We start from the raw sequence: 144,179 nt of genomic DNA, 5'->3' as shown, positions 1-144,179 counted from the left end.
GATGCGTCCTGCAGACCCTGGTGAGTGTCTTGGACCTGAAAGAGTTTGGACAGACGTGAATAAGGGCCGTCAGTGTCAAGCTTTACAGGGAGGTTAATGGTTTATGAATCTCCCAATTATGATTTTCCTGCTGGTTGCTAATTTGTCTCCTGTGCCACAGAGGATAACTTTGCACTCGGATCATAAACCATGGAAACGGGAATGTTTTATGGGTTTTATGGGGTAATTAACAAGCACTTGAAAAAGAAACGTGAGGCTTTATATCCACGTTGGCTGTCATGTTATGATTAATGAACAAAATACAACTGTAATTGTTTTGAAATTTCAAAAGTGATTAAAAAAAGGATTCATCACCACTAATCACTCCATAAAATGATATAGCGGTATCATAATGACTCTTGGTCAAAACTAGGCTCAACTTCTCAATTGGTACTGCAGTTTTTCTCTTGTAGAATTTCTGTTGTACTGTCAGTATTGCTGCAGGTTACTGTCAAGTTCAGTTATACCTCACGCAGAAGGAAATGTGTGTAACCAAACAGGACATCTTCCCTCCAGTCTGAGAAATCCAGCAACAAACTTTGCAGAGAGTTCTGGGAAATGAGACGGAGCTCATCGTCCATGTGCACAGTGAGCCTGCGGGAGAGACGGAAACACAACGACGAAGCTGAATAAACACGCAGATAGAAACTTAAGGTGATTGTGGTTGTATCTAACACTATTTAAACCTATTTAACACAATTTAACAAAAGAGGATTGACCTGAGACAAAGACATTAACCTGAAGTCATGTCGGGAACTCACCGTGACAGCAGGTCAATGAGCTCAGGTTTGGACATGCCATCGGGAAGGATGCGAGGAATAGCAGCAACACAGGTCCTAAACAGGTCGATTTTAGGCTTCCTTTCACCCCTGATAAGGATATATTATGAACGACGTCAATCATCATACACCAGACAAAAGCTCAGACAGTTATACAGCACTACGCACTGCAAACAATAACTGATTGGTGTGCACTCTGCAGATACATACGTGATCATGTCCTCTGGTTCCTTGTTGAGCATCTGGGCACTGGTGAGCATCATGCAACGTCCCACCTCTTTGTCCAAATGTCGGAGGATGCTGTCCAGAGCCTTTCGCACCTGCGAGTAGTACAAAGACATGCCTGTGTGCAACAGAAGCAGACAGGACACTGAGTTAGAGACCAGAGTCAAATTACTCTGATTTGACTGTCTACAGCAGACACAGACTGACCTATTAGTTTGGCTTCCTCTTCAGTGAGAGTCTTGCTGAGATACGTTTTCTTCTTCTTTAGGGAGTTTCCAGAGGGCAGCGTGGCCCCTGTGTTGGGCATTGGAGGCTCTCCATCCTTCTGTTGCAGAGCATCTGCTATCACCAGAAATGCCCGCAGTCCTATGTTCATACGCTGGAACAAACACAAAGGACAGCACCCTTACTACATGCCAGACAGTCTGTTAAAGTTCCAGTGTGTAATATTCAGAAGGGTTTATTGGTGTGTTTGTGGGTGTTATTTTACCTCTGGATTGAGACTGAAGGCTTTGGCAGGTTTCCCAACACTCAGCAGGTCAAATATGATCTCCTTCATGGCAAAATCCAGTCTCTCCTAAACAGAAAACCAACATAATGGTGTGTCAGAGTTAATGTGGTGCGAGGCAGCAAGTTGGATGTGAACTACAAAACTAATAAATAATAAAAGAAAATGCAAGAAGTGGAAGAACAAACAAAAGATGTAAGGTTATTATTGTAAGTAATTCATTCGGTCAATGAAAACACATGCTGGGGCTTTCGCTCTGTTGCTAAATAACACACGGTGTTCTGTTACAGTCGTTTGCACAAAGCCGTGAAGAGCTAATAATACACTCATTTTAACAACGTCACAGTTAGTTTCATAACCTCAGCCTCTAAAGAAGCCATTAGATGAAATGTAATCAATTATGATAATGGTTTCTGGTGAAATAAAAAAAAATAAAAAAGATGGCCTACATTCTAGATAATCTTTTTATGCAATTGACTGAAACCCTACATTTTGTTTTTCACTTGGTTTCTTGTTATTTTGGCCTAAAGACACACACACACACACACACACACACACACACACCCACCTGAGCAATAAACTGGATGATCTTGACAAAAATGTTAAGCGGCATGTCTCTGGGCACAACGCTTCGACTCCCTTTGGGGAACAGAGTGGAGGTGATGGACGTCAGGCGGCTGAGGGACGAAAGCAGAGATGAGGAGGGGGAAAAAAATTATTTCTCTCGCAGTCATTTGAAACAGTTATTGGATTACATGTTAGATATTGATGTTAAACTCAATGCAAGCTGTTACCTCTGTGTTCCAGTGTTGCTCTCGCACTTTATTCGGATCATGTAAACCCACAGTAAGCGGTAGAGGGATTCTAGAGCCACGCGTGCCATCTTGGGATCTTTATTCTGCATTTGAACATGGAGAGAAAATAATAAACGATGTTTATTTGTGTACAGTTTTTCATAGACCTTCACCTAAAACAATTAATTGGAAAGAAATGGAAGAGTAAAGTATCGTTTACAGAACCAAATGTGTATGGAAAACCTGCAGCGTTTCCCTTGATGCTGAGAGATGCCGAGAAAGAGATGCTGAGTCATGATAGTGCAGGAGCTTGTTTACTGTACATGTACTTTTTTCCACTGAGAAGTGCATTTGCACAGGTTTTGCATGCCTCTCACACTGGTAATCTATACAAACAACTCCCCATCTGACAATTGTTGTATTCACGGTGGTATAGAGACAGAGAGAGAGAGAGTCTGACCTTGAGGTTCGAGAGGCAGTTGTTGAGGAAAATGTGCCAGCGGCCGAGGAAGAACTGCTTCTGACTGACACACAGCAGGCAGGTCACCAGAGGATAAAGAGCCTGGCGTGGACATCGAGAAGACAGAGGGGAGACATTTCCATTAGACACACCAGACGATAATTAACAAGGATCAAATTCATATTCCTGTAGGATGTACACACTTCTCTTTACCAGTTTTATTATGCAGCTCTATACAAAACTATTGTATTTCAGTAATCTATGTATTCCCCTCTGGAAGTCACTTTAACAAAACTGCTGTATCAGGTGAGAGTTGGATGTTCAGTTCAGTTATAAAAAAAAAAAAAAGGAATTTAAAGCTGGTTTTAACTAAGGCAACAATGGTGTGGAAAAATACCATTACAAGTTCACAGACGAGAGCAACACAGGAAAACTTTTCAACACACAAAGGGCACTAAAGGTCACTGCCAGGCATCTGAACTTGGTGTCTCGTCTGCTAAATCGGCTGGAAAATGCATGGACGTCTGCGTGCAGATCATTCTTTAGCATGAATACCTTTCAAGCAAGTCCAGGTACCCCTCGTCATGAATTGTGCTAGAAGAACATAATTCCTCGTCCTTATCAGGGCACTCCACATATCTGTCATTCCCGTCATGTGTGCAGACTCGGCTATAACATGACAGGTTTTTGTTTGTTTGTTTGTTTGTTTGTTCGTGTGTGTGTGTGTGTGCATGTTGAACCAAGTGGAAAAAGCAGCAGGTATGCATGCAGAGGGGCGTGTCAGATTCCTGCCTACACATGGGCTGCTTCAGGTATTTTGAGAATCTAGAGAAGGAAGCAGGCTTCACGACACACTTTGTTATTAAATGTGATCATGAGCAGGCTGTGAAATGTGATCCCAACAACAGTTGAGCATTTTGGAGAAAACCAAAAAGAAACTTTGCACTGGAAAGCACGACTGTGCCAAATGACAAAACAAACCATTACATCTTCTCAACCAGTAAATCAACTTGTAGAAAGCATGACTAGAAACTACAAACTCTCCATCCATTGTTGATATTAGTGTTTCCCTCCTTTAGGGGGAATGTATTCACCAACAAACAGCCTTCTTAACAGAGAGAACCAACCTTTTTGTTGACTGTTTGGCTCCTAAAGTCTTTTGCACACCAGACGCAATTTGTTTTGCACTTTCGGAATATTTTTTTAGCCCCGATCCAGTCAATTTGAACATCAGCGACTGATGTCATGGCATTCGTTTTTTCTGGACTGAGGTCATTTTGCCTCCAACTGGAACACATCAAACCAATCAGAATGTGTGTTGTTGATCTGACATTACAAATATAAAAATAACCAAATGCAAACAGCTGGGAAAGTTTGTCCTGAAGCAGTGACGTGGTCAAGTTTAAGCTCCAAACCAAACAACCTCTTCCTCTTTCAAAAATCTGTGTGACTTTACCTTGTTAAGTGAAAAGGATTTACGCTAGTTTGATAATCTAGCATCGTAAAAACAGTTGCCTTCCTCAACACTCACGGCACAAACGTTGATGTCGAATTTTTCATACCAGTTGTGGCAATTAACCACAGAACTTTTTATGCATGTTCGTGTGAGATGACTATTTTAATGAGGGAGATGCACTGCAGATTGCCTTGCTTGCTTCCATGCTGTGTAAAATGCCCATCTGGCGCCACTTCAAAAACTACACGGTGTTCTGCATACGGCCCTCCTGTCTCCTTCCCATGCAGAGATAAAAGCCCACATGCTGGAGAGTTCCAGGAAGGGCTCTCAACAACTGCTGGTAATGGAGAGGAAATGAAGCGCGTGAGCAGTGAGGAAACGGAATATGGAGAGAGGCTTACTAGAGAGTGTTTCTTCCTCGACGACAGGTCCAGCGTGGTGTCGTACAGACTCTCCACGAAATTCCGCAGACAAGGCACGTTCACCTCGTTCTTCACAGTCTGTGGGGAAACGAATTTTGTGTAAAAAGACCAAACAATAAGAGTGAAATCCAACTCTCACTCAAAATAAATCCATGAAGGCAAAAGACAGTTAGATGAAACACACTTACAGCAGCTACAGGTACAAGTATCTCCACAAAGAGTCCAGCTAATGAGTGTTTAATGTCTTTGTCCTTCACTTCCAGGAAATACTGTGCACACTCCTACAGACAGACAGAGAGAGAGACAGAGACAGTGAGATAAACAAGATACAGTATTTACTGTGTGTTGAACACAAGGTCAACAGTTCAAATCCCCATGATGAGAGGTTGAGGTTAGTCCTGTGAATACTTCCAGAGATCTCTAGAGCAGATATTTCTTTATAATGTGTGACATGAGCCTACCTGCATGAACTGGAAGGAGGCTTCAAAATCTTCCACCGGGTACATTTTGATGCGGAAGAACTTGAGTCCCATGATGAGGCTGATGGTGGACTGGATAACGTACGGGCTCTGCTCCTTCTGTTTCAGCTCCTTCAGCTCAGAGATGAACTTCTTCCTCACTGCAGGGAATCTGTGGAGACAACGGGGGAGCAGACGTAAACAGCTGCTCCGTTTTTCCTACAGAAAATGTCATAAACTTTTGCTAATATTACTCTTATTCACACCTTTTTTTGATTTTGCACATGTACAGACGGGTGTGTGTACTTGTGTGTGTGTGTATGTACCCGTCCAGATAGATTTTCCCAACAGTGCTCGGCAGCACTAAATTTAGAAAGGCATCTGGAGGGGGGGTGATGTGGACGGAATGTGTATGTGTGCACGGCGTCTATGTTTATTTGCACATGCTCACTTTAGCACCGTCACTTTGGCTACCACAACTGTGGTAACCCTATTTTTAACATATATCTTGTTTATTTTTATGCATATTCAAACTTTCTTTTCTTCATATATACTGTACATATTTGCCTCCTGTTGCTACTGTATTGCTGAGCCATATGCAAGGAAATATCGTTCAGTATACGGAGTATATTTGAATGACAATAAAGTCTGTCTGAATCTCTAATACACAATTATATAGAGGCTTAATCAAGAGGAAAATTAAAGAGCCAGTCTTTAACTGTATTAAATGATGGAAGGCTTTTACCGGTGTGTGTATTTAGGACCTTTTCTGGCATAAGCACTGACCTTGTCAGGACCAGTAGTCCTCATTGAGACCAAAACCTGGTGCATATGAGGCAGAAAATCATTTCTGAGGAGTTGCGGGCTCATATTTGAATAGTTTTTAGGTTAAGGTGAGGATTAGGCATTAACAGGTTATAGTTGATAGGTGTAATGCTTCGTTAACGCTGTCCAGATGAAGGGAAGTCAATGCAGTGTGCTCCAAAGCAGTTTTTGTGTGTGTGTTTGTGTGCTTTAGATGAATGAGCTCCTTCACCATCACAGTAATAAACTCTCATCACATACTCCAGAACCATCATCTGGAGGGTTATTATCTTCAGTTGCCACCATTATCAACATAAACGCAGATAGACACAACCAGGTTACCAGCAGTGAGTGCCAGCTGTATCACATACATCTTCAAAAGCTCCAGGATATTCAGCAAAACTAAGATTATAAACAAAAAACCTCCACCACTTATGATTAAATGTATCATTAATGGTACACACATCCAAACACACATGCAGTATACACATTCTTTTGCAGCCCATACCTGGACTGAGCAACAACTCCTAATACTTCAGCGTAGAGGTCAGCCACGATGTGCATGTTGCCCGTGTTGGGTCCCAGATACCTAAAAATGTCAAAGATAAATACGATTTTAGGAAATGTATGTTAATGACACAACTTTCCTTCATTTATAAGAGCTGTGTATAATGTGTGCAGAGCAGACAACAGAGCACAGTAGAAATCTAAAGCATATTTTTTTGTTTTTTGATGTAGTTTTGTCTTACCCTTCCTTGTACTTGAAGTGCTTGAAGGCCAGGTTTATAACTTCCTGAATGAGTCCATCCAAAAGAGGATGGAGGGGAATCTGGATAGGAAAAAGACAAAGTTCTCACTTTATCAATTCAGTTAATGAAGACAATGGTGTCCGAATAAAATGTACTATCTGTGCTGTTCTGCTCATGTTTGGGGCTTATAATCTACAGAATATGTTGTTAAATGTATGGGTTGATCAACAACAACGAGACTCACCTGCTTTAAAACCTCGATTAGCACAAGAGAAAACATGAAGTCGATGGCCAAATCTCTCCTCTCCAATAAATAGTCCTTCTGTTGCTCATCACTGAGGAAAAGAGACGGAAACATTATTGTCATTCACCGCAAGAGTGTTGATCCTATGCAAATATATTAATTCTAGGCACCATATCATCCCGATGTAACTGAAGGAATTTAAAGGCCTAACATTTGATCTTTTATCATCCAAATCTAAATCTGTGAGTTTGTACCTAATTTGAGTACTTCTCCTTAGGAAATTAGATATTGATGGATGAATGGATTGACAACCAGAAAAAACATACAATACAAACTTTGTCACCAGGCACCAGGTTTATAAACATTAGTTTTCCATTGTTTGCTCACTTCTTTGACTTGGTGTTGGCCCTGGGTCGATACTCGTGGGACTCGTCCTCCAGGCCATTTTGCCTCTTGTACCAGTCGAAGAGGGTTCTCAGGATGGATGGAAGGCAGTACTCTGCCAGAGAGCTCATGGAGCTGATCAGCTGGAAGACGAAGCGCGCGTCAGCGTGAGTGGAGAGAGAAAAGGAACGACAAGGGGTTCATCGCATGCACATAAAATCTCACATTTATGGCTACATGTGTGTTGTTGTGTTGTTGATGTTGTTTAACTGTTAGATATTCACACCTGGTCAAACTGTGGGTCTTCTCCTCTCTGTAGAGACTTGTTCAGTGGCTTCTCCTGTCAGACAAGAGGAGACAATCTTGTCAGAGGAGACGACAGCAGCAAGACAAAACGTCTAAACAACTTTCCTGTGAGATGTTTTTGTGGTTTGAATCTTAAAACTCAAGCAGTAACTGTTAAAGAAATCAAACCAAAAGACTTTTCAAAGTGCTGTCAAAATTTGTTAAAGCTGCCCCAGCCAATATTTCTTCCCTTTGCAGTTTACACTTCACAGATTAGAGGTAGGTTATTGGAAACAGGAAACACTTCAGGCGTAAGAGGTATGAAACACACAAATCATCTGACAAAGGAAATCATTGCTTTGACATTTAGTGCCCATCGATCTCCCTTATTCCCGTCAGCCAGTTTCTGGCACACTTTGCCAGGGAAGTGAGGTAAAAATTAAGCACTCACTGGTTAAATTATAACACAGGACACATATTTCTGTGTATGTGAAATTTAAAAGTGTAATGTTAAGTGTATGTCTTTAATTAGAGTTGCATCATCTGTAAAGGTGTCATCAGCCAACACATCAGAAATGGCTGCCAAAAAGTTAAAAAAGTCTGTCTCACTGTGAGACGCAAAGTGAGGGCTTTCAAATATTATATATAACAGTCAAGTCAAGCTGCAGGAAATCTGCCTCCTCACGATCTCCAGTTCTATTCCTCAGGTCCGGTGTCAAATAACCACCAGCGCAGTGTTTTTGCAGAACATTTGGATATAAAATATCACTTTAATTAACTTTAGATTAGTCTTTAGGTCACAATCATCACATCCATTCATGGGTTTTTGGTGTTTTGTAATCTGCTATGTGACACAAAGTCACTCACCAGCGGTTCGGCCATGATGATGCGAATTTTGCGTTCGGAGAGCAAGGTGAAGTTGGCGAACAGGCTCTTCAGGACGAACTCGCCCGGCTTACTCTCAGGGTCCACATTGACGGGCGCCATGACGACAGGACCCTTCCTCTCTCCCAAGGTTCCACTGGCTGGCGGGAGTGGTGGCTTCAGGTTCACAGGAGAGGCTGTCGAGAGTGAGGACAGTGAGTCAGTATAAAACAGAGGTATCTTTAAATGGGGATGGCGGCTCAGTACCACGTTTTTGTGCTCAATATCACAACCTTGAATTTTACCGATATCAGTCCCAAAAAGCCTTTTCCCCTCTTAAATAATTTAGCTGTTAATATGTCATTTGTGCTGATGCAGCTACCACCTTTCTCTTACTTGCCATTTCTAACTAGGGCTGCAACTAACCATTACTTTTAGAATTGAGTAACCTGTTGATTGAATCGAGTATTCTTTTGTCCATAAAATGTAGGAAAATGTTGAAAAAGGCCGACCACTGTTTACCAAACCTGGAAATCATGATGTTCTCAAATGTCTTTTCAGTATTTAATGAATCTTTCTGTCAAAAGGAGCAAAGAAACCAGCAAATATTCACAATGAAGAAGCTGAAAAATCCAAAAGCTTGTATCACTTGTTAAAAAAAACTCTAAATCGATTATCAAAATAGGTGACGATTAATTTAGTCAGCAATTAACAACCAACTAATCGAATAACCGTTGCAGCCCTAAACATAATGCTCCAAAACTGCACATTCTTGTCACAGGGGTGTGCTTTAAAAGTCTGATATTCTGGACCCCCACTTCAGACACGGAGTGAAGCCATATATAATTAGACCCTATCGTCATGCCTTCCTTATCTTACCTTTATTTAAGGCGTATTCAGTGATATAAACTCTAGAACTCGGGTTATTGGCACCATAATGTTATTATCGCGCATGACCCTCCCTGCAACCTCAAGCTCCTCTGCAATGATTAATTGATGCTGAGTCAGTCTCCGAGTCAGACTGGGTAAACTTTCTACAGACACACACAAACACACAAGTTCATGCAGCTATCCTTTTAAGGACTCTCATTGACTTGTATTCATTTAGACATTACACCTAACCTTAACCATAACCAGCAAAAGCCTAAGCATAACCACCAGTTCCATAACCATCTAAACTTAACCAGTTCCTCAGAAATGAGTCAGTGTTTATGCCAGAATACAGTCATAAATTGGTCAAGAACACACACACACACACACACACACACACACACACACACACATACTGCTGTTCTGCCTTCTGATTGCATCATTAAGTAAACTTTAATATAATAATATATATATTTATTTTTTGCAAGAAGTAATGATAAGAGTGTTACTGGAGTCTATGAGCGAGAGCTGTACAGACAAGACACACAAACACAAAACAAACAGGAAGCATCTCTAAGATTATAAACACATCACAATAAGAAGTAACACAAGAGTAGACGGAAAACGTTACAGTACAGTAGTAGCAATGGCAGCAAGACTATCCAAACAAAGAAAGCTTCTCTGACGGGAGCAAAGCTGCAACTTTGACTCTCTACATTCTCTACACAAAGTAATTATTTACCAGAGCGTTTCCTAGAAGTGACAAGTGTGCGCTACTGAACAGCTAACACACATGTTACACTCATTACCACATGATCGGACCTCACAGAAGAGGTGAGATGTAAAAGATACTTAGTCCCGCTGGGCAGGACAAGACGCCAGCTTTATATGCTCAGTGAAATAGGAAGACTCAAGGGATGCAAACATGCAAGCAACAACACCCTTGCATGCTTACCAAGACCCTTGATGAAGCTGATGACACTTGCCCTGCTCCATTTAGTTGGCACTTCCATGGTGCAGATACAAGAGGGGTAAAGGTGGGGTTAAAAAAGAAGAAAAAAAAAAAGGAATGGGAAACTTGGGACGGATTAGATTACAGGCTGTCAAATACAGCTCACATAATTCACAAATAAAAGTAATTACTCGCAGGAGATTAGAGGCACAATGGTCCGTCTATGTTATCCGACTACTCCACCATGACAGTAGCTACAGACGTCACCATGACGTGAATTTAACCGAAGCTGAAAGTGTAAAGCTCCATCCCTCAGAAAATGACAGGCAGGTAAAGTGAAAGACGTGTGCCTAAGGTGGGCACCAAAACTCCCATGACAGCAGCTTTGCAGGTGTCTCCCCACATTTTAATCCAAGTCAAACAGCAGGTGAGCCATAGCCAGGACGACAGAGGAGGAAATTGTTCCAGAAGTTTCTTTTAAAAGCAAAAGAGTCGACAACCATTTATCCCACTGTAAGTGAACCAACGGGTCAGAAATATTCCACTGAGCTACTCCAGCAGAGGCCTGAGTAGATGAGAGGCCGTGTAGGGCCCCATGCTTTGAGAGCTATACGAGCCTACAGACCAACAATCAGGGACGACTTAAGCTTCTGCTCCACCTCTGGCCAGCCGTCCAGTCCCTGCACAGCAGCTTCTGTGACCTTGGAATCCTCGAAGGCCATTGGAAAGTAATACGGAATAAAGTGCTTCTTGGAGAGGTGTTTTGTGGCCGTCCTTTTAGTTGTGAGTTGCAGTTAAGTAAAGTGTGCTTCTTGTGGAGATCTGACCAGAAGAGTTGGGTTGGAATTTCAACACTGCCCCGAGAGGGAGGCGGGAGGAGGAGGGAGGTGCTATATATAGACTACTGGCGACCGTTCTCTTACATACCCACCACTCCTACTGACCCCTACTCATACACAAGCACGCATACACACACACATCCAAATAAAGACACACATAAACACACACACACACACACACAAATGCACATGTGCACTACAGTTGTTCAGGGTTAAAGTGACATATCAGGAAACAATATAATGTGGTTGCATGTCAAAGCAAATGCCATTAATCTAATTGAGAGAATACAAGGTTGAGGCTTAACAGTGATCATCTCTTACAGCTTCACCGTGACATGAATTTAAAGGTAACATTAGTACAAATATGTACATCCAGTGTACTCCGAGTGCTGGTCCCAAGCCCGGATAAATGGGAGGGTTGCATCAAATCAAATATGCGGAGTGTGTTTGCCAGATTTTCCCAAATAAAGAAAATAAGAAACTGCACAATTTTACCTCTTTTAGTTCATTTTCACGTGTCAGCAACAGATGGAGATTGACGGTGACGCAGCAAAACCAAAACCATTTGAACATGTTTCCTTAGTCTCCGATGACACATCCTGCTCACTTTATATCTTAATATAATACATTTCTTACATGATAGTTCCTTTAAGGTGAGAGCAAACATGCACATGACTTATAGGTACGTGTCAGTGAGGAGGGATGGTGTCCGATAACTCTGTCGATACGGAGCACCGGATCACTTCCTGGGACCCTCCTGGACAGTTGCATGACTCAGCAGTGAAAGCAGTGAATCAGCAGAAGTCATGTCATGTCTAATCAATACATGTTTAGCTTTGTTTACGGCAAAACATATATCCTGAAAGATTTATTTAACCTACATCCCTGTCAGTGTAAGCAACAGCAAACACTGCCTTGCTCTGCCTTCTCAGATCAGATGTTTTGACGCTCTTCTTTCACGTTCAGGCTCATCTTTATCATCACATAAGTTCATCCTGTACTTGCTTGTGCACTTTTAGACATGTGCATCACGGTGAGTCACGTTTAACACAAACAATTAACACAAACTCACGCCAACAGTCCTTGACAAGACTGAGCAGAACCAAACCTGTGTGGTTTTAGAGGCACCTAAAAACTGCCACGGTGGGAAGGTTGAATTTTGGCAAACTGAATCTTTCCTAATCAACAAAGTTGAACCTGGACGAATGGTTTATTCACAACAGGTTAAAACTACAGCATGTTTCTCAAAAACTATAATAAAAAAAATGCCCTCCTCCCCTAGTCATGGTAGGTTCTGTTTCTCTTTATCATCATCATCAACAACTTAACATGTAATAAGGAAAACTAAAAGATGTGAAATAAGAGGAGCTACATGACATAAGTCTTTCATAGCTGACTTCAGCTATAAAAGAAATAAACCTGGTTTTAGGGTTTGAATTAAGCCAGGACACAGACAGGGGAATGGGGCTCCAGAACACATGCATGCATCCAAGAACCTCCTCACAACTGCTGAAAGACACACATGTGGTGCACGTACGTGTATGCCTATAATGAGATGGAAGCACTTTGTTTTGATGGGGTCAGCTATTTATCAAGTGATTTCTCAAGATAAGTAACTCGTGCCTGAAACACAAGATTGAAAATGACTCACCGGGACTTCTTCACAGCTTTCTAGCCTTCTGACTGCCATCATTACTATGACCTTGGAGCAGACAAGCCAGCGTACATAACTGAATTATGTCTTACGGCAAAAACAAGCTGAAACCTATGGAATCTAAACCTATTTTTTAATTGCATCATCATAGATGGCAGAGGGGGAAATCATAAACACATCCCCTGCAATTCTTTCGCAACCAACATAACCCCCTGCTGACAGTCCTTCACAAGACACCTAATATATGAGCTTGATACAGCTGCTCTGTTAACAACACACACACAGACACACAGCCGATGAAAGGTACACACAGCAGGCATCATACAGATGTTTCTGCAGAATATACACACAACTAAAATGACCAAATCGGTCAATATTTGAAATCACAAAACAACAATAAAAAAAAATATATGCTCCTGTCTACACTTTATATCAAAAAGGAAACATGGCAAACCTTGAATACAGCAGAGTCCCAATGTTGTCATAAGACACTAGTGCTTTGTGTGTGCTGTAATCGCTCAGGTTAATGAGCCTGTGACTTAGAGGTGAAGGGAAAGTAGAGTTGGCAATAGTCAACACTGCTGTGATTGGGAATAGGAATGAGATGATGGAAATCACTTTCCTATTTAGTTAATCGTTTAAAATTTTGGCTGCGGTTCAAAAAAAAGTTTGGAGCCAATCTCTTTTAGTGCTGGACACAATAATGAAGTAAAACACAAACTTTTTTTTTTTTGCGCTACATAATTAAAATGGTAAACTGCTGAGGAGTTTCACCCACAGCCAACCCCTGGATCACTTCTCTTTCTCTCTCTCTCTCTCCATCCCTTGTCTTCCATTATTTCCATTACATAACACTACCAAGTATTGATAGTGCTGATCATGATGTGCTGTATGCTGCCTGGTTCAGTCTCCCAACACAAACAGGGATTTACAAACATACATAATAATCACTGTAATCACATTGCAGAACCCACTGATGACTGATGAAGATCTGACAACGTCATAGTATTTCCTTGGCATGCCAATAAAAGCAACAACAGTGATGTACTCACTCCCTCCTAAGGACTTAAGCAGAGACTTGAGGCTGATGTCAAAGAAGCCTGAATCCTGCTGGCTAGTCGCCATGGCTGCAGAGGCTATGTCGCCACGGTGACAGACAGCAGAGGGGGAACAGGATGGCAGGATGAGGCGTTGCAGACAGAGCAAGCAAGAGAAAGAGGAGTCCCCTCCAGGAGAGAAAGACTGGGAGAGAACGAGAAGAGGATGCTGGTAGGCAGCCAGTGATGCGGATGTTGCAGCTGTCTGCTGCTGAGTGTGTGTGTGTTTTGCTTGTGTGTGTGTGTGTGTGTGTGTGTGTCAGAGAAGAAGAAAAACAGAGTGGCACTCAGCCTTGTCTGCGCTCTGTGTTGCTATCTTCAATGCTAACAACCCCATCCCCTCTCTGTTTTGCTCTCTCAGGACAGTGATACACAGATGTTGGTCAGCGCAAGCAGCCAATCCTCTTAGAGGAAAGGCAGAGGAGTGAGAGCGAGGGGGGGGAGAGAGAGAGAGAGAGAGAGAGATACAGTAGATAATACTGCACAAGGGGATAATAGAAAATAGAGGGAGGGGGGATGGGAGGGGGAAAAAAACTGCTGAATGAAGGACCATGAGGACACAAGGAACACAGGAATATACAGGAATAATTAAGAATGACATTGTTAGGTTCTGTCTCTCAGGATGTGCTGAGTGAGCATGCTGTGTACCCACACGAGCCAATGAGAGCCAAGAGAAGCAGTGACAAGCAAGTTACACCAACCAATAGCCAGAAATAACAACTGGTCAATGGCATCACTGCCTCAGATAAACATTCAAACATGCCAGTTCCTGTGTGAGAACTGTACGTTTAGATAATTATGCACATATTTAGGGAGACGGTCTAGGGCCTTGCGGTGGACTGTTGACCTTTCGTCCTTCCCTGTGACCCTCATGTGGAGGATAAAGCGGTAGAAAATGAACGAGCGAGTACATTTGCCTAAAACCAACAGCAGAAATAGAGGATGACGCGACAGCACAGACATGAGGGCGGGTGCTGCCCAATCAGTTTGCTTTTTTTGGGTCATTTGTAGGTCACTGTTTTGGCACGCTGCGTTGCTAAATTGCTGGGCATATAAAACGCATACTGTGGGTTTATTTCAGGTGTCATAATGCGTGACACCAGTTTTCATGCAATCAATTTTTAATGTAGCCAAGTGGCAAGTGCCAAATTAATTTCAGGAAAGGGGTAAAGGGTAGTGAACATAACTATTGCATAATTGCTTGCTTGATTTAGTCATGCAATCGTTAGACCTTATTTTCTGCAGAAACAAAGCAGACATCATAACGCCATAACGTCTGGTATTTGTGGTCAGTAGTTAGGTAGATTACGCAGCGGGCAGGGCGACAAATTTGACTTCTAACAGGTATCATATGTGCATTCAGGGGTTGCAATAACAGTTGTTGAAGCGAAAAGCTTTCATGGAACGGGAATGTTTCGATCATCCGACCCCTAGTTACCTCAGAGTTCAAAAAAGGTCAATAAAGAACAAGACTTGGTGATAAATGCTGTATTGCCACACTCTGTTGTATATTATTTAGTGAACAAAGACATGGTAACTTCACTTTTTTGGATATAATTTCCACATTAAACATTTACCAGCTCTCAGATTGTCGGGTTAATACTGCAAGTGTCTTGGGACGTATGATGGCCATCATGGTAATGGTTGGATGAGTAAAAGTGGATGTACACGAGGATAATTAGGGTAATCATGTAATTCCCTAGATGAACTGCCACAGGACATGTGGACAAGAGAGAGCGAGAGAGAGAGAGAGGGAAAAAAAAGAGATGCAGGAGGAGAGAAACTGAAAATGACAGGAGGGAAGCAGTAGAAAGTTCATAAGAGAAAGTATAATGCAAAGCTGCATCTCACACGAGAGCGACCGAGCACAGGATGGCCTGGTTCACATTAACAGACAATTACATTTTAACCTCAAAGGAGAAGGAGAAATATAGCAGAGAAGCAGCGCAGGTCTATTCCTGTCTACATCTTACACCATTTACGGTCCAGCGGCAAACATGATTAGCAAATATTTCTGTATTTGCATAAACCAAACATGATGTTAAAAGTGTTGTCTTGTATTCTAAATTTCAATTTAAGATTAGTGTGTGTGGCCCCTTACTACTCACACTTCTCATCGGGTTAAAGTTACATGTGGCAGCTGTGGGTTACTGGGTTAATGTTTTTCATTTTGTTTACAGTGTCGGGTAAGGGTGATGGGAAAACACCTGCTGGGGCATGGGTGGCACATCGAATTCAGAAGGTGAACTAAGATTCAAGTAGAGCTGCAACTAACGATTATTTTCATAATCGATTAATCTGTCGATTAATCGCTTGGTCCATAAAAATATCAAAAAACCTTAAAAAATGTAGTTGTCAATCAAAGTAGTTGTCGATTCATTTAGTAATCGATTAATCTTTTCTAGATTCAAGTTCAACACACAACCAGGCTTTCTTTGAGGGATCAAGCTCAATTTATTTACCTGACGAATAAAGGCCTTTTTTGCTTGTTTGTTTGTTTGTTTGTTTTTAACAGTTATTACTTTGTAATCGCCACTAAAGGATACTGGGAAATTAAAGTTTTGGGGCAAATCAAGAGTAATACAGAGAGGACTAATTCTTTAATTAATCAATATTTTATTACCCACGACACCCGCCATAAGAAACAAACAGTTGCAGACAACATAAGAGTGTTTTATACTTCTGTTCATTTATCATTATTTCCGGGTTTGATGATGTGATATATTCTGCATGAATGTCAGTGTCTGTTCACCTCAGACGCTTTAATATCACCTAGAACAAACTTTGTTCAGTATCATCATACACATAAAATGAATGACGATACTGCAGTAGCAGTAGTGAGTTGATCAGATTAGGCTGCATGATGTCCCGTTTGTGAGAATCAAGTTATTACAAACAACTAGAATCAACACCATAATGTTGCATCCAGACAAGCGTTACAGTACAACCTGTTATTAACATGCATCATCGTGATCACTTGTGATCGGATCTCACTTCCCTGCACTGCATGCAAATAGAGCTGCACACATCATATCTGTTTGCGACAACACAATTACAGTGGGGTGATCTGAAGAGGGATGTGTGCACAGGAGACGCCCTGGCAATCCGGGAGATTTGGAGCGTTTTTGCAAAGAAGAGTGGGGCAAATATTGCCAAGTCAAGATGTGCCAGGCTGATAGACTCCTACCCAAGAAGAAAAAGAGTGCTGTACTAAAATCCAAAGGTGTTAGTTCAAGGGTGTGCACACTTATGCAACTACATTTTTTACATTTTGTTATTTTCCCAACTAAAAGATTTCAGTTTGGTTTTCAATTGAGTTGTAGGTGAAAAAGTCTTGGTCTCATTTTTTACATCACAAAAACCTGGCATTTTAACAGGGGTGTGTAGATGTTTTATATCCACTGTACTGTATGTCTGACTGTAAAGATGTGTCTGTGTGAATCTCCCTTTGTATATCTGCAAGTGACCAGAGACGATGGATGTCGATACTCTTTATACTGTAATGAAGACTTAGAATGAATCTTATAAAAGGAGTTAACTATACTGTTAATTTGCATATGAATGCTAATGAAGCAATCACTTGATTCCATTTATGAGGCCAGGATCTAGTTCTGTATAAGAAGTGATTGCTGCTGAGTTTGTGGGACAGCAGCTCAAGCATTACATGAAAATACATTCAAATTCATGGCCTACAGTGAAAGCCCCAACAGAGTAATGCTCATCTATTCAGCTTAGGGAAAAAAAAAAAAAAAAAAAAACAAGGGCAAAAAGACACACGCACGCCGCACTCACACACACATGCCCACACACACCCTGTGAAAGTCCTAGGATTCCACACATTCTGAGCAGGGGCCTGAGCATACCAGCTGTTGGAATGTGACTCCTCACTCACAGCAGCAGCATACACACACATACACACACACACATGCACACATTTCATTCAAGCACAGAAACAAAATGCACACAACATTAAACGTCCAGTATGCAACACTTGAGTGCCACTAGTGGTCGCAGTTGAGCATGCACGTCAGACCAATACAAAAGCAAATGTAAGATAACGTATGCATCGAGTCACAACAGCCTCCTTCAGCTTGTAGAGTTCTCCCCGATTTCATTTCTCTCCCCCCGTCTGAAAACTTTTAAGCCTAAGAATTAAGTAAATTCAGAGGTGGTCCCCTTCAACTGGATGACTTGAACCCCTTTCTGACACTACCAAGTCTCATTGTGTCAATTGCTTCATTCAAGATGAACTTGTGACTCAGTAATCCAGACATATATACATTGATTCTAAATCAATTATGTTACTTTGATGAATAATTACACGTCCAATGATTTTGCTAATGATTTAATAAATCACTTTGTACACAAAATATCACAAACTAAAAATAAAAGCAGTTCATCCTCACACTGGAGAGGCTGGGACTGAGCAAGGTTTAATGTTCTCCCTTGAAAATGACCTAAACAATCAGTTTTCAAATACTCTAAATGATTAAATAACAATTTCCTTTCTATAATCGCAGATTTAATTATATCATCAAAGCACTTCGGTTAACCTTAACTCACACACAAACACAAGAAGCGAGTGTTTGGGGTTCACACAGTGGTATCTTCTTGACACAGCTGGGTTGATCTAACAGATAACCACTGTGAAGAATGTGTGTATGTGTGTGTGTGTGTCAGTAGTTTTAATGCCAGGTGTACCTCTCCTACTAACATCAAAGCCTCCGTCATGTACACTATCAGCTCCAAAGCCCCATAACAGTTAATTCCATGGCCTCGCTTTGTGTTGAAAATTTGACCTTTATAATCCATGGGCTCATTCATTCATTTATTTATTTATTTATTTATTTATTTATTTATTTATTTATTTAAGTTGCTTTTAATTTTTATTCCTCCTGACAGACATGTTGGTGCAGGTGGTACTTTCATACACAGCCACTACCTCATTCCAGATTTCCCCTTTCAACGATCACTGTACGCCCACTTTTCTCTCCTCTTTTGAAGTTCAGCCAAATCCCACTGAAAAAATGTACTGTATATTCAGACACAAAATAAACTTTGTGCTCTACTCGCACTAATATGCGCTTGCTGTGAAATTAACCTGTACAGACTCTTTCCCTTTGAACTCATTAGTCTTTCCTTACTGCTTTCTTTGTAACTTTACTTTGGCATCAGTTAATAAACGTAAATAAAAAAAACTGCTGCAATTCTCCAGGAATAGAACGCAAACCTTGAATCTGTTTGTCTGTTGACAGATCAACTGATACTATTGTAATTTTTAACAGACTAGTCAAGGGCAGAGGATTAGTCTAACAAAAAACAGATCAACCTAATACTAAAGAGTTCAAATACAGAGAAATAACATCAGACTACAGCAATACTATCGAGGAGCTTTAAAACATAAATCAGCTAATGCCATTTAGGATACTTGTCAGAATGTCAGATTTGACACATTCCATTTGTGCCCGATACAATGTTTGATCTAAATGGAAAAAATCACAAATTTCACCATTGATTTAACAGATTTTGGCCCCACTGCTCCATAAACTCTGACTAACCACTTGAGTTATTGCCATTGTACCACAGTTGGAAGCACTTCTTGGACATAAAATTCCCAGAAGTTACAGTAATCTGAGAAAGAATGAGGGGCCGGGGCAACAAACAAAACAGCGCTTAAGTTTTAGGCCAGAACCACATCAACATGTCTTTTCCCCAATCTGTAGAGTACAGATTAGTGGCGTAATCTCATGCTGCTTTGCTATGAAAGAGAGGGTATCACTTTTCACAGGGTCTACTAAAGCCACAACAAAGAGACTTGTCAAGTTGGGTTCCTCCTGGGGGCTACAAGGAGAGAATGAGGGAGTCTAAATAGGTAGTGAGATCATAGTTTTACAAGGTTGGATAAAAAACAAAACCAAGCTTGATGGCACCTACCTCCAATTATCCTTGTCCGCTTTCTGGACCTAGACTGGATCTTGCTGAACCTCCCAGTGAAGTCACTGGGGTCAAACATGTCCATCGACAGAGAGGCAATACGCTCCAGAACTATTCCATCCTGGCCTTGACTTTGGTTCTCCAGATCCTGGTCCTGACTTTGGCTCAGAGACTGGCGATCAAAGGGGTCCGAGGCACCGCTTTCAGCCCCAAAACTGGCAGTGCTTCTAACATCTTCGAGAGACATAGCTCCACGATCTTGACCCAATCCTGGTAGTATAATGTCAATACCTGGTTGTCTTTACAACTAGCGAGGAGACACTACATGATGGTTCAAGAACAGGCTTGGCACGAAAAAGTATGTCACAAATAAACACACATTTACAAAGTCAGAATCCAGGCAATCCGACATTCCTGGTTTCCTTTTCTTCATCTCATTCTTCTTCTTTGGTCCACATTTTGGTTTCCAGTTTCTTCTCCCAAAGAGTTGTGTTGATTCTTTTTATGTTGAGTTCATTCAATCCACAGACAGTGAGCTCATTGCTTTGTTGTTCCAGATACACTGACTCTCCTGAGAGTTCAGGTTGACTTTTCTCAAAATCGCCTTTTCACTGTTTTTCTGAAGTTAAAAAAAAAACACTGGGTCTTGTTTTGACTCACAGGCAATTTTATTTAATGTAAAAGTCCGACTGTCTTCTCCTTACACGCGTTGTTTATGCGCTAACCTGTTTTTGTTTAGTTCTCTCCGCCTCTCTCTCTCTCTCTCTCTCTCTTTCTCTCTCTCTCACTCCTCTGAGTCTCTGAGGCACAACTGTGTTTCTCTGTACTCAGGTGGTGAACAAGGGAGGGATCCAATTCCAAGAGCGCAGCTTGATAGGGTGGTTTGGGAAGTTTGGGTGGTTCTCTTATCTCCAGTACTGCCCCTTTCTATTTTTTTCTCTCTCTGTGGGGGTTTTTCTAACGACTCACCTTGTGTCACTGCGAACAGAGAAAATGATTTCCTTCTTACGCTTTGCTCTCTTACAAGACCTGTTTGCGTCTTCTTGTGTCATCTTTGTGAGCTCGCATAGTAGTAATGTACGGCAGAATGGCATGCATCAGCTTGATGCAGACAGCCAACATATGGCATGTGGGTGTGAGTAAGAGTCCCTGTGCTCACTGGTCGAGGCTGTTTAGCCAGTTAACCTCAATGTGTTAATGGTGTTGAATTACTGAGGACAGACACACCCGTTCGCACACGGGGGAAAACAAAGCTAAACACAAACAGGAAGAATCCTGAACACAGACAGACACACCATGCTTTGGGGAAAGTTGGCTGTTAGTCCTGAGTTGCAGATGTATTTCTAAGATAACACTGTCAAGCAGCCCAGAGGTCTCAGGTCTCTCAGATCGAATATACATTTCAAAACATAGATGTCTAACTTAGGAGGTACTTTCAAAAGCTGCATCCAGACAACTGCCCATACACAATGTGAGGATATATATAAATAACGTCATACTTCTAGTTATTATTGATGACAAAGCTTCAATCAAAGACTCCTTTGCATTCCCGACTGACCGTAAGCCACAAAAATAAATCTCTCTCCCTCCAGGAGTAAACAAAAAATGACGGAATGTTACATTTTTCTTCCTCTCAAGTTGAAGTATTTATTTTTACTCAAAAGGCAGTTGTATACATTATATACATGGTCACACTGGAAAAAATGTGGATCATTTGTTTGTTCATGCTGCCTTTCACTCTCCCTTACTCTGTAGGTAGGTAGAGTATATCTCATGAGACACCTACTCCAAACTAACTTCCTGCTGTTTATGCCACTATTGCCATGACTTCAACTCCATTGAGTGCTTCACCTAAGTCCTCCAGTTGATGTGATATCCTCTTTCAAAAGACTGCCACACAAGTTCATAGTGAAAAAAAAAGATGAATTTAATGACCCTGATTCGCAGTGGTTGCACAGCAGCATCAAAGCACAAAGGACATTAATGATAAGACAATAATTTCATGTAAAATTCTGAAAGCTTGAGGTTACTACACATTCATTCATTGTCTACTGCTGTATCCTCCACATGATTTTGCTGCCATAGGGCTGACAGGGCATTTTTTGGTCCGAACCCGACCAAGCCTGAGACTACACTGGCCCAAACCCATCAGGCATCCCATATTTTTTGCCCGAAACCAGCCCAAACTCGACATGTATTCTTTTTGTTGGAGCCAGAAACAACCAGAGTAAGCTAAAGCTATGCTGACGGTCAGATTTAATTTATGATGACTGGAATTCACTCACATTCACCCTAACAGTCAATTTTCAGTACTGTAGGAGTTCATTTAACCTCTGCACGTTTTAGTGGGAGGAAACTGAACCAACACCCAACATGCAAACTCCACCCAGAAACGACCAGGGCTGAACCCGGGATTCTAACCCAGAATGTAAATCTGGTAACGGCACAAATCTGCTTCCTTGACAAGGTTGTGCAAATACTCGTAATTATCGATAACAAATTGAAACAGCAGGTCAGTTCCACAACCGAGTATTATCACAGTGGGAGGTCATGAGGGAGTGGCGGGAGGGAATTATTTTGTTGTGTCACTCGGTGTGGTCTGTTGAAGGAAGGACTGAAGCCTGTTTGAATGACACAAGTATGTCAACTGTTACTTGGGACACAACCCAGGCCACTAACAACACTTAATCATTAATAGCTGGGGTTTTACCTGCAGCTGCTGATATAGTCTTGGAGAGTTTTACCAGTGTTGGATAGTGTAGACATGTCTCTGGTACTGGATGATCTTCTGAGTGAAATGAACAGACATAGGGACACTTCGATGGCTTCTTCAAATTTAAGGCCCTTAACCCCTGTGTGCGTTCCCTTATTCCTCAGAGGAGGAAAACATTTTTGTACGGCATTTCACATCCACATTCTCGTCTTGTTTGAGGCCAATGACTAAAACATTCCTGTTCCATTATATCCTTTTTCTTAGCCCAGCAGCAGGGATTGCTGTGATACCCCCCTTTCTAGGATATTACAGTATCTGTCAAAGTTGCTGTTGCTTCCCGCTGCGTAAAGCTACACAACTACTTACTGGAAATGCCAAACCCGGATGTCTTACACATAAATGACATTTTTCTGTTGAAAAATTAAATTATTAAACAATTTATAGGCATGTGTTTAGGGAACTTATAACACTTGGTTAGGGAAAGAGTCTGAGCGTTATCAATACAATTATGAAGCCGCGCGTTTTTTTGGGGGGGAAAAAAAGGATGGATTCATGGAAGAGAAAGTTGATAATGCTTTTATTTTGAAGGGGATAGAGAGAGTGACATGTGGGCAAAGATAAGTTTGAACTGCACAATGCACAAAACATTGAGTCACTGGCATTATTAATTTGGGGCTGATGCAAGAGCGAACCAACCACTGTGCAACAAACAGCGAGTGACACATGTTTTCAGAAACAAGCAGATACTTCTACTTCTTCATTCACTCTGCACCGGCTGTCTGAACGTCAGGAGTTTGGAAAAGCTTATTGAGTTTATAAGTAATCTCATCTTGTAAACAATTTACATCCGTATTTCAGTTTAGTTCTTTAACATGAAAAACAAATATAACAACCTCATACTGATGCTAGATGAACAATTCCATACAAATATTACACTTTAATTCATTTGAATTACAAAGGCATTTTTATTTTGGTTCTGTTACGCAAATGTTTTGCCAACGTGAGCAGAAAAGCCAAAGGCGACGAGTTACGAGTGGCATACAAGGGAAGGAGGTGTGGTGCCAGAGTCAGTTAGAGAGGCGTGCCAACCCGGAGGCGGACTACAACAGCCAGCGATTAAGACACTCGCTCTTACACACATGCACAAACAAAAACAGGATATCGCTTTTGTCCTTTCATTAATGTGACAACTCTGGTCAGCCAATCAAAGAAAACACAACACTTAACCAATTATATTCAGGAATGTGTTGGCAAAAACGTTTTGTTTTGTTTTCGCCTCCTATAACTTGTATCTGCAGGCTTAAGGAACCCAAATTTAAGACTTTTCGAGGATCCAAGGACACCCAGTGATTTATCCTATCCTACACACATTCTAAATGAACACATTAATGCACACAATAAGTTTCTTTGACAAGCTACACAGGTTTGTCAGTCTCTTGTTTGCGTGACCTGATTTATCGGTGGTGATTACGCTCAAATGCCGTCAATCTCACAGTCAAAAATAATCCCACGGATTCCTCCCCATTCACTCAAATATAAATCATTCTTTTCAGCACATAGGTGTTATTTTTATATGTATATCCTTGACTGGATATGGACACAGGAAATGAATTCACCCTCTTTGATAAATTAATTGTATAAATCACATCTATAAACAAACCAAATTCTACCCAAGACATTGCAAAGCCACACAAATGTGATGTATGAGCGAAACTGTTCAGACATGCTTTGGGTTGACTTGGACAAACCAAACACACCCAAAACAGACAAGCAGATCACGAGTGCGAGGCCTGTTTTACACACTGGGTAAACAACGGAGAGTCGCCATTTTTCTATTCAACAACATCTTCTCATCACGTCCATCACTACTACTCTTATCATGTTTCTGACCTTATCTAATGTCAGCACAAACACAAAAAATGTCCAGCTAATGGAGACTAAATGGTGCCATCTGTCTGGAAAAAAAAAACAACAAAAAACTATTTCCTCTTCCACACAGATACAGTGGAGGTCAAAAGGAAGCTCAGAGGAATGTTTTCGGCTCATTTTTGGCCTTTTGTCTTATCACTGACATTCTCACATACTTCATTTCCTAATTTTTTACTTAGTCATTCTCACTAACTTGATCCCACTCTTAATGACTACTTGTAATTCAATGTATTAACATCCATTTTACTGATTTTTTTCATTTCATTCCTGACATATGAATTAAATATCAATACATTTATGCTTTTGAATGTAAAAACACCACAGACACAGCACAAGACACAACCAGTGGGTACCACACACCCATTCCTGCTATTAATAGCCATCTTTTAAAAGTGACTGCAACCTCACCCCATCCAACAGATCATTTTCTCTGATTATCATCCTTCCACTCATCATTTAAATTGCACCCTCTGAGACCTCTGTGACAAAGGGAAACTCTCTTATTTCCCCTGTCACTCAAACATTTGTACAAACCGCACACCAGCAACCCAGCAACCCGGTCTAACAGGAGAAGCATAAACAAGTTTACTTTTGGATTATGCATTGACTCCAGTTCAGGGGTTGACTGCTATAGAGGCTTTAAATTAATGAGAGCAGAGAAAATGCCACAGCAATTTGTCTCTTTGTGACTAACAATGCAGCTTTACATCACAAACATGCTTGCTTCCAGTGGTAGCTTGACTCTTATTTGGAGTTCTTTTATTTTCAGGACATCAATACTGTTACCAGAAAAAAAAAGGGTAGTCTGTAGAGAGACTTACATGGTTGTTTTCTGATTAAAGCACATTTACAGCTTTAAACGGGAAAAAAAATCAGATTACAATTATTACTCAGATTTCCAATACAGAAATGATTGATCGAGAATTACTTTTGGACCACAATGGACAAATTAAACTTCTTTTAATGGTAACTGAAGACTGGATTGTATCCAGTGAGGGGTATTCATCAGCAACATGCAACTTCACCAATAAATGTTGCTAGATTTTACACATAGTATACAAAAGTACAACGAAACATTAATAACTAAATTTTGTATAAACCAAATAAGTACCATAAGTCAAAGTCATCATAAACAAGATTGGCCAATTTTCAATATAATGCATTTTATGTGAATTTCTGATAGATAAAATGTTGTGTGTCCAATCAATTTCATTGGTCTTTCCTTTGAGTAAAGTCCTAACTAACTACTATTACAACCTATCTATTTGTTGATTATATTTTGTAAGTAACACGCAATCAAATAAAATGAAATGTTGGATGAAGTATACTGTAGCACTGCACAAAATGAAAGTACTTGTGCAAAATAAAAAACGTTGGTTAATATAATATGCGTGCATTGGCGCATTCCTAAAACTGGTTTTAACAGGCACAGTAACAGATATACAGTGTGTTTATTTTCACTACATGTTTATACAGGCAGTGCACTGAGGGCACTGCTTCACTCCTCTAAAAGAAAGCTGGACTATGACTTGATGCTTAAATGGTCTTCTGAAAACGATGTGGTCACCATGGGGCAAGTACTGTACCTGGGCAGAGGTAGCCTGACTCTTACTAAGCTGCTGTTTGTTTTGAACCTCACTTTAATCTGTGAACTATGAAGGAGTGTTTTTGCGGGCAGTAAATCAAAGGCCTTTTTGTGTTGCAGTGTATCAACTTACTTTAATAAGCTGTATTGTAGCAGCTGTTTCACTATAACACAATACACAGTCAAATGCCTATTCCTCAGTTTTCTTTTTCTCCTGTTGGCAACAGCCTACACACTAGCTCTACAATGGTGCCCCCTTGAGCCTATTAGAGACATAATATTTCTGCTTATGCAATTTGCCATAGTTTCTAAATCTGTACTTCAATTCTAAAGACATTTTTAACATCACAGTGTTAGATTTTTTTTCTCTGTGGATAAGTTTATATTCTTTTGATTGTTCTAGAATGGGCATAAACTGCTTTTAGCACTTTGTTCTCTCTCTCTGTTGCAGACAATGATTGACAAATCATATCAATTTATTAAAAAACATGACAAAACATTTAAAATCTGTAATATTTTGTAATTTTTGACTGATTCTCCGGAGTTCACCAGGTCATGGAAAAGGGAGGATACACTCAGAAAAAGAGATACTGCTGGTTATTGTATAAGTCGGATTAGCCATGGATCTGTATGTACAAACACACGCACGCACACACACACACATAAGAGAATGCCCATCAAATCTCTCCATACATGCATTATGTAAGACCACTTCAGGGGGTTTTAGAGGTGCAGACTAATGCATCAGTAAACAAACATCAACAAACCCAGAGCTCCAACAAACCTGACAGCAGTAAAATAACATTCCCTGACCAATAATATTAAGTCCTCAAACAAAAACACAAGCTCACAAACTCAAGGGCACCAACAGCTGTATCCATTAGCAATATTGAGGAGGACGGATACTGAGATTATTGCCCACATTAATTTCTAACACAACAGCTCCTGAGGCAAAGTCAGATAGGGAGTGTGATTGTTAAGGAATGTGTGTCTGTGTGTGTACTGATGTCTCAGTATATGTGTGGACTTGTGTTTGCCTGGCAGAAACACCAGGTTATATAAACTGGTGGGAGTGAAGTGCCGGGTGGTGTCTATGGAAACAATGACAGCAAGGAAAGACGGATGGTTCACCAGCTGACTTGGGTACAGCAGCCGAGAGTATGGGGGGTACAGTGGCTCCTTCTTTACTCAATTTCAAAGGAACTAACCAGTGGCCTGCGTGTATCAGCAAGTGTCACAAATGTACCGTAAACGCAAGAGATCATGAACGTGAACTGTGAAACACTCACAATACTGAGACCATTAATCATAGTTGTCCCTACTTTGTGGTCACCAGACATGGAGCTACTGTTGAAAAACTGTTTGAAAAATGCCATGATATACATTTTTGGTCATACCACCCACCACTATTTGATAGTATGATCATCTTTAAGCTCCAGTATGTAACTTCCGTTGCCAAAACACAGCTAGTGTCGCTACCCCACGCCTCAAGTGAGCCTGCAGAGACATTTCCTTTCGGAAGTGTCTCAAAGTCCGTATTCCAACTGTTCTCTTTCAACATTCTTTTCGGCCTCTCACTACCACTATCACTATTAGTCATGTTTGATGGAACTGGGGTTAATTCCTTAACTCATGTGAACTCCATTGACAGTGCTTTGGATGTCATGAACATTAATTTATATTTAACAGTTACACACTTCAGCTTGAAACAAATGTATCACACATTTCTGTGAGTGTGATTACAGCAGTAAAACATCACATCTTGTCATCACACAATCACTGTTAAAAAACACCTCATACATTAGGCACACTATAAGAGAAAATGATTGAGTACATCTGATACCTTGACTTTTTAATACTGTGGTATACATTGAAACCAGTTTCTGGTCACTGTCTTCTGTCAGCTAACTCACAAATACAAATACAAATGGCCTTTACTACAGAAGTGTATTTTTGTTGGGCATTATTGGATTGTTACATGCATGCATGCATGTGTAAGATTACTACAATTAAGTCAAGAATTATTTTTTTTTGGATATTTTATTCAATCTACCAATCTAAACCTTTACGATCATCATAGATGTATTTTTGAGTGAAATTGAATTGAACAGATATTAAACAACACCGCTCACAGCACAATGACATGACATGTGGTCTACTCTGTGTATGCAAGTTACTGGTCGTGGAGGTCTAGACACAAAACAATGGTGTTAACTGGGTTGCAGACTGGCTGTGCCAAACAGCTGGAGACATGGATGAGGAGGGAGACTGAGTCATAAGGGAGGAGGGGAGAAAGAGTGAGGAATAAGAGGCGGGGGGAGGGGGGGGCTACAATAAAATGGGAGCAGTATGATTATCCTACTAATTAACCTTAGAGAAAAGGTCAGTAAAATGAGAACACAAGCAAAATAAACATGTTCTATTTTTCTACATGACAAGGAATGATAGTGCTCAGCTGGTGCTACATGCTGCCGCCTGCTGTCTGGCTGAATATAAATAATACATGCTCAAACTCTGCTTTTCTATCACAAAATGTTCACACTGACTCAGAAGCCTCTCAGCTGCAGAATACTGTAAGACGATGCATGGACCATAACCAATCCATGTTTTAACACACTGCAAGTTGTTTTCACCACCTTCCCTGTGTGGTCCTCTGCTGCTCGGAGCCTATCTGCTTCGAGGTTCGACCTGTTATGCATTCAGAGCTGGTCTTCTGTGTCACCATTGCCTTTCTATCATTTCTAATGAATCTTAACATTCTCATCTGGTCCTTTGGCATCAACAAGGCATTCTTTCTGCTGCTTACTGGATATTATCTATTTTTTGGGCCGTTTTCTGTAAACCATAGAGAGGGTTTATACTGAAAAGCCCAGTAGATGACCAGATTCTCTCAAATTCAAGTCACTTAAATCACATTTTGTCCCCATATTGATGCTGGGTTTGAATTCAGCAGGCAATCCTGACCATGTTTACATGGCTAAATGCTTTAAGTAGCTGCCCTGTGACTGGCTGATTGAATATTTGCATTAACTATCAGTTGAACAGGTGTACCTCATAAAGTATGTAGGTTTAAAAAAGAAAAAATAAGCTAAAAACAACCATGGCGTCACAAACACATAGTAGCATCATGACCCCGGTAATGCAAAGAATCACTTGCTGTGTTTTATTTAATAAATACAATAACATGTGTTTGTGATATGAGTGAAATAATGTAAACAAAAGCATATTTATTTGCATTCCTGGTGTTATACAGCCACAGTAGTGGTGTTTCATGAATACAGGCTGCTTCTTAGCCGGTGTGTCTATTTACAATCAGGGTCTCCTCCGTTAACACAATAATACAGACAGATGCTAAGCTAATGTTCCGCACAAAGCAAAACAGCGGCATTGTTCGCCGCGTGTGGCTGACACTGAGGGAACAAGGAAGTGTGTTTTATTCACTCACGTCTTCTTCAAAATGTAACAGATGTCGAACGCGATATAACACCCGCGTCTTCTGTGGCTAACGCGGATGCTAAGCTAGGAGAAGCCCCGGTGCCAGTTAATCGATGTTGTATCAAGTCATTTTCTTTGTCGTCCACACACGGGCAGAAAACAACACCGGACACAGCACTAATGCGACATGTAAACGGAACTGTACCTGCTCTGCGTCGACCTCGGCTCCTACAGAATCATTTCCCTCCAACGGTTTCTTTATTCGCGTGATTTTTGGAGCTTGTTTTCCATCAATCCGTCTCGTCTCTCCAGTCTCCTCCAGGAATCGTGCCTCCCCGGCTGACAGCACCACCGCTGAACGGGATGACAGGGCCACGCCCATAGCAACCAATCAGATGTCGAGGTTCTGGAAACTGAGGCAACGGGCGCTTCTCATTGGCCGGACGCGGTGTCCGTCAACGTGTCGCTAGGGGCGCACCGTGGTCCAAGGGCAGGACACCTGCCACGGATGGATGCTGAGCGCCGCAGGTGCAGACAAATCAAATGATGAAAGAAAAGAGGGGGGAAAAAATGAGAAGACATTTGTGTGGAGTGATAATGGAGATGTTAAATGCAGGCAGCTGCACAAACAAATGACGAGATGGAACTGTCAGCTGTTTTCCATAGCCTGTGAAGACTGGTTTGCACAGTAAATACAGTACTTTATGTTAGTTTATAGGGGAATAATAAAAGTACTTTTGAAACAAGACATAAAACATCTTCACAACACTGTTTTTAGCCAATAGTTTTCATTTTATTAAATTACTATTTTTTTCTTACGAGAGAATTGCTAGGAAAGAGGAAGCAAAAATACTTCTGTGTACTTTTTTATTATTATTGTTTCATCTGAAGAGCTGTGGGGGAAACGCATAAACACATGATTCACTTAAACTTGACTTAAACAAACACAATGATACGATAGACGATATACAGACGAGACAGGTCCCAAATAGTATAACAGCAAAATTCTGCACAGCATAAGAGGAATTGATGGGTCTTATTTCATGAGAGGAGGTTCCACTGCTTGGTTTATACTTGGCAGAAGTTTGTGCAATGATTTTTCTCCTCATTGATATGAATTTCCATGATGTGTTTCCAACATTATCCAGTTGTCATAATAATATACTGTATTATAATAATAATGTGTGTATAAAAAAGTATAAATACAACGTAGAACAGTCCAGATGACATATAACATAATACAGTAACAACAGCAAAAGAGAACTGACCAAAAGTGTAAATAACAAACAAAATGGCACGGAAATTCAGATTATATCAAAACAAATTTACAAACAGTCATTTCAGTGAGGTGAAATCTTTTTTTTTTCTGCTGTTTTTCAAGTGTCAAGTATAATCATTTCAATAAGACAGCATTATTAGTGGGAATAATAATACAAATAAAACAAATGATGATTTAATGTCCCATTAAAGAGATGAAATCATGTTTGTTGCATGTACAGCACTGTGCAAAAATGATGTGACTGAAAGTTGGTCTTATAGTGTATAATGTAAATCAGCAAACTTAGACAACATGTGTAAAACACAAGCACGTGCAGAATAAACCTGGTGCAATAGACCTTTTCTAATGGTCAGTCAGTCAGTCATCATCTACCGCTTCATCCTCAACCAGAGGGTCGCGGGGGGTGCTGTGCCAATCTCAGCTACATCGGGCGATAGGCGGGGTACACCCTGGACAGTTCGCCAGTCCATCGCAGGGCCACACACAGATAGTGACAAACAACCATTCACTCTCACACTCACTCCTATGGTCAATTTGGAGTGTCCAATTTACCTATCCCCACATTGCATGTTTTTGGACTGTGGGAGGAAGCCGGAGTACCCGGAGAGAACCCACGCACACACGGGGAGAACATGCAAACTCCATGCAGAAAGGCCCTTGTTCCAACCGGGGCTCGAACCCGGGTCTTCTCGCTGCAAGGCGAGAGTGCTAACCACTACACCACCGTGTGGCCCCCTTTTCTAATGGTTTTACCTGAAAATTAAACCTATAGAAGCATTGTTATTTAAAACTGTATACATGTTTTTGGATGTGTTTCAATAAAATGACTGGGAAAAAATGACACTGTATGGTCATGGATATTATAGCATTGCTCAAACAACACATCTAATGGTGGCCGAAGACTTGAACACAGTAATGTATGCATTGTTTTAGAGGGTAACACATGAAAGCTATACTAAAATGCAAATGCCTTCCTTATTGTGTAGCTTCAGTTTCTACATTTCTGTGTAGATGAGGATTAAGATAAATGTAATTCAGAATAAAAAATAAAATTCAGAATAAAATGATGCAAAAGGACACAGACAGAGAGCAGAAATTAAGTGGAAGAAGCAGATGGCATAATAAATGCAACCGATTGTTCACAATGGCTTAATAACTTTAATTGTGCTACTAATGTGAATTTGGATCATATTGTGGACAATGTTAAAAAAAAAAATGATATGCAAAGCAGGTTAAATAACAAGGTAAAATATGTACATATTTTTGCATACAGTGCTGGTATCATTTTTCATTTGTAGGGCTTAATTCAATTCAAAGTTAACAGTTTAAGAGCTACTTTTTATTTTCGCAGCCCAAGACTTATTCCGTGACTTCTGATACTAATAACCCTTAAATCTAAATTCTTCATTCTTCATTCACTCTGTAGAAAAAACGTGTTTCTGAGATCACTTTGTCTCCCAGTTCCATCTCAAAATCACGTATACGGGCTCCATTGTGATGTATAGTGTGCACAGTATGCTGGTATTTACTCTCCCATCCATTCTTTGTTATTCCACGGTGCCCTCACCTAGAACAGATGAAGCACGGCAACATGGAATTGGGCTTTTACGCGGCACAAAGGGCCCGACCACTGTGAGTGCATGACTGGTGATTTGATCCCTGGCTCGTCCTGTCTTCATGCAAAAACACTGCATCCTAAAGAGCTCTCTGTGTATAAATACATGAGAGGGAAGGGGGGGGAGGGGAAAGCTGCTTCGAACAAAAGTGTCTCATCGTTGGCATTTTTTTTTTTACATAACATAAAGAGAAAAGCTCAAGGATTGTCAACCTTGTCCCGCTAGTGCAAGTGTCGCGCAGGAGCCGAAAGACGGCCCCTGCGTCGATAGTTTCCAGGAAAGTTCCCGCCTCCCTCAGGCATAGCGAGGATCCGCGCCGTTGAGCGACACCCGCTGGAAGTAGGCCGGCTGCCGGTAGCAGGGAGGCCGCGCCGTCTCCATGAAGATTGTGGAGGAAGTGAGGCTTTTGCGGTCCTTTTTCAAGATGTGTCTCCTCTGCCAGCGGCAGAGTAAGAGTTCCACCTGCTCCCTGAAGAAGCTGGTGGTCAACGTGTAAAGGATGGGGTTCAGGGCACTGTTGATGGGCAGGATGAAGATGACGACCCAGCTGGAGATGGTCCCTAAAAGAGAAGAACGTTTGAAGAAGAGTTTCTGTGTGTTCCAGTGTACTTTAATACCACAAACATGTTAGCAAATAGTTCAAACAATAGAACACAGATGGTCTGATCACTATCAGCAGATCATCTGGTTGAAATGTCCAAAACTTAACCATTTAATCACTCACCAGGTATCTCCACCTTCAACAGTGAGAGGATTTTGACCAAGAATATGGGAATCCAGCAGAGGGCGTCAGAGAACACGATGAAGAAGAACCTGTTGGCCACGGCCACATCTTTGTGCAGCCTGCTTCTCAGGTCTGTGGCGTTAATGCCCGTTTTGTAGATGGAGAAGAACATGCTGGAGTAGGAGAAGACGATCACCAGGAACGCCACCAGGTTCAGACCTAAACAAGTGCATGAGAACATTTACATACATGAAGATGTAAAAAGATATAAAAATACAAGTATACCAAAGTAAAACTACCTCCAAAAAGGTTTTTTAAAAGCATCAAAAGTACTTAATTTTGCAGGCGAATGGCTCCACAGCTGGTGTTAATGCATGAACATTTATTTAATTTATTTAATAAAATAATTCATTATTTGTAGCTTATTTTGTGACAAGATTAGTTACTAGTTTGAAAATTGTACAGTGCATCTACTGCAGATGTGTCTAAATATCTGTGTCTATAATCTTTAGGTGAACAGAGGTGCATTAAGCCTGTGACTAACTGACATCACCAGACTTGGTGCTAATGATTTGTTTAAGTCAGGGGAGTCTAAACAGTCCTTTTTTTCCCTTTTTTTAACAGTAACATTTACATACAAATGCACTGTTTTATAAAAATGTAATTTTCATTGTCACAATTATAATTTTTAAATGGAAACGTAAGCAAATTAATCATCTTTTTGTCCAACTCCATCCCTGGCTATAAATAATACATTATAAAACCAAAGCTGTGGGCCGTAAAACACCTTTACTGAGGGCTGCGATTGGCCCGCGGACCACAGTTTGGACACGCCTGGTTTAAGTGATGCTTCACTTGTGTGTGTATGTTTTCTCTCTTCTCCAGGAAGTCCTTTCGTTTTGATGCATTTCTCTGTGAACTAGTAGATCAAATGCTTCTCCAGCATTTTGCCGCATCAATAAATCATCAATACTGATTCCCGGGCCTGACGATGAAGACCATGTACCCTTGAGGTTAAGCTTGGTCTCACACATCAGTGCATAAAACCTGGTTCTAGGTTTGCTAATAACACGCCTGCCTTACAGCTCTTACTCCTAATGAGTGGTTTACGTCCTGCGTTACGAACTCCGCTTTTCTGCTGTCAGTAGTTCCTTTGAAATATCGACAGTAATAACTTCACCTGTGCCATTTGGACGTGGAATCACAGACTGTTGGTTTTTGGGGGGGTTTTGCTTTACAGATCTCTACGTACTTTTTAGCATGAACCCCTGCCGCTGTCCTTGACTGACCTGGCAAAAACTGATAGGCTTCAAACAACAAAAACAACAAAAACTGGAATTGAAAAGCCAAAACTGAGATGTAAAAGCTTAAACCCTGAATGGACAAAATGTCTTCAGAGTGCACAACAAAAACAAAGTGGCCTAATCCTCAAATACAGAATATTTCATGCACAAACACAGATTTTTAAACTGATTTAGGCATGAGCAACACACAGTGGCACCTCTTTGAATTCATTCAGAGGATTCTTATTTAAACAGCCGAGTGGTTGGAACTGTCGGCGCCCTCTGAGACCGTCAGTCTCTGTAATGGATTTGTCACCGTTGCCAGACTTCCGCTGCTTCTCAGCGACAACACGGGCTAATAAGAAGCCCCGACTAATCATGTATTGTTCATGGAGAAGTGGTGTTTGCTGTTTAATGGCCTCATGGAAGGTGCTAAGGCTATTACTTGTTGTGGTAGGTGGTTAGGACACTGTGTACAATAGCAATTAAAGTGGGATTAGTTTGCTCTGGGAACGGTGAAGGAAGAAGCAAAAAAAAGCGACACTGCAATCACTTCCTACATGACTCATGCAGCGTTGGTCGTTTTAATTCAATTTTCTCCATGATATGCAACAGCTTGACTTCTTGCAATAACACTTGATACTTTTTTATTTTTGGAATCCTTGGAAATTCAGTAGATTTAGGAACTTCAGGTTAAGTTTGGATCACAAAGAGTGAAACCTCCAATGTCCAATGTCTTTTCTCTTTCAACATTTTATTTCCTTAGCCTTAAGTTTGCTGCCATCTCACTTAACTAATATAGCTGTGATGCTTTTGCCTTCCCTCCATTACTCGTGATGTAAAGCCCATCACTATTGGCGTGTTTCCACTAGCGCTGTTTGCCTCGGCACGGCAATTTTGCTTTTCCATTAGCGATAATACCTGGTACTTTTTTAGTACCTGCTCAGGTGAGGTGAGCCGATACCCCGCGTGACGTCGTCAGAATGCCGTCACAGGAAGAGGCACAAGAATCAAACCAAACAATGCCCAAACTGTGGATCAGTTAAAAAGACTTAATAGTCCTGAAAATGTGGGTTAATCTCCAACATTTAGCAAAGGAAATGTCTAAAATCTCATCAGTTAACAGAGGAGTCTGGTGTATTTAGCGACGGCACTGCCGAAAGCCTGCGATCATGAGCGGAGAGCCGAATGCGAACCTTTTTTCGGCACAAGTTCGGGTCGGGTGGTTGTGGGATTCTCGTCACTATCACCTGGGTTTTTATCGCAACCCTTTTTGTATTTATTTCCTCTTAGCGCACACTGTCTCATAATGTTCTGTGCCGCACTCACTCAGCTGCTTGTAAGCTTTGATCACATGACATAAAGGGTGCTTCATGTGTCGAGAGAGAAGGCGGAAGGCAATTTTTTTAAGTACTGAACAAATCTATTTTAATTCACTGATTCTAATGATTCAGTTACACCGAAAACACTGTGTGTGTGTGTCACGTATAAAACAAAGTCACGGCAGTGTCATGCAGCCATGCTGTGATGACTCCGCCCAATTTGAGGAGGTACTATAGTCATGGCAAACCAACCGAACTGCCGCCGTCTTTAACCATTTTTCTTTATAACTCTGTCTGGCTTCATTTACAAATTTTAAAATCTTGTTCTTTTCTTTTTACCAAATTCATAATCAAACACTGCACTTTCCCTCAAATGCTAAAGAAAACAAAGACAAAAAGCTGCTGCCACTTTTTTTTCTCGAGTTAATTGATGAATTTTATAGTCACTGTAACATTTTTACAAACTTTTGCTTAAATTTACCCAGAAAAATCCCTGTGGAATATCCTTTGGCAGTAGGGTTTTCTTGCCTGTCAGAGTGCAGGGGGAAGCAGACTCCGTTGCGTCCATAATAGTTTCCAAACACGTCCTCATTCATGAGAGGCACGGCAGCAATAATGAACCCCAGTAGCCAGATAGAGGCCAGCACCACCTCACAGGAAAAAACACACACGTTAGCATTTATGACAGGTTTCACTTCAGAGGCCCACATTTAAAAAATAAAAGTTAAACGATGACTCCTGGTTCCACTCATGGTTATTTAAGTGGAGTCAAAGATTTAGTTCAGCTTCAATTATCGCCTGTGGACTGTGGACGGCAAAGCTTTCTCACTGAAGCTGACAGACACCGGAGAACGGAGCTTTTAATGCAAATAGTACAAAAAAGAAAACCCCCGTGCACAACCAGAAACACGAGTAGGTGCGGGTCAAAGAGGAAACAATATAAGCTAAAGTGTGCAAAACAAACACATACTGAACTGACTTTACTTGATTTTGTTTGTAGCTTCCTCGCGTTCACTGCACGCTGAATAAAACTGAGAAAAACTAAGCAACTTTTGTACCTTAACCATATTGTAAAAACACCGTTATTTTAGATCTTAGTTCCATTCAAAAATAATAAAAAAACAGACAATATAAAGATGATAATCGGCAAAAGCAAATGTCACATCTGTTATATAAATGTATGCTTTATATTTACTTATTCATCTTCGATCTTATATTTTCAGACTGTGAGTGAAACCATTAAGAACTTGTGTGTTTTTTCCTCCTTTTTTATGGTTAAAATATCAAAGATTTCACAGCAGTTTTGAGTTTCCGCACAGCCCAGGTGACTCCGATCACAGCACGCTCCTGTGGCTTAGCTGCACCCACGAAACACAGCAGTGCCCTAAAAAAATGTATAATAATATACATTTTTTGACTAAACTCCGGAGATACTGCGAGCGCTACACAGCTGTGCTCTAATTAGGATCAGTTCTGGCAGCGCAAGAGCCTAATTATAGGAAAACTCAAGTATCTGAGGATCTGACTGTGAATAATTTGTTCATTTCTGAGCACACATTCAGCGAAAGTGGTATCCACTTTATACGAAGACCAAATGGAGAACATTTATCACAATAGCGGCACTAGAGAATATATTTTTTAAAACTGAAAAACGACTCGAAAGTACAGATGTATGATTATTTTATCTGCCAAATTACCTTAGGTGTGCAATAAAGTGCTTCTTTTGTTATTTCTTCTATGAAAAAAAGTATTTATTCAGTAAAAATAAAAACACACGTCGTCAGCAGAGATGTCGTGTCACTCACCCCCGTCTGAAGTTTTCCTGGGCGTAGGTTGCTGAAGGGAAAGACAATAACCAAGAACTTTTCCAGAGTCAGATAGGTCAGGAGGAGAACGGACACCTGAGAGAATAATAATAAAAAAAATAATAATAAGAAACCCCAAAACCTTTTGGTTTTTTTTCATTACAAACTTATGGATTTATTTATTCCCCTCCGAGGTGTTGCTTACATTTATAAATGGCCTGTTTCGTGCTTCAGATAATAATTCATCACAAGAACAAAAAATAAATCGGCTGTCACAGTTAAATCCCCCAATGTGTACAAACACAGACTAATGCGAGGGTGAAGTGCAAACTCACCCTTTTTAATAATTTAATAATTTCCACTTAATGAGATTTGCAAATTCCAAAATTTGACAAAAACAACACATTCAAAATTCAGAAATGGAGTCGTAACGGCTCCTGGAGTCCTGGACTACTCAGAATCAGCTTTACTGATTAGGATGAGTGCACATACAGGGAACATGACGCATTACTATGTGCAATAACACATAAAACGTACACAGAAACACGACAACACAACTGCACAAATAAGTGAAACAATATGGTGAATGAATGAGGTGCAGGGGGAAGTTAAATAAGTGAGGTTTTTGGTCTGGGTTGAAGTCTGCAAGTAAATAAATAAATGTTTTTTTTACACATACTATACACTAATTACAATAAGTATGTGAAGTGTTGGATTAAGTAAATACCAAATACTGTAAAACTGTGTGCTTAAGGAGCGAGGTCCAGGCACTGAATCAGGAAAAACAGGTTGTTGAATGTCTATAATTTATATCTAGTGAACGGTGTTACAAGAGGCATAATAAATTTAGATTGCATAAGTTATGAACCTGCCACTGCCTTTACGCGTTGAATCTATTGTGCTCATATTAGAGACGGCATTTATTTCTCCCGCGAGAAGAGATTACAGTCGATTACTCACGGCTAAAAGTATCCATTACAATAGTGGCTCATGAGGGATAAAAGTTGCAAGGTAGAGGTTTTGTATTTTAATGTTGCTGAAGGAGGAAACACAGTAGGAAATCAGCCTATTGTTTCCTGATGAGGTATTGCGAGATTACATAATCTTCAGCCCATGGAAATGCAATTTAACAGTGCCGCGCCAAGGTGAGTCGAGTTGAGCAGGTGGAAACACGCCTTTACTAAACTATATGTATCAGACCTGGCACGCTGCTCGCCAGAATCTGCGATGGCGCCTCAGTTCTCCTCGGATCTGAGTTGTCCAATAGAATCTTTCAATTTATCTCATCACTGACACTCAAAAATCTCTGTTGAGATGAATTTGCAGCTCATAAAACTATAAAAACCTGTCTGTCGACTTAATAAATAGTTAAGTAATCACATAAAAAGGACATGGGTTATTAAAATCCATCATGAAATGAAAGTCATTCATTAAAAATTACATCTGCAACAACAAGAGAGCACTTATTTCCTTTTTTTTTTAGCTGTTGACTTCAATGAAAATTGATGTGGGGGTGAAGTAGCGCAGAAAAGGAGCCACACTGAGCTGTTAGATGAGTAGCCACGGGTGAGAGGTTGCCCACATCCAACCACTCAGTGAGGTAAGCGCCTCTTTTCACTGAGCCCCGCTGTTTTGGAACCTCGTGTCGTGTGAAGCAGAAAATCAGAACACAGCGGCTCAGGAGAAAAACGACTGCGGTGTAACTTGGTGTTATCAAATCAAGACGACAGAGGCCGTCATCGACGCGTGGAAGTCGTGGCGTGTCATTCATGCGTTACCTCTGACGAGAGCATGGCGAGGAATCCGATGGTCCGACACTCCACGCTCTCCATCCAGAGCAGAGCGTTGCGGTTGTACTGCCCGCGAAACTTCACATCGAACACTCCGACAAAGAACAGATACACGCCCATGAGGCAGTCTGCACCTGGATGGATGATTGGAGACAGTACATCAGATGTGACAATGATGTAAAATTAGAACTTGGGATAAAATATGACGGGCTTTATGGGCTCAAGGTTCTGTACATTTGGAAAAGTGATGTGCTGAATAAAAAGGGCGAGAGGGAGAGCAGAGCGAGGGGGAGTGAAGCCTGGAAGAGGAATGAGATTCAGAGAGGAACATGATTCATAAGTAAAGTGGACCACAGAATTGTAGAGCAGGAGAATACGGAGAATACAAAACTGTGTGAGTGTGAAAATTTATTTATTATGGATTTTCCTTTCATTTATTTTTCTTTAATACATTCAATTTGTACAAACCTGAAGCCATGTTTCATTTTTTTTGAGTGATTATCTTTTACTTCTGCAGCGTAACCTCTGTACTTTTTCATTTCATGAAGTGGGAAGAGGCCAGAGTCATTCACACAGTAGAAAACCCGATACCAACAGTGGATCATGGTCATGGTCAGACAAAAGTCGTCAGATCGGGATGAAATTTGGTGAGTTTGTTACTCCAAAGTCTCTTTAAGGAAACTACTTTAAAATTCCACTTTTTGAAAGCTTTCACTTAAATAAAATACATGAAATTGCTCACAGTCGGATATGATGAATTGTTAACCCTAGTTTTATTTTGTAATTGCATAATAACTGTATTGCAAAGTGCATTTTTAATAGAATAGAATAGAATAGAAATACTTTATTCATCCCCAAGGGGAAATTGTTTGGACATAGCAGCAATACAAGAAAATATTATAAACATAAAATGTAAAATGTACAACAGTGGGAAAAAAATAGTGCAATAATAGAGAAATGGGTTAATTGATATGACTTTATGCATTATAGTAGCATCGTAGTGTGTGGTTACTCACAGCACAGGACCTTGATGCAGGCAGCATGCAGATTGTTCTCCGCTCGGATCAGTGACCTCATGCCGATGACTAAGAGGTTGCCAAAGCACGTAATGAAGGCCATGACCCAGACGGACACTCGCAGCACTACGTTAGCCAGCAGGTCCTCAAAGGAAGATATACCGTCTGTGTTGGGCTTACAGGACCTGACGTGCGGCGCGTACGAGCAGTACTGGAACTTTGTAAAGTATCTGGCAGACAAAAAAGACAACGCATAGAGACATCGACAGAGATAACGCGACATTTTCTTTGGTTTTTTAACTGACATGTGAGAGGATTGTGACACGTGTGTGGGATGGTACACACATGTGGGACAGGTTCTCCATAGGGAGAAACATCTTAGTCTGAATATCCGGGATTTCTATTCCTTCCAGCGCCCTAGAGAGAGAAAGAAGAGCACATTTTCATTATCAAATAGGCTGCAGCACTGAGTGTGTGTATGTTTGTGTGTGTGTGTACACACACTCACAAAGACTGAAGATGTGTCAGATGGTTGAAGTGGCTCGGGTGAATGCGGAGAAGAGGATTGTAGGAGACATTTCTGCAACAAGAAGCACAAATGACAAAGTCGGTGAAGCTCTTCAGGGTGAAACATGCCTGAGGATAGATGTAGAAGTAAGTAAGAGTATAAAATAAGAACAGCATTGATATGCTTCTTGACAGCGGATACAGAGAATGATATCAACATATATACTTGGAACTATTCCTCAAAATAAAGTGTGTATAGTTTATTCCGTCTTTTGTGTTATTTGTGTGAATTCCTGGTCTTTATTTTTACCTTTTTTTTACCAAAATTAAAACCAAATGTCATACAAACACCAGTTCATGCCAATGCACCAGTTCATGCCAATGCAGCCACAGGTCACGCTACTACACTACCTGTTGAGTTTAGAGCTGCAGCTAACGATTATATTCATAATCGATTCATCTGTCTGTATTTTCTCGTCCAGAAAATGTCGGTATATGTAGAAAAATATCGATCAGTGTTTGTCAAACCTGGAAATGACGATGTTCTCAAATGTCTTTTTCGAAGAATGATTCAGTTTTTAATGATTTCTTTGTCGTATGGAGCAAAGAAACCAGAAGATATTCACATTTAAGAAGCAAAAAAACGATCAGAATTCTTGTTTTAATAATGAAAGAACCCTCAAAGGGGTTCATTTAATAATCGATTATTCGAGTAATTTGTTTCGGCCCTAGTTGAGTTAAGTCTGGGAACTGTCACCTTTCCTTGAACCTGAATGTTCAGCTCCCTGTCTGAAATGTAATCTGCCTCTGCTCCACCTTCTGCTTTCGCCAGATTTCACAGATTAAAATTGGTCATTTTAGCTGTTCAGTCTTTACGCCCGTCCATCTGATACCACGGCACAATGTGACATTGTTCCAGTTGCAGAAAATGCAGGGATGTTATGCAGGATTTTGGTCTCTGTGTTTGCCTCCATGTGGGTGTTTTTCCACTCAAAGAAAAAGAGGCAAAAAGCTCTCGTTTTCCTTGAATAAAATGAGTCATCTGCCGTCGGCAGAAGCATCACACTGGCAGATCACAGATGCTTCGTTAATGTCACAGTGTGAAACAAAGCTGTCTTAACTCGGCAGAAAACCCAACCCGCCGTTTTTATCATATACATGTGTGGAGGACCATTATTACTCTCTGCTGTGATTCTCAAGTGACGATGCAAATTACTTCAAAAAAAGATGGTTTGGAGCATGTACAGTATTAAAGTGGCGAGAGAACAGATGAAGCCATACGTTTATTTTCAGACTATTCCGCAGTAAGCTGCCTAAATTACTGTGAAGCTTCAGGGACACAGCAGTGCAATTTTTAACTCTGGAAACCATCCACCAATCATTCCAACTTTAACCCTTAGAATACAGAGCTTTTCGGCTGCTTTTTTTTCCATTACTATGTTAAAAACGTATATAATATAGAGTGTTATGTGATTTCTTTTTCATTTTATAGGAAATCAGATGAAAAAGACTATAAAAAAATATGTGATATAAAATAAATCATAATTTTGACTCAACAACTCAACAAGATGTGACCTATAAATACACACACCCAGGATGTCCATATAAGGAGTTGTGTATCATTCCCATGGCAATTTACAGAGGGGGCACCTGCGGCACAGATCCTTGCCACGTGAACACTCAGGGTTAATAACAGCGTCAGAAGTAGACAGTGTTCACTGTTGAATCTCTTTGCAAGCTTACTAAATACTAATATTGTTGGATGTTATGTCATCTCACAACTCTCGATCCTGATGCTTCAAACACATCAGATAACTGGAGACTATGTATCCATACCGCTTCCTTCAGGAGGGGCAGAGCAGTCTAGTTTAGATCACTTGATTGACATTGATATTATTTAGAAAGCTGTTAATTGGACACGATATATTGAGCCCCAGTGTCCACCTTATGGTTCCTTTAGGGCGCAAACGTCTTTACTCTAGACTCTCTCGCTATAGTGAGAATGCACGCAGGCGCGCCCTTGCAAGGCAAAATGTAGGAAAACCCTTGGGCGCACAATTTAGCGTAACCCTAACCCCCGAGGACAGCCCACAACCCGGGAGTCGGGGACATGCTCTTGTCAGCGTCAGTGTGGACGCACAGCTTCTCCACAGCAGGTGAGACACGTGAGGACTGAGTCCATCGTGTCTTTATAAACTTTTGTGAACATCAAACGAGTTTGAAACATTGACACTGTCTCGCTATCACAGCATGTCTGATCTCTAATCGAAGCATCAGTTGTAGTGCTTCCTTTTCTCTCTTTTCATTAAAATACGCCCAACCCCCCCCTCAAAATGCTTTATCACCAGCCGACTCTGGCCAAATCAGATGTGCGGACCAACCGCTGTGGCCACAATACTGGAATGTTATTGTGGAATTATATTGCTCAATGATCCAAACATATGCTGCCCACATGACACCGTGAAAATAAATCACACTTTTCTATTTCAGATCGTTCCAAGCACCATGACTATAAAACAAAACCCTGGCTTTTTGTTATTAATTTCTAATACCTCACCCACCCCCACCGCTAATGAAATGTGCATGGAGCTCATTAACGTAATAATAACAGCATTAATCATGAGACAGAGAGCGGAGAGATTGAGATTGTACGGCACAGGCAGTGAATTCATCTACGCTGTTGCCTGCCCCTGAAATTGTTTCTGAACAGATTACTTTTTAATAATTATTTAATCAAATAACTACAGTTGCTCCTGTGTTTTTCACACGGTAAATGTGTTTTATGCCGTATTCAGAGCTGGACTCCGTATAAAGACCTGAATGTGACCCTCGAATGGAACATTCCAGTGTAAGAGGACACTAATCGATGTCACTACTTAGTGGCTTTTCAACGTTTTAATGAACCACCTTTTTGTCCCGCTTTAAAAATCACCTTAATCACAAGTCAGGCTCACATGTACTTTTGTTCGTCCGGCATAATTCACCACGTTCATGTTCCTTTCCAGTGGATGGTGTAGCAACCGCCGAGGTAAAGTTATGCTCTCTGAATTCAAATCTCAAAGCGGGGGAATTTTAAACAGCATTCTATCCTTCACTTCACCCTTTTTATAATCCGCAGATAATACGGCACACCCTCTCCTCAGAGCTGATATCAGTTACTCACAGTTTAAGAAGGGATTTGGAAAGGTTTTTAAAGGTGTTTTTTGGCAGCTCCCTTATCCTGTTACTGGACAGGTTCCTAAATAGAAAAGGAGGAGAAAAAAAAAGACAAAGAACAAACTAAAATGGAAAGAGTGCAAATGAGTTTACATTTACAGATTAGGCATTCATTACCAAACACGACTAATGCATCATTAAATGGGAAAGAAGGAGAGAAGGGGACATTTGATTTAAAGGGATTTAAAGTAGAGTAAAGACAACTTTTTAAGATCTCAGTACAATTCCTTCACTTTAACACAGTTTCACATGGAAACATATGAACTCTGGCAAAATGATTTATAGTCTTATTTTTTTTAATCTTCGTACATGATGGTGGATTTAATTTAAATACCATGAAATAAAACGCAGATCTATTCCACTCTGTGATTCTTTCTTTGTTTATACCTGTTTTAATGAATTCTTCCGTCATTCCAGACACTGCCACTCCCACCTGTCGACCAACTCCTCCTCTTCCATTCGCTCTCTCTCTCTCTCTCTCTCGTTCCCATTCCTTTACTCACACCTGTTTCGACTTGCTCTCTGTCAGATTGTGTTTGTGCCATTTCTGTGTCTTAGTTTCCCAGAAGTCTGTTCTCCCCCCCTGTTCCATTTGATCCTGATTGTATGTTTGACCTTGCTGAATTTCAGCTTGATCGTTTTCTATTTTATATAAAGATGCTTTTAGATACTTTTCTGAGATCTGTGGCCATGATGTTTCATGATGAACCGCCAAAGATATGAAACTGCAGTTCCCTTATTTTGATATACTTGTAAAGAATGTTTATCTTTTGAATGAAATGCACTTTTATCTCCACATTTGTAGACAGTCGTTCGACGACATGTCATGATTTCATCTGAATCTGCAATGAGAAAGATACAAACATGGGTGTCACTCACAGCTCAGCCAGTTTCCACAGAGACTGGAAGGTGTTTTCAGGCACTCGTCTTATCCTGTTGTCCATCAGTAACCTGAAACGGAGCACAGCTGCTGTCAGGAACCATGCAGAGTTGGACAAACGTGATGTGATTTCAATCCCTGCTAAGACTGGATGTGATCTAATTTGTCATGGTATCTGAACACAATAAGGCTACTGGGGAAGAAGTTTCCAACATTTGTATATATACCACATGTTTTAGCATCCTCTTGCTGGTGCACAGGAACTCCTTTCAACCATAAATGTAGGCCTTTACTGTAATCTCTACCATCGCGACTTAATCGCAAACCCTTTAAACTAAATGGGCAGAGCAAAGTGTCCCTTACTTTCCCCAGAAAATTGTTTTTCACAAATAAATAGAAATGTGAGTCCAAGACTAAAAGCACTGTGTTGACCTTACAAGTGGAAAACTACAGGAGATCCTGTTACTGTTTTTGGAGGTGGTAACAGTCTGACATCAGTGCTGTCACAGACTTGCAAGGCTGAGAATGTGCCCTCGCTGTCGTGGGTTTCTGTCCAAAAATGTGCCCGCTCTCAAAACCTTGTGTTATTGATTGTTACATGATCAACAGGTACAAAATCGAGCACTTTTTTCAAGACTCAAGACTCAATGTAGGTGTCTTAGACACTGATAACTCAGTGGTTAGTAATGTGGGGGGATACAGCCACTCAAACTCGGCATTATAGAGTAAAGCTGAGTTAAAAAGACGAAACAAATAAGTTATTATCTTTTATCAGGAACATCAAAACCAGATTGTGTTTGTTTATGCCCTACTGAGGCGGTAAGACTCCACAGATGGAGCGAGCAGAAGCTTCTTACACCAGTTAAGTGAACAAATGCTGCTCACATCTGTGAGTCTATGCTTTAGATGGAAGGATTTTAATGTTAAAGTCTGTAGTTTACAGACTAGAGAAAATGTCATTGAATAAAACTTAAGGAATAAAACAAGTCTCTGCTCCTTTGACGGAGGAAAAATAGCTGTGTCTGAATTCAGGGGGCCACCTCCTTTGGAGGATGCATTCGAAGGTTGATTGCCTCGCAGTGCCATGACCCATTTTGCACGGCTCCTTTACTTTAAACCGCTTACGGATTTACTGCATGTCCAACGATGACAAACAACACGAGACGTTCAGGGCAATCAACGATGACAGAACGTCGGAAAAACACATTTTTCTATTTGAATACCAGGCTTCGACCCAATTGAAAAGCTACGACTGAGTTGTATCCATGTATCCACTCCCTCTGAGACCAGATAATCTCATCTCAGTTTGTTCTCCGCGATGCATGCGGCTAAATTGAGAGGCAGCTGATGTTTTCTCCGCGAAAAACAACGTGACACGAGCGACGGCAGAAACGTCGCCGAGTGACTGATTGACACAGGGAGCCGACTCGTTTGTCATCTCAGCTGACAGATATGAGATAAGTAAACACGAGGGAGGCATTGCGTTTCCAGCATTTTGGTTGTAAATATGTAGAGTGAATGCAGAGCTTCACTCTTGTCATACTTTTATCTCCCTAGATTTTAATGCCAATTCAATATATTAAGTCATGTTATTTTAAAGTCTTTGATTGTCTGTGATTTTCTTTCTTTCATTCTGATAAAGAACAGTGTGTGGCAGTGCATTAGGAGGACAGGACAGAACTTATCTACATGTTTGCTGAATAGAATGTTTGCTCCAACATTCATTTTCTGTGCAACGAAGAGCATCCATCAGACTTTTGTCCCCACTAAAGTGTAGAAACCATGTATGTGTGTGTAAGTGCGCAGCAGTAGACTCGCCGCCAGCGTCTCACAGCGGAGAATGTAGCTGAACTTTAAATGATTTAAAAACGCAGCGACTTTTTCCAATCACTCAGATTCGGTAAGGTGGTTACTGACACATTTTTGGGGGTGAAGAAAATACACTTTATGGGGATTTAATGTCAGATACTCACAGGACCCCAAGCTTGCTGCAGGACTTCAGGAGGGAGTAGTTGAGAGTTTGAATCTGGTTTCCCTCAAGATCCCTAAAAACAGCAGGAAAAAAATAGGGAATTTAAAGTGTTTGCACTTGACAGGACTTGTATTCCAAATAAAAACATGATCATATTTATGTTTGAGTGCCATTAAAAGAGAAAGAGTGAGAGAAGTGAGGTGAAATAGGGACTGACATAAAAGCTACAGGTGGAATTAGGTCATTACTATTTCAGAATCATCTGTCAGGTGCTCTTTAATCCACTCTCAGAGCAAATTTAGCTGGTCGAGCTGACCGACTGCAGTGACATCCACTGAGGGCACTTCAGAGCCACTCGTCTGCCTCATACCTCCAGGTCACAGTTTATTTGAAACACACACACCAGCACAGTCACACATATCTGTCTGCTACATCCTTGAATCACACACACATACACACACACACACACACACACACACACACAGACTTACAGCCAGTCCAACGCGGGCATGTGTTGACAAAAGCTTGGGTGTGGAAGCTGCAGCAGCGAGGTGTCCACCATGGATCTGGATGGAGAATGAAGAACCATTTTATTGCGTGAAAACTTTTCCACCTTTTACACCTAAAAAAACAAAATCAGTGTGTTATAATTCTATAAATACAGTATGACTCAAAGATGTACAATAGCAAACTTTAAGTTACTCAAGCACTCAAGTATCTAACAATAATAATTTCATCTGAAATAATTATTCAACTGAAGAAGAGGGAGTTTACAGCAAGACAACGGTGGAGAAAGCTACGTTAAGAGATGCTCCATCCATGTTCAAAACTCTGTTCTCTATGTTGTGAATAAACAGAGAAATCCTGCACTTTTAACTTTTCATGGACGTTTTGTTTTCTTCAGTTACACAGACATCGCCATGTATCGCGATATGATTGTCAATTGTATCTATTGTATCGTGGACCATGTATCATATCGTGTTGTATCGCATTGTACCGTTTTGTGTAGCTTCGCATCCCATCGCCATTGGATTGTATCATATCGTATCGTTTGGCATCATAAGTATCATTTCGTATCCAATTATCGTATCCTATGGAATTATCGTATCGTATCATATATTATCGTATCAAATGGAATCGTATCTTATCATTTCGTGTCAAATTATCCTATTGTATCATTTCGCATTGTATCGTATCGCTTGGTATCGCTTGGTATCCTGTGATTCCAACCCCTATAGTTTCATCTAAATAAAATGACTTTGTATTGTGTTTATTTAATACTATTGTGTGATGAAATCAAGACTATAATGTGAATATGTATGTGAATAATGAAGATATAAAACAGCAGATTCCAGGGACGTGAGACTGTCCTCTCATGTCACAATGGTAAATGTTTAAATCTAAAACCAAACATTTGGTCACTCCTCAGAGGCCCAGATCAGCACATATACAGTATATGACTTTAATCATTCAAGCATCAGCCTTTAAAGGCCATTTTGAGACGGCTTGTTGTTGACATCACTGATACTAATAACACAGAGACATGACTGAGCATGTAAGGAGGTGGGAAACTGAGCAATTTAAATTATTAACAAAGAGCAAAAGTGATCTGACAAGGTCTTGATTTCCTCTGAGCATTTGACAGAAAAGAAAAAAGACAAAAGAAAAAAAGGGATTTCATAAAAACAATGAAGGGAGACGTGGATAAAGTTGATAAATAAAAAAGATGTAACTCACAGATACATGAGAGACTGGAGTCCGATGAATGTGTCCTGGGACAAACCTCCGAGTGGATTATGGTCCAACATCCTGGCACAAAGAAATAACACAATAAATGTATATATTTTTCGTATCAAAGGAATAATGTTATACAGGTGCATGTAGTTTGTGTGTGTGTGTCACTCACAGCCACTCTAACTGGTGCAGATCTCTGAACACACCAGGACTGAGGGAAGATATCAGGTTCTCACTGAGAAACCTGATCCACAGAGAGTACAAAAACAGTCATGTGTATTTAATGTCATATAATAAAGAGCTCAAACTATTGGTTTTTGTAATCAATTATCTACTAATTGCGACTATTTTGACGATAAATTAAGAGTTCCAGTCATACATTGAAGCAGTGATAGTGGGAATAATAGCTTAACAACTACTGATTCAACTGGAAACTGTGATTTTGTTTAGTAATTTAATTGAAAAGAAATGAATGAATTAGTCGATCATGTTAAGAAGTAGTTACGGTCTAGTTACAGAGCTCTTCACTTTTACCCCAAACTATAAACTGTACAATGTCACCTGGCAGATTGAAATCGTGCAATTTTAAATGTCACTTTACAGATAATAGTATAATTTCTACCTGTGGGAAAATGTCAGCACCTGCTGAGTGAATGAATATGAGACAAGTTAAATACTCACAGCCTCTTTAAATTGTACAGGCCACTGAAGGCATGTTTGGATACTGACTGGAGGCTGTTGTTTTGAAGAAACCTGAGGAAAACAAGAAGGAAAAAAGAGATTGTACAGTAATTGAAGTGAAGTTTGTTCTTTCACCTGAAAGCCATGAATATAAACATGGTCACACACACACACACACACACACACAGAGAGGCACAAATAAACACCACACACATACACATGTTCTCGACCTGTACAAAACGTCACAGTGATTAACTCCCCGTTGTTGAGTAATGTCCTAATTATCGTCGAGAGCACAACCATTTCTTTCCCTCCTCTTTTTGTCACGGCGGTGACAGGATAATACACAAATCAGCATATTCTCCACAGCAACAGATTATTGGATGCAAATGACGACGCTTACAAAAAAAACTAAAGGATGACCCCTGAGCACTTAGTGACCTTTAATTTGGAAACATGAAACTTTACATGAACTTCCCATCAATTAGCAGCTGTTATTATTATTATTATTATTATTATTATTGTTGTTCTAGATTCTGCACAAAGCCCTGCTTGGTTCAATCTTTTCATCAGCACAAATGCACACGGACAGCTTTTGCTTATTTGTGCATCTTCCAATTTGGCAATATAGTATTTAGTCTCCGATTGAAATGATGCAGAGAATGTTTTGAAATAACTGACTGAATATTTGGATTCTAACTAAAGTTAATGATGCATGTTGGTACTTTTACTTCATTTTAGGGCTGAACAATTAATCGAAATTTTATCGAAATCGCAATACTCACAGAGCTGCACAAACATCACACATTAATCCTTTTGAAATACGTTTTTTGGAATTAAAATGAGAATAATGATTTGAATGAATCGTATTTCCTGTCAAAATAATTGCAATTAGATATTTATTAAAAATCGCTCGGCCCTACTTCATTTACATTTTGTCTATTTTTTCATTTGTTATAAATGATGTTGGTTTGGAAAGTTGATTTTTCAGCTGAATCACCTGCATCGTGATGCATCTACTTTCTTTACATCTTCCAGTATATATATTTTAAAATTCATGGAAAACAAGCACAAGTGTAGTACTCACAGTCTCTGTAGGGCGGAGAATTCCGAGAAATCAAAGTCAGACAGCACTCGAATCTCGTTGCTCCGCAGTGACCTGGAACAAAACCCCCGCGCAATGCACATTAGAGGAAAAAACGGCAACACATATTTTGCATAAACAGACACCTGGAGTGCAGTTAGATTCAGACAGAGAGAGACGGCGAGGGAGAGAGAAAACTCCAGGACTGCATTATAGCTTCATACTCTTTAAGTGAATTCGAAGAAGCTTATAACTGAAGTGTCACCTGTCAGATTAAAAAGAATCGAAAAGTCCATCTGGGAAGTTCATGAAAAGGACATAAACAGAGCATTTTGGCTGCTTTTTTCCATGACTTTGTTAAAACGTACATTTTCACCAACTATATAAACACACCTGAGCAAAAAAAGGTACTAAAATCTGGTTGAATTTGTGAAATTTGGAAATACGTCACAGTTCAAAGTTCAAAGTTCACTCGGCTCATTTTTTATGAACAAAAACAAAAGAAAAACGGTCTAATTTTGTGACGTCTGCACAATTATTGCTACTTTATATACAAAACTACTAAAAATGCGATATAAAATGAACCATAACTTTGACTCAACAACACATAAGAAGCCTTTCTTTTTAAAGCCTGAATATGTGACCTATAAGCACACACACACCCACAGGATCTCCATATAAGGAGTTGTATATTATTACCATGGCAATTTACCACGTGTGCACCTGCTGTGTGAGCACGAAGGGTTAAACACACACTGGAACACATCTGTGCATAAAAGCATACACACACACAAAATGATGTTACAATTCATGTAAATCTTTGTTAAAAGTGACCTTGTAAAATTATTATTTAACCAACCAACAATCATTAGGGAAACAACAACTGGAAGTAAAATGTAAAGCATATTTTAGCGATGCACAGTAGAGACAAAGGGTTAATAAGTCAAGATAAGAGATTTTAAGACAAACAAATGTCTAAATGAGACTGACAATGGACACCATCTCCTCAAATCAAATGCTCACACAACATAAACTAAAGATATATAAAAAAGGAAATGTTAAAAAACATTAAAATCCTGAGATTTTCTACTTGAATTTGAATGATTTTAATCCCAAAATCCCACGTCTTGTCATATATTCCATGACGTGACATGTCATACTTGTCGTTCACCGTCTTCTGGTTCTAACGACACTTGAAATTACACGAATCCGGTAGTTAAGAATCTCACATACAGTCATTTCAACATGTAACAGCAGCTCTCTTTGTGCAGAAGGCGCCCACTCGCTGCAGTAAGAGACAAAAACAGTGAGCAACTGAACACCAAATATAAAAAAGGAGATAATTACATGACATTAAGTCCCAGACAGTTACCTGCTTGTACTCTAATGTCTCTATAGTAACAGACGCTGCTGCAAAGATCGGACTGACCTGAAACAAGTGAGACAATAAGCATTAAATAATAAATAAAGATGAGGTAGTAGAACTGGAACTACAGTCGCCTCACCCTGAAGTCCAAGAGGACATTTTGTGCCAAAGGGAGCTCCTGATACACGTGAACTTGAGGTCACAGCGAGGCTGGACGTTGACTGATCAAAATTGAATGAGTTCATTGTTAAGTCTAAGTAAAAAAAAAGAAACAAAGGTAGGAATTTTTCCTGAAATATCACATTCTGAGAAAGACGCAGACAAATGGACCAACAACCCTGACACTAAAAGGGAAGGGAGGCTTTAAGACAAAGGGATTTTTATCTAGCAGGGAGCTGAAATGAAATAAAATAAAATAAAATGTATTGGCCTGATTTATACTACTGCAAATCAACAATAATACTGTCACCACTCGTCATCCTCAACGACTCAACCAGATGATTAACTTGAGCTCACTTCACTCTCTCAGTATTGAAGGACGTATTAGTCATGAATCAAAAACAGACTGATGTTTTTTTAAGTTTCTTTTCAAAGCTTCTTTATGCAAACTCAGGCTGGTTCAATGTCACGGCTGTCAGACTTGAGAGCAAATGCACCTGAAGCAGATCTTCAGAACTACTTTACTGAAAATGAAAGTGAATAGGGATTTTATATATTAACACGTTACATCACCCATTCATTTGTGAACGGCCATAAGTTTTTCCTATGTGCCAATTAGTGTTAGTTAGTCTTTCTTCTCAGTGATTGTGGAAGAGATGATGTCATTAATGGTGATTAAGACAAATGTTATTGCACTATACATACAGTAGTTTATTTATTTTTTTATTTACAGCCTTTGACTTTGAACCATACGACCACAGCAAAGGTGGTGGAGGTCAAATGTGCTGTGTAGGGGTGAACTATAAAAAAGTATAACCCCATTTACATATACGTTCCACAAGTACAAGTAAAATACATAAAAAGACAATAAAAAGAATAAAACAACACAAACCCTAGTCTAAGCTAAAAGCCTGATAACCTCAGTCCTATCCTGGCCCCTATAAACTTAACCATAATCTGTTGACTTTTATTTTACCGCTCTTCTGCTGTGAGTGTCTAAATCTGCTGCCTGTGGGTGATCGGCTCTTTATTGGATTTTTAAGTCAAATGTGAAAACAACACTGCAGAGAAAACAGAAGAGTCTTGTCTTGCAGTTAATGGACCTTAAACAGTGATTTCTGGCTGCAGGCAGCAACAGTTTGAGAGCATTTACATGCTTTTCTTTCTTTATTTTTTTGTTCAACTGCACTTCAACATCTTAACATGAACGGACAAAAGGCTGCCAGTGTCATTAACTACTTCCTCACTCTGGGAGAGTTGTCTCAGACGTTGAATGAACGACCTTTAAAGTACAAAACTCAATGTCGGCGAAAGTTTCCTCAAAGATCCCAGCAATAAATAGCTTGTGATCGGCGATCAGCGTGTGATGGGATTAACTGTGAGCTGTTTTGAGAGGAAATTCACGCAGAGAGTCATGTTATGATGGACCCCTGCCTCGTTCCACTCCATATAATCCCTCAGGATTACAGACTGTACGGGTCAGTAAGTGATGCTGAATGGAACTGACTTTGAGCCAGACGTAATGCATGAATCTGCATTAACAGGTCGTTATAGAGATTTGTTTGGGAACTACTCTTATCGGGTTTTCGGGGGAACGGAGGAATCAATGGTGTTGTTATTTGTTGTTTATTTGGAGAAAAAAAAAGAAATTAATTTGGTAATTAGGCCTCAAACTAGAAGTAATCTCCAGACGCAGTGAAATGCAAAATTATTTAAAACAAAAAAAGAAGAAGAAGGTAGGTCATTGATTATTAAATGGAAAGAAAAACATGTTTTTTTTACATCTATTTTTGGTCAATACCATTTAAAAGTTATATCAATAAAATAGGGAAATGAAGAAATGTATTAAACATGACATTACTGATTATGGGACAAATAGAAAAGATTCCTGCTGCAATAGTGAAACTTATCAATAGTCTGGAGACTGTTGACTAATAATGACTAGTAAAAGTCCTTAGTATACAAAAAAATGACATTTGAAAAAGGTCATTCTGGTTTATTTACCTGTAGCTTAACAAAGTGCATTTCACATTAAATCCACATCTAACTAAGTTTATATTGACACAAAGCAAAATTGACTTCAAGAACTATCACCTTAGTCCCAGGTGATGTGATGTTTTTCGATGTAAGTAAAGTAACTGGAGTTGGAGGAGGAAAAGCAACCTGTCAACTAAAACAAATACACAAACCAAGGCTTGTCACAGTATCACAGAATTATACGATGATATTCTGTTCTTGTGGGACAAGTAAATTAAACTGTACTGTAACAAAAAAAACAAGAAATAACTAAATGAAATGAAAACCCCCCCCAAATCAAACCAACCCAAACCCAAACTGAAGACTATATTTAGCCTCCGTGTTCTGTGCACTATGCGATCTCTGAGGATTTCTCTGCCGGTGTCTCTATGGTTTCCATTTCCGCAGCTGGTTCACACACACACACACACACACAAACTTCAAACGTAATCCTCTGTTGCGGCTACACTTTCATTCATAACCATTTACAAAGACAATTTAACACAGACACGTTGATTTAGACTGGACTATGGCGTGTAGCAGACGTCCCACTGACTGATTGGTTTGGATATTTACCACATGGCTGACACGCCTTGAGCAGCTGGCCAGCAGTTTGACGCCCAGCTTCAATGACCTTTATTACATCTACACTTTCACCCCTGTTTCCTGTTGACGATTCACTGTGTAATCCAAACAAAAATGCCAAAGACATCATTACAAACGGGGCACAGACAAACACATTTGTGAACCACTGTTGCAATTAAACAAACTCTAAATTCTAAGTGAGTGCGAGTGGTTGTTCGTCTCTATTGGACGCTTTTCCACTAAATAGTATCTTGGCTCGAATCTACGCGGTTTAGGTTGGTTTTCCATTACACTATAGTACCTCCTCAACGTGGGCGGAGTCATCACAGCGCGGCTGCATGACACTGCCGTGACTTTGCCTCTTCCTGTGACCAATCAGTGGCTGGCAGTCTGACGCCGTCACGCATCAGCTCAGCTCGCTTGGAACCTTTCCAGAGCAGGTACTATCGCTAATGGAAAAGCAAAATAACCGTGCCATGCTGAGGTGCCACATGTGGCCCTGTGATGGACCAGCGACCTGTCCAGGGTGTGACGCCGCCTTTTGCCCTATGTCAGCTGGGATTGGCACCAGCACCAGCACCCCCCCGTGACCCTCATGTGGAGGATAAGCAGACTAGAAGATGAATGACTGTTGTAATTAACTTTTCTAAGCTCAGCAGGGCTGCTTTGTCCGCTCTTCCTATTTTAAAAAAATAAAATAAAAAAGCATTAACTCATCATGGGTGATTTCAGCATGACCTTTGTGACAATAATTTCAACGTCTGAAAAGACGAAAAGGCTTTTATTATCAGTTCCCGCGCCTGTACCTGTCTAATCTAACCTTAAAGCCTGAAGCCAAATGAGGAGCCAAAGAAGCCCCGGGAGAGAAATTACAACTTCACACAAAGACAGCATTTCAAAAGACGCACAATTTCACACAGAGTCGCACTTACAGCCAGGTCACATTTGGAGACAGGGGTGGAACAGTCTGCAGGTTGACCTCCACACACTCCACATCTGTCTGGATGCAATCACAGCTCTCTGGATACTCCTGCAACACTACACACAAACACACACACACGCACACAGTAAATCAGTTATTTGTTTGTATTTCTGCTCCTGGTCTCTCTACCTCACCTCTCCTTTGTCCCCTATTTTTACTTTCACCCCAACCTGTCTAGGCAGACGTCTTGCTTCTCTCCACTGATGCCTAGTGCTTGCTCATTGTGTGAACTGTTGGGTTTCTCTGCTCTCGATAAGGTTGTCTCTGTGCAATGCTTTGTATTAATGTGTGTTGTGAGTCGGCGCTATACAACTAAAAGTGAATTGAATTAGTTTCTGTTGTTCGTTGTATTCATTACAGTTTTTCTCCACAGTCTCCAAGTCAGAAAAAACACAAGTCTATGTGGAGGAGACTTTTCACCGCTCTCACACAGAGAAACAAACAAAAAAACGGAGGTGAGATGAACTATTTATCTGAGATACGCGTGGGTTATGCAGACTGTGTGAAGAGTTTTGAAAAAAAAAGTTGCTTCACTGTTGCCCAATGCTCGTTAGCATCTGAAGAAAAAGTAAGTCCCAGTCGAGCTCTGACTCACAGCCATATACTGACTCATAGAAGGAAGCTCGTCGTGTCTCCCAACAGTAAAGTATGCAGTAGTAAAGCATCAGAAGCTTAAAGTACAACATAGAACAGAAAAATACTGTGTAGAACATGTATGGTAAGAAACAGTAGAGCACAAAACACAGTCCAAGTATAGTATAATATAATAATATGCATTAGTAAAAGTAAACACACATTTTAGATATTTATTGACGACACTTACAGCACTCTTTCTGAAAGTCCTGGTCCACAGGATCGGCATTCTGTAGTGTTTGTCCAAACAGGTCCGCCCATCCGACGTTGTCCCCTGCAGAGACGGACAAGGAGCAGCTGTTATGTGTGCAGCACAGAGAAATACAAGTGGGAAAGTGAACACTGCAAGCAGAGCAAGATTAATGCATTCAACGTCGACCGCTTCATTCTCCACACGAGGGTCGCACGGCCGCTGGAGCCGATCCCAGCCGACATAGGGTGAACACCAGAGCCAAAATATAGAGACGAACAACCACTCGCTCTCAAATTGGAGTGTCCAATTAACCTCTGCATGTATTTCGACCGTTTGTACCCAGAGAAAACCCACGTACACATGAGGAAACCCACAGAGAAAGAAACCAGGATTAGGTCAATTATCATGAGTGCTATAATTAGCAGCAGCCAGTTAAATTCATCGCTATAATTAGCACTGGCTGAGTAAATGATCACCACCATCACAGAGAGGGAGTGAGTTTTGTTTAATCATCACAGCTCTGGAACCTGGACTGTGACCCTGAGTATTTAAACTTTTGATTAGAAGTGAAAGATGCTGCACTGCAGCACAGCGCAGGGCAGAGCACTGAGAGGCAGATCACGTTGTTGTAGTCACTGCATTTGGGAACAACAATGGAGCAGCTATACAGTGACTGTGAAAAAGATTGCCAGCAGTTCAAACTCTGAAATGACTTGATTCTGTTGTGAATGCAGCTTTCTGTCAGCTACCATTCGCAGCTGCCTCGCACTGCAGGGCTTCCTGTTCAAACTCAACCTGAGCTTGATGTAGTTAGTCTAATATGTGTTTGCGTCACCCTGTTCATCACAAACAATTGTATGGTTACTGCTTGTTTTGCCCCGTTTACAGAGCATAAAAAACAGCCAATACACATATACTGTAGATATGAAAATAAATATTAATGGCCCAGTCCACAATTTCAAAATAAAAGTATATATATGAAGGTTCACAGACATCGCCTGCAACCAGAGATTTATTGGATGACACCAGCTGTCAATCACATCGTCTACACCTCCCGAAAAATTTTGAAAACTGAACCATTTGCTACTGAAGAAGACCTGAATCTAACAACTGAGACCTTTATTAAACTATTTTAAGTATTGGTTAAATTTTCCCACAAACTTCCATTCAAAAGGAAAATGTTTTGCAACCAATCCAAGCCCTGATGGCTTTTCAATCCCCATGTAATAATAACCTTGGTTGTAGCCAAGGTTATTATAATCTTTCCGTGGCCCGTTATTTCATTTCCTATTTTTGATCTGAGCAATAAATCGAAAGTATAAAAAATGACCAGTTATTTGTTTTTTGGTATCAGATTCATAAAAGAATATGGAAATAACAAACCGTTTTTTCATTTTCCGATTTTGGAATCTCAATTGAACATGAAAAGAACAAATGATACACAGATTACTATGCAAGTTAAATGTTTGTTATGTAGTTAATTGAATTTAGATGGTTCATCTAAGTGAATCAAACATTCAATCTTTTATTGTTTTTTTTCAATTTTTCCTCAGATTGAGCTCCTGATAAAATAAAAAAAACTAACAAACCTGCTCTTAAAACTAAAACTAATGAAAAATCTAAAACTTTTGGTTGGGACCCACAGTCGGATTACAGGGGTCTGTATATTTGCTGCATCTTTCCAGCCTTTTACTAAAGATATATTAAAAAAATAATGTATAAAATGAAGTTGTGATTCATTTATCAAATATGTATCCAGGTTTAGTTATATTATGCAGATGATTTCCTGTTGTCACAGTTTCAATTATGCAATCGTTCTTCATCTTTAAAAAGTTGGTTCCCCATTAAAAAAAAATGAAATAGCTTTGATGGCACAGCTGCTTCATTCATTCATTACAAAGAGCCAAAAGTAGCACCTCGTGCTGCTCTATAAACGTCTCACTTCACCGTCCAGATCTTTTAATCTATATAAGGTTTTAATGGAATTATTGATCGATAGCAGCCATGCACCGACCTTTAAATATTACTGTGGATCTCACAATGACGATGACAGCTCCGACCGCAAACCTCAGCCTGAAATTCCCTGCAGTCTGATCGTTACACATCGCCTACGGCTGAATCTGTGTATTCACTGTGCAGCGGCTCATAAACACAAAGGAAATGAAAGACTTTAAACACAGGTGTAATAATCACCAGCACTAATCCATCCGACTGTGTTCAGATTATCAGTTTGTTTTTTCAGTTCATGTGACTCAGCTCTGGTTTTATTTACAGGGCTGTGTGGACACATGGGAATAATACACAACTCCTTATATGGACATCCTGTGGGCGTGTGCTTATAGGTCACACATAGGTTTTTTTGTCCTCTTATGTTTCATTGAGTCAAAGTTAGGATTCGTTTTATATCGCATTTTCACAACAGTGATATAAAGTAGCGATAATTGAGCAGAAGTCACAAAAATGAGAAAAATTTGATTTTTGTCCATAAAAACGAGCCAAGTAAACTTTTATAACTTTCATGTATTTCCAAATTTTTACAAATTCAATATTAATGGAAAAAAGCAGCCAAAATACTGGGGTTAATTCAGATCAGATTGGTGCCACTTGAGTGAAACATTAAACAACAAATGGAGGGGAGTGTCGTCCATTTGCTGCGTTAACTACTGTCCCTGAATCTCCCGTGTGGGGGGAATAATAAACGTACCGTCTAATCTTCTTTTCTGTTGTTGTTCTGTCACGTGTCGTCATCCAAGAGGACAATCGCGCTTAGAAGCAAAAACGTTAATGTCAACTGTCAAATCTGATCGGTAAACGAAATCAGATCGAGAAGAAGAGAGAACCCGGCCTCTGTTTTGCACTGTGTGCATCACATTTCAGCTGTCAGCTGCAGAGCCGGATAAACTATGATAAACTCTGCCTGCGAGTCTGGAATTGCTCTCTGACAGACTCGTGTCGAGCAAGTGAACGAATGATGACCCCTTTCCTTTTGTCAGTACAGATGCTATGATAAACAAACAAACACAAGTTATGATAACTACATTCCTGTAAATTCAGCCTCCAGCTACAAGAACATGGATGAAAGAAGAGATTAAAATAAATGTGCTGGTGCTCACGGTTAGGTGAGGTTTTTTCCCTCTTATTATGGCACTGCTGTACAGCACAGCACAGCGGTGGACACGGCGCTGAGGGCAGGCTGCCTGATGATGAGGAGGACGACGAAGAGCGAGGGCGAAGAGGAGAAGTAATACAGCACAGATGGATTGATGATGGATTTCTGGTAACCGGCATGAAGCCGCGAGTGCAGCCAGACTGAAACCAATTTGTGCCCCTTTTTCTTTCGTGATCTGGACGCTGCGGGAATTATTTTTTTGGAGAAACTGCAATACTTTATCTGCCGAACGCCGACTACGACATCGTCATTAACGATACCGTTTGAAAGCAGTGGATGTATGAAAAGGATTGAGTCTCGTTATGAGCAGCAGAAATACGATGTGTTTAAAGACACCTGATGCGCTATCATTTATGCCACAACACTGATCTGTAGACACACAGTAGTTACACAAGTAGCCTGAATTCAATTATTTGTTCCAGAAAACGGCTTCCAAACAAAACAACAGCTAATTGGGAATGCGGTTCTAGTTAAGTGGGAAAATAGATTTGAGGAGACAAGGTATCGATATTCAACGTTTGCACATTTCTGCAGCTAATGAAGCAGTCAGTGTTTATCTGTTTTCGTGCCCAGTTTCCTCCTAATTTACTTTGACAACTGCAGAAAAGTGAGGTGAGTTTTTCCGAAGATCCTAAAAAGTTTCAGGAGAGTGAGCGAGGCCGCGCTCCGCTGCATTTCCTCTGAAAAAATGTTGCTGTGCCTGCTTTAACTTGCCAAACATGGAGGCTTCAGTCATTTAATGACATCTTTCATCGTGAAAAAAAACAAAAAAAATCGTTGACTCTTCAAAGTGATTGAAGCCGACATATAATGATTTGCCTTGTCGTTTGCTTTAGGTTGACTTGACATTTCGGATCGACTACACAATATTGAGCTGAGGGAAAATCTGAAACCTTTCCCTTTTTCCTCTCACTCGACTAAATCTGCAGACGGACGCCCTTTCTTTAAAAACATACGTATACAAAGGTCAATCTTTTCTCTCAGTATCGCCCTGTGTCTACATGCATGTGAAAAAAACAGGAAAAAAAAGTTTGCTAGGCCAAAAAGAACTTTAATCTCGTGATAAAAAAATTTAAACCGTTAAAATTGGTTTGCGTTGACGCCGTTAATTACACGTTTAACTGACAGGACTTTGAATTGTTTGTTATTATAGTGGCTGTTCCGATTCTCGTGTTTTTTGGATTTGTTTACGCCTGGAATGAGACTGCATCAGGTTCACTGATGACCACATGCGTGTTCATGGCCACTCGAGGCTTGTTCACCACAAAACACGTGTATTTCATTCCGTTTTTTAAGACGGAGGATGATTAAATGGAATCTAATCCAAAGGTTAAGTTCACCTGGACATCCAGTCGAACAATTACTCAATTAATCGATTACTAATCGATTACTAAATGAATTGTCGACTATTTTGACAGGTTTGAAAAACACTCATCGACATTTTACAGACCAAACACGAGAGAGAGAGAGAGAGAGTGAGGAGCACCGAGACGAAAGACATGTGGGAGGCAGGGATTATTAAACACAGGTGAAACACGTCAGGGCAAACAATTACCATAGATGAAAAAAAACAAGAATTAAAACAAGACAAGTTACAAATAAAGAGATGTACAAATGAGGAATTAAACTGAGAAAAATAGGAACAAAGTGCAGAGCGACTGAAGAAAACTTTCAGGGAAAAAATAGTGAGCTGTGAGTGAGATTCACTTCATGGCTTTTGTCTTTGACGAAGGTTAAACTCCAAACAATAGCCAACGCTTTACTGGCCCCAGTATAGCAGCAATTACGCCTTCATGCCAAATGACTTAGGAAGTCTGTGCTTTTATATTTTTGAGCGTCTGCCCAGTTTCTCGCTATAAACAAGCACATTATGTAATTAATATAAAAGTGAAACACAGTCCTCTCTCTTCTCTTCTTCTGGTCTAATATGGAAAAAACTTTATGACCTCAGTTAAGATGATCACTACTAATGAAGATGATTCTTTACTTTTTTTTTGCCTAATTGTCATTATAATATCGACTGCCAGGCGACATTTCTGTTGTTTTTCTTTTGTGTAAAGCTTGTTAACCTTCAGAAAACAGAGCGTTTAGGCTGTTTTTTTTCCATTACTGTGTTGAAACGTAAATAAATAATTAATTTTCATAAACACAGCTGAGCAAAAAGTACAAGTCATATATAAGGAGTCAGTGCCATGTGAGCACTGAGGGTCAATTATGCTTTAAGTAAAACTGTAACAGGACAAGTGACTATTTTAAAGCTTAAATCGATCTATTACTTTTTTTGTGGTCACTTCTTCTCAGACACTGACACGCTGTCTGATGCCTCCATGTTTGAGGCATAAGATCAGATTAAATAACCCTTAAACACTTGACCCTCAACAGGAATTTCTTTTGCTTAATTTAACCATCAAAGGACCAGAGAATGTCCTGTAACTAAGCGCCTTTTTCCCATTTTTTCCCAGAATAACTTCCACTATCTGGCAGTTATTTACAATTTACTACATGTTAAAATACAGTTTTAACTATTTAAAATGAGGAAAAACACTGCAGTTGTACGCAAACAACAGATTGTGTTTAAATTGTAATTTGAACAGTATAGTACATATTTACAATAATATTTGTCTCTCAGTGTGCAAAAACAGGCCAAAAATGGAAACTATGTACAGGTGTTGCATCTCTCTCCTCTCTGGCGACAAAGACGCTGATTTTTAGGCTTCCTGAAAGAGTGCAAGTGAAATTACCGTAATAACCACATGTTGGCTACGATGTGCAATCTTCTCAGCTTTCAGAAACTGTTGGAAGTTTATAAATAAACACACACACACATACAGACACTTACCACAGCGCCGCTCATCTGCTCCATTAGGACAGTCTTTGTGTCCATTGCACTGCAGAGCCTGGGGGAGACACTCACTCAAGTTCCCACATGGGAACTGCCCCAACGGGCACCTGGCCTCTACTTCTGATCTGCTGCTGGCCACCAGTGCTGGAGAAGACATGGAGGGAACAAAAAAAAAGAGTGAGATTATAATAATAAATCTACTTCTCTTCTAATTTTGAGAAAGAAAGTGTGATTTTTGGTCAAAAAAGTATAATATAAGTCAAATTGTCTGCTTGAAATCTTGGTGATATAATAAAACAAGTGGTTGTAATTGGGCATTTAACTGTCAATATATTTCACTGACAATTTCATTAATATTATTATTATTATTATTATTATTATTATTATTATTAATAATAATAATAATAATAATAATACATTGCATTTGTAGGTGCCTCTCTAACACTCAATAAATCAAATACACACAAGGTTAAGATAAATTGAAACAGACAAATTAAAAAGTTAAAAGGTAAAAAGATCAACACAGTAGATGGAGGTTAAAAAATAACACAAGAACATCAGTGAGGATGTTTTAGCTTCTCTATTTTCAGAGAAAAATAACCTTTTCTTCCTCATGAAAACCTGTTAGTGGATTCATTCTACTTCACCTTTTATTTGACTTTACTTTGTGCAACCAGTTATCCAACATTTTGATCATGAGCATGAGGCGACATTTTAAAACGATTACAAATATATTCAAAATGGTCCAAAGAAAGACAAAGGAACAAAAAAGACACAAAGGCAGCAATAAAATCAGCTTAAACCACCACACAAAGACCTTCTTTCTCACCAGAAAAGGAGGTAAAGTGAACACAAAAGGACATAGAATTACAATTTAAAAAAGGTGTACTGTAAACCATCATTAAAGTGACTGGAAATATGTATCTCTGCACGTCTGAGTATCTTGGGAACTTTTTAAATTGTCCCACAGTTGACGCGTGTAAAAGTACATTTATTTCGCAGTCCTTTTGTTTTGATAAGATTGCACATAAAACACGTGGAAAAGCACGAGTCCGCTGCCACAGACCACAACTCTGCAGAGACACACATGAAGCATTGATGACACCATCAAACACAAACTTATCCAAAAGAAAAAGCAGGCACTTTTAGTTCTTTGAGTCATTTTTTTTATATTTTTATTTGAATTATTTTACGGATTATGATAAAAATGTTCTCCAATTATGTGATTATGATGATAATGTTTCTTTTTATGTGTCTCCAGAATGTGAGAGCAAATGCACCCCATGGCCAAAGCAAATCCGGAAATACCAACTGGACTATTCAGAACTACAGTAAAAAAGACTTTTGGAATTTGGAGTGAACGCACACAAATGTACAAAATGATCAACTGCAGCGAGCAACATTTAACAAAAGATAACAAAAGACCAAGTGGATCATGGGAGTCGTCCTGTCATCTTGTTTGGTTCACCTGTGCAGAAAGTAAATGATATACCAGAAAATATCATTTACTGTCGAGGCACGGAGAGAGGCCAGTGAATGTTTGAATGATGAGACGGTGCTTCTGCACTGAGATGCTGATGTTCAGGTTGACTGAACTGAACTGGAATTTACCGACAGCACAGCATCATAGAGCCGAGGCCATAAAAAAAGTTTAATTCCCAAACTGAATTTGACAGAGAACAAACGAGTGGGACTACATGTGCAGTATTATGAACAGTGTCAGCAGGTGTTCATCATGCTGACAAAGCACACGGCACTGATAAGGACGGAGCTCGTGAGGTAGGGTAAGAAAGAGAGACTGACACAAACACACGTCGACTGAACTCAAAACTGCATTTTCTACAATAATAGACTGAACTGTCCAAAGAGACAGAGAAGACAAAAACAGCTTTCAACTCTCTCTCTTTTGCCACCTGTGTAAATGATAAAAGTGCACCTACTAATATGTTCTTTTTAGTGTAGGTGTTTTTTTTTAATCACATGCACAGGTTTAACCTCCTCCCACATCCACTGCCGTTCCTGTGGATGATGCAGGCACGGGCTGCGAGGCTCCCCCTTTCTGCAGCCTGCTGAAAATAAATCAATGGGTTTTCTCAAGCGCTGTAGCAAAACTTTTAGGTTCATTTTGTCTCGTTCTTACCGAGCAAAGAAACTGATTAATTACGACAAAGACCGAGAGCGTGCGGCGACGACGGAACAGGCTGTTTGAATCAGTCCGACTCTTCCTGGTCCTAAATAGCTGATACACATTTTCTCAGAAAGTAGGTTCTGCTTAATTGGATTTCATGGTCTCTGGTCCTGGCAAGGTCAGTGTTTATGCCAAAAAAAGGTCCTAAAGAGCTTGTACACGCACACTCGCACACAGGCTGAAGCCAAGACGAAATGCAAACTGACATCACGTCCGCCTCCGTTACCTCCACCTCTGTACAATATGCCTACACCATGAAAAAAAACATGATCTAAAATCATATTGTGACGCATTTTCAATATTGCTCTTATTTCATGGCATGACATAAAAAAAATGAGCTAAACACCTAATTTTTTCCCTCTATAAATGTTGTTTTTTCTCCTTTTTCCAGTGAGTAACATGAGAGACTTCTCCACAGGCGCCCACATTTCTGGACACACTTAAGTCCGAAGTGAGCACTACTTTTTCCAACTCCAGATCGTTGCCCATCGCTCTAACGAATTCAGGACTCAATAAACAATTTGGTATCCAAAACTCTTCATAAGTGCGGATGTTACGCTGCTGGAACCACGCTTGTCCAAGAGTACATGGATGTGGTGTATTACTTTTGACCATAGCTTGCTTTGTTAAAGCTGTCCCATTGCAAATGAATAAAAGTTTTTTTTTGGCAATGTAATGACAGTATGAGAATTTATACTCTTTTTTTTTTTTTTATAAATCGGCATAGAACACAGAACAGTCAAGAACAGAACGATGATTAAACTATAACGCTGCTTGAAAGTTTGTGAACTCTGTCATTTGTCACTGTTGTCTTAAAATAACCAGATGAAATGAACATGCAAATCTCAATTTGTAAAGCAGAACTTCCAAATCAGAGACACACAGAAAAATGTTCATTATTAATTCAACAAAAGTCATTTCTTTACCTCATTTTGCAGCCATTACTTCCAGCAAACGTCTTCTGTAACCACAGACCAGCGTCTCACATCTGCTTCCTCTGAAGATATGAGGTCCAGTTTTTGGCCGGCCTAATCCAGAGTGCGACGCTTCTTTCTCTTAAGCCATTCCTTGGTAGTTTTGCTGGAATGCTTTGAGTCATTGTCTTGTTGTGTCATCCATTTCTGTCTGAACTTCAGCTCCCCGACTGATGGCCACAGATTGCTGGTCAAGAATTCGTTAATAGGCCTGTGAATTCATGGTTCCCTGGGTAATGTGGAGTCGAAAGACGGGCCAAAAAACAAGCCCAGACCTGCACATTTCCACCACCATACCTCACTGTTGGGAGGAGCTTCTTTACTTGATATGCAGTGTTAGCGTTTCTTCAAACATGGCGCCAGAGAATGGACTTCCAGAGAAAGACCTCAGAAAGCCATGTCTAGTCATTTTTCACCTGAGTGTAGATGCACGTACATTTATCCCAGATGCTGCCAAAGAGGGCTTTAATGGAGAGTGTGGATTTATTATTTTTCTGGTGCTTCTTGGTGAAACTTTTGATGGCTGGATGGCTGCGACTCCGGATTGTCTCCTTGCAGCTTCCCCCCCGACTGATGGGCTGTCACCACCTTCTTCCCAGTGTCCTCGGATGTCTCCTTTCCTCCCGGCGTTGTTGATCTGTGTGCTTTACCCTTTACAACAGAGGTTTGGTTTGGTTTCCTCTCTCTTTTAATCAGATGTCTAATCTGATTGGTCGACTTCAGCGATTACTTGAGCACCCACATGTGTGTTCCACCTTTTACCTACTTTACATTACCAAATGCAGCTGTGGTTCACTTGCTTTTGCACGTACTCTTGTACAGTTCCCTTAAAACAAGTACATGGAATTGACATAAACCGGGTGTTTCATATATGAAACGGTGGTGATGATGAAATAAGAAAGCGATGTTTAAACAGCAGAATAATCTAAACTACCTAAACTAGATTTCACAAACTTTCAAGCAGCTATGAGCAACAATTTATGGAGCCCCAGACAAAAACTCTGATTTTGCCATGAAATACAAATTTGTTCCCTCAAAATAGGTCTAATGTGCGCATACAATGAATAATATGAATAACATTCACATAAATTACCTGGAGAGCTGCACAAGTAAAGCGAGCGAGGAGGGCTGAAGCTTCGGGGATGGACAGAGAGAGTGTGATTGGGTTTTATTTTAGGTTGGGAATGAGTGTCGTGCCAAGGTTAGTTATCCCGGGAGGCAGAGGGCGGGGTTACGTTGCTACCTGTAAAGTAACCTGGCTCTTAATATTCTGTTTAAATGCCTCTCGCCAATAATCATCTCTTGCAATTCCGTGTTTGACCTCTCACAGTTTTTTTGAGCGCAATGAATCAAAAGAATCATTGTGCCAATGAATCGATCCGTCCATTCGTCAGCGTATTCCGTGCAAGTCAAATTTAAAACATAAAGTTCTTTAAAAGTCATTAGCGGACGATGGATCGAGAGAAAGCTAACAAGGATGTGTGCACTCCATCTACTCTCTTGGCAGCAGAGTCCTGGATAAAGCTGGTTGAGCTGGTTTAAATAAACAGCAGTACTTTAGGCGTCTTGCTCATCGAGGTGTGGATAAATAAATTCAATTCAGAAATGTTGATCAAATATTCGGCTGCTCTTTCCGGCTACGCCCTGCACACAGCGACAATGCCACACCAGAGTTTTCCAAAGGGTGAGTCTCTGTCTTTTGTTAGAGGAGGACATTCTTCTCTCAGTTTATCTATGCTCTTTTTCAGGCGTCCATCGTTTAAATCCTAATCCAAATGTAGTATCCAAGTATTAGCTTAAAATGACTCTATTAGATAAAGAGTATGTAATTTGTGGATTTGGAAGCAGATGACGGTCTTTGCATCAGCACTAATGTCTGTCATTACACGACAAGGCAAATAATAATACATGCTGCACTGAAAATACTACTTTACACCCATGTCTCTGCTGACGGCTGAAACTGCAGTGTTTACATTCATATAAATGCAGACTAAAAAGTGTTATAAATACTAGGGACTGTCAACAGAAAAGAAAAAAATCAACTAATTCATCTCTCATTTTGAAATTTGCTAATCTAGATTACTGAGTAATCAAACAGTATGCATTTCAGACGCCGCTGTCGAATCATATCTTTCTTTTTAAACACAGAACTACATATGGAAGTGTGTGGTTTCAAAGAGACTCAGGTCTATCGAGTCCCAACCGGGTCATCTTAAAATAAGGGCTCAACATGGATGATACATGGACGTGTTAACATCAAAATCCACCGGAGAGCATCCTTACAAACTCAGACATTCACATAAATTCACGTGATAAAGTGATAGAGACAGAGAGAGAGAGCTCCAAATGGAAGTCGTCGGACAGCTGCCAGCATATCCTCTCTCCATGTATCGCTTTAAGCTCTTTAACGCGTTAAATTTGACAGCCCTAATAAATACAGACTATTTACCATTCAACATTTAAATCCTGTCCTTTGTTTCAATGTCCCGGTGTCAGCCCCTTGATTGCACACATGGACATGTGCAAACAGTCATAATCTGGTGGGAATTAAACATTCCAGATGTGTTTTTTGAAATATTTGGGGAGAAAAAGAGGTTGAGATAATAATTTTCTGGCGGCGTCCCCTCACTCACTCATTAACAGAAAAAGGTCTCAGTCTTTGTGACTGGTTTTGCACCGTGACTGACGTTGATTAACTGGATTAAAGTTCCAAAAAACATTCCTCCCAGGTTTTCACTCTGTCACCTTGACAGAGCAGAGAAGAGTGGACTTGTTGTGAGGAGCTAAATCATGTTCGTTCAGCATTAAATCATGTCTGACCCTGAGGAAAGGAATTGGCACCCAATCCCCCAAAACATAAACTCTACTTCAATACATTTGTTTAACATCTTTAGCTCACAGGTTATTATAGACTATGCAATGTTTTACATATTAACCAACCACAATAGTATTAAAATGCTGCCTATATTGAACGAAGACGTTTGAAGGCACTTTGTCTGATGTAGATACAGCGTATTGGCCCAAATATTCATGTTTTCACTCTGTGAGTGCTCATTTTTCTCAATATTTTTTTCATCCCCTTCAGAAAATTCATTAAAAATAACAAGACAGGGCCTTCTGTCACACTGATGAAGCTTCTCCTGCAGGCAGCACCAAAACAAGTGCCACCAATCACAGCTCATTTCACAGGAATTCCTCAAAGAGTCCTTTGACAAGGTGTGTGTGTGTGTGTGTGCGTGAATTAGCTGTAAATTAAACAACAGTTGCTGGGAGTGAGACAGCATCTGTTCCTTCCCTTCATTAAAAAAAAATGCAATATTTACAACAAACTGTTTCAAATAAATGTCTGAATAAGTTCTGCACCTTAGTTTAGACCCAGAGTTGAATCAGCTCAATAAAATGAAAGCCCAACTTAAATTCAACACACATTTAAACTCCGGAGGGTCTATTTTATTCCTCTGCAGCTGCTGAATAATTGACCTCTGTCCTAGTCCAAGTTCGTGGGACTGTTGACACAATAGCTTCCTGTCCACATGTCTATTAGATGTCTTAAAAAAAAATTCTGCCTCACTTTTACATAAAAGCAAAATTTCCCAATTTGGGAATCTATCCCAACATCGTGACCATGACGTTGAGATAGAAACATAAATGCATTATATTAAATATTGGTAACATATTATAGCACTGAGTTGTTGGCTTTTCTCGCCCGTGACTTTACCTTGAGTCTCGCTGTGGGTCAGGTGGATGAGCAACATGATGACAGTTAGGTCCATTCTGAGGATCAGAAGTTCGCGCGCTCTCATGTCGCTCCCGTGTTTTCAGCCTCCAACAGATCCAGAATGATGAGAGTTTCCGTTCTTTAAAAAAAAAACACAACCAGACAAAACAGTCCACAGGCAGCGGCTGCTCGAGCTGAAGCAGCAGCGGCTTTGTTCACCGAGCCGGTGAGTCAAGACCGAGCCACTCTCCCTCTCTCTCTCTCTCTCACACGCGCGCGCGCACAAACACAGCAGTCCACCAATCACACACACTGAGCGTCCTCGCCTCCGCTCTTTACTTTCATCCGCGCTTTAGTCTTTTCGCACATGATTTCTGCGGCATGTCTGCAGAGAGGCTCGGTCCTGTTGCGCCAGACAAAGTGTGACAGAAGAAGCCCGCACACACACGCACGCACACACACACTGACACAGTCTACCCACCCGTGCAGGACTGCAGGACTGCGCGGTTCATCTCAGCTCAGCGCATGAAGGCGACACCAGCAAATAAGAAAGTGCCCTGTTTGTTCGTAATGTCTGAAAGGGCACGATATAAGAAGAGTAGATGTTAAAATCAAAATACAGAAATAGTCCGTTTCCTTATTAAGCCTTAGGGACGGTTGTGCGCATTTTACGCGCATTTTACGCACATTTCAAACGCTTCCCATTCTTCGTTTTTTTGAATCATTTTGGCTGTGTTCATGCATATGGCATGACTTTTGGCAATATTGTGTATTTTTATTTGATCGTATCCACTGTGTATAAATAAGTGTTACACTCACACAGTTAAGTGCCAAAAATGTGCCATTTAAAATGCAATTTTTTTCCCATTCCTTTAAAGCATAATACATGCATTTCGCATTTTATTATATCTGGGTGTCAATCTGCGCTTTTGCCTGATCATTCTTTATACTCTCCACCAGATCCGATCCGATCATAATGGCCGTCCTATTTGGCAGATGGCACTGTCACAAGAGTTGCTGCTAATCATTCAACACAATCTATTTATTCCTTCTTTTCATGTAGTATATTGAATTTTGTTTCATCTACAAACCATAGTGGCGTCAACAACCTGGCATTTAAAGGGTTCAATTAATTACATTTTTCAAATTCAATTAATTCAATTTTTCAAATTCAAATTTAATTTGATATCAATAATTGCTCCATGAAAGTAGAATATAATAATGTATAACGGGTTTTTTTTATACTTTGCTTTTAAAAAGCAATTTTTTTGTGCTTAGCAGTATGAGTGTGACTAAAATTAGACCCGGCCCTAAGAGTTAAGTAGGATACTGTATATTTAAAACATCAATAATGTCTGTTTGTATGAGAGTGAGAGTCCAGCTCAAAGGTAGGTTTAAAGAAGTGAAGTTGGCGTATTAATTAATATCTACAACCATGCTTAAAAAAAACCCCTAATCTGCTCCTTTAACATGCATAGAAACAACACCGTAACATGTTTGTTTTACAGAGCATTCAATGGTACAGTGCATTAGATCTCAAGGTCACAACTTTGTAAGAGAGTCATTAATGTCTCCATCTTCAGTCACATGTGGAAAAAAATAGACCAAGATTAAAACATTTTATTGAATTGGAACAAAAATAGCCTGAGTCTTTTCATCTCTGGGTCTCAAATCATGTCGTCCATCGCTCTTCAAAGGCTTTTCTCCCTCAGGATGAGATGTTTGGCAGTGGAGCAAATCTAATAAAGGATTGTTGAAAGAAGGAAATTATTATTCTATTTTTTAATCAATTATGTTTAATGTAATGAAAAGATTGACCTCATTTAGATAAAGGGGAAACGATAATTAAAATGGCTTATGGTTTAAAATCACATGCTGTTACTTTGTTTTTGTAGAGCAATAATAATGTACGAACCAGCACGGATAACAAAGACACTAATAAAAGCAAGGAATTCAGTCTCGATTAGAACTGAGGTTACATCTGTGAAGATCTGTGGTGTGTGTGCACTTGAATATCAACAATGTCTTCCACCTTCATGGCAAGAACTTGACAATCACAGAAAGGAAGGAAACAAGAAGTCTTAAGACCCGGAGTAACTTTCTCACACAGTTTCCAACGCTTTATCCATCCTCCACATGAGGGTCACAGGAGGCGATTGTGTAAGTGCAATCACCGTAAAAAGGGCAAAGAAATTAAAAATGTCACAGACTCCCTGTTGGGTTTACACCGTGGGAAGTCATGTAATCAAAGATGAACATGCATAACCTACATACATGTGCAAAGGTCAAAACACCTTTGAGGCCATTTTAGTTCCTCATAATGTTGATTTGTTTAGCTTAAAACAATAAAATGGTTCTGTTAGGATGCATTTTAGTAATAAAAAGACTAAAACGATCTGCTTCCTGGAGAACCTGCGGTGAATTGCATGTGGGATCCAGTCTTAATAATGAATGTGAACATTGTGTCTGAATCATGTTTCCTGACACAATGTTTATCAAAGTCCGCTCTCCCTGTTTCACTAAACCACTCAATAAATACAGTACATGAAATAAGAGAGTGTGTAATAATTGACAGTTAGTCGATAATGTTGGGTTTGCTCCCACATCTTGGTGGTATGATGTCGCCGGCCAATTGTGGGATGGATTTCCCGCCTGCACTTCAATTATGAGAGTAAATGGGAGACGTTAAAAACACATTACACTTAATAAAGAGTCATATTTATTCAGATGTTCCCATTAATTCAACATATGAATCCTTAGTGCTTGAGCACCCATGATAATTTCAATCATTTCATCGCATTTTGAGTAGTGATATAAAGTAGCAGTAATTGTGCAGAAGTCAAAAAATTTGATCGTTCTTCTTTACTTTCTGTTCATAAAAAACAAGCCAAGTCAACTTTGAACTGTGACGTATTTCCAAATTTCACAAATTCAGTCTGATTTTAAAAAAATGTTGTACTTTTTTTGCTCAGGTGTATTTATATAGTTGGTGAAAAAACAAATTGCCTATAGGTTGTGCTGAAAAAAAAGGATATAAGACACAAAAAAGCAGTCGAAATGCTCTGTGTTCTTCTATACTAAGGGTTAAAGACAAAACAGAACCATACCGTAAATCGGGTTCTTATTCTCAGAAACGCAGATGGATTTAAACAAAGGTCACATAACAGTGGAGACAAAGCAAAGTTCACACCGACGCATCACACAGTGCACGTCCACATTTATCACCGAACTGTGAAAGCGTTTTTGTAGGGAAAAGCAAGTTTTCCAGATGATTCATTTTAACTTCACTGTGCCCAGTACAATTTAATTTGGAGATAAAGTTTGAGCCACAACAACAGACCTTACCAACTGGATATAAACAGAAACATTTGCGGCATTTTAAAGACCATTTCTGCCACGTTCATGATGTGTTAAATCTCACCGACACCTCAAAAGCAGCCTCTTGTGGGTGTGAAGGGATTGGGTACATTTTGTTTTTCGTACACCCATGCACCAATCCCTCCTGACTGGAATAGTTATACGGCACGTGTTGAACTGTATGTTTTTTATTAAGCTGTGGTCGGTAACAAGTCAACGACAGCGAGCGGGAGCTCGAAACACGAGAGAGAGAGCATGCGAGGGCTGAAAGCTGCAGCTGGAGTAGAGTCTGTTTAAATGAAAATGAAATGGAGCTAATGAGAGAGACACAGAAGTGATGAGCAGATGGGCAGAGAGTGGTTACTGCAGGACAGGAGGGAGAATAAATGTATAACGACATATTCTGAACGTGTGGTGAGAAACAAAACATCCTCTGTGGACTCGGTTAAATTACAATCTCATTTAAGGAGGTGCAGCATAAGCTTTTATATAAGCTATAGCAGACCTACTTCCTAACTTCTGTAAGTGGAGATTTGCACTTTCTATTGGCGCTTTTCCACTACACAGTCCCTGCACATCTTGCCTCGGCACTGCTTGATTCTGCACGGTTTGATATGGTTTTCCATTACTATATAGTCCTAAACGTGGGCGGAGTCATCAGAGCACGGCTGCATAAAAGTTTCAGGATTTTTAAGTCTTTTTAACTGATGCATAACTATTTTAACATGCAGTAACTGCCAGATATTGGAAGTTATGCTGGAAAAATGGGCAAAAACACTTACAGTTACTTACAGTACAAGACATTTTTTGTCCTTTTTTTGATTAACATAAGCAGACATTTTGAGGATTATGTGCTAAAGGGTTAAGTATTAGATTACATTACATTACATGTCATTTGGCAGATGCTTTCATCCAAAGCGACTTACAATAAGTGCAATAAGTATATTTTTAAGTTGAACTTGAACTGCTTGAGTTTTTTATTTCCGTGTTGCAATATTGCGAATCTTATCTAAATATAAGACCATAATACTGCTGCTACTTTAACTTAATCTCAAATAGTGGCTGCCCCCACGGCTCACTATCAAACATTTCATTATATCCAGTTGGAAATAATGTGTCGACCTTCTGCAGCCTGAAAGAAAACTGCACGAATGAACGCTGAAGTGTCTGTGAAGCACTGAAAAGAAAGAAAAAGGAGAAACAACACAACTCTTTGGCTGCCACTTTGCAAATTAGCATAGAGTGAAAACAGAGAAGTAACCTTTAGGCAGGGACCGAACCCCTGCCAGCTGCAGTGGATAAAACTTGGCGGCACACACACACACACACACACACACACACACCTACACACGTGGACTGAGGTGGTTCACTGCACTCAAAGGTGTATAATCATGTAGTTAAAGATGAGAGGAATAAACATGTTGACTGATGTTTATTCATGAGGAGTTTGTCAGCGGCTGAAAGAGGAAAAGCATTTAATTTTGTTTTCGAGGGACATTTGCATTGATCAGCATTTGTTAACTGTGATGAGCGGAAAACATCGGTTGAAACGATGGTTGATCTTTTATTCATTATTCATTATCGGGATTCAGCGGAACGGCCGCCTTTCGTCCTTTGTCTCGTTCTTTTCTCATCGATGGGAAATGAGTCGTCTTCAAATCTGGACAGGTCAAGTTCTTTTGTCCCGATAACGGACGTGCAAATGAGTTCAATTCATTATCAATTTCTGTCATCACCGCTATGGCAATGGAGCGCTGAACAGATGAATTCATCGAAAATGTTATTTTAACAATTGAAGGACTGCTGGTTAAAAAGAATTTCATGCGAGTCGAAACTTACAACGGAGGTTTAAGGCGAAACTGAAGACATTTTGCTTTAATCTTTCCAGAATAAATCATAATATTAGGAGAATAAAGCTCAGCACATCAGCAATATTACGACCTTATTCTCATAATAATATTACAACGTTATTCACGTAATAGTACAAGTTTATTCTCGTAATATCACAACTTTATTCTTGCAATAATATTACAACTTTATTCTCATAATAATATTACAACTTTATTCACATAATAGTACAAGTTTATTCTTGTAATATTACAACTTTGTTCTCGTAATGTCACAACTTTATTCTTGTAATATTATGACTTTATTCTAGAAAAGTTCTTTGTTCTCTTCAGTTGGCCCTCGGGAAAATAGGAAATAAATAAATGAATACATTTAAAAAACATTGTGATTGGCTGATGAGCTATGTGTGTTAACACACTTCTAAAGAAGTGGTCGTGAGTGAATGTGGGCCCTATCATGTGCTCATAGATAAAATGAGCAAGTGAAAAATAAATGTGCATTATCAATATTGGGTGTGACCTTCTTTGGTGTAACCTCATTCAAATAGTAATAATTCTCCTACGTCCACTTCTTCCAAACATCGTAGAGAATTTAACCCCAGATTTTAAAGGTGGTGTCTCTCTTTCTCACATACACACACACTGATTTTATATGTCGGTCAGGAAGTAATTAATATTTTGTCATTTTACCCCAAGGTTTCACTGCCATTTAAGCTGCCAAAAGCTATTTCCACTGGTGGAGATTAGAGTGAAGGGAATGCAATTTCACATTACTTTCTGCTCCTCTGCTTCATTAAAGATGCTATGAATCGGGTAAAGTGAACCAACGGTTTTTCATCACCTCAATTTTTAACTTTTCTCATAGCAGCAGAGGGACTCTCAAAGTAGCCGTATCATAGAGAGAATGAGCAACTTGAGCATTGTTCCGTATGATAATAAAATACCTGGTAACTAAACTAACTTCAACTGGGTCAGAATTCATCTGCATCACCCCCATCCTACAACGACTCCACTGGCTCCCAGTTAATTTCCAAATGACCTCCCACAACCTCCTCCTCCTCTTCCATCCACCTCACCGTGCCTTCTGCCTGCCTCAGCACCATGTCTGGAATTCACATCCACAACTCTCTTCCTCTCTTCAAATCCAGACTCTAAACCCACCTGTTCAAAATAGCCTATACTCTCTGTAATTTCACTCCATTATCCGTTTGCTGTGTCGTCCGTTGTCTGTTTTTTATTATTGTTTGTCTTTGTAAAGTGTCCTTGAGTGTTGGAAAGGCGCTTATAAATAAAATGCATTATTATTATTATTATTATTATTATTATTATTATTATTATTATTATTATTATTAATAATAATAATAATAATAATAATAATAATAAAGGTCTGGTGTGGAAAAACCCTCCAGTTTGTCCAGGTTGCTGTAGAAATAGAGAGATAAAAGATGGCGGCCTCTGTCAAGCAGGACCCTTGTCAAAAGTTTTGTTCCATGACTCGACAGATTACACACCTGCAGTTTAAAATTCATACTTATGAGTATACAGTATATATAATTTCTGCCCAATAAACCCACCTAAATGCTACACTGGACCTTTAAAACAGGTTTACTGAGTTACTTAGAGCGAGTTTGCTAGTTTTTATTTTTTTGTAAATGTTTACGTTTTTATTTTGTGTAAATGCTTAGTATTTTATTAGTTTTAGTGTTAGTTTGAGGTTTTTTTGTAACATGGAGTATTTTCCAGTAGGTGCAAGGTCATAGTAATGAAGTATTGTGTCATAAAAACCCAGCAAAAGAAGCCGACTCAGCCCAATTAACTACATAATGAGTGTTATGTTTAACTTGCATTGCCTTACTTATGTCCCACACTGTAAACAAAAACTAGTTGAAAAATTTTATTATGAATGAAAATACAACCTTTTTAAAAAATAGACACACTTCATATGAACCCAAAATGATAAGGCTCCAATTTCAGTTAGTTTTATAAACACACAATTCAGTTTCACTTAGTTATCGTTTGTTTTCTTATTCTTGTTAACAAAAATGTTTAGTTTTTGTTATTTTGTTAGATTTTGTTAACTTTAATAACCTTGATCTGACCTCAGGAGATGAGACAAAGCAGGAGAAAGCTCATTGTGACAGAAATAACTAAACAAAATGAAGATAACTGACTTGCAATTGACCACTTGTCTACTTGCAGTTGAACTGAAAATGCAGCTCTTCGAGTTCTGACCGTGGTAAACTGTTAAAAGAGAGACAGACACATCAGATGCTGAGGGTGTTTGTTGTCTCAGATGGAAGCACTGCTGCTGAACTCTGGAGGTCACTCAGCTCCTCTCAGTTCTCAGCTTTCATTTACTCAACCAGAAGAGACCCAGTCAGTTTCTGCTGCTGTGAAATGACACAGTTTCACAGGATACAACACATACTGTACATACATAGAACTAATTATTGTGTTCGCTGTGTTGTAGAATTGCGCGCGGTGGAAGACAATTAAAGTTCCCTCAGATGCAGAGATTGCCTTCTTTCATTAATTCAATCGTATTGAATTAAGAGACAGTGTGTAGTTTAATGTTAAGTATAGTCTAAGGTGACCTGTTCAAATCGAGCATCAAAATGAGGAAGAAAGATCATTTAAGGTACGTAAAATGTGGCCTGGTGGTTGATGGTCTGGTCTGAGTATTTCTCAAACTGCTGATCTACAAGGATGTTCCTGCACATCCATCATGACAGAAGATGGTTAGAAAAAGACCAAACATCCTGTTATCCTGTTTTATTGGACAAAAATGCCTTTTTGATTCCAGAGATCAGATGAAAATCACCAGACAGATGAATTTTCAAAATAGCAATATACTCTGCTGCTACTGTGAACTAAAACAGTATTTGTTCTCCTTTTATATTTAATATTTTTTTAACTACTGTACTACTTTTCTACTCTTGGTTGCACTATTTTCATACATAGTATTTTGTGTGCATCTTTTTTTTTGGATTCTACTATTTCTAATACTATTGTGTAGAATAAATGCATGAGTGAATGTGTGTATGTATGCTCGTCTGCTGAAATGAAAGCTCTGCCCCAATTTCACTGTACGATGTAAGAAATCTTTAATTTAAGCGTTACAGAGAGCATGAGCACCTTGGTATCAGCTAGGGTTCAGGTTAGGCACACACAACTGTGCCAAAAACTATGTGTCCAAATACCTGATAACTAAAGGTCTACGGTGGCCTTTGCCAAATGCCAAAAGATGCCATTTTTCTTCATTTGTATTAACTTCTGCTTCAAAACACACTTTGTCCAGTATCCGCTCCAGATGCCTCCCTATAGGGAACCTTGAAAGGCGCCTAGTTTGTGTCTTATCGTAAGTTACGGCTGTTTATATTGACCATCAGGTCTCGTTATAAGAATATGTGAGTAATTAAACTTAAAGTTGGCCGAAGATTAGAATTTTCTCTAAAAAAACCGGCTCGCTGCCCCCTCACTGAGAGGATTGCAGAGGCATTCGCAGAACTCGAGACTGTTCACTGTCCTAGCTCCCAAATGGTGGAACGAGCTCCCCATCAACACCCGGACAGGTGTATGGGTGCAGTGTCTTTTCTAGCCACACTGTTGCTGCTTCTGACGCCGGTGACAATCAGCTCACCGCTGTGGTTCATACATTTATACTTAGATTCTTCATCCACTTGGCTGACCCTTACTGGCTGACCAGGCACACACAACAACAACAACAGCTGCTCCTCTCCCTCCTTCTCTGAGAGGTTTGTAGTGTGAACGACATGTCGGCCACACAGAAAGTGGTCAAGAGAACAAGCAAAAAAAAAAACGGAAAAAAAATAAACAAATGTCTTCTGCACAAACACCCAAACACCCATACCATATTTGGCAAACTTAATCCACCAATAAACGTGTGTTTTTAGCCCATTTTAATCAGGCGGGGTTTCTGGAGACCAGTTTTATGGGTTTTCCTGCAACTAAATCTTGACTGCATTAATGAACAAAGGAGACAAACCTGACAAACAGCCAAGGATAACAGCTTTCACACATAATGAGATCAAGAAAACACCAGAGAAAATAACAGGAGCCTGACAGGTAGACAGTGTGAGTCTGTGACTGATCAGGTGCGATATTGTGGGTTCATTGATGAGAGTCTCTTATCTCATCTCTGAGTGTGGCAGTGTTCCAATTTAAAGGCTTTCTGTCCAAAACAGATAGAAGTGTTTTATGGTCAGTGTTAAATGCATGATTTTCCCCAGGGAGAGACAGAGTATTATGGATAAAGAGGGACAGAGGGCGTAAATCCCTCAGAGCGACGATAAAATCTGAACGTTTTTCACAGCATTGGCAGCTCACCCAGCCCAGTCCAGCCCAGTGGTCTTTTCCCTGGAGCCAACAGACATAAAAACAAAATAACGTTTTTTTGTTTGTGTGGAAGAGAAAACATCTTTTTTCAGTGTCTTTGAAGCTAAAATAGAAAGTTTTTACAATGTGTAAATTGTGGTTCTTGAATAGCTGTTCCATCAGGTTGTTGTCACCTTTTGACCAGTCGCCAAGATGAGAGGAAAGAGAAATATTATGCTGCTGCTGCAGCATGAAAGAATCACATACACTGAGTGATTGACCTCGCCCAAAAAAATAATTATTTGGATTCTTTAGTTTGTTGTTAATCTTGATACATAAACTTAAATCAGAAACTTAACATTCTTTATTTTATTTAGTCGGAACTGATTATAAGTGATTTGTTGTGACAGTTGGACAATGAGCACTTTACAAATCTCAAAATAAGGACAAAGGCTCCTCACTTTCTGTTTTTTCCTGCTCTATCACATGTTTTAGACTCTTCCTTAACTTCCTTCCTCTGTCTTCCTTAACTGGAACACAACTGTTTTTCCTTCTCTGTTGTTATTGCTATTATTGTAATATTTACATCTTCTTCTTTATTCTGTGTACTTGTGTAAATTGTTTTATTCCATCAACCTGCATAGGGACTACATGCACATGAGTTTTAATTGCTATAATCTTGTACATTGATAGTTCATGTTCATTTAAAAAACGTACTAATTTGTTCCTAAAGCGGCAAAAAAATTGCACCTTCCCAAAAACTGCAGTAAAAATATAATACATTAAAAAAAAAATCCACTTTAAATGAGCCAGTCTTTTAAAACTACTTTAGAATGAAATATACATATCAAATATGAATTATTATTTTTGGGGGATTTTCACCCTTTAGTAAGTTTACACAATTATTATGATGATTGGCAGCAACATTGATTTTGATGCAATGTTATTTTTGATGACTGTTCTAAAGTTGATCAAAAATGAATATCCTCTGGCTAATTTCAGCTGTATTCATTCAACGCAGCCAAAATGGCTTAAGTTAAATAATAAAACAATAAAAAACAGAATGGCAGAAAATGTCTTAAGGGTTAATGTGCAAACTAAACAAGTATTTTATCTGTTTGGTTGCGAGACAAACATCTTTGTGCTTATTAAGCAGCGATTCCTTTCCCCACGATCATTTGTGTTCATAAAAAGCACATAATAGCGGCATTTTAACTGAACTAAATCACACTTCCGGACATATTTGTGTTCCTATATTATCAAAAGGCTTAAATCCCACCTAAACCAACTAAATATTTCATCAGCACTATCATTGCATTGGCAGAGCCCTGCGGGAACAGCGCTGGAGCTCTGCCAAACCCTGATGAAGATGAAATTACTTTTTGCTGTGACTTCTAGGCCAATCTCTTCCTCTGTGATAGGCTAAATGCAAGGCCGGGCTGTGAAAACCCTGCACACAGATTAGATGTGACTGGGTATCTGAGAGCGAGTAAGAATCAGGGCCCCCCTGAAATAATGGGGGGCTAAATTAGACTCTGGCCTGAGCCAGGCTGGATACAGTACAGGCATCCAAATTAAGTTCGACATTTGAGAGATCGCTTGCTATATTGTAGCACAGTCTCTAGATGAAATCACCAGGAGGGAGGGGGTGAAAACCAGAAAGTGGGATATGTTACCTGACATTCACCTGTTCTGGTTGTAGTGACGTTAACGAACACTGACAACGTGTCGCAGCTTACAAAGTGATAATGTGTTTGGTTTTTTTTAGAATTTTGGACAGAGTTTATACAATGGTGCACATTCTGTGGTAAACATGGATCTTTTATTCATTAATAAGCACTTATTTTATCACCCCATTCATCACATTTTAGTGGCTCCTTGTCAAACTTATTAAAAGTCTTTATTAGATTACACTGGATTGTAAATACAAACAAATGTTAAAATTAAACTATTGTTAAATGAGTTCACACATAATTAAAAAAAAATACCAATGCTGAATGTCCTACAAGCCTTAATAATAATAAATCAATTATATGATTCTACAAATATTCCACTATCACACTGGCTAATTTTGTTATTTATGCACAAGAGGAAGAAGAAAATGTGCCACCTACATAAAAGAAGCAGAAATATGAAACTAATCTGCACAGTTCAAGTCCTTTAAGGATGAGTTACAACCACATGATGTGGTAAACAGCTACGTCTATGAAAACGACACACTGAAATGAGTCTGCAGACTTCATTTTTCTATGCCCCAAAAAGACTTGCACCATCCGAATCGTTCACCGTGCCTTGTGTCATTAAACAATAGGATCATTTGTATTCACTAAACTGCCGTCAGCTTATTTCTCTGCCGTCTGCCTGTGCTTTGTGTTGTCATCCAAACCTATCGGGGGTTTACACACACACACACACACACACAGTGACACAGACTGGGATCTCCACGATGAATCACCAGCTTTAATCAAACAGCAAACGCTAAATATATAATAAACAAACGACAGAAGGAGAGGAGAAACACACACACACACACACACAGAGGAGCCACAGCTTTGAGACTGAAACAGTGTGAGATTCAAACATTAGAGAGAGAACATTAATACTGTTTTCAGATTCTCACTCTCGCAAGTTATATTTGGCCATGCATAAGTTTGGTTTTATTTGTGGGAGAGACATTTATTTTTATAATAAATAAAAACGGTATATATATATATATATATATATATATATATAATGATATATTGTATATCTCTGTTTGCTGCAGTGACTAAAGCCTCCTCTTAAATCTAGATTTTCGAGCCATGCTCAAATGGTAACTGTCTCTTCATCATCTATTTTCCTCTTATTGAGAAAGATCATTTACAATGTTCTGATGAAGTCCATTTTTATATACAGTCCATAATCGTGCCTGTAAAGCTGTGACTGCATGATGCATGAGGAAATCTCTCTCTGTCTAAAAGTGATTCTCTGTTATGCAGTAACTAATACTCCACTCAACTAAAGAAAAAAATATTCTGACTATTGTGTGGCAGCAATAGCAAAAAAATAACTAGAGGAGCGAGCGAGAGTGTGTGTGTGTGTGTGTGTGTGTGTGGCAGGAGATCACAAGCAAAATGTGGGACATGCTACACCCGCTGTTGTGATAATGAGCCTCTATAGTAGGATACATGAGAATGCAGCTTTTTGACAAAGAACAATATACACATGCAAGCCTCATTGAGGAACACAGTGAAGCTCACTGCACCTGGAAAAAGTAGGTTCTATAGAAGTTATAAGGGAAGAATGATGGTCAGAGCAATATGCCTTTACCACCACACATACTATGTGCCACAAAGCGCTTAATCTCAACGAGATTTATGGATAAAATTCAAATTCTTTTCATGTATATATTACATTTTCATGTGGGTGTGTTGTCCACTTTTGTGGTGAGCTGTTGACTGCAGCGTTCTCTACATAGCTTCATGCATAAAAATGTTCCTCCTGCTTTTTAAAGCAAGCCCACCTTAATTTGATCCACATGTCCCCTCATTACTATTTGACCTTAAACCATATCTTTGAATGAAGACACATTTTCAGGCATAAAATGCATGCATGACATAAAAAAAGACATATTTTCACACCTTGATAGTTATAATAAATCTAATTGTCTGGGAAAAAAAGTGTTTTAACGCTTATAATAGTGGACGCCTGTTCCAAAGGGATTGTGCAATTGAAACAGCAACGTGTGAAATGTCTGTGGGTTTGTTTTTAGAGTGTAGATTCTTAGATTAGCACATTTCTTAATATATACATAACATATCCTTGTCCACCATTGTTTAAGCAATGATTTTATAACCTGTCAGAGGTGTAAATAAGGGAGGACCCAAATAAATTAACAAAAGACAAAACTCAAACCGGAAAAGCCCAACATGGAGCAGAAAGTCAGGGCAGGAACGTACGAAACCAGAGAAACCGACAAGATTGAAATGTGACATGAAGCAAAGAAACAAACTAGATGAAACGACACAGACACCGTGGAGCACAAAGACTTAAATACACGAGGGAGGCAAGGACAATCGTACACAGGTGAAACACATCATAGACAATCAACAGGGAAGACGGGACAGGAAGCAAAACTCCAACAGGTACACGAGGAAAAACCTCCAAATAAAACCGTAAACAAGAGAAAACAACAGAAAACCAGACACAAACAACCAAAAACCCAGCAACAAAAAGTCCAAAGACGCAATCGTGACAATAACCATAATCAGTAGAATTTCTCAATCACTTAACTGAAACACATGCAGAAAGTATTCAGTTATAATATTTTTCTGAAACAAGAACTTCCAATGGAAATTTCCCAAATTAGCAGTTTGCTTCCCGTCATGGCTGCACGTTGTTAGATCTAATACCATTCTGCACAATAACCGAGAAAAAGAAGAGGAGCTAATAAGTGTGCATAATTACTTGCATATGAGTACTTCCTCTGAGAGAATAATCGGAGCATAATGTGCCATTTTTAACTGAATTAGGGGTCTAATGATAGAACGAGTAGCTGAGGGCAGGCTGTAGTTGTTTCTCTTTTGTTGCTCAGATCGATTACAGTTTCAAAAGGAAAGCTTTAAAACTCAACATGTGTTTTTGTGCTGGAGAAAACATTCCTGACACACACACACACAGAGATGGAAAGATTGAATGATAAATGGTAAAGGCACAGGACAAAGAGACAGAAGTTCACCCAAAGAAATGAAGCTGAGACCTAATGTAACACCATCGCTTTGCAGTTCGACTTAAATGCTTTCTCCACATCCATGCGCTCATTTTTGTATTCATTATGGAATAAACCGGCAGCGCAGCCTTGAGCCATGTCCCCACAAATCACAGCGAGGCTCTGTTTTTGCAATTTTGCAGCAGTGGGGTGTCGGCAATAAGTTTTAGGCAGTTAGAATTAGATATCTAAACCTTATTTTTCCTGTAGGGAAACTTCAAAGTCTACATTGGCATGACAATGCAAGCACAAGGCACATTAACCGTCCAATACAGAGTCTAAAATTACCCTTAAAAGATGAGGAATAACAATATTATTCACTAGAACATGGCACAAACCATAGTACTCATACAAAAAATCTAATAAAATCAAATCTAACATTACCAGTTAAGTATTTATATGAGGATTTAATCAGTTGTGGTATGACTGTTTTGTTCTATTCCTTGAAAAGTCTGGGTAAGGGTGATGAAGGTATGTATAGTTTGCAATATACAGAATATTGCAACATGAAAAAAATCTCACATTTTCATTAAATCGCCTAAACATTTCTATTCTGATAGACTCAGTCTGGAATGATTGTGGTGACAGAAACTTGGATCATCTGCATAGAAAAGAACAATAATGATAAAAAGCTAGAAAACAACACCGTCCTTGGGGGCCAATAGAGCATCAATTAATTATGGCAAGAAAACTGTTAAAAATATTGTATAAAACATTGTTAACATGACTAAATCTGGCTTTTTTTCCTGCTCCTTTCTCATTTTTTAAACTGTAGTCATCTGCTAATGGTGCTGGGAGCTGTTGTGATAAGCCATTCAGCAGATTAGACATAAAGAACAGAACATTAGGCTGTTGTGAAAAGCAGTTGTGTTGTGTTGAGGAGCCAGTGGAAATACTTCTCTAATTAGTAGGTGCAACATAGACAAAAGGAGACAGACATTTTTTCTTTTCAACATGAACAGAAGAAAAAGGGTTGCTCAGGTTCCAGTGTGCAGCGACATGCCCGAACATGCAGATTAAATTTCTCTCTCTTTTTTCATCACCCTCTTCACCTCTACTTTACAATGAGACATTTAGAATCCATTGTTTTTCAAGTTCTTTGAGATAAAGTATTCTATGATTTGGCAGCTGTGGCTCTGAAAACCATTCCCTAATCAAAAAGTTGACAGTACAATCCCTAGCTCTTCCAAAGTGTCCTCCAAACAACAAACCTCACATTTCCTCTGACAGCTTTGTTTAAATGATGAGCGACAGATAAATTGTTGCACACCATAAATAAAATACTGGATTTCCCGTGACATCGCTGTTTCTGAAAAAATAATAACGTGAAAGGGCTCAGTGACATTTTATGTTAATTCTGATTTCACCCCATTACCTGACACCTATTCATCAAATGAGTCATTAGGACCTCAACAAAACAATTATGGACCTGTGAGGAAAACACACACACACACAAACACATGCAAAAAACAGACCTGCGAGGACATAATACATACGGGTTACTGGCAAGACAAACGGCATACGGCTTCAGTGGCTGCTGAGGCTAAAACGCCTAGTACAGGCTTTGGTCATCTCCTGCAACGCCCTGCTAACAGGCCTCTCGACCTGTGCTGTGAAACCACTACACTCTTCCAGGAATCCTTCAAGATGTTGTGGGGCTCTCCTGGTTGACACGCCTTTGCAACGTGGCATTGACATGGGGGGGACGCAGTATCACTGGGGTTGTGAGGGTGTGTTCAAGAGGAGCAATTTGGTTTTTGTCCTGTCCTGGGTGTAGAACACTAGACCAACTCTATACCACTGCAACCCTACTGGAAGGGGCATGGGAGTTAGCGCCAACCAGTCTACATGTGGCTTTGTGGACCTACAAAAGGCTTACGATAGTGTCCCTCAAGGTCATTATTTTAAATGACCAAAGAACCTCTGATAGAAACTGGTTTACAAATATTTTCTGTAAAAGAGAGGGGAAAAACAACATTTGGTGTAATACAGAAAACTCTGTGATAACAAACTACTTCAGTTCATCCTCTGCTAACAAAGGTCAGACAGTGATCCAGGCTCCTTTCTTCTTGACGACTGAATGTCACTGGAGTTTTCTGTGGTCTCAGCATTCAGTTCACATCCAGAGGAAGTGACAGGAAAGTCGATAGGTACTCGGTAGTCATATTACAGAGAGTGAAATAATTCACACCAGCGCTGACCTTGTGGCAGTGCGTTCACTTGGAAAACTCTTATCAGTTGTTGTAAATGAACCAAGACCAGCTGATCTGTTAAGACTTTAAGGATATACAGTACAGTGAATGCACAACAGGACCATCTCTTCCTATTAAATAGACTGAACTGATGGAATTGGTCATTAGTTTCATTACATAAAAAAACAAGGGGCCATACTTTGATTGGTGTGTGTCGTTCAGTGCGTTACTTCTATGATGAATGAATGAATAGATCAATGAATGAATGAATGAGAAAACAGTAACTCTGAATAACAGGACGGTTATATTGTTCCTCTACCACAGTTTCAGCTCAGGAACATTGGGGTTTAAAATGAAGGGTTGACGTAAGAGTGCTGACTCAGTGTTTCGGATAAGCATACATATCCACTTGGGGACAATGCTGCACAATGGTGTCCCATCTGAAGGTGGAAAACATCCTTTTTATGGCTCTGGACTTCAGTGAGTTACTGTATATAAACTAAAGGATTACATTTTTCTCTAAAGCTGCATTTCTAACTTGTGGATGTGCAAAGTTTCTTTCCGAGGGAACCGATGCAGATAGCCATGGTGCATAAAGCAAGTGAAATTCTAGTCTTTGTGCAGGACAAGGCTGTAAAACTGAATCTCACATGATGACACAGATTAGTTCTTGGTTAATGCAACTATTTATTTGAGTAGGGACATGTAAATATGCCAGATTATAGCCATTACCTTACTTACTTTAGCTATTCACCGTTTACTGGCAAGACTGGCACCAGGAAGTATTGCAACTTGGTTTCCAAAATGAGAAGAACAAATCACATTTCCATTAAAAATCATGACAGAAATAATGGTCTACTGAGACATTAAACTTTAAAAAATAACCCCCCATGAGCCAAAATAGTTTTAAAATGCCGCCTCTTTGACTGATGCCAGGAATATGGGCAGTTTGTTTATTGATAACAGAATAAATGAATAAGCTGTCGCTGTATCGGGCACGATCATATGAGTGAGATGGATGTGAGCTGTTCACTCACAGCAGTCAGTCAGTGCGTTCATATCTTCCAGGGGATCTGTGTGTGCTCTGAGAGTGGTAAATTATTCCTCAGGTACATAAAGCCTTCAGTGCTGTGAAAACACATTTTTGAAACGAGACACTTTGACACGGGTTCAGAAGTGAAACAAAACGTGTCTCGTCGCTCGTCTCTGAGAGCAGTGTTCCTGCGAGTCATTTGTGTGTGGACTGATAAATTTTCTCCCAGTTCAGTGACTCTTCAGCTTCCTCTTCAAACTGTGCCAGATCCTCTTTAGCTGGCATTACCACAGATCGTAAATGTGTGACGACAGTTTTGGGGGGAAATGGTGCATCGTTATTCCACTGAGATGTAATTAGGAGGAGAATGATTAAATGTGACAGGGTGGTTCCGTTTGTACCAATTTAGTAAACGTCACAACATGAGTATCGGAGCTGTGCTAGCACTGGAGGATGACCGGACAACTTTGTTATTGATTAATTTTGCAAGTCTGGTGCAAAACAAAAATTGATTGTATGTAAAGATGAACAAATAACTCCCAATGTGAGGCCTCAAATCTCAAGATTTGACGGACACCATGTCAGTTTTTAAAATTGGAAAATGACAGTATTAAACTTCAATACTATTGACCTTCTTCTGTTTTTTTTGACAACAAAAAAAATAATTAATTCCAAGTGCGATATGTATTCTTAAGTCCACAAAGTAACCACTGTCTTGTTTTTCACAATGTGTCCTATTTCAAGTTCTTGTTCTATGAACACCTCTTATTGTATTTTAACCATGTACTGTTTTTATTACTTTCTGTAAGTCTCCTTTTAAGATTCTATGCTTTTATGCCGGTGAGCCGAAGTCAAATTTCCACCTTGGAGGACAATAAACTTTTAATCTATTCTATTCTATCAAATTTCGGTACCTAAAGAGTTAATCACACCTGTTGCGACGATACAAGCCGTCAATGACACTTGTGTCCACTCATATGTGCTGTGCTTTTCCCTCAATATTTACATTATGTGCTATAAAAATGAGCTGGAAACTAGTCATACCAACATTGACATCAATATTTTATCAATAATTTGTAAAGTCATCATTTAAAAAAAAACAAACGACTGGCGACTGAGTTGTACACGACATTCCACGACATCAACAACCAGAGTGATTAAAAAAAGAAGAAACAGGTTTAGTAAGTGTTTGGTTTCACCCTAAAACAGGGAAGTGCATTCATTAATTCATTCAAGTGCACATTTTAATTAAATTATCTCACAAAGCCAAAAAGGAACTTCCTGTATCCCACACTCAAATGAATTTTCCCCCTCGGGTCGTGCCCCCGTCTTTTCCACTTTCCACATGGAAATAAGAAACAAAACAGTTTGGAATGACGCTGAACACACAACCTCCACGACAGCAAAGGTACTATCATCACACTCCACTACAAACCCACACTGATACAAAGGCTGGAGGGATAAGTGATCATCATTGAAACAAACACAGTGGGGGCAATAAAGACCAGCATCCATTTGTGGCCACTTTTTTTATTTTAATCTGAATGGGAAAGTTGTCTCAGCCTGGGAAAGTGGTTTTTCTGGAGACAAAGTGTATATGTACAACAAGGACAATAAAATTACATTCCCAAGGCACTTATGAATTATTCAGCCATGACGCGGGGCTTTGAATGAGCCTAGTCAAGGTTTGAACACTCATTATTGCCCCTGGGTAATAACAATAATAATAATAATACGACAACATTGTGTTTGTCACTTGTTTTACTTTGTTTTGTAATGTTGGGAATACTCTGGGACACTGTTTTGAGGATAATTCACTCAACATCAGGATGATATTAATGTGTTGCTGCATCCACGAGGGTCAGATCCTGTAAATGGTCAGATGTGAAGATAAAATTATTGGGTATTGCTTTCTTATGTTGTATTTTCTTATTTTTTATTTTATTTACAATTGAGGAGATATTGACTCAATTTGATTTTAGATTCATTTTGGTTTATTTAGAACTATACCCTTACCAGTTTTGCCTGGTTATGGAAGCGATTTTCACTAAAATGTACATTAAAAAAATCGACCTGTGTACAGCTCAGAAGCACAACAGATTGTTTGAAGTAATTACAAAAAAGGGCAAAATATGGTGTTTGTCTAACACATGACTCTTCATAAGCGAAATCTTTCCTCTTGTAATAAAAAATTAAACATAAATTAAATCTGTGTTGCAGGTTTATGACTGAAATATGTATCAGATCTAAAATGATTTCTTATCACTTATATTTGCAGCTCTAACCCCCAAAATCAAATCTATCCCAGCCTGGTTAAATTACAGCTGTCAGATCAGTCTTTTAGTACAATGTCATTTAGTGTGTTAAAAATTCATTAATAAATCAAGTACAGACTTTCTTTTTCTATAATTTGTCAATTAAACTTACAGCTAAGAAACCTGTTTGTTGGAAAATTTCTACACTGTTCCAGTGTCATGTGCTGCTGTTATTGCTGCAAACTTAGCAGCAGCAATGAGGAAACAGGCTCTAGGACAAGAGTCCAATCATAAAATTGTCACTCTCTGGAGGGAAAAAATAATGAAAATGAAGGACCATGAGTTGAGACTTCCAGAAAGAAAAAGAAACGAAACATGGTGACAAAACAAAACGTCGCCTGTATCCATCAGTGCTCGACAAAACCTGCAGCACAGAGACACTGAAGACCTGCGACGCTGCTTTATTTTTAGTAAGACCTGATGAAGCTGCTGTCAGTGAGGAGGGGTCAAGTTCTTTGTTGTTATTGTTGTTGTGATTCTGGATGTCAAAACTTTCAAGACAACACCACCTACAGGAAACTGAGTCATCATCATGGCCCCCTCCCTTCTTTTTTCTTTAGCAGTGATTCATGCTTCGAGTGTTTTTTTTTTTTCAACAAGATGATTCAACAACTCGTCACTGTGGCATTCAAAGAGAAAATATTCATCATTCAAATGTCCTGAGTCTTACAAAGCGGCACACATGGATAGATAGATGGATAGATGGATGGATGGATGATAGATATAGATGGATAGATAGATGGACGGATGATAGATGGATAGACCTATGATAGATGGATGGATGATAGACGGATGATATTTTATTGCAGACTCATCTGAAAGTTCACAATGTATGTTAACATCTAATGACTTGTCAACATCTGTCACATGTTTTTATTTTTATTTAATTTACATCAATTCACTCATTCATCTTCTACCGCTTTATCCTCCACAGGCGGGGAGTCATATCACCACAACAATGTTGTCTCTATATTAAATTATCCATCAACAACTGTTTTGTGAGTGATCACAGGTCGCAGCCCTGTGCTTGAATGACTGAGTGTGTTGTTTACAAGTCACTGCAACTGCTTTTAACTGGAAACTGGACAAAGAGAAGTTATTAACAGCAGCAGTGACGGCCAATATTTTCCCTGACTGTTATTCATAAAGCAATAATAAAAATAAAATAATCCTCACAAACATCCATTGACAGTCATGGCTCTGCTTGTGTATTTGCTATTGAAAAAGGTAAATATTTATATTATTCTTTGTCTGAGATAATTGATAATAACGTGTGTGTGTGTGTGTGTGTGTGTGTGTGTGTGTTAATAGGATCAGATTGTTGAGAAACTGGGAGGGAAACAGTGGAAGCTGCAGACTTTTGTCACTAGAAGTGTCCCGAGTTTGTCAATGGGAAAAAAAAGCACTCATTAAAGATACCAGTATGTGTGTGTGTGCGCACGAGGAACATCTGTGAATGGACGTGTGAAAATAACGGATATTGAATTTTTCCACATGAAAAGAACGGTGTAAAGACGAGCCTGGAACTGCACTGCAATCACTCAAGGTGTGTCCCGATATCTAATTTGAGGGGAGCTGCAAATAAATGATGAAAATCTGAGAGTGATAGAGAGCAAAGTATTCTGACTTGAGGCGTTTAATAGTAGCGTATGAATGTCAATCATGCCAACAGATACCAAGTGATTCATTTCATCTGGCAGTGACGAATGTGTCAGTTATTTACGGATTCCGACTCCGCATTTATCACAATAATGTCGTCTGTCTTACTTGATAAAAAAAGCTCCGGAGGTAACGATCGCTGTGGACAGTCCTGGATATCCCTGTTGCTATAGTAACTAAAGTCACAATGACACCTAATACAAAGGCACTTTGCTACTTATGGGATTCAGAGTGTGGAGAAATGACAGACACACTGGCTGAGGCGGAGGAAAAGAGAAAGGGCTCTTGTGAGTTCCTGAAGGACGTGGTAATCAATCGACACAGCTCCACACCTCTTGTTTTTACGCCCTTAAGTCACAGACAAAAGCTGTAAATGAAACCACGACTAGACTGAGATGGAACAAAGCAGGACTGCCTCTAATTGTTTCCAGGGTTGTGGGTGACACCCCCCAACTATCACAGCATCAGAGGAGTACTGATTTTGATTATCAGGTGAGACGACCTAAGGATGGAGTTTCTGGAGTTAAGTTGGAAAGCTGAATTGATGACAGGCTCAGATCCGAGGAGAACTAAGACAACGCCAAACATGGAGCAACGAGATGCTAACAGTGATTCTCAGAGTTAAGGTATAACTTTGGTTTGAAGGAGAGGAGGAGAGGAGAGGCGTCAGGTCAGGAAGTCTGGCACCTTCCTCTGCTGATACCTAGAATCGACTTTGGGGAGGACTGCATAGTTAAGTGATCGGTCCTTTTTTGGTCTAGGTTCAACAATGAGGAGCACTCGGTAGACAAATTATGGGTGTCAGGGTTACACAGAGGCCTTTGTGATTAGCCAGTTTCAGCTGGTCTATACTGAGTTGTTCGGTTTGTGCTCAGGAATGTAAGTGCTCATTTTTAAAGAAGTTTTTCTTTCAAGCACTATCTTATCAACGCCTACTCATTCCACTTCTGTCGAATCCATCACCCAATTAATTGGGCTCATCCAATTTCACCTCACCTTCGCTTTGCTGTTCAATATGTGTGGGCTGATCCAAATTATTCACCAACATAATGGAGGTTCGCACGAAAAGAGCCCTGCATTCTAAAAGGTTGAGATAGTTTTCCTAGAAGAAGTTTCCTAGAAGAAGTTTTCCAGAAAAAGAGGCGTGACGCAAAAGGCATGTGTGTCACAACCACGTTGCTCTCATTTTACTCAGCCTTCGACTAAACCACCTACAAATGAGACATCTGCGCACAAAGCAGTATTTTGTCTTTCATTTAATGATGTATGGTTTTCAGATAGCACATAGAAAACACACACATGTGTTCTCAGGAAGCCTTGAAAAATAGTACTTTAATGCAGCAGTGGCATCCGCACACGTCCACCAATGAACTGACTCGCATACACAGATCAAATTTAAAACATCTATTGCCGACTTTAACTTCAAAAGGTCTTTCTTTGCTCATTTGTCAGTATTGGGAACATGTTTTCAACAACTCCGTATTTGACTGAAGATGAAATCATCATATTCGAGCATCTAAAGCCTAGTTTTTAGATTTAGAGGTTGATGCAATTTGACCTTTTAGTTCTCACAGAGTAAGAGGCAATCAATGCAGAAGTTTAAAGTCATCCCACGTTTACTGTGGACGATTTTACTGGCTATACAAGTTAAAAGATGTAAACTCCTATGTTAGCAAACAGTCACCTATATACAGTATGTTATTCAACCAAGATGACAACTTAAGTCAATCAGCCTTTAACGTGATACACAGTCATTTGATTTGATTCTGATATTAACAATATTGATTAACATTTGAATTTGTTAGATTTGCACACACACACTAATCAGTGAAAGCAAATTTTACTTCTGCATTTAACACCATCTTTATTACACACAAACCCCTAAGGAGCAACGGGGGGTGGTTGGGTACCTTGCCCAGGGTCACCTCGACTCTTGACCGATCGTAGGATTCAAATATGCGACCCTCTGGTTACAAGCCCAGTTTCTTCCCACTTAACCAAGGGCTGCCAGAAATCAGCATACCCATAGCCGGAGTCGCCAGAGGGAAAACCAGGAATCCTAAGTGCCAAACCATATAGGACTAATATATCATAACAATGCTTCAGGACAAATTTGCCAGGTCTCTCTGGACTTTACAGCCACTTTGGTTGCCACAGTATGTCACACACACACATACAGCACATGCACAGACCCAGTGTGTCTACAGTTCATCTCTTAGGTTTGTGTCCTGCAGCCAGTATTTGTAGACTGACACAGGATCTACGTTCCAGTGCTTGTGGAAGGATATGGCCTGGCGTAAGGAGATCAACGAGTAGTTGTAGTCATCTGGTCGAGCCTAGAGTAAACAAGTAGGGGGGGGGGGATTGGGGGTTTCAGTGCGAGTGTCACGGTGTGTCTGCGGCTTCATGACTCACATATCATTTACACACAGGATTAACACTGCTGCTAAATACATGGGACTGTTGCCTCGGGGTAGCACATTTCAGCGATCTGTTTTTTTTAGCCTCAGCGATCCACGAGGAAGCCTTTGTGTCTTTTACCACTTTCATTTGGAGAAGGAAAACACGGAGTGGGCCTCATGCAGCGTATGCCTGATATTAGATAAGGGTCAGTGTCTAAAAACACGCTCAACACATGAAGAGCCTTTGGCTTACAGTTAGCTGAAGACTGAAGGCTCATTTATACCGTACGCAAAAAAAGACAAGGGCAGAGAATTAGAATTACTCATTTTTGCACACACAAATTAGTGATAGTGAATTTGACCTCTGCATTTGACCCATCCAGTTGTGAACACACACAAGCTGGGTGCAGGAGCAGTGGGCAGCACTTATCTGCACCCGGGGAGCAATAAGGGATTGGGTGCCTTGCTCAGGGGCACTTCAACCTCCCGGTTATGAGCCCAATTCCTTTCCTCCTTCCGTCTGTACTTTGCCTTTATTTCACTTCAAGCAGTAGATCTTACGAAGACGGACGAAAACAGAGCAATACCACCATAAATTGTGTGAGCAGCACAGAGACAACAGTCTCATCAGTCAGGAAAACGACCCGGTTTAATTTGAGGGATTATCTGGCGAAGGTAGTTGTCAAAAGTCGCTGCGGACATGCGGACATGCAGAAATATCTCTCATTGGCAAAACACCGATGAGTAATATTCCCCATTACTGGGACAACTTAGATTAAGTACTTACCACTTCTCAGGCACAATAAAAATAACCCCTTTTAATGGTCGCTATGTTGATGCCTGCAACATGGTTACTCCTCTAGAGGAAATATTGTGTAAACGTCCATACCAACGCAAAAGACACAGGTATGTAGTAACCGAGATAACGTTTGGAACGGACGAACGTAAAGCGGATGGAAATTAAGAATTTCAAGGATTCCACCTGTGTGTGTGTGTGTGTTTTGTTCTCTACCTGGTGAAACAGTGGACTGTGTGTGATAGGGACACCAAGGGAAGTGAGGCACTTGCCCAGCACCATGTCATCAGGAGCATCGTCGCTGTAGCACCTGCAACCGCTGGAAAGTAACCTGGAAACTGCCACCCGACTGAGCACTATCCTGCACACACACACAAAAGATAGACTCTGATGAGACATGGATTTCATGACGGCAACATTTATCTGATGGAGGATTTATTGGTGGAGCTGTGTGACTGTCTGACTGGGAGGTAGTCGTTGGTTTTGTTCTTGATCATGCATGGCAACATAAGGCACCAGTTTATTTTAGTTGCAAAAACCAGCTATTTGACTTACATTCATCATTCGTCAGTTCCAAAGCAGAGCTTCCCTCATGTTTTCTAAAAGTGGTATTTAATTCCTTCAAATTGTATTTTAAATTCTACTCACTACAAGTTACTCAAGTTTTGATGATGTTTAGGACGACCACGTCAGCACTCACAGATTGGGACGGGTAGATGCATAAATTGTCTTATACTGTAGCTCAGCCATTGCTTAACGGCTCTGATCAACGCCTGAGACTAGGACGAATAACTACCATATATATGTTATTGTTTTCATGTGAAAATAGGGATAGAGATTAATAATCAGTCCACTTTATTTCTGAACTTGCATATATTTTGCATATATTTTTTTTATAAATATGTTTCAGTTTATATTTAGACTGTACATGGACTTGCATGCCTCTTGTGTTTCTATTTTGTAACATATTCTGGAGCTACTGAACTGTGAATTTCTCTGTGAGATGAATAAAGTATCTATCTATCTATCTATATTTCAACGCATGATGCAGGTGATTATTACAGCTGGGCTCCGTGTCACATTTGAAAGGTTTCGCTTCACAACAAAGGGCTCACGTTCAAAGTTCGTAATTATCCATCAACATAAAAAATATATTTTTTTTTAAATAGAAATATTAGGCTTAATGCTGACCATATAAAGTGTCACAATATTACGTGCGATACTCAGTCAGATAAACATTTAAATGCCATGGATTAGTTTTATTCCATGTAAGTAGTTCTAAAAATACTTAATTACTTAATTAAAAACCCATTTATTTATTCATGTTTAATGACGTTTCAGCCCACCTGCAGTACCGTAATGGCTCACTAAGAGGTCATGACCCAAACTTGCAGTAGTAGTATTTGTAAATCTAGATAGATAATGTTTGTTTTAGTAGTAGAGCTCTTCATTCATTTGACTTGCATACATTTGCAGGCTACGATCACTGTGACACTTGTTTCCCATCGCAGTCTCACCCGCCTCCTCCTGTGATGTAGCTGTATCCGTTCCGGACCAAGCCGAAGCCGTATCGCTCCCCGAGGCTCACCGCTTCTTTTGGGTCATAACAACGCAGCAGTCTTCGCAACCGTGGTAAACTGCAGACGCATGAACACGGACGGATGAACACAGACAGACAAACAGGAAGTGAGGTGCGAACCAAATATGTAGATGCACGAGTATCAAACTTTATAAAGGTTCTTTGGTTGCTGGCAAAACTCTGTCTTGTTTCTCATGTTGTGGCTCTCGCTCTCAGGCTTAAAATGGCAAAAATAGAATTTTGAATATTAGTGAAATATGCGTGACTAAGCAAAAACAAATGTGTGACCTGTACAGGGACAGAGAGAGATGGAAAACTCCAAACAGAGGATGTGATCTTTATGTATAAGTTGTGTTTCTAATACCGTTTATATATTGGTACTTATTTATCCAGTTCTTTACAGTATTTTACTGTATATCATTTTTTCTTTTGTTTAATATATCTTTCTGAGTACATCATAGCTTACTTATTATCTCAGTGTCGGCTGTGAATCCATGTTATTTTCTGTTCTAGTAGCTGCAACGAAAGTCATCCCCCCCCCCCAGAGGTAAAGTAAGTATTTCTGATCCTGATTGATGACGACACAATGTCTCAATAGCCAAACACAAACTTAATAAAATTATTATCATTTCTTTAAAAAAACATTTGAAAACAGTCAGTGGAAAGTAATCATAACACTGGAGAGAAAAAAGGAGAAAAGTTATGGAAGCAATTTTTCTCCTTGTGAGTGCTGTCTTCAATGATGTACAATCATCAGCAAACTCAGGATTCAAAACATCGTGGAACAGGTTTGCCAGATAAGATGCTGCACTTATACCCGGCATTCAACTGTGTTCATACACATATAAACATCTGATGATTACTTTTCACGGGCGAGAAACTGAAAACAAGAGTGAGCAGATTTGTGTCAATATTTCCAAGCAACAGTTTATGAACCGGGCAAACAGAAATGAATCACAACAACAAAATACACAAAGTGCAAATAAAACATTGATTTAATCATTCAAAAATATTGTATTTTATGTGTTTGAAAATACACTTTTTGTTTCCAATGTTTGCGCTCCCTGATTTGTTTGTTTGGGCGGGGCCTTAGAAAGCTGCCGTCTGATTGGCAACCGAGTTTTGGAGCAACAGCTCAAAGGACCCGAAATCTCACGGGTTTGGAGACGCTGTCCGCCTAGAACTCTAATTGCAAGTATCTAACGTTTGTCAGATTATAAACGTTAGATACTTACAATAATTTTGTCGGATGTCGTCGGGTAAAACGAGTTCCAGACAGAGAGCGACTCCAAGCCTGTGACGACTACTGGAGAGAGAAGACAATAAGTCACCGTAGAAACATATATATACAGAATGTTGAATATCAGGCAACAACATAAATGAAAAGAAAGAAGAAACCTTGGCAGAAGATGGAAAAGTATCCACAACAGCATAACAACAACTCTTCTATCAAAGCCTTAAATGACGGCAATTGTTTTTGTTTTCCTCCACAGTTCGAGACATTTTTAATAGAGCTAATGAGGCTTTTTAAATGCAGCATTTGCTGGCATCTAATCCTGTGTGTTGAAGCGCTATGAGCTGTGTGATTAGGTAGTCAACAGACCATAACACCAAAACAAAAAACATACTGTCCACGGATTAAGATGAATAAAGTGGCTGCACACTTTTTATCAGTAAAACCAATATTTGAATTAACATGCTTCCTTAATCCTCGGTGACAAACCACGCTCTTTTTATGAGTGACTTAATATAATTTATGACATCTAACAAAATTAGAAGTGCGTATTGCCAGCATGTTTTTGTTGTTGCTATCAAATATCAAACGTGTCTTCTAAAAGGTGCCAGGGAAAACAACCATTTACCTGATGAGTGTATCGTCATCAACGATGAGAAGCCAGTCCGTCTTTGGCACAGCTTCACTCATAAACCGCCTCAAGATGGCAAACGTCTTCCCACAGTGTCCTGCGGCAAAATGAACACAAACACAGCACGTGTGAGAAAGAGACAGACGAGGTGAGGGTCACCGATGTCCGAGCAAGAGGGTTAGACTGAAGAGGAGCAGAAATCTCAAACCCCATTACTGAGTTTGGACTTTTCACACAAAATGATACCTTGGGTTAAAAAGGAGAATCGTTCAAGCTTGAAAAGACAATTTGGACAAAGTAAGGATGTATCCAAAATACTGAAAAAGGGCTATAATATAAAATCAGATAAAATGAGAGAAAGAAAAAAACCCACTTAGTACAATTCATACATCCTCTATTTTGTGTCAACACAAACTGCAGCAACCACATTGTTCATAAAATTGAATCAATACCTCTAAATTGTAGTTGGTATTTCTACGAGATAAAAAGAGAAAAAAGGGAACATGTCTTTTTTATGCATTTATTCTCCTGAATACATAAAAAATGAGAATATTAAGACAGGAGAAAATGGGGACAGCATATCGCTGGCAGCGTGACATGTCCATCAGCGTGTGAACAAGAGCAGAGCGAGAGGAATTTAAAAATGAACAAGAGACAGAGATGGAGGTGTCATTGACACTGTACCAGTCCCCCCGCTGTGTGAAAGTACATGAGAGAGGCAGTGACGCAGGTAGAGATCTGTGCTGTATTCAGACAGGAATTCTACTCCGACAGATAAACACAGGAGACACACACACCATTAAAACCATTAAATTCAGAGGGGTGAAGGGAATAACTTGAAGGGAAGTGATTATCTCATTACACCTGACAATGACTTGAATAAATTAGGCGACAAGTATTTCTTGAAGATGAAAAAAAAGGATGTGACTGACTTTGACGAGGGTCAGATTGTGAAGGCAAGATGACTGTGAGGTGTTCCCGGTACGTAGTAGTTAGTGCCTAACTAAAGTGTTCCAAGGCAGGACAGAGACGGTGAACCAGTAACAAGGTCACCCAAGGCACCCAAGTCTCCAGAATGTGAATGGGGGAATGGCCATGCTGTTTCAAGTCCCAAAGCTCAGTAATACTTCATTTTTATCTATTTTTTTGTTGAGTTATGTACTTATATGTGCCAAAATAGTTTCCCAAATCTCTCTTCAAGGTCATGGACTGTTTCATTTTGTCATCTGCTTTACCGTCTCTGCTATCATTCCTAGCAGCTCTTCCCGTGAAGTGCAAATGCACAGGGGGAAACAAACAAGTCAAGAAGACAACTCCCATGATCTCACGCTGCGTTCCAACCAAACATCAAACAAGGTATTTTGTTGTTGTTATTTTCATTGAGAAACCCCACAGTGGCAGAAATGACATACTTCGCAGTTAAAGAGGGAAAGGACAACATTTCGTGTCACGGTTGTGTAAGGACACAGATATATTTTTCCTCAGAGCTTGTCACGGTGCCAATGTAAAAGGCTAGGACACTGGGAACACAGGAGAAAAGAGCACTGGACATGTAACCAAACTGGGTCAAGGGTTAGAAAACTACATTTTTGATCCAATGAAGGAAAAAATGAGGGAGGCAGGAATATTAAGACACAGGTGAACCACATCGGGGCGGAGCAGATAATCATAGGAGAGACACACACAAAGAAACCTCATAAGTAAGCCCGTGTCCAATTTGCCTCATCTCCGACACACATAATTATGGGTTTCTTAGATTATGAGGCCAGTAGACAAACATGACCAAATGTAATGCTTAGCAGGATTATGGAGAAGCTACTTCACCAATTTTCATGGACCAAGGAGCTGCAGTAGCGACCAGCTCACCTCTCTCCGTATTGGGCACTCCCAGACTGATCGTGGGTATGGAGGCATCAGCGACGTCGCTGTAATACTCCAAAATCTCAGCGTCCTTCTCCCAAGTTGCCTTCACCACTGGCACTGAGGAGACAAATGGGATGTGGGGGTTTCACATCTTTTAATAACACAAACTACTTTCAAGTTTGTTATTAAAAGCACAAGTGGGATTGAATACAGGAAGACATTCCCTGGTCCTGACTGGAGGGAGAGAGAACAATTCTATTGTCTCTTATCAAGGCACTGACGAATTAAAAGCGTACTTGCTGCACCTGCAGCGTACTTGCTGCACCTGCATTAAAATACATAAAGAAAATACAATCATGTTCTCACACACAAACATTTCATAGCCCTCGCGAATGGGGACCAATCCTGCATTCATTTATCTTTTACAAAGAGAGGCAAAATAATTGATTGTGCTGAGAGTACACCCCAGGACAGCTTGTTATTATACTATGAAATTAAAAAGCAAATAACTCCACTTGTGTTCACTCTTTGTACCTTTGCATTTTGTCAACTGCTTTAAAAACAGTCCAGTCCACAACTACTGGCTCATTTTTAATAACCATAAAAACGGATGTCAATGTTTTGGATAATTACATGCGCACACACACACACACTGATGCAATTTCAGCAGACAGCCGAGATGAGGTTGTGAATTTGAACAGGTAAGTTTTTCACCTGACACGTTCCCTCTCACAAAACTGAGAGGGAAGAATAAATTCCATTTCATTTTCATTTATTTATTCTGTGATAAAACATCAATTAAAAGGGAATAGACACATATGTTAAGTTCATGCACTGGTGCCTAAAATCAAGGATCGTAATGCTCCTCCACCACTGTAGGACATAATTAATCTTTGAAGTAGTAGATCGTCGCCTCCTAACACCACGTACCTCGCTCGGAGTGGAATCTCTGCCACGTTTTCACAGCAACAAATACATCTTTTTTTAAAATGGGTTCTCCCTGAAAAGAGAAGAGAGAGAGAGAAAAAAAAGACCGTCTTTACTGAAAAAAAGGCATGAAAAAAATCAGTGTGAGGGTGCAGTATATACAGAATGTAATGGACTTAAAATTGAGTCAGAGTGGCAAAATGAGGCACACTCAGTTCTAACTGTATTATGTGTGTGTGAGTGGGGGGGGGGGGAAGCAATGTTTTATCACTTCAATTTTCTGGCCTGACATAAAAATTCTGACATCTTGCATCATTCTTGCACCGAATTTCCATTTCAGGAGTGAAAATTACCAAATGTCAGGTGCGTGTTATTACTTAATTAGAGCTGTCAGTTCTGATCTGCTACCTTGGCAGAATATCCAGCTCAAACTTGCTTTGCCGCGGCCATAAGTACGACATTCTACGACAAGTCTTCTTCATGTTTGGTGCTTTCACGCGTTACATCTGCTTGAAAATGGATGATCCGGACTTGAGCGTTACAACTTTTGTTCCTTCACTACTGAATCGGTGTGAGAAAAAAAAATGCATCCTTTGGCTTTACAACATTTGCTAATAAATGTTAGCAAATATGCTGGATGTTGGTTGAATTATAAAGAACCTACACGTTCTTAAACGGCTTAACATTCACATTCAAATACATAGTTGGATTAAATTTGACCAGTTCTTATTACAATTTTTATTTTTTTACCAGATTATAAAACATGTTATAGTTGGCCGAAACACATGTGAAGAGCAGCGTAGGGCTTTTATTTCCTTCACAGTGACTTTGACGTCAAATTTTTGTCCGTTTTATTGCTTTCTTTCAATCCCCCCCCCCCCACCCTCCTCTGTTGTTGAGGGATGGGAATGAGCCATGTATCTCAGATCCACTGTCTGATGATCAATGGACATTTATCTCTAGTAAAAAAACTGTATTTTATGGGTGAAGTGGCCCTTTAACAAGACTTTTTGCTATTCACACTACTGTCAATAGACTTGCTTATACAAAGGGTTGGGGGGAAAAAAAACACCATCTTTAATTCATATTTCTCACTCAGATTCATGTATAAAGATAAAGCGTGTCACCCAGCTCAACAAACAGTGCAGTGATCTGTCAGTGCACCTCCTGTCGAGTCATCGGTGACTGAGCTCATCCCTTGGGTTCTGTGTGCATAATGTACTCCGTGTGCATAACGTGTTTGACCTTTGACGCAGGTGGACGCTCAGATATAAATGAGACTTATTATTGTCAGTCAAAACTAAACAAAACAACATCTATCAATTGTGTTTGTGTAACCATTGATGATCCTCTGGGTTTTGACATTTCATTTTGGTTTATAGAAGGAAAGTAAAAAAAAAAAATCGGCCTCACATCGCTGCGTCACATGAAGGTGATAAATATGAGTCGTACATACACAGTTGGGCAGGTAGGTTGTAAATGTGGTGGCACAGTCGTCCCTCGACTCAGTACAAAACTCTGGCACAGCTGTCAGCTTTGGACCTTTTCCTTCGTCCCAAATATACAAAGCAATCTATGAAGGAGACAAAAGCACGTTTGTGACGTCAGCTTCTCAGTAACGTAATTCCTAAACGGTGGAATAACTGCCAGATATCAAAGGGGAACGTTATCTTGGAAAAAGGGGGACAGAAGTACTCGCTCATTGAACATTTTTTGGCAATAATACAGCCATAAAATCAAAATAAATCAAGGCAGCCTGAAGGGTTAAGAATTTCATAGGCACTATTAAGACTCATACTATGAATTTAAAATGTTAGATTTGGGAATTAGGCAAATTGGACACTTTAAATTGACCATAGGTGTGAGTATGAATGGTTTTTTTTTTCTCTATGTGGTCCTGTGATGGACTGGCGAACTGTCCAGGGTGTACCCCACATATGTCAGCTGGGATTGGCACCAGTGTCCCCCGTGACCCACATATGGAATATAGAACGGTAGAAGATGGATGGATAGATGGACAGTCTGTTGCATTTTGGCATTTTGAGCAGTAATGATAAATCAATAAAGTTGCTCGGTATAGAAGCAAAATGAAATAAAACTTGTTGAACCAGAGCACAAAGTACCTCGTGTTTCAAGTCGATGGTAAAATCCGACTTCAGATGCTCATGTTGGATCCGCTCTGCAAGTCTGGTTTAAAAGAACAAAAGAAGAATTAGAAAGAAGACAAACAAGTGAATGGAAGTACAAGCATTCCTACACCGTATAGGGGAATGTACAGGTTGGAAGATCTATATTTTTTGGGTTAGTTTTAGTCGCAAATTGTGATTTTTATCGTTATTATGATTATTGGGTATGATTATTCAGGATGGAAAACATGTACAACTCTTATTATAGACAGGGTCTCACTTGAATGTACTTGAGATTATGACATAAAGACTTCCTTCCTACTCTGGACCAAAAAAAAAACAAAAAGCACACACACACACCTCTGGAGTAGAGGCGCACTGAGAGCCAAGCCTGCTGCAGGGTCAGGATAACCGAAGGAACTGGGGTCCTCGGAAAAGGCGTAATGGTGGATGATTGAGGCCTCGTTGTCATGGAGATGCTTACCCAAAAACCATTCCTGTGTGAAACGAAAAAGGAAGGGGGGGGATTCTATGAAAAAACTATTTCTCACTTATATTTGTTGCATGGCTCTCTTATTATGTGCAGCAGTGACAATTAAGCAAACAGACGCCTGCAATGGAAAGACGATAAAGTTCTTCCAGCCTGAAATTTCAAATTTGAAATTTCATTAAAGAAGAGCGGGGGGAAAGCAAAACAAGGTCCAGAGGACAAAGAGAATGTTCAGCTAGAGTTGCATGTATGTTCGAAGGAAAGGCAACATCAATCCTAATATGGCTGTACCCATTTTTAAATGTTATTTTTAGACCTCAAACCTAATAATCACAGTGAGTAACTTTGGATATAACATGCTGGCCAGAAGCAGATCAAGATAAAATTGAGCCCAATTACCAAAACAGTTGTTCTATGCAACTGTATATGGTCATTTCAGTGTGTTTTTCTCACCTCATGTACGTGATACCTCTGCAGGACTTGCAACAGAGCAGACAACGTGACTCTGGTTTCCTCCTCGATGAAGAAAAACCAGGATGCTGATTGTCCATAAATGCCAGAGAGACTGGAAAGACACACAAAATGAGCCTGTTAGCTTTTTTTCTCCCACACATGAATCACTACAGCTCCATTAAATTAAACCACATCACATGTTTTTGAGTTGATTAATTTGTTATTTATCTCTATACTGTATGCATGTTTTTACACCGACCGAGGAAGTGCGGCGAGGACGCTCCAGTCCCCTTCATACTCGGACAACTCATGGAGGAGAACAACAGCTGGAGGTCCCTGCATGAAACAGAACAATTGAATTTTACAAAATGTCCCTAGATTATGAACATGCTGCAACCACATGGAAAAACAAAAGCACAGCAAATATCCCCCGGAGCTGTTTCTCTTAATGGCTATAATGTGCGATGAATAGAGAGTGCACTTTGGTAGAATAAAGTCAAAGATACAAAACAAACCAAGTTATTTGGTCAATGTGCTTGAAATAATGTGGAACGAAAAGTCAAATGTCACATGCAAAGTATATATTAATTCTATTGAAATTCAACATAAATATTATGTTTCTTCTTAAGGCTTTAAGGGGGAAAAACATTCACAATATTTTGCTAAATCAATGAAGCCAAAAACTTATCTGGCAACCACAGCTAGTACTTTATCAAAAAAAATCTACATTGGCTACAGTGTAAAATTGACATTATGAAACTGGTCTAATTCATTTCCAATCCAATCCAACTTTATTTATAAAGCACTTTAAAAACAACAGCAACAACAGCTGAAACAAAGTGTTGTGCATCAGAGATAAATAAAACAAATACAATATAAAAACGTGAGAGCTAATAGACCTAAGAACAAACAATATAACAATAACAAATTGTAAGAAGATCTCGTTTTACTCCACCTCATGATGATTGGAGAAAAAGCTCATTTTGGATCATTTTAACCACTAGAGGGCAAGAGCAAGCATTTTCCTTGATTAAAAACTAAACATCCAACAGTGAGACTTCAGATAATAACGGAGGAGGAGAATGTGCTGCGAATGGAGGTCTGCAGAAATGGAAGTGCTCAAGAAAGTACAAGTGATGTTAAAAGTAGTAAATTAAGCAAAAAGGCGGTGATTCTCATATGGAAACGGTTGTCGTAAACAACAGCTGCAGCACTGACTCTGACACTTATCTACTGAATAAAGCTGAATGATATGGTGGTGGGTGGCGAGACATTGATGTTGAGTAATAAAACGTGTACGCCCCGCTGTGTGTATTTAGTTTGCTTTATACACAGTTATTCAAGGCACAAAAGGAAGAAGAAAAAAAAAGGTGCTAACATTTTTTCCACCTCACCAGTGACTCATGCAGAGCAACTTATAAATCTATGCCGTGCTGCTATTTATAGACCAGGTATGAGCGCAGTTGTAAGGATTAAGGAGCGCAAAAAAGTAAAATATTGTTTTTATTCTTCCTGCTTCTGTGAGCTGCAAATTTTTGTTCTGGCACCAGTGATTCCCAAAAGGCTTTCCTCTAAGTTATTACAACACAGCGGCACAACTCTAAAGGAAGCGTACAAGACGGGAGCATTGTCGTCGTTTCTGATGTTTGTTTTCTGACCCTTACTGAATGCGGGAATACGCCTTTGAACGAGGAAGCTTTATGGCTTCCCATAAGCTGTTAACTCTCGTCACACTTCTGATAAAGTTTGTTTCAAGTATTTCCCACTTTGTGCGAGCACAATAACACTGAGACGGCTTGTTTACACTCTCTTTAAGCAGTGTTATCTGTATCTGTCATAGCTGTACTGTATTTTACAGGTTTACTTTTGTAGCCCTGAAGTACATTCAAACGTTTGAGCTTTTCTTTTCATTTGATTTTGGGAATCACTGTCGAAACAACGATTTGTAGGGTTCTTTTTCAGCTCTTTTAATATTGATTTGGTGGTTTTTCTTCCTTGCCTTATGTTTTCCCTGCCTGTTGTCTCATTTCTTTCACCTGTGGCCTGCTGGTTTCCCTGATTCCTCCCGTGTTTCCTTTTCTACCTGCTTTTCTTTTTTAAACCTGGCTTCAGGCTTTGGTGTTTTTCATTTAATCGCTCTGATCTGCCTGCCAACTGCCGTTAATGCTCAGACTTTTGTGTCGTTTCCAGTGTTTCCCCTATTTTTTGTCAGCAGCGGTGCAGTGGCAGGGTATTTTTTTTTTATATTAAATGGCCTAAATGGCTTTAACTCTCAGCTTTTACTTAAGAAGTTATAAGAGTTATAATCCTAAGTGGCAGATTGATTGCAGGCGACACGTTTGTATTACCATAATTTGTACTTGCACTGTTGCAGGAAGCCGGTGAATCCGTGTCCTTGTCACCAGAGAGGAAAAAGCTGGAAAAACGCCTGTACATAGTTTCCAACGCAAACAAATGTTAATTTAAATAGGTTGTTATACAGTTCAAATTTCAAATTTAACACACAAAATCTGGTGCTCGTGTACAGCGACAGTGTTTTGCTTCATTTTAAATTATTAATGCACTATTTTAACATGCAGTAAAGTAACTGCCAGATATTGAAAGCTATTCTGGAAAAATGAGCAAAAGCACTTAACTCACAGGACATTTTCTGGCCCTTTTATGGGTAAAATAAGCAAAAAACAAAAAAGAGGCTTAGGTGTTAATGGGTTAATGATCATGTGAGGTGCTCAATAATGTATAGCAGCAGTGGCACACTAAAATAATGCTGAATGAATGTAGGGGAAACACTGGGTCCACACTCCAGTTCTTCATTTTGGGTCCTCCCTTTTAAAAACATGGAGAAGGAACCTTGGATCAAATATCTTGTGTGAGACTATTCCTGCTCTAAACATACACGTTATTTTGTGGCTTGACTTTTTTTTTGACATTTTGCTTTAACAATATGTGTTGCTTAAAACGGACGCCCCATCCTTTACTTTCGTTGACTTCTTGTATCCCTCAGGTAGGCTGAATGAAACATCCTTAAGTGCCTAAACGCTAGCGACAGACTACGCACACATGCTTCTTCACAGGTTCAGAGAGAGATGATGATGTAAAGGGAGGGAGCGTACGTAAGCGAGATGGCTCTGTAATGAGTTTGGATGACGCGGCTAAATAGATGCACCGCAGGTGCTGACGTCTCGGAATAAAACAATACACTTTACAGGCGACAACAACAAACAAAAGAGCCTTGTGACTCAAACGTTAAAGGACTAGTTTCACTTGTACATGGTCAGTGTATTGCACGCAGCTGACTACGCCTTGTAAGCTTCCTGTACCAAAAAAGCAGCCAGGAAAAGCATGGTCATGGTCAACGGCTGCTTCAATTAACATGTTTTGTGTTATTTAAGCAAATTCTAAATAGGCTTGTAAACACAGAAGTCACAGAATAACACAACAGAGCTCACTGATGACGGCAACAGTCAATTAACTTCTCTAGGTTCTATGAGCTAAAATTGCTGTTTTATTTCAGTAGAGTCTGGGGTGATGGTGAGTCAGGAAATTACAAAGTACCATAAACTAAACAGTTTCCTGTTAGAAAATGTAGCAGCCTCATAACAAAGAAGAAAAGGGATGAGTATATTCTTTAAATACCCAATACCTTTAAATACCCACTCGTCCCCGCCTGAATATCACTATTACCAGACACTTTCTTCAAACTTACAGGATTCCCACACCTTGGTTGACATCAAATTCAAGGACTTCCCAGGACCAATTCCCTCAAATTCTAGGACTGAATGTGCCGACACAGTTTAAGATGGCAGGGCAGCATGTAAGAGACACTTTTGTTGATTTGCATCACGCTCTACATCTGGATTGAAGTGATTGTCCTTGGGATCTTGGTCAAATTCAGTCTTTGTTGAGCCACAGATCTTAGAATTTGCATTTCCTAGGCATCACGTAATTTGCTCTCTCTCTTGCTCAACGTTACTCGCTCTATTGTTCTGCATGGAATCTCACGTCAACGGTGGAGAGACACGCCAGTGATCATGACTCGACCCTTGTTCTGCGTAGGCCTCGTCTAAATAAATCAAGCAATGCAGGGCGCATGAAACAGTAGGTGGCGTCTTTACAAACAAGGGAGACTTAACTTCTTTCTGGCACAAAGTTCAAGCACTTTTCAAATTCACAAACTTTCAAGGATTTCAAGGACCAGTGGGAACCTTGAACCTTAGCTGCTTTAAAATCTTTTTGAAGAGTCACTAACATATAACATGGAGAATGGTGCAACTCTTCATCTGTGCCTGCTTCATTATGCAAGTTTGGTTACCAGGTAGGAATTGTGTAAATTTAAAGCTCTATTGCAGAAGTTTTACAAACATGTTTTGTTTTGTTTGTCGCCCCAATAACATTCCATGCTGCACACAGGGTGACAGACTTTACATCACGTGTGAGCAGGCGAGGCGTATCAGCGAGACATCTTCATATGGGTGCTCTATGGATGAAAACATCAACAAGTTTCTGGATACAGATAAAACAATAAACCTGGATTTTCTGCAGGACTTCACAAAACACATGACGCACAACCTGCCCCGGTGCAAACCAGCTCACTACAATCAAGATCTCGCTTGCTTTCATCATCCAAATCAGGAGAAAAGTGCTCACACTCGTCACAGCAGGTCACCACAAACACACACAAAGACGCAGACTAAATAGAAGAGCTGTTATCACACCGTGTTTGTCTTGATTTTACATGGATTATTTCCTCTCAGCATCTCCACTTCAGAGTGAGACACACACACACCTGTTTCTGTAGCATTTTTCTTTCGGTGATCAAATTTTTTCAATAGCTCTTTTCTGTACTTATTCATAAAAATGAAGGATGAATAAATAAATCCAGTGCTGAACAAGCTATCTCTATTGACTACTATTATTGTATGATTTATTTCTCTGGCTGATAATGTTGCAGATTAGGTTAAGTTTTATGTATTGAACTACTAAAAACTAGTTAAAAACTTGTTACATGAAATGTAAATTATTTTCAGAAGTTGTGTAAATGTTGGGTGGACAATGACCCTGAAGGGTTAGGGTTAGGGTTAATCCTTACATTCTTACATTCAATTGTGTACCTGTCTTTTATCGCCTGTGCTCTTACATCATGAGACAAGAGTCAAAATGGCAAAAAAAATCCCCAGTTTTTTTTGCCAATCCCCAGTTCTACTACAGACAAAGACTTCCACTATTTTGGAGGCTGAGTTTTGACAAGAAGCCTGACAGAATGTATTGTTTCCCTTTTGCTGAGTCAGCATTGATGCCATGAGTGGGAGGACTTCAAGAGAATCTTTCACATCAAAATATGTCTGAGCTGAAGCAGTTCTGAAGGAAACATGCCAAAAATTGTGCAGGCCTGATCTACAACTACAGAAAAGAATGAGTAATCATGGCCAAAGGAGGTTTGACCAGTTCATAAAACCAAGGATTCACTTGTTTCTACCAAAACTTTGACAGAGAGAGAATATGTTCAGTTTAGGGCCATTAAAGAATGGCAAAAACAGATTTCCTCACCTGCTCTTGGGGATGAAAATAAAAAGTCAGTCTTGACATTAATGGAATTGATTTAGCATTAATTTGACACTTTTTAGATGTTTTTATAACACGCTTTTTCAGTGTGCAATTGTGTGTATGTGTGTGTGTGTGCACTTCTAAACCTGGACTGAATAAGGCTGAACCTAATTTCTGAGGAACTGGTTACCTCTGGGGCTCAGTTTTGCATTGTGGTTAGGTTAAGGTTAGGGTTAAGCATTAACTGTTAAGGCTGTCCAAATCAGTGAAAGTCAATGTAGTGTCCTCAGAAGAATAGCTGCACAAACCTGTATGTGTGTGTTTGTGTGTATGCCTGGCGTCTACAGATAGAAATAAATTAGCTAATAGCTTAATCTGGTACAAATTTACTGTTCTCTTGCTGAGATTAAATGGATTATAAGAGTTTGTTATTTGTTTTAGCACATTGTGCCTTATCACTTCTGACTAAGACAAAGCTTAGCATGCACTGTATTAACAATTAATGCACAAAACCAAGTACACATGTCAGGCCTAACTGCCTCTTCTCGTAATGCATGCACTTCATCTTTGTTTTCTTTTGTTTTCATATGCTTCTCTGTTGAATTACACCCAAGTATTGAGTTTAATGATGGCACATTAATTGCTGTTCACAGCCGCTACGCCTAAAACAGACCATGAATCACAGAAGGGATTGTTGATGGACAGCCATATTATTATTTTCTTAACCGTTGACACGCTCACAGAATGCCTCGTCTTTTTGTCTCTCAGCAAGAAATTGGTGTGTAAACACCTTGGACTACTGCTGCTGCCGTCGGCACCACAAACAACACATGGCGTCAAAAGCAAACAATCGGAAAAAAAAAAAGTGTCAAATTCAATCACATTTGTGTCACTTCAATCGCAGACAAATCATTATGTCAGGTTTGTTCAACTACGACGGTGCATGTGTTGTTCACAGCCTCTGCCTTCATTAAAGGCAACACAAACCCAGACAGAGCCACAAAGACGGGAGATAATTCACGCAACAAATCACAGCTATCATCATCGCACAAAAAAAACCTTTTCTGTCCAGTAGGTTTTTGTGAATTCTAAATGATGTGAGATGTTTATTTCACACAGTGATCACAAAGACGCAGGTAACATAATTATGTTGTTATTGCCAGCATAAAACTAAATACATTACAGGAAGTGCAGAGCCATGCAGACGGGCGTTACCTGTTCAAGTTCAATTGCCTGCTGCAAAATCTCCTCCTTCCTCTCAGCGGCTCGACGGGCGTGGTAGGCGTTTCCCTGACTCTGGATGACAAACACCACCTCCTCCAAGCCTGAGTAAAACGCCACAGGACAAAGGAAATTGCGAAGAGCAATGAGACAGGGTGACGCAAAGAGACATTCACACACACAATTTAAAATAAGTAAAACAGTGGCAAGGAAAATCAACCTCATAAAACGTCATTTGTTGTACCTAAGTCTGGATGTGCCACTGTGTGTCCAACCTCAGCAGAGGACCCTTGAGACAGAGAGAATGGCACAAATATCATTATTTTAATATCTTCAAACTACTATACTATATATATATATATATATATATATATATATATATATATATACACACACATATACATATACATATATATATACATATATATATATATATACATATACACATATATATATGTACTATAATATCTGGCCAGTGGCATGCATGGGTGGGGGGGGCAGGGGGGGTAAAAACATGAGGAAGTGCCTTAAGTCCCTGGTATATTTCCATGCACAGCGGCCCGTCCCACCGGTACGTTGAGTATAAACATTTCGACAACAGAAGAAGTAGTCGCCAAGGACAGTCACCCGAGCCTCGTCCTGGTGACCCTCAAACCGGCCGACACCACGACGACTCCCCTGCCTGACGGGCCCTTCGTCTGTGAGCCGCACAAACCAGACGTGTCCGAGGGAGCTGTAGCATTGTTCTCTTCTCCTTTTGGTCGGAACACGTCCTATTCCCTGCATCCAGACTTTACAATGAGACGCACACAGTGGCGTGCGTGGAAGTATACCACAGGCTTTACTGGCTTATATATGTGGCCTTTAAAGCAAAATATAAATTACAACAAATGGAGAAAAGTGATGCAGTGCACTATAAGATGCCTTTTGCAACACATTTTGCACTTTCAAACAAAATATGAATGTCCATTCTTCCCTACTGAAAGTGATGCTGTGCTGTAAAGGTTGTCCCAGTATAGGTACACACAGGTGTGTGAGAATGTGGTTAATTATATAATAGTGGTATCTGCCCCACCTGTGGCAGTGCAGCAGGTGCCCTTTTAATTTTGGCCCCTGCCCTTCCAAATATCTGTGCACACCACTGTATTTGACTACTTATTTTTTTGCACACTATGTGAAAATATTCATTCACATTTTAATCAAGTAAAATCCTATGGAAAGGATTGGAAACTTTTGTTTAAGAACTTAGCTGAAACTTAAACACTGAAAAAAACACTGTTTATACCAGAACCAAAACTTTCATTTGCTAAATTGTCACTTCAAATAAGAACTAATAAATTATGACAGTATAATTGTTAATTATAGTGTCTGATATGGTATTTTCTTCTATTGACAAGATTTTATAATGACGGCGAAATTGAAGCCAGTTTCAACCTGTCTGCCTGGTGCTAGCCGGTTAGTTAGCTTACACGGTAGCTGTGGTGGCTGAGTGCCAGGCTCTTATGACACTTACCGAGCCAAAGAAGGAGCACGGTGACAAGTTTGCGTCCGTTAACCACGTCACGGTGTGACATGACTCCCGTGGCTGCTGTTTTTGTTTTGTTTTTTCCTGTAAAAAAAAAAAAGGACCGTGTTTTAATGGCGACCTGGAAAAGATGTGCAGCTACATTTCTGTAGTGTCAGAGTGAATGCGCGAGAGAGTGTGCTGCACTTTCAGTGACTCTTACTTTGGAGCTGCAGCGACCTCTGGTGGACATTAGTTTACTCCCAAGACGTACGTTAACAGCAATTCACTGTTGCAGTTACACTTCTTCATAACCAGAGGTAGAAAGTGCTGAAATTGTTCCACTCAAGTAAAAGTACCACTATTTTGATAACATTTTACTTAAGTACAAGTAATAGTACTGATCTTAAAATGTACTACTAAGGGGACACAAATCTCACATGAACTGTTTTTTATTAAAGGCAAACCTTTAAAAGTTAAAGTACTGACCAAATAAGATATATAAACACATAATGTATGAAGTCAAAATGCGTCAAAGGTCTTTTTTCCACTTGGCTAAAAAGAAAAATGCACTTAAAATCATTATGACGCTGCTGGGTTTGTTTAATTCACATTATTTTTCTAATTTATTTAATTTCTCTTTTACACATAAAACTTGCTATTATTGACAGAAACACAGTGAAGAGCAGTGCAGGGCTTTTATTTTCTTTTGAAGGAGGTGACCTTGACGTCGACCTTTGGTCAATTTTATTTCATTTTTGTCAGTCCCAGAGATGTGTGTCTCAGATCCACTGACTGACGATCCAATAACACATTTATGCCTGGAGATTAGTCAATATTTTTTGTGTGATGTGGCCCTTTAAGAACATCCACACTGACTGAAACGCCCGTTCAGAATCCAGATAAGTTTTTGTCGCACTGAGAATGACAGAGTGGAGCGGCTATTTTTAATGTTTCCTATCAGTTGGTTACTATGTATGTAACTAATTCCTGGACAAACTGTAAGGAGGGTGTGTTTGCTCATTATTAATAATGAATAAATGTTCTACTCTTTCTGGTTTCTCCAAACAACGGTGACCTCTTTGTGCTGACCAAGGTTAGTTGTTATTAGTTTTAGTGTTAGTTTGAGTATTTTCCAGGTGCAAGGTGCAGAACAAAAGGTCATAATAAGTATTGTGTGTCATAAAAACCCAACAAAAGATGCCATTTTAAAATAGTATGAGGACAAATGAACAATCGTCCCTGAATCCAATATAACTGTGCATCATAGTGCTGAGGATGCAGTTAGTGTGTCAGGTAAAAATCAAACAACCAACAGACACACATGAATGTAACATAAATAATAATAAATAACCCTCATGAGACACATCTACAAACAACATAGCACATAAATAATACACGTCATCTGAACCCAAAGGGCTTTAATTTATGTATGAAATTAATTTACAAAGACGAAAACTAAGCGCATTTTCACTCAGTTTTAGTTTGTTATAAATATTAATTATGGACTCGAAGGTTCCTTCCTTCTGAAATATGATTATGTTTACTAAGAGAATAGGAAATAAATGTCCGTTTCCTTCAGCTGAAATAAATAAAGTCTCTGGTCACTCTTTGAGAGGATCTTAAATCTTAAGTTTCCATTTATGCTTTCTGAAATAACATGAAACCATATTTGGCTGACATGTTGTTTTTTTATGTATGACACATTAATCAACATTAAAAAAAATCTATTTGCACATAAATAAAAGTGTTATTGTACAACAAATTAAAGTGGGGTAAGTGTTTGACAGAGTGGATTTTACACTCTTACAGCAGAAAACAGGACCTTTAACTCTATAGGTCACTGAAGGTCGTCGTATCCTGCAGGAAATCACTTATAGCACAAACTTGACAATGCTCAGTATTTAAGGGCGTTCAACGTAGACTCAGTAGGTAGTATTGTTTTTTGGGTTGTGCTAGTTTCATGTGGGGGAAACATGGATGCAATAAAGAGGCTGTGTAGGCCGTAGTGCGTGTGCAGACTGGTGGAAAAATTCAGCACCAGTGAGTCAACCGTCCTCTGACCACAGAGGCTGAGCATGGACGTCTTTACTTTATGCAGGCCACAGAAATGGAACAGAGCAGCCGCTTCTGCTGAGAAAAACCACGGCTGTGTGAGTGTGTGTGTGTGTGTGTGTGTGTGTGTGTGTGTCCACATTTTTGTGTGCAAATAACATGAAACAGTACAGCAGGAAACACAGACGAGAACAAAAAAAAACTCCTCCTCAGTGTCCGGGAAAAGCACAATGCACAGGTGAGAGTAAACAGCTAAAGCAAACCAGAGCTGTGTGTGTGTGTGTGTGTGTGATTTTTTTTTTTTGTGTGAGTTTTGTCATGTTGAGTGAAACAAGGTATGAGCAAACACTGAGTTTGAACAAAAGCCCTGAAATGTGATAAGACTATGAAAACATGCAGCACATTCATGCTGGAGGCTCTCAGGTGACTCATAGTCCACCAACAGTACAGTGATTTTCCCTCTCTCTCTGGTAAACAGTGTGTTCTTTCCAAGCACAAGGCCAAATGCTGCCTTCAAGTGGTTTCCTATAAAGACGGTCATTCGTTAGACACTCAGGCGTCTGACCATGTGCTTTTCAATGTCTTTGAATATTCTTTTTTGTACAATAAATGTGTCTTTTTTCTTATATACGTGGGCTAGTGCTGTATGTATGAAGTCATTGATAAATTCTAAACAAAAATAGTCTTTGGAGGAGTATTTCATGTGAAATGCAACAACAAGTAAACACCTTTGCCTTCAAAATAAAAGCAGAATCAGTGTTTATTCTGTGAGAAAACGAAGAGATTTGACTTCATGCAAGTTTAAATCTGGAAAAAAAAATGTATAGCCTACTTGATTACATTTCTTCCATAGCTTTATATTTCACATAGCTCACTTTTGCACTTTTTATTGGTGGGAAAACTGTTGGGGCTCAACGATGAAGAGGAGAATATTCCAAGTTAACTGTCTTGTGTTATTTGACAGCTATTTTATCCAGATAAAATTACACATACACTTATATGGATAGCTTTCATCGAATACAGTTTCTGTAGACTTGCTTATAGATTAACTGACCATCATTTCATTTCATCTCCCACAGCATTTATCTCAATGAAATCAGTGGCTCATAATCACTTATAAAACTTTATAAACTCTTTTTTTAATAATAAAATTACTTTTTATTATTTAATAAATAATAAAACCGCCTCATATTCACATAACTCAACTTGAAATGCTGGCTCAACAGTTTGCAAATGAGGAAACATCAGAGGTTGAGTTATTACGAATAACATCCTAGAAAATAAGGCAGAAAAATAATGTTTATAGTAAAAAAAAAAGCTAAAATAATGAATAAATGGAAAAGGAAATATGGATTGAAAGAGTTTTTTTTTTTTTTTACATATATATATATACATTTATGTAGGGTGTCTTGTTTCGTTGTTTTATTTTGTAAACAAGAGACCGGAAGTGTCGCAGTTGGTTGGCTGGTTGGAGGTTTATTAAAGGCGAGCGCTGTCGTCTGCGTTTCATTCACAGGCTGCGACTGAAGATGAAACAACAACAACAACAACAACAACAACAAAACAACATGACTTCAGACAAAGTGTCGCACAGCAGGAGGGTGGAGGTGACGGAGCTGGAGCAGTTTTTGACCGAGCCTCCGGCTGGTTTCTCCGTGGAGCCTCTCAGCGGAGCCGGTTATCGTGTCCACAGTGACCCGGAGAGGAACCTGGTCCTCATCGATGACTGTCAGTCCTGCAGAGGGACCGTTGTTTTCCACAAGTCACCGGGAAGGTGAGGCATAGAACAAGAGGTGTATGTGCAATATGCACTTTTCTGTGTATAGTTGTCCTTATCATTTACATTTCTCTTTTACTTTATTTCTATAACTATATTTCCGTCTTCATCATACTTTTTGTAATAATATTACTTAAGTAAAAGTATATGACATTAACTGTACTAAAAAAGTGAGGAGTTACGGTTGAGCCATGGTGGCTCAGTGGTTGGCCGAGTTGTCTATTAATTGAAAGGTTGTGGGTTCAATTCCCAGCTCTACTTGTCTCATATGTGTCCTCGAGCAAAGACACTTAACCCCCATGTTGCAGCATATGAATGGGTGAAAAAGTGTATTTTGAAGCAGCTCCAAGACTAGAAAAGCACCATATACAGTAAATACAGACCATACCAATTCTTCTTCTTTCTTCTTCTGATTTTGTTTGGTAGTAATGAGTAATAAAGATATAAAGATAGTTTTCAGGAAATGTAGTGGAGTACAAGTAAAAGTTGCTCGAAATACAAATAATACAAACGGGAAACACTGATCAATATTTTATGGAGCAAACGATTACTGGATTAATCGAGAAAACAATAGACATGGAAAATAATCCATAGTTTGCAGCCCTGGATTAAAGTTAAGAAAAGAAAAGCAGTCACTGTAACTCATAATCAATCAAGTCTGCAGCTGAAGAGATCTGAAGATCTACTCCAAGTGTTGATAGTCTTCTTTATTTGCTAAACTTTCTATCATCTTTGAGCCAGATATTTTCCTCGGACCTCTGGCGTCAACAAGGCCTGTTGTCTCTTTTCCTCATCAGCCCCATCTGGCTCCAATAACCACACCATGCTCAAAATAACTTCCATCACGCTTCCTCCTCAGTCTGGTTGCAGTAGGGAGTCTTACAGTCGCACAGGTGTACCTTATAAAGTGGAGTGTGTGTGAACTGCATTACACGGATATATAAAACTCACACGTCTGTGTTTGTTCTCTACGTACAAACCAAACAGGAGCGTTAAGATGCAGAACTTGTGGGAGTACACCAGCACGAGGAAGAGCCTGTTGTCTAAGTGGATCTACGTGCTGACGTCCGCCTGCGACAAGAAGTCGACCGATGAGTTCACAGGTAGCTGTTTCACCGTGTCTTTGAAGGCACCACTTGCATTTCTGCTTTTATAAATCGTTCACAGCTGGGCAGCACGGGGCGACTCATACTTGCTGCCAGACAGACAGAGGGACATTTGCGTTGGGTGGGGCAGAGGAACAGCAGCAGCACTGACTGTGTTCCACATGTCAGCATTTATTCCTCCTGCAAACTCTTTTTTCCCCTCACGTTTCAGTGCTGAAGCAATATGTGGTGGCCATTGACGGCAGCGATCCTCTGATCAAGTGGCAGATGGAGCGAGGCCTGGACTGGACCATCTCGTCTGTGGCCGGGGAAAGCTACAGGGTGGATGTAAGCATGGGCTTTTCTGATCTGTCCTAAAGGCAATCTGATGAAAATGTGTTTTTCTTTTTATAAACTATATAAATCAACACACCTGAGCAAAAAGGGATCCAAATCTTTCAAATCGGATTGAATTTGTGAAATTTGGAAAATACGTCACAGCTCAAACTTCGCTTGGCCAATTTTTATTTTTTTATTTTTTTTTAAATAAGAAAAGAAAAACTATCTATTTTGCGACTTCTGACTTTAAATTATGCAATATAACGTGAATCATAACTTTGACTCAACAAGCAAAAAGAGACATAAAAAGGAGCTTTTTTTGTTTGAAGCCTCCCCCAGGAATGTCCATATAAGGAGTTGCGTATTACCCAATCCAACTTTATTTAAAAAGCCCATTTAAAACAACAGAGTTGCACCAAAGTAGTGCTGTGCAGTCTAAACTTGGGACTGCAGATCCCCTCAGACATTTATGTACAATTAAAATCTAAAACCGTGCAGCAGCAGCAGCATTCTGGACAGTAATCCTGAGACTGCAACGACACCATGCGTGGCTGTGCATGTTGTCGTTAAGTACTTGATAATTACTTCAGGTTCTGATAATGGAAAACCTTTTTTTTTCTTTTCTTCTCACGTCAGATCGACTTGACTGAAGCCGTGGAGAGCTGGGCAGCAAAAAACATCAACGTCAACACGGACGATCTGATGCAAGTTGAACCCGTGTGGAGAGACGTCTCCTTCACCCTCAAATACTACTCTGACGCCCTCTTTGATTTCCCACACTGGTTCGGCTTCAGCAAGAGAACCTTTAAGGTAACCTTTCCCGTAACATGACCGTCTTACTACACACAGTACATGACAATACTGTAGTTTTGTCAGTATTTGCAGGCTGGTCTAATAAACCGTCGTCTCTGTGTTTATGTCGACTCTTCTCGTCAAAGCTGAGACTGACGTGAGGAAAAAAAACCTGGAAACTGGATCTGCTTCCTCGAGGGAAAAAAGTGGAGCAGTGGAGGAGTTTCCTGATGATCGAGAGACAAAATGGTTTTGATACCAACGTGACACGTCGGTGAAGGACCGACCGTCTTCTGGAGAAGATGCTGGACATCTTCTTGTGCTCAGTGGATGGAAACTACTGACAGTGACAAAGGAGGGATGTCACAATGACATGAAGATGAATTTTAATGAGGTGGAAGTAGGTTTTTTTTGTGTGTACTTTTTAAAATGTGTAATGTCTATGTTTTAAATCACATCTTTTACTGAGTAAAAAAAAGAATGTCGGCTTTAATTAAAATAAATAATAAATAAAATAAAATTCACACAGTGGAAACTTTGGCAGTGAATGATGAGGTCTGAGTGTTTTTAAGGAATTAAAGCAAGTTTCTTGATTGTTTCAGCTACTTAAATGTGAACCTTTTCTGGTTTCTTTGCTCCGTATAATAAAGAAATCATTCAAACTGAATCAATTTTTTTGGGTTTTGGACAAGACATTTGAGAACATCGTCCTTTCCAGGTTTGAGAAACACTGATCGACATTTTCTGACATTTTATGGACCAAACGATTACTTTCAGCCCTAGTCAGCATTTTAATTTGTAAAGGTTTGCCATTACATTTTTAAAAAGCTACTTTTACTTGTACTTAAGTAAAAATGGTATAAAAAATACTGGTACTTTTACCAAAGTAGAATATTTCAGTACTCTTTCCACCGCCGGTCATTTTATGCTTTTACTGATTTTAATTTTTTTAAGGAAACACACTTTTATGTGATGATTTGCAGCCATTTTATTGTATTAAGGGTTGAATGGGTCAATGGGTTTTCTACGTTCTTACAAAATAAAGTATTATCAAGACTGTTTCAATGCTTCACACACACACACTGGACTATGGGATGAGGAGAAGAGTAGATGCGGCGCTGGTGATGGTCTGTACGTATTCTTTGTAGTCGCTGCCATAGTAACGCCACAGCAGGTGGTTGAAGATCCCCACGACGCACATCATGAAGAGAAAGAAGATGATGCGCTTTCCAAAAAGGTAGCCTGGAGTGCTACAGAAAAAAACAACAACAAAAATAAGTTAATATGACGTCAGGCCTGTTGTTATGACTCCGATGATAAGAGATTACACACACACACATATTACCTTTGAGATGTTTGTCCCAAGTATCCCACAAAATACTTCTGCCTCACGAGAAGGTAGATGATGCCGGCGAAGGCAGCAGGAGCTTTCAAACACGTAATAAAAAACGCACAGAATCAAATATGATGCATTATTACATTTCTGTTGGAAGACATTGTCAGAGGATCAGAGGTCCAGTGTGTAACATTTAGGACGGATTATTGGCACAAAAAAAAAGTATATTACTGATATTTGCACACTTGCACCGTCATGTTCATAAGTTAAATCTGATACACAAAGAGTTGTTGACATCCTTTCTGGCATGTGAAGGCCACCGTAGTTGCCCCATGTATTTGTTGCAGTCTTCGCTTTCACAGTTAGATGTCACTAGATCTTTTATTCATGGGCTCACAGTGTGATTTGAGACCGTCATTGCAACGTCTTTACTTTTTAAAGTCCCAATTAAGTATAAAAATCTCTTTGTGAACATCCGTGAAGTCAAGAAAAAGCACTGCATGGTTTCCATGTGATAATGTCAAATGGAGATAGTTATAACTACTAGGTTCTCTGATCTTTGATTGATACTGGATGATCTGGACATTTTTAAATAACATAAAGCATGTGAGAAGTTTCTGTGGTTTAGGTGATAACACTTGGACACCACAATTAAAAATAAATACTGAATAAACCTGTCAAAGATGAGGGAAGGCAGAGAGAATGACTCACTCATCTCACTCATCTGAGACTTGCAGCAGTTACAGTTTGAGAAAGGCTCCCTTTCCTGTTTCGGCAATTACCGTTTTTGCACAAAGGGAGGTCCGTGAAGAAATGGCTTCTTAAGGAGGCGTTTGGGCGCCTAAACCTACACTTAACATTAAACGCCGTCATTACAAGCTGGGAAGCAAACTGTGTGAGTCAGGCTCATCAGTAAGAAAAGTAATGTTGTTGTGGCTCATGAGTGAGAGGAGTACACACACACTCATTTTCATGTAATGGAACATATTTGCATTTTGATTCTCACTTACAAGTGAAGAAATATGGGTGTACGAGTCCTAGTTCACTGACTCTGGTGGGTGTGTGTGTGTCTGCTTAATGATTACCTTGACTGAGACAAAGGCCGGCACACCACATCACTGCCAGGAAGGTCGGGTATGCGTCCATGCAGTTACGACTAAACGAAACACACATAATAAGCTCAGTCAATAACAATAATAATGCATCTCAGATAAGTCACCTGCAATGAGATTATGAGGCATTTACAGACCGCCGCGACAGAAACCAGGCTCATTTTCCTGCGACTTGTGCGTGTAATGTAATATCTGGTTTCATTTTATTCAAATTTACTGGTGGTAATTGTAGGTCCTCATTATCCAATTATATTGTAATATAGTAAGTCTGGTGTCAGCATATATTTGACTCACAATGGAACGCACACACATTTAGGAAGGGGCGGTTTGAGAAAGGAGTTCATTTAGAGTGAATAAAACCTTGAAGCTGTTGGTATTTAAAAAAAAAAAAAAAAAAAAAATGGGACTAATGGGTGTGGAAATCTAATTTGAAATGGAAAAGCCAGGAAAATGAGAGCCCAATTCTCAGAGTTTGATCACATTGGATATTGGGTAGTTTTCAGGTTATTTTGATTATTAATTATGTTTTCAACCTGGTCCAGCTTCTCAAATATACAGTATATACATTTATATAATGTGTCTGTGTGTAAATAATCAAAACCGGATTAAGAGTTAGGTGCTTTCTAAACCTTTGCATCACATTTTGAATGAAATCTTAACATCACCTATATACAGGACAGGATGTGACTCAAACGATTTCCTTTTAAAAACAGGAAGTGCTTCTTTTTTTTTTGTTGTTGTTGCTGGTGGACCAACATTGTTCCTCAGGCGACTTCTGCACTGTTGCAAACATTTCCATTTCCCAATTTGATCTCACTGTCAGAGCAGTTGAGTGTGTCCAACTTTAAACCCAATCAGACTCCATTCAAAAAGAGAAAAAACAAGGTCAATTAATTCTCGGCACACCAGCGGATCAATAAATTAAAAAGATAATTTAGCAGTCAATTGCTGTTGCACCTTTACATATACTACTTAGTTTTATGAACTCTTCTGACACCTGTAAACTGATCTTTATAAACCCTTACACTTTGACAGGACCTTTAAATAATGGTGAATATTGTTGTTTTTCCCAGCAACCATTCAAATGAGCTCTGTATCAGGCAGGCAAATGAGGATTGCCTCTAGCTCTCTCCCTGACAGTAATATTTATAGTTATGTAAATTTAAAAAGGAAAGTTCATGTTTGGAAATACAAACAAATCTTGCTTTAATGTTAGATTAAAAACACGAAGAATAAAATAAAAGGCACTTACTTGGCACAAGACACTCGGTCAGTGCAAGGCGTGTGGGTGTGGGATTCTCTCTCTACCTTCTGTGCAAAGAATGCTTTCAACCACAAGACAAATATTAAACAAGAAAGACACACAAATCCATCACTTGTAAGCTTGAATTGCTCCTGCTGCATCTCTCCCTGGACTCACCATTCTGCAGAACGCTGACGAGGGTGACGACGACCAGCAGGTAGATGTTTTCCACCACTGTGTTGGAGTCCATGATCGGCAGCTTCACAGAGAGGGAATGAAGATTTACTGTCAACTGTGGAGCACACGATCATGTCTCCATCCCACATTACGTACGTTGTGGTTTCCCCTTTATGTAAATGATGCTCAGGCATGACAGTCCCTATGTCTGTGTGAGACTCGCACACAATCAGACACACACTTAAATGACACAAATGGTGAAAGGTGAACACAGAGCAGTTGATGCAAGGGTGCAAAATATGTTTAAAATGCAAAAAAAAGAGCAAATTTGTCTAACATGAATGCAGCAAAGCATCACATCTGTTGTCTCAGATTCATGCATATACAAAACACATAATAAGAAAAAAGTTAAGTATTTAGTTATAACAAAACATTATTACCCAAGTGTTGTTGGTTCAAATACACAGACAAGGACTGAAGTGTCCCCTGATCAAGGTACCTCACCTCCCCCATGTTGTGTGTTTATTACTGGTGTGCTAAACTCACTAACACTGGTTATTGTGTGTATGAATATAAGAAATCCAAATTCTTACAATATAAGCTTCTGTTCTAGTGGGTTTTATGACTGGCAAATTAAACGTGTTATGAATAATATACACTTGTAGCTGCGTGTAGAGCTAACGCAGTAGCATTCTGCGGCTAATTAACATAAAAATTATGACAACAAATATTCAGATAAGCTGTTTTTAGACATCTTTTTGAACGACAGAGGATATCATTACGTCAATCAATATATCAAAATACTACACCTGTCTCCGGCAGATCTTTGGTTTTTAAGCGCTAAGACAACCGCTCGTTGCATCAGCTCCCATATGGTCTAGCGGTTAGGATTCCTGGTTTTCACCCAGGCGGCCCGGGTTCGACTCCCGGTATGGGAACTTCGCTTTTGCTTTTTCAGATGGTGATACAGAACAGATTAGATAATATAATATGAGATTAGAGCAACATATTCTTTATCTCGGCCGGCTGTGAAAAACAAGTGAACTACGAGTGCTTTACAAATTAAGTTTGATTAAGTACTTGGGCTGCAACATCTACATTTCTGCTAAAAGTACTCACCTTTCTCACCATGATAATGGGGGCTGAATTGTGTACATACTATGGTTTCTATGCTCCTCTATGACAAAAATTGGACATTTATGGCATTTGTCCATGACCGTAATTACAATTAATTTACCTGAGTGGTCTCAAACAATAACACACAGTAATTAAAATACATTAAGACAATTTGGAAGTGAAATCCTGATTTCTTCACACTGAATTCTGTCACAATATTTCTCACTGTAAATGAGAGCATTTATTAAATTACATTTTTTAAAAAGACGACAAACTTTCAAGTATTTTATCAAAATATAATTAAACAGAGCAAACAGACAGCTCTGGCTATAAACACGATGCCTCCATACAACCACACACAAACACAAACGTGCCAACTGTCCAGAACACATTTAAACATGTGCAAGTTTTACAAACACACCCTCAACATGTTCACCTCAATAAATTATCCTCACCTCCCCTAATCATTAAACTCAAACTGACATGACAGTGCATAACAATGGTTTAGGTTTAGTAGCATTTCCCCAGAACTGAATTTGTCTCATCAAAGAAGTATAAAGTACTTACTGTGGTTGTACTCTCATTATTTAAGTCAAGACACAACTTTCTATTTACCATCACCTGATCATTCAACTCATCAAGACTGCTAATTTGAACAAATCCTGTATCCTGATCCCAAAATGTAATGGATCCTAAATGGAACCAGCTATAATAAACCCATCCTAATGACAGACAAGGTGAAGCTTGTTAAATTAACTGTAGTTTACAGAAAAACACATTCATATTTATTTTTAAATGAAAAGTTCAAGTGCACTCAGAGCATCACTCTCCATCTCCGTGGGCCTGTGAGCCATAGCCTGCATCAGAAACTCGTCCATAAAGTTCTCAGCGCCGTTTCCATTCGTACAAGTGTCTGTTTGGAACGCGCCGCTGACGCCACTAACCCCACAGTCTAACCGGCTGCCTCCGTCTTGTCCTTTGACGAGCATTTCCATGTAGTCGGTGCTGTCTGGTGACCGGTTGCTCGCCGTGGTCGCCGGTGAGAGCAGATCCGAGAGGATGCTGTCGCAGGTGGAGCCGTCGTAGGTGCTGGAGGTAACCGTGTGTGGAGAACTCAGGTCGGTGCTGTCAGGCCAGGGGCTCGCGCCGCCCTGATGACCCAAGAGTCCATTGAGCTTGGCGAGCTTCTTCCTCTTTAGTTTCAGTTTCTTTAACAGCTTGTACCTGAGGACTTCAGTTTCACTGAGACCTGGGGGAATCTTTGAGGAGAGTTTCTTTAAGGAGGAGATTTCGGGGTTACCGTTTGCTTTAGGCAGAGTAAATAATGCACCGGACATTGCTGCTGTGTTTGTTAGGGATTTTTGGTTGCGAGGGGTTATGGGTTGAATCGGCATCGATCTGACACAGGGAAGGGCAGCAGGCGACGGGAGAGGACTTGGCGAGTGCGAGGTCCTGGCACGGAACGCGCCATACATTTCCGCAGCTTTCAGTGGGAGACCGTCCCTCTGCTCTGTCCTGAGCTGTGGTTTTGGTCCTTCAGGAATCTGCTTTGCCCACACAGGGTTGGGGGTAGAGTGAATGGTTGGCATGGGCTTTACTTTTGTGACCGGCATGGGTGTGAGTATGGGGCTGGGTGTCGTCACAGGGTTCTGAACGTGGTTTAGCAGCCGCTCGCTGAGCATGAAAGACCAGCGGGCGTTCTGATCTACGGTTGGTGGGCATTTCTGATCAGTGGACATGGGTGAAGTGTCAGTAGAAACCAACATGGAGGGCATTTGGAGTGAGCTTTCAACAGGTGGAGTGTTTACTGGAGCAGCAGACCCTGAGAGTTTGTTAGCAGTTATTTCTGTGGGCTCAGAAGACACTGGTGGTGAAATATGTGAAGCTGCGTGAGATGAGACTTCTTTGTTATCCTTTCGTGTACCAATAGCTTTGCCTCGGCCATTTCCTCTACCTCTACCTCTACCTCTGCCCCTACCTCTACCTCTACCCCTACCTCGCCTGGTACAAGGCTCAAATGTTGGATCACTGGTTGAGCCATCCACAGATTCAGGGTCAGAAGAGGGGGTAGTGGGAGGATCCGCTTCAGGACTGTGACGCGTTTCACTGCCTGCGACAGTGGAGGAGCTATCTGGTGTTGTGCCAAGCATTTCACACGTTCTGGGATGAGTCAAATCCTGAGTTTGTTCTCTGCCGTCGACAGGCGTCGTCTCCGAATCCGGTTTCAACTCCACCAGCGTGAGTGTGATGATGTCATCGTGGCTGAGGCCCTCGAAGGTGTCGAGCAGCGTCGAGGAGCCGATGGACGTATCGGCGGGGAAGGTGGTGTCCAAGTTGTTGACGCCATCTTCAGATACTGAGAGTGCACGGGCAATGTCAGAGTCATTGTGCGACAGGACAAAAGACTGATCCGGAGAGCACGCCACCTGTTCTTCTGCGGCTACATGTTTGTCAGTGAGACCACAAGATAAAGTGGAGTTTGTCACATTGTTGGACGGGGGAGAGTCCGAGAATGTGCTGGAGGGAGAACAGACGCGAGACTCTCTGGCCTCCTCGGACGTTTCCCAACAAACGATGTGCATCTCTGCGGCAGGAACCGAGAGTTTCTGATGCCTCTTACATTCTGGATGTTTCAAATCATCATATTCCAGCCACGACCCTGTGGGGAATAAGGTAAAGGAACACGGTGAGCAGACAGCAGCATGTTTGTTTATACTGACATAAAATTGAAATCAACAACCAAATTCAATGCTAACTGTCAATAAATCAGATTTAGTCACAGTTGATTATACATCTTGACCCTCCATAGTAACAATAATAATAATAATAGCTATTTTGACAATTAAATTGGTCTATTAAAATAATTACTAAATGATACTAACACAATCTCTTCAGTGGGATGACTTACTACAAATGAACAGCAACCAAATATGAGAGCAAATACATATATCACAACGTTTTTAAAAATAGTGATAGTAATAGTAATAGATAGTGTGGATTAAATGTAGATGTGGATTACTGTTTGGCTTCGACCCAGTATGAGATGTTTTTAAATCCTTTTTTTTATATAGTTTTATTGTATGCCTTGTTTATTTGTGTTGGTTTTATATTTTTTACAGTATTTTTGTTTGTTCTTAGGTCTATTAGGTCACACGTTTTTATTTTATTTGTTTTATTTATCTCTGATGTACAGCACTTTGTTTCAGCTGTTGTTTTTAAAGTGCTTTATAAATAAAGTTGAACTGGATTGGGTAGAATGTTTTGTATAAATGTCAGTAAAACAAGCATTAAAAAAAAAATCAACATTACATGAGTTGTCCAGCAGAATGTGCTGTTGGGAAACATGCATCTATATCCTTGTGACTTCACAGACAGTGAAGTCAGTGCCTGTGGTTTTCGCAACATATGTCTTCAGTAATCTGCTCTCTCATATACAATGTCACAAGTACAACATATGTTGGTACAACTTTCAGTTATGTGGCCTCAAATGTCCTGTATAACCTGTATCACAGAGCGGGTGAACAGCAGCCACGGTTAAACCCTGTGTCTTCTAATCCAAGCATGTCTGAGTGAAAAAGGGGTGGAGCCGTGGACTGAAAGCAACACCGTCGGAGCGAGCGAATGTAGTAATTGATGGAGGAGGAACTCTTGATACCTGCAGGTACACCGTGTTAAAGCAACAGCCAAAAATAGCAACATGTAAAGTAAACAATATGATCATTTCAAACAAACATTGTCAAGACTGTCTGCGGCCAAAACAGAGACACGAGCAAACAGAAGAAAAGGAGGCTGTGTCAGTCTCCTTTGGTAATAAGGAAGTATTTAAAGCTGCTGCTGTCAGTGAAATGCTCTATATTACCACAGATATTACGGATCTCGAGTGTTTGCTCAGTGACACGACTCCCACAGCTAGACGTCGACCAAATACGGGTTCTTCTTTTGTAATCATTAGATGTCTGTGACTTCAGGTTCCAGCCACCACAATCATCACTCTGGTCTTCGATTGGCTGCGGCAGCTAGAGCTGTCATAATTTGACTTAATTGTGGTAATCTGACTAATCTGGGTGTGTGATGCTGCGTAGAGGCGTCAGCAGGTGTACAGAGGCAGTGTCTTGGAGCCTTTTCACAATTGGTGACTGTCAATCAATCTAATTTGAGATTTTTCTGACCTAATATTGTGACTGGAATTTTATTTACAACAGTGCTTTAAAAGTCAAGCTCAAGTTCAATATTTGCTGTATATATTAGTTATTATGTATATTTGTTATAGATGTAACACAACCATCATTATTTAATTAATAACTTTGTGATAAATTATCATTCTGTTTGTTCAAAGTGGCATTTTTAACCAGATTAGGCACATAAAAACTCTGGAAAAACAAAATGTATCTGTAAAAAACACTATAAAGTCAATGCTTTTGTGCCAGTCCTGATCCTGACATGATAAGAGTGGTTAGTCGGTGGAATTGTTGACAGCAGCTTTTTGATCTGCTCTGATTCTCCCTGCAGAGCAGGTTAGGTGTGTAGAATGTATTCAGCATGACTGGATTTACCTCACAAACCCTTTACGCTTGGCCAGATTCAAATAATCCAGTAATAACATAACATCATACCATCAGAATGATGAATCCAGGTGACAAAGTGCTTGAGCCGAAGGTTGTACTGTATGACAGTGGTGATCGAGTAGCGTTTCCCTCTGAAGTCAAAGGTGTAGAGTCCGACGTCATTGTCAGGAAGCCCCTCAACAAAGTGCAGCATGAACACTGGAGGCACACTAAATGGACACACAAACAAAGGTCTGGTTAAAAACACTACAGCACCTGTTTTGTTCTTCTAACTCAAGCCAATATACTGCACACACTGTATGAAACTTCATTTATTTCAAACAGCTCAAGTGTTAACACCAAGTAATTTAACTCAACTTGGCTGTCACTTCCATCTAAAGTTAATTAATTAATTCAAGGTGCTGCTACATGTAACTGTTAACTTGTACATTTCTGCTCAAATGTATTTTTCAAAAAAATTAAATAGACAAATTCCAAAACAATTCATTTCTGTAAACCTCTTCATATATTAACATTTTTAGAGATAAGAAGAAGACACGCTGACAGCTCCGACTCTCACCTCTCCAGCATCATAGTCCTCTTCTGCTTCTTCCTGCCGCACACATTGCACGGGGCCAGATGAACTGCACGGAGTGGACGCCAATCGGGGACGATGTTTGTTAAGGTGGGAAGAGTTTTCACGAACCTGGAAAAATACAAAATGAACTTCATTTAGGTGCTCTGCAATTTGCAATTAAATTAATTTCACCTTCACGGTGCCGTCAACAGTTGATCATAATATTAACTGATTTTGGCTTATTCACAAGAATGAAAAGAGCCGTTTTCATTTTCAGCCATTTGACCCTTACAATTGAGTCTTTTGTATACATATATTTAAACAACTAGTTTGTCACATTTATGAAATTTAAGAGCTACAAAAAGAAAACGGTTGACATTTCATTGCTGTATTATATAATAATAACAATATTTGACGTGGTTTATGCTTGAGAAAACCTGCCTGGCATAAGTACATGGATCCAAAGATGGACAGGACACCAAATGTGTTACTTCTTCGTGTAAACATTACTTAATTTAAGTGTCAGGAATGGCTCTCAGGGCAGTTTTTTTTTTATATCACATTTGACGTGGACATTGGATGTGACGCACAAAATATCAAAACTCTTTTATTTATGCCTTCATCTCTGCAAAAGGGGTGAAAAACGTGGACATGAAATAAAAATAAACACCGTTTTTTCTTCAAAGCTACAAGACTGCAGAGGGGCTGAAGAGCACCATGTAGCTCTAGAGCCACAGGTTGCAGACCCCTGCCCTAGTTAAAGTATTCTACACAGGTGTCCTCCAGATTAACAATACATCTGTTACTTCAATCAAATGATTAAATGGCAAACATTTAACATCGTTAACAAGAATGAATGAGCCAAAGGTGCAAAAAAACAACAACAATTCACAGGGTATATAAACCTATCTGTCTTCAATCATTCATCATACCACTGCCAAAAACTACCATTATTTTCTCTGTACTCATCACTAACATCTAGACTAAAAAGTGAAGTTTGTTAAAAGATGATATTTTTATTAAAAAAAAAGACTTAAATCACCAACCTCTCATTTGTAGCAGCTCTGCACTCGCTGCACTTGAAGTCCCACTGAAAGGTTGACTGGAAGAGAGGCTCCGCCCAGGAGTCCATATTGAGCAGTAGTGGCATGGCAAACACTGGAGTCTCCTTCTGGCCTGAGAAGCACAAACATGCCCCAGTTAGTAACATAATAATCACAGGTATGAGTGCAGACAGAAGCTGGGATAACACCTTCCACTTCCAGATCAGTGCAATGAATAACTGTGAATAACGTGATGTTTTCTACTTTCTGAATACCTGACATTAAAAAGCATGCTCTTGGGCTTTATTTAATCAGCAATCCTCGACCCACCGCGATCCCTTTGTATTATTAGCGTGCAAAGAAACTATGCAACTTCTCTCACGTCCATTCAATGTACAGCTTTGGCTCCGACAAGCCAAGCGAGGCCAGCATGCGTAGACCTGTCGCTTTCCGGTATTATCTCGTGAGTTGCTTTGAAATTTCAAGATTAACTCTTTTGAAAGGAAACTGTGATTTGTGTGAGCACAACTTTGTTTTTTAATAAAGTCCGATGCCAAAAAAAACACACGATATAAAAAGGTAGCAAAAAAGGGCCAAGTTGTGCAAGATCTGAACATTTTTCTGATTGCATTTTGCAGAGGCAACTTGCCAAAAAAAGACTGACTAATAATCCTTTGTATACTTTTGTTTCTTATTCTGCATAGAAAGTGGCATTAGGGTATATGAAATCTAATATTCACAAACAGAAGGCTTGAGGGGCCAGAAGAGCTTTGTGCTGTCGAGTTTGAAAAGCATTCGCTCAGACATCTTTCCCTTACTCAGAGGAGCTTGGCACAGTTATTGCTTATCCAACACTGGTTTCCTTCGAACCAGTGAAACACAGTGCAGAGAAGTATCTTCTTCATATTTATTAGGCGCGGGAATCACAGGGTACCTCACGATGCGATACGCGATACATGGTCCGCGATGCCAATAATATCACGTGTGATAATCGATATACTGCGAGACAATCATGTAGCGACACACCACAAGTTTCCCCTCATTTATTTGAGGCGAGTGAAACTTTAGCGCGCCTTTATTTGTTAATTAAGATATCGATATTTGACCTGGTGCATCAATTCCTGTATTGCACAAGGAAGGACGACGATATATGACCCACCTCTAATACTTATTACCTTATTTACATTATTTCTTTGCATCTGTCCAATTAATCAATTAAAAAGGGCCTTCCTGCATGGAGTTTGCATGTTCTCCCTGTGTGTGCGTGGGTTTTCTCTGTGTTCTCCGGCTTCATCCCACAGTCCAAAATGATGCAATATGGGGATTAGGTAAATTGGACACTCTAAGTTAATTACCAGAGTGAATGGTTGTTTGTCTCTATATGTGTCACTGCGAGGGACTGATGAACTGCCTATCGCCCTATGTCTGCTGAGATTGGCACAGTGCCCGCAACCCTCCAGTGGAGGATACAGCAGTAGAAAATGGATGGATGGATGTGCCGACAGTCTTGGCTTCAGCTTACCCAGTTTGCAGTGAAGCTTGGGCTGCAGTTGTTCGAAGACGGAAATCCTGAGACTCTGTAGGTCCGCACGGGCTTTTTGCAGCACATGGTTTGGCACCCGCACCACACCGTCTACACAGAAAGAAAGAAAGAATTTACAATGTATTCCCATTCAGTACAATAACACAGTATGTGAATCTTCCACTAGTAATGCCATTTAAACAACCAGGGCCTCATTTATGAAATAGTGTGTACATACGCCTGAAAAGTTGGCGTGTGTACGAAATACAGAAAGTGCTTGCGCACAAAAATATTCTGCTTTATGAAACCCATGCACAAACACATGTCCAGTTTCCCTTTAGAAATCACAATCAATCAATTCGCAATTCAGCACAGCTTTTGTGAGCTTCAGGGAACTCCCATAGTTGACCATAAATAGCCAGAAAAACAAGTAACTGCAAAGTCATGGCAAAGGCAGACTGGCAAAGTACCACATGCGTAGGTCCTGTCACCTGCCTGGTTCGTGAGTGGTTCACGGGGTTAGACACTGTAAGAGGGTTGCTCGTCTAATTGGATTTGCACATACAGTAATCACCGTATTTAGAGGCCTGTACTCTGTGGGTGACGACACTGGATGAAGTGTGGCACAGAGATCCAGCAGGCAGGCAAGACGGACACACAATTCATTCATCATTACTGGCAAGCAAATGTGACTGGTCTATGAAATGCCTCTCCCTCTGAAGCTTCTATCTGCCTCATCCTCTGGCAAAGCCAAATAAACGATTTTGCGTCATTGTGCATCGTCATGATTACGTTCCTTTTTATACACTTCCCATTTGATTGATTCTAAGTGGCTTCAGTTCTGGCAATAAACTGATAACCGACGCTAATTGTTTCTATGATAACAATTATCATTTCAATTCTCATGAAAATATCTCATTCGTTATTTATTTATTTGGGTTTGTACATGTAGGTACGCGTTTCCGGGAGCATCAGTCATGCAGGTAGTGTTAAAGTATTGTTTTTGGTGGCTGTCTGTCTGTGTGTGCTTCTACACCTGCTTGCAATAATTATGCAGACAGAGGCTTGTTAGAATTTGACCGACGTGGATTCGCACACAATCGATAGACTACACATACAGGCCGACAGAGGCTTGTTGCCTGAATGTGGCTAGGACCGCCATCTCTATTTGCCTTGTTTTGAACAGTTTCCAGTTATCCCTTTGCAGCTTCAACTCAAGTTTGTTTTTTTTATAAACCCCAAACTTTGCATAGAAAGTAGCGTACATGTAGGCCTTCTTTTGTGTGTACACAAGCTTTATAGATGAGGCCCCTTGGATTTTAATGACTTAATACAATTCAATTTGGTGACATTACAAAAGATGTAAGCAACATTTTTAGAGCAAAAAATATAGAACAAAACTGAATTTTGAAAAATTGAATGGGTGCCCTAGGTACAGAAAAATAAATATACAGTACTGGGCAAAGTTTTTGTGTCTGCCAGATTCTGTGATGATTGGCATTCAGATTGGAATAATGTGACAGAAAAGTTGGTCTTTTATATCTAAGCAAACTGTGTCAATGAGTTTAATAACTCATACAACAAGTGTATGTAATGATCAAGCATGTCTTGAATAAACCTGGTGTAACAGATCTTTTTCAACATGAAATCCACACTCACATTTTTAAGTGAGCAGGGTCAAGTGTAGGTCACAGTAAATACTTGACATTTTAATCTGTAGAGGTTTTTCTGAAAATATATATGATTTGATCTTTTATGGTAATTATAGCATTGCTAAAACCACAAATATAACATCTTTGCACAGTACTGTGACTGCCTCTCGTCATTATAGTTTGTTAACAGCATTTTTTAAACAATATATAAGCTCTCTATTAGCTGTAGATGAAAGAAAAGGCAACAAAACAAAAACGCAGTCAAATCGGATTTAAATGTTATCACATTCACAGGTAAGCTTAAGATCACGTATAACCTACCTTGGCCAGTTTGCTGATGGTCTCGAATGGCAGCCCAGACATCCTCATAAACGTTCATCAGCTGCCAGACAGACGATTGCCGAGGCTTGTCTTTGGGTTTAGCCTTTTTCAAGCTCTTACAGTTTACCAAAGCAACAAGCAGTGAATCCAGCCAACATAGGTTGTCCCTGTTCCACCAGAAAAGATGATCTGGAACAGGCACAAGCTCCTCTGGGAGCATTTTGGAGGTATGAAGAAAATCCCCAGACTTACTGCCTGCTAGGCCGTTACATGCGGTGATGTCTGCCGTCTGCGATTTCTCCTCTGTCCTTGTGGTCTGCTCAGTGAGCTGAGGTGATGGACTATTCGTTGCAGTTGAATATGTGTGGTCACCTGTGAAGGCGGTCTGTCCTTTCAGTAACTCCGGATCAATCTTCAGCTGCCTGGAGTCATCCTCTGTGTCCATCATACCGAGAGCAACACAGTGATGAGAGAGTGAAGGCTCATCCCCACCAGCACTCAACAATGCTGCTGATGAGTGCTGTTGGTGTCCGGTCTGCTCACTGAGCTGAGGTGATGGACCATTCGTTGTAGTTGAAGATGTGTGTTCATCTGTGAAGATGGTCTGTCCTTTCAATAACTCCGGATGAATCTTCGGCTGCCTGGAGTCATCCTCTGTGTCCATCATACCAAGAGCAACACAGTGATGAGAGAGTGAAGGCTCATCCCCATCAGCACTCAACAATGCTGCTGATGAGTGCTGTTGGTGTCCGGTCTGCTCACTGAGCTGAGGTGATGGACCATTCGTTGTAGTTGAAGATGTGTGTTCATCTGTGAAGATGGTCTGTCCTTTCAGTAACTCCGGATGAATCTTCGGCTGCCTGGAGTCATCCTCTGTCTCCATCATACGGAGAGCAACGCGGTCATCAGAGAGTGAAGGCTCACCCCCATCAGCAGTCAACAAAGCTGCTGATGAGTGCTGTTGGTGTCCAGTTGAGGCTGAGCATGCAGAAGGAGTAATACCGTCTGCAAACGCAGCTTCGTCCGTTTCCTTCTCCAGAATGTCCTCATCTTGTAATGCCTCCCCGCCTGTTGTCTCCGCCGCTTGACAATCAAAACCATCTTCATGTCTGTTCACCTTTTCACCATCTTCTGCCTCAGGTGCTACACGTTGGCCATTAGTGACAGTGTTTCCAGCAACACTCTGTGTCCCAAAACTGTCAAGTTCATCACACGATCGCAGACATTTGGGTGAGCATTTAATCAACTCTTCCAGTGGCAGAGGATTTTTTCTTTTGTTCCCAACTGTGGGCACCACAGGATCCAAGCTAGCCAAAACATCCTCTAAGGAGCGGCTTACCAGAGGGAAAAGGCACTATGTGGAAAAATGGAAACACAGAAATTAGCACAAAAGAAAAATAAAGACTTCACCCGAGTGTGTCTTGGAGATGGTAGTGCTGGTTCTTACCAGAGGGTTTGTGCAGAGAGTGACCGACTCCTGAAGGGTGATGTGGTAAGAGCGCAGAGGATAGGTTAGGCCCTTTGAGGAACACCAGGGACAATTCTCGAGTGACGCAGCTCTTTCCTGAACCTTAAAAAAAAAGGTAAAAATCCCACATTAGTCAAGTCTAACATCTACAAACAAACAAGCATTTCTTTCATAATTTTAGTGTGAAAATTATTACAGATCAATCAGTTGTTTGGACCAGAATATGTCAATTGTTTTTTCACAAACCTTGAAATGATGATGTTCTCAAATGCCATATTTTGTCCATAAATCAGTTTTAATGATGTTAAAATATTATACAAACCAACTCGAACTGCCTGCTGCTTCTTTAATTTCTCAGCCACCGTCAGCAACTTTCATCATTTTGTTCTTCTAATAATACTCAAATAATCACTTGTAAACATTAATTGGCATATTAGCAAGATTTTGTTTGATTACACAAGAGGTTCATACTCTTGATTTAATTGAACAGTAATGTTTCTTTGTTTTTTGTCTGTTGACTCAGATTTCAATTTGCAGTTTTTCAAATATCAAATGTGTACAAAATGTACAAAATAAAAAGAAACCAACAACCAAGACATTTTTCTTTTATATAAACACTTGAGAAGCATGGCTTCAAGCCCTGCAGAAAACTTTCGCCTTTTACCAAAGATTTCCATTTGTGGTTTTTTCTTTTTTTTTCTTTTCTGGTTTGGATTGGTACTGTCCAGTCACAGTATTTTGTCAAATGTAATTCAGCTTTGCGCAAGTGACAACAGTGCGAGGAAAGCAAGAGCTCTACTGACTTTTCCCAAATACCCCACCAGTGGTGAGGCCAAAGCCCCCAAATCAGTGTCTTCACCAGTCATTGGCAAACCACCGCTGCTCTTCTGGTCCACGGCTGTCAGGTGCCATTCAAAAAATATTACCATGTCACTGCAAAGTGGCGCACTTCTGAGGGAGCTGAGGACAAAATACAACACATGAGGTACTTTAGTTTCGACAATGTTAACTTCCTCTTGATATATGTGGTTATACTAGTGGAAATGGTGCAAACTATTGAGCTACAACCTCTATGGCAATATTACATCTACATTATTTGTCAAAATCAAATTAATTTGTCAGGTAGTCAACTCGCTGTATCAAAAAAAAGGGCTAAATCATTTAGTTTGAACTGTTTTGGAGAGGTTCTCTCAGCAGTAATGACTATCATAACACCGAGACATGATGATATTATTTAGTCTACTCTCCTTGAATGGAGAACTGAATAAACAACTTGAGCACTTGTCAGTAAAATTATATAAATGCACAATATCAGATCAGTAATGGAAATAACAGTAATTGGATGTATGCACGAACACACAAAGCCATTAAGACAGATATAGTTCTACACATCTACATCCACTTTAGTTTCAGTAGTAAAAATTAAGAAATCTGTGAATTCCAGTAACATCTGTCCGTCTATCTATCTATCTGCTTGCCTTCCGAGGTCTCTTGATAGGCATCAAAGTCAAAGGAACACTGCACGCATTGCTTAATTTAGCCTTTTCCCAGGTATTTGGTTTAGCAGCTCATCAGTTTACCACTTTATCCTCCACATGAGAGTCACTGGGCCGCTGCAGCCAATCCCAGCTGAAAGGCAGGGTAAACTCTGGACAGGTCGCCAATCCAGTGCAGGTCAAACACAGAGATGAACAACTGATTGTGCTCACTCACACCTATGGCTTATTAAGAGTGTCCAATAAACCTCATCTGTGGGCAAAAACTGGAGTACCTGGAGAAGACTGATGCGAACTCCATAGAGAAGTAGGACTGGGTCGCAAACCCAGGTCTTTTTGCAGTAAGGCACCAGTACAAGCCACTACTCCGCCATGTGGTCAGCTCATTAAACAAAACATCAGAGCATAGTATTCATATTCTTTGATGTAAATGTGTTGTCACAAAGGAGATTCAATGAACACCTGTCGTCTGTTATCACAAGCTTCAAAACTTGGCAGGTGATTGATTTACTGAGGGGGCCCAAGTCAAGAGAGCCATGCACATGATGTGAGTCAGTTGAAGCCCAAGATGAGGGTACTGCAGTAGTAAAACAACTTAACTTAAAAGGGTTTCATTACTCACGTTTCTGTCAATTAAAGAGTTCATAAACCACGTATAACTGATTTACTCAGACATAAACTCAAGTTATCTAAAATGTACTGCGATAAAAGGACACCAACTGATTTGAACCGTTTTATCGTTTTACACAACGGGCTTAACATGAAATACTGACATGGTTATGCCTTCATAGTTAGCATTCTTGTGGATCTCTCACTCTGAGACTACATTTTTAAAATATCACAGCCCCATTACATTGAATTAATTATTAATAGTAAGGGAAGACGCTCCCATCATTACCTTACTATAGAAAACAAGCTATGTTTTAAAACACATAATGCGACACACTTATTTTCCCGATATGCGGTTAATAGAGAATCACTTTCGTTATTTACTTTAAATCAGACTTAAATCTTAACAAAGCCCACATTCAATACAACCAGTCCCGGCAAGCAGCGGGAAGCATGTGCTAAAACCTCGTGTTAATTTGAGCGGCTGTCGACTTTTTCTTCCGCATTTGATGAATAAATGTGATACTTACCAACACCAAAGTTATGTTAAAAGTGTTATTACGGTCCCAGTTGGTGAAATCCATAAACACAGCCGCAAATGTTTCTTAGAATCTGGCAGCGGAGCGGGCCCATGTGCAACAACTCCACAGTTCGTGTGAGAAACGTTCGACTTCCGATTGCCGCCGGATGTTCTTCGGCCTTTTTTTCCCCTCATCTCGTCGGGCAAAGGTTCCGCTTAGCCCCAATGGGTCGCGTGGGTTAAGTGCAGAATTTATAACATTATTATCATCATCAATATTATTATTGTTATGACTATTATTATTAGTAGCCGAAAACACTCACATTCTCAATGAAATTCTAAATGTATAAGTAATTTAAGTAATTGATTTTTTTGATTATAGTTGGAGTTTTACTAGTATATTTACCTTTATTAAGATGAGCATTCAAAGTAATTTATCTAAATGTGATCTAATCAGCCTAATTTTATTTAATTTTATTTATTTATTTTTTGCGTGTTCGTGTGTGTGTGTGTGTGTGTGTGTGTGGTGGTGGTGAGGGGGGGGGGGGGGGGGGGGGTTACATATGTCCCCCTCTCTAATATGACACACATGCACACACATTGCCTCCACCCCACCTCTTGCGTGTGTCCCCCTCCCTCCTCCTTAAAGCCCCTCCTGTATCTGCTGTTCTCCTGTCCTCTATTTTCCTCCTGATGACAAAATGAATTTGCATATTTTTCCCCATGCAGGGGGGGTGCTCATTAGGATGCATAAACCGACCGCCTGCAAGCCTCATAAGCAGACTATGGTTTTCTGCTGTGGCATCTCCTGGTGCAAAATGAGACACTGGACAAGCAGCAGCAGCAGCAGCAGCAGCACAGGCAGACATGTGGCCTGAGTCTGGCTTGTGATTGGCATGTGGAATCAGTTCACCCATCCCATTCTTAATACAAAAATAATCTCTGTGCCAGCCATTTCTCTTTGTTTCTTTATGAGCTGCTAAGCAGGGGCAGATGTATTATACACTAATTGCCTGACTGGATATATTTAGACATGATAAGCACACATGATTATATGATCCTCTTTGATGCAAATCATAATGAACATGGACATTTGGCTTCATTTTAGTGCCCCAGCCCCTACCATTGCACTTAAATGGTCAAGGCAAGACAGGCCTTTAATGTCAGATAATTGCATTACTTCCACATGTGAGCAAACAGAGTGACTCATCTTGAGAAATGCCCCCTTCACAGCCAGAAACCACAGTCTTGAAATTTTAGTAAGCTGATCTACTCATATAGAATTCCAATTTGCCCTCTGTTCATACCTTTTTCTTTTTTTTGCCTAATGGTGGCACTAGAGCTGAGGTAACTAGATGTCAAAAAATCTGAACGTTAACTCGTAGTAAAGTGACTCTAAAAAAGGAACATATAAAATATCTCCATAATGATATGAATTATGATGATAATATTAATAATGAGTAGGGGGAATATCAGTTAATAATCAGATTTCATAGAGATACAGTTTATGTAATTAACACTCTTTTAATTTATTTTTATCTTTACCCAATGATGGTGCAACATCAAGGTCACAGGGTCATTAAACTCTATATAGGTGTCCTAGAATTCCAAACATGTGCACAGAATTTGATCAGACCAACAAACACAATCATTTGACCTCTTGACAGCTCTTGGTAAAGCTATTGAGTTAAATTATTCAACTGTATGACGGCAAAATAAATGTGATTTCAGAGGGCTGTTGTTCTGAAATCAGGACAAAGATGATAAGATAAGACATAACCTGTATGATATTATCTGTTAGAAGGACACAATTAGTATGGGTAATTGCTAATTTATTAATCTGGAACATCACACACATGCATTATACAACTCTTTATATCTTTATATCTTAGTGAGGACACCTCATGGACATGATGCATTCCCTAGCCCCTAACCCTAATCTAACCACAATTCAAATCTTAGCCCTAATCGTAAACCAGTTCCTCAAAATTAGGTTCTGCCTCACTCGGACCAGGTTTTGGTTTCTCTGTGAGGAATACTGGTCCTGACAAGGTCATTGTGAAAACACACACACACTTTAATTTCCTAATGAAAGTATGTTGTAATTTACTACATGCACGATACAGGGGGCCTCTGTAATTAAGCTATCACACTGATCTATTTATCTATCTATGAGACCAGCAAAACGTTCACTGTAAACAAATATAATCATGTGAGTATACAATTTTACTTTCCCTCTATTTATCATCAATTAACGTTGACTTTAACTAAACTGTTATTTCCTTGAATCGCATCACATTATCATACTTAATGATCATGTTAATTTAATCATTTTAATTGGGAATGCATGTTCGTATCCAGAATCAAGTACGTGTGAATAGACATTTGACTCAGGTGTAATTACAAAATAAAGAAAAACGGGACAATAAAACTGAACAATTAGTTCAACAACAAGGAAATAAGGAACAAGAGCGGTGCAGGAAGTAGGTAAAATAGTAGGTCATATGCATACAGTACACTCTATTTTCAATTACTTTACAATAACTTAACATGGGAGAGCTACACTACAGCACCAAGACTGACTGACATGTAAACTTGTCCAAAAGAAAGATGAAAAAACACACCATTATAGCCTGAGTGATGTTTATTTTCTCAATAATGGGGTGAAAACACATTAAAAGATTACAGTCGTCAAAGGGAAGAACATTAGTTGTATTCTTATAACAAAACTAAACAATTGGTTAAACAACAAGGAAATAGGGAAAAACAGTGGTGCAGGAGGAGGTAGTGAGGAAAATAGTAGGTTATATGCATACAGTACAGTATATCAACACTTTATTTTCAATTAGTTTATAATAACTTAACATGGGATAGATACTGACTGATATGTACACTTGTCCAAAAGAAAGAAGAAAAAACACACCATTATAGCCTAAGTCATGCTTATTTTCAAAATAATGATGTGAAAACACAATTAAAAATCAAATCACAGTAGCCTGTATTTGTGTTCTTATGGTTTTGCATTTTTAATTGACAGTTAAAAACTCTTAAAATGTAACAAACAGTGTGGTCTGGGCTCCTCGTGTCCTTTACACGTTCACACGCAATGTTGTAATTTTGCATTTTCACGGTTTATAATTTGCAAATAAACTGCAGAGATAGCAGGGGAGGATGTGGTGGGTGAAGCGGGGCAAAGCGAGCCCGCACAAAACCGCCGGACTCCGCTCCACAGCTGGCCCGCACACCGACTTCAAGCGTCGTCTCATTCACTTAACTTGCCTACTGTACACTGTGCTCAACGTAGTGAATTCAATACTATGGCAAACACACTCTACACTACTACCAGCTCCAGCAGTAGCAGCAGCAGCACGCTGCTACACCAATGTTTTTGTATCCACGCGCCTCGGAAAACTTGGGTGACGTTTCACAAAAGACAGCCAATCAGAGCGCGTTCTGTATTGGGACAATGGAAAGTCTCCGGCCAATCAGGGAGGCGCCAGAGCGGGCGCTGGCCAATCGCGTGCGAGCCCCGCCGAGAGTAATGTTAGCGAGCTGAAGACTGAAGACACTGCGTATCGCCTGTGTTCTCTCATACACAGCCATTGCAGAGCATTGAATCCAGCTGTAGCCCTTTCGGTAAGTACCAAAATACACCACTTTAAGTGGCCGTAAAAATTTTCAGCGGCTATAACATTCAAAATGACTCGTCTTGCGTGTGTGCTGTGTTTATTTGTGGAACATTTTTCCACTTGACAGATTTTTTTTCCTCGGAGAATTGTGTCTAAAATACGGAAAAAGAGAAAATGTCTAGAAATCGCCGGCTCTGTGTTGATAACGTCAGCCTCGGCGGAGTCGAGTGGAGCAGACGCTTGGTAGTGGGGGAAAAAAAAAGAACAAATGAATATTAACCTTGAGCAAATTCGACGAAAACCGTCGATTCCGTCCCATACGAATAATTTTGAATAATGCTTTCGTTGTTGTTTTCGCAAAATGGAGTCGCGTCAAACGGCGGTTATCGTATAAAAAAGTCAAGAAATATCTAACGGACACAAACACACACGCTTAGCGACAATGGTAGTAGACTCACCGTTAGCTAGCCACAGCCACTGGCATTGCAGTGCATCGCGAAGCTGCTTGTCATGTGAAGACTGGGGCCAGCGAGTGGGCTTTTTTAATGTAATAACCGTTACAGAAAATACACGGAAACACGAGAAAAAGAGAGACGACAACGGGACACACGCAGTCGTGTGATTGTTCGCCACAGTTTGTCCCGCATGACGGCGAAAAAATTAACCTGACGAGCTGCGCTTTACTGTAATGGCTGACTGTATTCGCATAGGAAACAAGGCAGCGAGGCAAATGACAGAGAGGCGCAGTTCACTTCAACTTTTTCTAACCGGCTTTTCTGGAGAACCGAACCGGCAACTGTGGCATCTAACGACGGCAAAATAAAATTCAACCTTTCGTGATTCCAACGAGCCCATTGCGGGATTTTTCCCACGCCGGGAAGGCGTTTTAATCGGGCTCCGAAGTGGAGTGGTCCCCGCGGTCGCTCTGCCCTCTACTGCACGCAGTGCAATGGCTGTGCGCTGACACAAAGAGAAGGAGCCATATTCTCCATGTTAGTGGATGAAGACGAGCGGCCATTAGGAGCTCATAGAAACCAAGGCAGTAGCACAGCACAGCACCGCTCATAGACACAGCACAGACCCAATGTATTACTATACAAGGCGGCGAGTGCAATAGGAATCAATCGGGGAAATATTTTGACAAGATCGCCGACTCTCCGGGCATATTTGTCGTGCTGCAAAGCGAACTGGGGGAAGGGAGGAGACATTTGAGGGGGACTTTCTTTCATGAGGAAGGCATTCTCACAAAATGGAAGAAGAAATATTGCTGTCGTTGTTGACCTCCTTTTCCTCAACGAGAGCCTATGTGCGCCATTACTTCTCCAGTCGACGCAGCTTGACTCGGGAGTTACAGTAGCATTTAACAGGCGAATGTGCACAGAAATTCATCAGTTTTTTAACACATTTTCACACCGCGCTGAGTTATTTCCAGAACAAAGGCGAGTGAGGACAAACATGAGAGGAGTGTTTTAATCACATCCCGGCGCAGTTTGAAGGCTTTTATTTTCAATAAATACGTCTTCTTTATGGATTTTGTGTCTCTTTTTTTTTGCAAAAGTTACACGTTTGATGAAAACATTAACATGAATGAAAAGGTGTTCCCGAAGTCACGTACTTGTTACAAATAAGGTTTTAAGAGATATTTATAAATTAATTATTATGTTTTTTAGAAAAAACATTTTTTCACCCAGAAGTCAGTCATGGCTTAAAGTCAAGTCCACTGGCGACAGTCTCACTCACGACTATTGTTCAGTTTATGGATCTGAACTTTAAAACAACTTTTGTGCGTATTGGGGGGGGGGGGGGGGGGGGGACGTACATGGATGCCAGTGTGGTCTCGTTCTTCAATCCACAGCAATGACAACATAATGAGAGCCGAACTATGGACCACTGGGTTTTATGTGAAGGCTGTTGTGTTAATTGTCCCAATAAATAAAAGTGATTTTAATCTGCCTGTGTGTTTGTGGTTGGGTTTATTCTAACGAGTCCTACCTTTTTAGTGACAGCAAATGAGGGCGGGTCACTTAAATACTTAGTGGTCAAGAGACATAGGTCAAGGGCCCCATTATGTGCTGAATGTGAATGGGTAATTAAGAATAATGAAACAAACATATCTTCATATATTAATGGTTTTAATCTTAATAAAAAAAAATAGCTAGAGATAATAAATACAATCATTTCATCTCAGTTAACTCACATGATAACAACATTTTCATATTTTAATTTTTTTGTTTATCTAATTTATATGTAGATACTGCCGTAAAGATGGGGAAAGATCCAACCAAGCCTAGGGGGAAGATGTCCTCCTATGCTTATTTTGTCCAAACCTGTCGGGAGGAGCACAAGAAGAAGCACCCCGATGCTTCGGTCAACTTCTCCGAGTTCTCCAAGAAGTGTTCTGAGCGATGGAAGGTAAGCAAAAGACGATTTTTTTTAATGAATTTTAATTTCAGAAATTAAACTCCACATCTTATTCTTAATTGGTATGCATCAAGATGTTCCAGACACAGGATGCTGGATTATTTCTTGACAGGGGGAAAATGAACTTGGTACAATGAGTTACTTTTTCTTGTTTTCAGACAATGACTGCCAAGGAGAAGGGCAAGTTTGAGGACCTGGCCAGGCAGGACAAGGCGCGCTATGAGAGGGAGATGGTGAACTACGTTCCAGCCAAGGGGTGCAAGAGGAAGAAGAAGTTCAAGGACCCCAATGCCCCCAAGAGACCCCCGTAAGTACTGTGAGACAACACTTGGACTATGTTGATGCCCGTTGTAATGACTTTTACTGCAGAGAACAACATTATGATTTGTTAAATCACAGCATAAAACATCTTGTTTTGTCTAAAAAAAACCACTTTACTTTTCTTTCCAGATCTGCCTTCTTCATCTTTTGCGCAGAATTTCGCCCTAAGGTGAAAGGTGAGACTCCCGGTCTGACCATTGGAGATGTCGCCAAGAGGCTTGGCGAGATGTGGAACAGCACTGCTGCGGAGGACAAGCAGCCCTTCGAGAAGAAGGCTTCTAAACTGAAGGAGAAGTACGAGAAGGTAAAGAGACGACAAATCAACATACAGACGAAGACGGACCTTTTAATTTCAAATGTGTGGGTCCCGTCTGAACATCAGTTCAATCCACTTTCGTTCCTTTTTGTTGCAGGAGGTTGCGGCGTATCGCGCCAAGGGCAAACCCGGTGCTGCAGCACCAGCGAAGGCCCCTGCCAAGGCCGAGAAGGATGACGACGACGATGATGAGGACGAAGAGGACGAGGAGGAGGAAGACGATGATGACGATGATGACTAAAAAGGTTCAGAGTGACATACTCTATATGTATAGTGGTAATTTTCTTGTTTATAAAGCATTTAACCCCCTTGTAAACACTTCACTTACTAAGAGATAATACATTAGTATCCAAGGGGTTGAAAAAAAAAAACGACAAAAAAGGCTGTGTATATCAGTTGTTTTTATGCTGTACAGTTTATTTTCTCCTTTTTGTATAGTTAACACTACACAAGTATCGTGTCTGTATCTTTCTGCCAGTCTTATTTTTCCAGTGATAGTTCCTAGACCACTATCCTGCCTGGTACAGTGTAAAGGGGTGGGCTTACAGTATTTACCCTAGCTAGAGGTGCACAGCACATAAAAAAAAATATCCTGATTTAAGAGCTGAGTGTTTTTTTCCCCTTTCCTTTCTTTCTTTGTGTGTTTTTATTTTAAAAATGACGTTATCGAGGTTGACGTATCACCATTGTTTTACTGATCTTTATGTACCACTGTAATAGCAAAATAAAAAGAAAGCGCCTTGTTTATTGTTGAAATTTAAATTGCTTCTGATGTCAATAAACATTTTTTTTTTTAATTCCGGTGTGTCATGTTTGTGTAGAAAATTGTACTTTTGCATACTATGTTATACTGTGTGAAATGACCCAGACTAATAATCCTAATTGCACTATTTATCTGAATGTGAACTGATTTGAAGGAGTATTAGAGAATGGTATTATCCAATTTCATACAGCAGTTTCATGCTGCCTGGGAATAGACCGTTAAGCTAAATGTATACTTTTAACTTGCATTACTGTCGATCCAATGACATAACATGATATAGAAAATAGAGCAGGACAGCATCAAACTATCCAGGCTGCCCTTGATAAGCTGCTCTATGAAGTATGACTCATCAGCACCACAGCTGTTTACATGTTCCCATGTTTCTAATTCTACTGTGTGTGTGTGTGTGTGTATGCAAACCAGAGCTTGCTGCCATGGCGCATCAACACTGAAAGTTGCAGTGCTGTTGTCAGCTCT

General features: G+C 39.9%; 7 protein-coding genes and 1 non-coding gene across 11 annotated transcripts in view; 3 read left to right on the top strand and 5 right to left on the bottom strand.

The window, feature by feature from the left end:
- fryb (furry homolog b (Drosophila)) overlaps window positions 1-14,081 on the bottom strand; it is a 36,474-nt gene extending 22,393 nt beyond the window's left edge. The window contains 19 exon segments of the mRNA XM_058626750.1: window positions 1-35; window positions 507-633; window positions 801-908; window positions 1,029-1,161; window positions 1,251-1,422; window positions 1,534-1,620; window positions 2,120-2,228; window positions 2,346-2,449; window positions 2,806-2,907; window positions 4,663-4,761; window positions 4,872-4,964; window positions 5,145-5,313; window positions 6,454-6,534; window positions 6,695-6,774; window positions 6,939-7,029; window positions 7,326-7,465; window positions 7,609-7,662; window positions 8,475-8,668; window positions 13,839-14,081. The exon segment at window positions 1-35 is cut by the window's left edge and continues 79 nt beyond it. Of these exon segments, the coding sequence (XP_058482733.1) occupies window positions 1-35; window positions 507-633; window positions 801-908; window positions 1,029-1,161; window positions 1,251-1,422; window positions 1,534-1,620; window positions 2,120-2,228; window positions 2,346-2,449; window positions 2,806-2,907; window positions 4,663-4,761; window positions 4,872-4,964; window positions 5,145-5,313; window positions 6,454-6,534; window positions 6,695-6,774; window positions 6,939-7,029; window positions 7,326-7,465; window positions 7,609-7,662; window positions 8,475-8,668; window positions 13,839-13,911 (2,051 nt within the window). The 5' untranslated portion in view covers window positions 13,912-14,081.
- Window positions 14,082-30,248: 16,167 nt separating this feature from the next.
- On the bottom strand, window positions 30,249-70,691 carry rxfp2a (relaxin family peptide receptor 2a). The gene is made up of 21 exons (XM_058627563.1): window positions 69,695-70,691; window positions 69,214-69,352; window positions 62,331-62,477; window positions 56,320-56,403; window positions 55,447-55,552; window positions 50,392-50,463; window positions 49,305-49,376; window positions 48,796-48,867; window positions 48,627-48,698; window positions 47,381-47,455; window positions 46,891-46,962; window positions 44,917-44,988; window positions 43,985-44,059; window positions 40,823-40,894; window positions 40,660-40,731; window positions 40,315-40,544; window positions 39,287-39,432; window positions 37,509-37,604; window positions 36,185-36,353; window positions 33,099-33,317; window positions 30,249-32,934 (listed from the first exon to the last, which is right to left on the bottom strand). The coding sequence occupies exons 2-21, from the start codon at window positions 69,296-69,298 to the stop codon at window positions 32,669-32,671; spliced, it is 2,274 nt and encodes a 757-aa protein (XP_058483546.1). The 5' UTR covers window positions 69,299-69,352; window positions 69,695-70,691; the 3' UTR covers window positions 30,249-32,668.
- Window positions 70,692-70,815: 124 nt separating this feature from the next.
- b3glctb (beta 3-glucosyltransferase b) lies at window positions 70,816-111,660 on the bottom strand. 3 transcript variants are annotated; one of them, XM_058627565.1, is made up of 14 exons: window positions 111,478-111,660; window positions 110,209-110,253; window positions 109,959-110,068; window positions 103,459-103,535; window positions 103,200-103,311; window positions 102,617-102,753; window positions 102,254-102,317; window positions 101,587-101,703; window positions 100,134-100,203; window positions 99,207-99,320; window positions 97,338-97,437; window positions 95,414-95,533; window positions 94,113-94,257; window positions 70,816-70,952 (listed from the first exon to the last, which is right to left on the bottom strand). In XM_058627565.1, the coding sequence occupies exons 1-14, from the start codon at window positions 111,536-111,538 to the stop codon at window positions 70,905-70,907; spliced, it is 1,320 nt and encodes a 439-aa protein (XP_058483548.1). In that variant the 5' UTR covers window positions 111,539-111,660; the 3' UTR covers window positions 70,816-70,904. The 3 variants fall into 3 exon arrangements, with proteins under 3 accessions (XP_058483548.1, XP_058483549.1, XP_058483547.1); XM_058627566.1 differs by lacking the exon at window positions 70,816-70,952 and adding an exon at window positions 75,824-76,807; XM_058627564.1 differs by lacking the exon at window positions 70,816-70,952 and adding an exon at window positions 91,938-93,034.
- A 3,359-nt stretch (window positions 111,661-115,019) lies between these two features.
- LOC131458561 (mesenteric estrogen-dependent adipogenesis protein-like) lies at window positions 115,020-118,183 on the top strand. The gene is made up of 5 exons (XM_058627736.1): window positions 115,020-115,297; window positions 116,288-116,403; window positions 116,618-116,733; window positions 117,361-117,534; window positions 117,663-118,183. Exons 1-5 carry the CDS (start codon window positions 115,053-115,055, stop codon window positions 117,675-117,677), a joined length of 666 nt encoding a protein of 221 aa, XP_058483719.1. The 5' UTR covers window positions 115,020-115,052; the 3' UTR covers window positions 117,678-118,183.
- A 301-nt stretch (window positions 118,184-118,484) lies between these two features.
- Window positions 118,485-121,488, bottom strand: alox5ap (arachidonate 5-lipoxygenase-activating protein). The gene is made up of 5 exons (XM_058627849.1): window positions 121,385-121,488; window positions 121,217-121,289; window positions 119,938-120,008; window positions 118,862-118,943; window positions 118,485-118,766 (listed from the first exon to the last, which is right to left on the bottom strand). The coding sequence occupies exons 1-5, from the start codon at window positions 121,455-121,457 to the stop codon at window positions 118,604-118,606; spliced, it is 462 nt and encodes a 153-aa protein (XP_058483832.1). The 5' UTR covers window positions 121,458-121,488; the 3' UTR covers window positions 118,485-118,603.
- Window positions 121,489-122,250: 762 nt separating this feature from the next.
- On the top strand, window positions 122,251-122,322 carry trnae-uuc (transfer RNA glutamic acid (anticodon UUC)). The gene has a single exon. It is a non-coding gene; the product is annotated as a tRNA-Glu (tRNA).
- Window positions 122,323-122,705: 383 nt separating this feature from the next.
- On the bottom strand, window positions 122,706-136,422 carry uspl1 (ubiquitin specific peptidase like 1). Of its 2 annotated transcripts, XM_058627338.1 has the most exons (9): window positions 136,263-136,422; window positions 134,431-134,587; window positions 133,607-133,729; window positions 132,160-133,513; window positions 130,187-130,297; window positions 128,668-128,797; window positions 127,625-127,750; window positions 127,114-127,274; window positions 122,706-125,159 (listed from the first exon to the last, which is right to left on the bottom strand). In XM_058627338.1, the coding sequence occupies exons 2-9, from the start codon at window positions 134,554-134,556 to the stop codon at window positions 123,292-123,294; spliced, it is 3,999 nt and encodes a 1,332-aa protein (XP_058483321.1). In that variant the 5' UTR covers window positions 134,557-134,587; window positions 136,263-136,422; the 3' UTR covers window positions 122,706-123,291. The 2 variants fall into 2 exon arrangements, with proteins under 2 accessions (XP_058483321.1, XP_058483322.1); XM_058627339.1 differs by lacking the exon at window positions 134,431-134,587 and having other exon boundaries at window positions 136,263-136,406.
- Window positions 136,423-139,750: 3,328 nt separating this feature from the next.
- On the top strand, window positions 139,751-143,736 carry LOC131458983 (high mobility group protein B1-like). Its single transcript, XM_058628384.1, has 5 exons — window positions 139,751-139,888; window positions 142,133-142,293; window positions 142,461-142,609; window positions 142,753-142,927; window positions 143,037-143,736. Exons 2-5 carry the CDS (start codon window positions 142,147-142,149, stop codon window positions 143,178-143,180), a joined length of 615 nt encoding a protein of 204 aa, XP_058484367.1. The 5' UTR covers window positions 139,751-139,888; window positions 142,133-142,146; the 3' UTR covers window positions 143,181-143,736.
- The last annotated feature ends 443 nt before the right edge of the window (window positions 143,737-144,179 follow it).

The sequence above is a fragment of the Solea solea genome, chromosome 4 (assembly GCF_958295425.1).
Source record: "Solea solea chromosome 4, fSolSol10.1, whole genome shotgun sequence".
Taxonomy (NCBI): Eukaryota; Metazoa; Chordata; class Actinopteri; order Pleuronectiformes; family Soleidae; genus Solea; species Solea solea.
The sequence above is the reverse complement of the archived record's forward strand: the minus strand, read 5'-3'. Positions and strand labels throughout refer to the sequence as shown.

What these genes read in the sequence shown, in the direction of transcription:
- rxfp2a (XM_058627563.1), bottom strand. Translation starts at nt 69,298, where the DNA reads ATGAGAGCGCGCGAACTTCTGATCCTCAGAATGGACCTAACTGTCATC. An exon ending in TGCAGCAAGCTTGGGGTCCT is followed by an intron (nt 44,989 to 46,890) that starts GTGAGTATCTGA and finishes GCTCCGTTTCAG; the next exon opens with GTTACTGATGGACAACAGGA. An exon ending in TCGCCATGCTCTCGTCAGAG is followed by an intron (nt 37,605 to 39,286) that starts GTAACGCATGAA and finishes TTATTCTCTCAG; the next exon opens with GTGTCCGTTCTCCTCCTGAC.
- b3glctb (XM_058627564.1), bottom strand. Translation starts at nt 111,538, where the DNA reads ATGTCACACCGTGACGTGGTTAACGGACGCAAACTTGTCACCGTGCTC. An exon ending in CAACCTACCTGCCCAACTGT is followed by an intron (nt 100,204 to 101,586) that starts GTATGTACGACT and finishes TTCTCTTTTCAG; the next exon opens with GGAGAACCCATTTTAAAAAA. An exon ending in AGTGCCCAATACGGAGAGAG is followed by an intron (nt 97,438 to 99,206) that starts GTGAGCTGGTCG and finishes ATTTTGCCGCAG; the next exon opens with GACACTGTGGGAAGACGTTT.
- LOC131458561 (XM_058627736.1), top strand. Translation starts at nt 115,053, where the DNA reads ATGAAACAACAACAACAACAACAACAACAACAAAACAACATGACTTCA. An exon ending in TTCCACAAGTCACCGGGAAG is followed by an intron (nt 115,298 to 116,287) that starts GTGAGGCATAGA and finishes CAAACCAAACAG; the next exon opens with GAGCGTTAAGATGCAGAACT. An exon ending in GGGAAAGCTACAGGGTGGAT is followed by an intron (nt 116,734 to 117,360) that starts GTAAGCATGGGC and finishes TTCTCACGTCAG; the next exon opens with ATCGACTTGACTGAAGCCGT.
- alox5ap (XM_058627849.1), bottom strand. Translation starts at nt 121,457, where the DNA reads ATGGACTCCAACACAGTGGTGGAAAACATCTACCTGCTGGTCGTCGTC. An exon ending in GACCGAGTGTCTTGTGCCAA is followed by an intron (nt 120,009 to 121,216) that starts GTAAGTGCCTTT and finishes TGTTTCGTTTAG; the next exon opens with TCGTAACTGCATGGACGCAT. An exon ending in TTGGGACAAACATCTCAAAG is followed by an intron (nt 118,767 to 118,861) that starts GTAATATGTGTG and finishes TTTTTTCTGTAG; the next exon opens with CACTCCAGGCTACCTTTTTG.
- uspl1 (XM_058627338.1), bottom strand. Translation starts at nt 134,556, where the DNA reads ATGGTAATATTTTTTGAATGGCACCTGACAGCCGTGGACCAGAAGAGC. An exon ending in TGGTGGGGTATTTGGGAAAA is followed by an intron (nt 133,730 to 134,430) that starts GTCAGTAGAGCT and finishes TTTTTTTTTAAG; the next exon opens with GTTCAGGAAAGAGCTGCGTC. An exon ending in CCATCAGCAAACTGGCCAAG is followed by an intron (nt 130,298 to 132,159) that starts GTAGGTTATACG and finishes CTTTCTGTGTAG; the next exon opens with ACGGTGTGGTGCGGGTGCCA.
- LOC131458983 (XM_058628384.1), top strand. Translation starts at nt 142,147, where the DNA reads ATGGGGAAAGATCCAACCAAGCCTAGGGGGAAGATGTCCTCCTATGCT. An exon ending in AGTGTTCTGAGCGATGGAAG is followed by an intron (nt 142,294 to 142,460) that starts GTAAGCAAAAGA and finishes TCTTGTTTTCAG; the next exon opens with ACAATGACTGCCAAGGAGAA. An exon ending in AATGCCCCCAAGAGACCCCC is followed by an intron (nt 142,610 to 142,752) that starts GTAAGTACTGTG and finishes TTTTCTTTCCAG; the next exon opens with ATCTGCCTTCTTCATCTTTT.